Source organism: Podarcis raffonei, chromosome 2, assembly GCF_027172205.1.
Source record: "Podarcis raffonei isolate rPodRaf1 chromosome 2, rPodRaf1.pri, whole genome shotgun sequence".
NCBI classification, from domain to species: Eukaryota; Metazoa; Chordata; class Lepidosauria; order Squamata; family Lacertidae; genus Podarcis; species Podarcis raffonei.
In genome coordinates this window covers 110,494,630-110,638,808 of record NC_070603.1, presented here as the reverse complement: position 1 = coordinate 110,638,808, position 144,179 = coordinate 110,494,630, and the positions used below count along the sequence as shown (strand labels likewise).

At 45.1% G+C, this 144,179-nt stretch overlaps 4 protein-coding genes, 1 long non-coding RNA gene, 1 other non-coding gene and 1 pseudogene across 6 annotated transcripts; 5 read left to right on the top strand and 2 right to left on the bottom strand.

Annotated features, from left to right (window-relative positions):
- Positions 1–46,409: 46,409 nt before the first annotated feature.
- Positions 46,410–51,504, top strand: LOC128408647 (zinc metalloproteinase nas-34-like). The gene is made up of 4 exons (XM_053378619.1): positions 46,410–46,794; positions 48,086–48,142; positions 48,994–49,100; positions 50,439–51,504. Exons 1-4 carry the CDS (start codon positions 46,659–46,661, stop codon positions 50,535–50,537), a joined length of 399 nt encoding a protein of 132 aa, XP_053234594.1. The 5' UTR covers positions 46,410–46,658; the 3' UTR covers positions 50,538–51,504.
- Positions 51,505–70,440: 18,936 nt separating this feature from the next.
- On the top strand, positions 70,441–80,783 carry LOC128408751 (salivary glue protein Sgs-3-like). The gene is given in 4 exon segments (XM_053378772.1): positions 70,441–70,459; positions 78,439–78,566; positions 78,568–79,417; positions 80,737–80,783. Coding segments are annotated over 4 exon segments (1,044 nt in total).
- A 752-nt stretch (positions 80,784–81,535) lies between these two features.
- On the top strand, positions 81,536–87,135 carry LOC128408645 (uncharacterized). Its single transcript, XM_053378616.1, has 5 exons — positions 81,536–82,432; positions 84,133–84,246; positions 84,583–84,675; positions 85,191–85,282; positions 86,560–87,135. Exons 1-5 carry the CDS (start codon positions 81,940–81,942, stop codon positions 86,743–86,745), a joined length of 978 nt encoding a protein of 325 aa, XP_053234591.1. The 5' UTR covers positions 81,536–81,939; the 3' UTR covers positions 86,746–87,135.
- An 8,347-nt stretch (positions 87,136–95,482) lies between these two features.
- On the bottom strand, positions 95,483–95,593 carry TRNAL-CAA (transfer RNA leucine (anticodon CAA)). The gene is made up of 2 exons: positions 95,556–95,593; positions 95,483–95,528 (listed from the first exon to the last, which is right to left on the bottom strand). It is a non-coding gene; the product is annotated as a tRNA-Leu (tRNA).
- A 10-nt stretch (positions 95,594–95,603) lies between these two features.
- Positions 95,604–109,213, top strand: MUC21 (mucin 21, cell surface associated). The gene is made up of 5 exons (XM_053378771.1): positions 95,604–95,671; positions 106,102–106,577; positions 106,669–107,322; positions 107,954–108,054; positions 108,710–109,213. Exons 1-5 carry the CDS (start codon positions 95,604–95,606, stop codon positions 108,815–108,817), a joined length of 1,407 nt encoding a protein of 468 aa, XP_053234746.1. The 3' UTR covers positions 108,818–109,213.
- Positions 109,214–132,356: 23,143 nt separating this feature from the next.
- LOC128408642 (uncharacterized) lies at positions 132,357–134,365 on the bottom strand. The gene is made up of 2 exons (XR_008329139.1): positions 134,277–134,365; positions 132,357–133,259 (listed from the first exon to the last, which is right to left on the bottom strand). It is a non-coding gene; the product is annotated as an uncharacterized LOC128408642 (long non-coding RNA).
- Positions 134,366–137,437: 3,072 nt separating this feature from the next.
- LOC128408639 (60S ribosomal protein L32-like) lies at positions 137,438–137,835 on the top strand (annotated as a pseudogene).
- Positions 137,836–144,179: the final 6,344 nt, after the last annotated feature.

Here is a 144,179-nt window from a genome sequence, read left to right as displayed (position 1 = left end):
CGTTTGGGCAGCGTGGCCAAGCCACTGTGTCTTTCCCAGGAGATATGTGTGGCTCGGGTGCACTGCAGGCCCTGCGGTGAGTGCCGCCCGGCATTTTGTCACCCCCCTCAGTGGTGACACCTGGGGCAACCCGCACCCACCGCACCCCCCTTCCTCCACCCCTGGCTGTAAGAAGGTGCTGATAGCTGGGGAAAGGACTGGTCTGGGGTGTGCTGTGGCAGGGCCACACATTTTTAATTTTTATTTGTTTTTATTTATTGAATTTATATACCACCCTATACCCAGAGGTCTGAGTGCAGTTCACAGAAAAGACGTATGAAACGTATGAAATCAAACGTATGAAATCAAAACAACGTATGAAATAAAAATAAGAACAATAACCCAATAACACCCCCCAAAAAAGATCCACATTTTAAAAGGGTATAGGATGTCCATCAGGTCAACCAAAGGCCTGGTTAAAAAGGAATGTTTTTGCCTGGTGCCTAAAAGTGTATAGTGAAGGCGCCAGGCGAATTTCCCTGGGGAGATGGGGAGCCACTGCAGAGAAGGCCCCATTCTCGTGTTGCCACCCTCCGGACCTCTCAAGGAGGAGGCACATGAAGAAGGGCCTCGGAAGATGATCTCAGGTCTCGGTAGGTTCATGTGGAAAGAGGTGGTGCATTAATTAAAACAGGAAGGTTGGCTTCTGGCATCTCAATCAAGAACACACAAAAACTGGGCTGGAAGGATGTGCCAGGAGCGAACTCATAGCTCCCATGCCTATGCCTCTTTCAAAAGGCCTGCTTTCCACTATGAAAACCAGGGGCTAAGATTTCAGAATGGTTGCCCAATCACATATGACGATCCCAAAGACCAATGGAAACCTGGGTGCAATATTGTACACAAGCTTCTTAGGGGACAGAGCTGTGCCCCTCACCCAGGCCTGTGTGATGTCAGTGCTGAGGGACTTGTGGTGGCTATTTTAAGGTCTTAGAATCGTAGAGTTGAAAGGGGCCGTGAGGCTCATCTAGCCCAACCCATTGCAACGCAGGGATCTTTTGCCCAACATGGGGCTTGAACACACAACCCCGGGATTCAGAGTCTCGTGCTCTACCGACTGAGCTATGCCTAAGCAATTGCAGGCCTGGTTACCCAAAAGGCCGACTTCCCTTCCATATTCCAAAGTAAGGACATTAAATCAACAAATAGTTTAATTATGGATGTTTCTATTTTAAAATTCATGCAACTTTAAAAAAATTATTTTGCAAACTACTTACAACAGGGGTCAGCAAGCTTTTTCAGCAGACCTTGTGGGGGGCCAGACTATATTTGGGGGGGGGGGAATGAACGAATTCCTATGTCCCACAAATACCCTGGAGATGCATTTTAAATAAAAAGGCACATTCTACTCATGTAAAAACATGCTGATTCCCGGACCGTCCGCGGGCCAGATTGAGAAGGCGATTGGGCCAGATCCAGCCCCCGGGCCTTAGTTTGCCTACCCATGGCTTAGAAGCTTATTTTGTCATTTTGTGGTATATCAGTTAATAAATAAAATGATATTTAGCTAGCATTCACAAAACCTAGATTGTATCTCGCTTACCTGGCTTGGTAATTCTGGATTTTCCTTGGGAAATGGAGGTAACCCCTCTGGGGGCAACCACAGGAGCCTTTTTGCAGGAAGGGGCAGCAATGGGAGCGTTCTCTGTAGGTGCAGCAGAAGGGCTCCCTTTAGAGTCCATGGCAGCATCTTCAGAGACAGCGGGTGGAATCTCACCAAGAGCGGTGGAAGGGAGTGCTCCAGAGGTGGCAGTGGTGGGGACCTTCCCATGGACCGCGGGCGATATTTTCCTGTGAATAACTGTGGTGCTTTCACATATGGCCTTGGGGGTCTCCCTTTGGGTGGCTTCAGTGGCATTTCCAGGTTTGGCAACTCCTCTTGGGGTGTCAATAAGAGACACTTCCAGGGCAGCCAGGTTGTGTCCATGAGTTTCTGCAGTGGTGTCAACACTTTCTCCAGACGTGGCAGCATCAGGCACCTCTCCCAAACTAATAGCTAGAGTCACAGCTGGATCCATGGATCTAGTGGTGGGATCTGTGGTCTTTCCAGTTATAGCAATATTAGTCTCTCCGATGTTGGCATTGAGGACCAACCCTGGGGCAGCTGAGGGGTCCCCAGAGACAGTCGCACTGTTCTGTTCTGTGGACATAGGGCTCTCCAAACTGTTGTCCATGGTCTTTCCAGATATGACGGTGATTGTTTCTGCTGGAGGGATGGTGGAAGACCCTTCTGGGACCGTTGTAATGCCTGAAGGTGTGCTAGTATCAGATTCTCTCAGTTTGAGAGTGGGTCTTTTTCTGTAATTGCTATCCTGGGCCCCTTCGATGGTAGCAGACCCTCTAGTGTGGGTGTCACTGGACTTGTCAATGAGATCATCTAGAGTAGCACTGTTGCTTCCAGAGACAGGAATGCTGACTTCGGCCATTGAGTTTTCAGGTGCATTTCTGATATTTTCAGGGGTGTTTGGGCGTCCTGAAGCACTGGTAGCATTGTCTTGAAATACTAAAGCCTCTCTAGGAGAGGTGGTAGCTCTGGAACTGGGTATCTTACCATAGTCATCAATGGTGGTGACTTTCCCAGAAGGAAGTGTCTCATCAGGTCTATCACTGTCACAAGGTGTGGAGTCAATAATCCCAGGGAAAGAGGCACTGCTGATGGTAGTGGTATACGCTGCTTCTGAACTGGAGTGTTTTTCCAATACACTGTTAGCGCCAGATGTGGAGGACTTTCCAGTGTTGAATGTGGCTGCCCTAGTACTGGTATCTTCAGAAACACTAGTACTGGTATCTTCAGAAACACTGGTGTCACCAGGGACAAGACTCTCCTCAGGAGGAGGAGTAGCTTTAGAAGTATGAGCCTCAGCAATTCCAAGAGTGGTCCCAATAGTTGAGCTCTCTTTCCCAGTGCCTCCAGAGGAGGGGACAGATATTACCCTGGGGAAAATATGGGCATCGTCTCTTGGGTTGGTGGAAGTCCTGGCGATGGAATCTGCTGAAGAGGTGGTACTCAAGCTTAGGTCTGTAGATTTCCCTAGAGATGTAGTCTCACTATGGGAAAGGATGGTTCCACTGCTTAGAGTGATGGCAGCAGCAATAGGGAACAATATGGGATCTTCTGTAAGTGTAGTTTCAAGAGTGGTGTTGGTGTCTTCTCTACAAGTAAGGTTCATTTCAGAGACTGAACACACCTCAGTGAAAGGTGTCTCTTCAAGGGAACTGCTTGCCCCCGAGGTGTCTTTCTGTGTCTCAGTGTCTTCAAGAATAGCTGCCATACTGATCTGCCTGGAAGTAACTGGCCCTTCAGAGGTGGTGAAGCTTTCAGAGAAAGAACTATTACCTTCAGTGGTAGAGGTAGAGTTTCCACTAGAGGCTTTGTTGGCAACATTTGCACTACTATCAGGAATTTTATCAGTTGCCATTTCACCTGTATGAATGACAAATTTGGAGAAATCTCTGCCAAAGGGGGCCAAATTAGTCGTAGGCATAGATACAGTGTCAGATGCTGGTGTCTTCCCATAGTGGCTTCTAGGGTTAGGGCTAGAAGCTTCATACTTGGTGTTGGTGTTTTCAAGAATAGGTCTGGAGACCTTTGTAAATGCACCTCTTCTTTCTGGGCTGCCTCTGATAGTGGTGGCGACCTTTCCAGAAGCAGTCTCAGTGGTGGGGTGAATGTCTCCAATTGCAGTAGCTGTTGGAGCAATGGTGTCAGAAGTGTTGTATCCAGGGGCAGCATCTTCATTGGCAATGATATCCTCAGAGAGTGTGGCAGTGGTGATTGTGTCCTGGCTACCAGAGAGGCCTGTGGTACTATCTCCAGAAGAAAGGACAATGACATCTGATGTGGTAGGGTTACGCTCAGGGACAGGGGTAGCAATAGCCCCTCTATATTCATTGGCATTTGCCCATCCAGGAACTGTGGTAGCTTCAGGGGCAACAGTGATGATGCTCAGGTCTTCAGAAGTGGTAATGCTAGGAGTGGCTTTAGGGGTAGAAGTGTCTTCAGTGGCAACAGGCAGGTCAGTTCCATCAACCAATTGGGTGGGAAGGATGGAATTGTCCAAGGCAATGCATGTCTCAGGTATCTTAGAAGTATCTCCTGGTATGGAAATAGTGTCCAGGCTTGGACTGAATACTGCTCCTGGGTGGCCAGTGGTGTCACCATAAAGGGTGCTGTCCGGAGTGCTGAATGCCTCTTTAGGAGGGAAGCTGTGTGGATGAGCACTGGCTTCTCTTAGAGGTGTGGTCACATTGATTGCATTACCCAAGGAAGGTGTCTTCCCTGTGGGAAGTATTTCTTCAAGGGTCAAATTGGTTCTGTCCCATGGATTAGAAACATCATCATCTGCATCTCTAGGGCTGACTGTTATATTGGCAGCATTTTCAGGATTATTGATGATGGTGACATTACCGGTGACTGTGCCTTGTGGGACAGTAGTTATGGTGGCATCTCCAGTGACAGTTTGTGTGGTGGTGGTGACATTTTCTCCTGTAGCAAAGGAGCATATCTCCGGGACAACAGTGGGAGCCTCAGTGGTTGTGGTCTGATCCTGGATCCTGGCACTTACAATGGTGGCTGGGACATCCCTAGAAGTTGGAATTCCATCACAGCTAGTAGTGATCTTGAACACAGAAGTAGCATTATCAGGAGTAGAAACAGTATCACTCAAGGTATTGCTGGCACTAGTGCTTACATTTGTTGTAACTATAGTCCTGCAATCAGAAAGGTGACTGCTGAGATCATCTTTTGGAATAATCTTAGCTAGTTCAGAGGTTTCTTCAAGAATGTCAGTGTCTGTGGAAGACCTTGTCCCCCGAGTAAGGACATCACAATGGATTCTGATGTCTCTGAGAGAATTAGTAGCAGCAGTAGTATCCTCTGAGGTAACTATTTCTCCCAGTTTTGGGGTATCCTGAAGGATGTTAGTAGAAATAGTGGTAATATCTTCAGGGAAAGCCTGGGTGGCCATGACAGTATCTCTAAGGGAAGTAACTGTGGATGTGGCTCCCATGGTAGTGGTGGTGATAGCATCTCCCCCAAGGATGGTGGTTTGAGAAACATCTTCTGAGACATTGGTAGCAGTAGGTTCCTTGAATTTGGTGGAAGGAATGAAGTTGGTGCCTGCAGACGTTGCCGTGGTGTTGTTGTCTTCATTAGCAAATACAGAAAAAACACTGGTAGCAGCGGTGTATCTGGCATCTTCAAAAGTAGTAGTGACTTCAGATATTTTAAAAGTCCTGCTAGTTACACTGGGGCCTGGTGTCCCTTTCTTTGTTCCTACCAACATGGGAGTATCAATCCATATCTTGTTGTCTCCAGAGGAGCCAGCAGCATTTTCTGTTAGGTTCCTCTCACTTTGTGTGGTGGCTTCAGCAATGACACGTCCACTGCTGGTTGTTTTCCTACAGGATGCCTGCTCAAGGGCGAGGAGCATCTCATTGTGCACAGAGTTAACTGTCCCTGCAAGGTGTGCACCCTCTGGAATTTTGGTGGTGCAACTAAAGGCAGGGGTGCTACCTCCTGAACTTGTGTTAGCCTCTTGAATACTAGTTCCAGCTGAGAATGATAAACTAGCGGTAGGCATATGCCCCCCGATTGTGGTAGTCTGACTGTACACAGAATCAACTCTGTCTCCATAGCACATCTCCTCTGGAGTGTCAGTGGAGGTGTCTCTGCTCTTAGTTGTGTTGATTAGCAAAGAGCCAGGTGTGTCCTTGGTGGCAGTGTCTTCTGCAGCATCATTTTCTATTTCTGTTGAGAGCAAAGAAATGTTCGTAGCAGACCCGGGGTTTGGTGTGGCAACCTCAGGAACAGCCATGGTGGCATCTGAAGGGGCTTTGCTGTTACCAGCAATAGTACTGGCATTCAGATTTCTGTCCTGTGCTGCACTGTGGGTAGAAGTGGAGACATCTCCAGAAACAACGTCAATAGTATTTTTTCCAATGGAGGGAGTAGCATCTGCAGAGGTGATAGAGGTGTCCTCAGAAGCAGTAGAGGTGGTCACAGTGGCACTGACATTCTCTAAATGAATTGTAGCTGCCTCTCTAGATGCCATAGAAGTCCTTGGGACAGTGACTTCTTCAGGAGTTGCAACACCGGTGCTCTGAAGAGCAGGATCACACCGGTCACCCAGTGTGGTGGTTGTGTCTCTAGTAGTAGCCTCTCTGGCAGGTTCACTCCTAGAAATATTTGTAGGAATAATAACACCAGTGCTGGCAGTTTTCTCACGGGGAGTGATGATGTTACCAGGAGCTATAGTGGTTTTGTCAGCTATAGTTTCTGAGGGTTTCCCAAGTTCTGTTTCAGTGGTGTCCTGAGAGAAAGTGGGGATTGTAACAGATCCAGGAACATACAATGTGGTATCTTGGGATGCAGCAAAGGTTTCACTGGAGACAGTGGTGATAGCACCATCATGAAGAAAACAGTTTTCCTCTGTGCACACGGTGGCGGTGTCATTCCCAGGGGTGGCATTGTCACCAAGACAGTCACTACTGGCCTTGTTTGTGTTTTTGTCAGAGGTGGTGCTAACTGCATCTCCAGAGACAATGATGGATCCCTGGTTCATGGTGACCATGTTCCCAACCATGTTTGTGTGTGTGTTTCCTGGAGTTGCTGTCATTTTAGTACCAGCAGGAATGGGAGTGCTTTCAACGAAAGGAGCAATTGCAGTGGTATCTCTACATGTCTTTTTAAGAGAGGTGTCGAGGTTCTCTCTGGAACTGATCTTGGCACCCTTCAAAGAGGAAGTTAAGAGTTCGGTTTGGTTGGCATTTTCTGGAGCAGTTGCAACGCTGTCTTCCCTGATTGTGTTATCTCCACAATCTCTGATATCAATATATCCAGCAGCATTAGCATTCTCACGGGCATGAATTGAGCTAGGTTCAACGGTTGAATTTTCAGACTCGGTGCTAGCTTCCTCTCTAGGAATGGGTGTCTTCCTGACATCTCCAGAAGACGGCACAGTGGCAATTTCTTCAGAAGGGTTGGCTATGGTGATGGTCTCTACTACAATAGTGGCTGGTATGTTTCCGTGGATTGTGGCCATGTTTTTAAACATACCAGTTGTAGTGTCTATGATGCCAACAACATTGGTCACGTTTCCAGGGAGAATGAAAAAAGGCTCATTAATGGTGGCAGTGTCTAAACAAGTGGTTGTGATGCTCCCAAGGGATGTGTCATTATCACTAGGAATGGTGACAGAGTTTCCAGAGCCTGTTGTGACAGTCCCTAAAGGGACAGGGGTGGATATATTGCCAGAAGTGTTAAGACTGCCATCTGTGGAGGCTTTGTGGGTTTCTCTGGATGTTGTAGCAGTACTAGAGGAAACGTTGGCTTCTCTAGACACAGGTCCTGTTTTGTTTCCATTGGTAGGACTACCTCCAGGACCAGCAGTTGTGTTGTTGCCATCAAGAGCGAGGCTGATGTTTGTAGAGACAACAGCTGAAGGTGGTTGGGAGGTAGCTGAAAACGCTGTAGTGACAACTGAATTCTCTGCACTGAAAAGGTTGGTAGTGCCGCCCCCTGAGAAGACAGTGGCGTTTTCAGGGCTAGAGCAGGACGTTTCTTTAAAAGTGGTGGCTGAAATCTCTCCAGGGTCAGAAACAGGGTTAGCGCCACTGGTTAACTCATCACAGAAACTGGTGACGTCTCCCACTTTAGTGGTACAGTCCTCAGGGCTTGAGGTTACTTGAGTGCTATTGGTATCCATAGTGGCACCAAAGACAGTGGCAGCAATTGCAGTGTCTCCAGTATTGAAGACCTCTCCAAAGAATGAGCTATCAATAGCCTTTTCTCCAGAAGTGATGCTATTGCTATCTCCAGGACCAGGAACTGACTTCCTGTTGCAAATATCTCCTAGCGCAATTGTCGGAGTGCAGCTGATTCCAGGAGTGACAGCGACAGCAGTGTCCCTGTTGCTTTCATCCATAGCCATATTTCTGGGAGCTTTGTAGAAATTGTCACCCGTGGTGGAGATCTTTCCAAGAACTGTGCTGGTCTCCTCAGTTGCAGATGCCTTATTTTCAGCACAGCTTGCCTTGATAACACATCCTTTGCTCAAGGCATCTTCAGAAGCTGTGGAATTAGCATTTCCTGGGGCACCTTTGGACTTGAAAGAGGACTCCCGGCGTGAGACTTCTCCAGGTGCATCTCTAGAAGATGACTTGCTACGAGCTGCTCTCGCGATGCTGATGTGGCTTTTCCCCGAAGTGTCTCTCCCCCTACAGCTGACAGTAGCAGTATCATTCTCAAGGGCTGGGCTGATGTGCTTTTGATGTATGGTGTTTGGGCTAGGGCGAGATGTGGTGAAGCTTTTGGATGTTATGGCAAATGTGGCTTCAGAGGTAACAATGTCTTCATCAATGGGAGCTGTGTTCTGAAGCGTAGGTGTGTTTCTGGGGGTTGTAGTTGTGTTGGTCACAGAATGTATGTCCGCACTGTTGGTCTGCTGGTCATCAACTGTGTTGCAATTTTGGTTGCTGCCTACCCAAATGTTGGCAATTCCTCCTTTTTCTACTGGCTCCATTTTCTAATCTTCAACCATGTTCAGCAATAATGAAACCTGTGATGGTGCAGCAAATGATAACAGCAATACAAGAGAAGCAAACTCAACACCGCACATTATTATTCTATTGTCAGAACAGCAGCTTCCTATAGCCTTTTTCTTTTCTTTTTTTCGTATATATAGTGGTACCTCGGGTTAAGAACTTAATTCATTCTGGAGGTCCGTTCTTAACCTGAAACTGTTCTTAACCTGAGGTACCACTTTAGCTAATGGGGCCTCCTGCTGCCGCCGCCGCACCACCGCTGTGCGATTTCTGTTCTCATCCTGAAGCAAAGTTCTTAACCCGAGGTACTATTTCTGGGTTAGCGGAGTCTGTAACCTGAAGCGTCTGTAACCCGAGGTACCACTGTAATTTTTAATTAAATTTTCATTTTACCATTTAAAATACTCATTTTACATCCTCAAGATATCAATGACTTCTCTTCTTCTCTTTCCATGGTTCATTTTACATATCATAAATCATAAATCCCTGCATATTTTACAAAAACTATACCATTCGGTATTCCATTATTGCATCCATCAAAACTTGTTTACACTGTTGAATTTATCTTAATGCTGCCAGCATTTTCAGCTGTACACAATTATTTCCCATAAATTCAATAAAAAAATTCCAATCTTCTTTAAACGTATGTTCTTCTTGTTCGCTTATTCTATATGTTAAAGTCTGTGAGCTGTGCATATTCTGTCAACAAGCTGCCATTCTTCTTTAGTTGGGACCTTGCTCATTTTCCATTTTTGGCCTAATAAAACAAAGCCTTTTTCTTTTGATCAGTTGTTAACCTTCAGTTGGTCCCATAAAGTAATTCCATTTACCCTCTAATTTCACACCAGTGGTGTTCAAGATAAACCACACTGAAAACTGTAACACCCCTCACTGCATCTGTCTTTTAGAAGCCTGGATGTGATGGGTTTCCCCTGAGACTGATTTTGTAGAAACGCCACAGCAGCTGGAAGCCTGTATACAAACAGTCCAGTACAACACATCGTTCCTGGGGGGGTGTTGGGTTGTGCGCACTTTGGGTGGTACAACCCAGTGCACAGAGCAATCTCTGATATTGCACTATTTGTCTATAGACTTCCTGTTCCTGTGGAGTTTCAACAAAAGCATGTGTTGTTGTTGTTTTATTATATTGCACTTTTCAAAATATTTTTTTTCAAATAAATGAATTATTAATTATTATTATTTTTTGATATTTTGTTTATTTATACTTTTCAAGTTTATACATCTCACTAGTTTTAGACATTTCACTAATTTTAACACTCATTTTGACATTTCAAAACTTGACTTCCACCCCCCTTCTTTTTGGGGTTCCTTAAATTTATTTTTTAATAGCTTCTGCATATCCAAATTAATTTGCTCATTTATCCGTCCTCTTTAAATATATATTCTTATAAAACTGCAGGGTGTTACAATAATCCTGCCAATGATTTTATCAACAAAAGCAGTCTTGGGGAACACACACACACACACACACACACACACACACCTGATCCAGGCTTCTAAAGGGCAGGTGCAGTGAGAGCTGTTACAGTTTAACACAAGAGCATAAGGAAAAACTCTGCTGGGTCAGAACAAAGGCCTGCGTAGTCTAATAACTTGTTCCCCAGATACGAAATCCAGAAGAAGAAGAGGAGGAGGAGGAGGAGGAGTTTGGATTTGATATCCTGCTTTATCACTACCTGAAGGAGTCTCAAAGCAGCTACCATTCTCCTTTCCCTTCCTCCCCCACAACAAACACTCTGTGAGGTGAGTGATGCTGAGAGACTTCAGAGAAGTGTGACTGGCCCAAGGTCACCCAGCAGCTGCATGTCAAGGAGCAGGGAAGCGAACCCGGTTCACCAGATTACAAGTCCACTGCTCTTAACCACTACACCACACTGGCTGTAAGCAAGACATGGGGGCAATTGATCCCAGCCATGATGCCTATCTATGGTCCGTCTCCATGGCGATGCTCTCTGCCTGAATGCCAGCTGCAGGAAACTTCAGGAGGGGAACCTGGTGCTCAGTTCCTCCTTGTGGGTTTCCCTCAGGCATCTGTGAAAACTGAATGCTGGACTAGATAGGATCCAGCAGGGCTCTTGTTATGTTCAGTCACTGGTATTGATGAACAGTGCTGGATTTATGTATAAGCTAAACAAGCTGTAGCTTAGGGCCCCACTACCTTGGGGGCCCCAAAAAACATAAAGGGGGAAAAATTGGATGTACATTTCCAAAATAAGTTCGAGCTTAACAATTATTTCACTATACTGTAATATACTTCTTCCTAATTGTATTTCACTATTAATATACTTCTTAATTGTACTTCAGTTCAACAATTACTTTAATAAAACACATATTTTGTTATGTGCAAATGGCTTTAGATACCTATTGGGTCCATAGATTACCATATAGCATAAAGTGGTAGAGCGAAAAATACGGTACAGTGGTACCTTGGGTTAAGAACTTAATTCATTCTGGAGGTCCGTTCTTAACCTGAAACTGTTCTTAACCTGAGGTACCACTTTAGCTAATGGGGCCTCCCGCTGCTGCCGCGTGATTTCTGTTCTCATCCTGAAGCAAAGTTCTTAACCCGAGGTACTATTTCTGGGTTAGAGGAGTCTGTAACCTGAAGCATCTGTAACCTGAAGTGTCTGTAATCTGAAGCGTCTGTAACCCAAGGTACCACTGTATATTCAACACACAAAAACAGCGACAATTTGTTGTTGACAAAGGACAGCTGGGCATATAAAGGGCCCCATTACCTTCAGTAGCTTAGGGCCTCATCAAACCTAAATCTGGCCCTATCAGTGAATGAAATCTTTATTGCTGTAAGCCATCACAATTGGTCACAATGCGTAGAATACAAATACCAATTGATTTAAAACTGAACAACAGCAGCAAAGCAAACATACAAAAATGCAAAAATCACGCAGTGAGGGAACCGACCGAAGGCCCTCAGCACTGAACCTCAGTGTCTGGGCAGAACGATGGGGGTGGAGACGCTCCTTCAGGTATACTGGAGCCAGGTATAAGCCATCACAATGGCTAGTAGCCACTGATTTCTTTACCACCCTGAATTCCTCCAATATTTTTTATAAAGCAACCTAAGCTCCTGTCCATTGCCACAGCTTGGAGTAGCAAATTCCCATAGTATAACTATGAACAGAGATGTCTTTCCCATAGGGATTAGTGGTGCGTTGCGCAGGGCGCCGGCCTCTCAGGGGCGTCCCAGCAAGTGGGGGAGCTGCGCGGCTTTGCCAGCAGCTTCCCCCTTCCCTGCACGCCCCCCTAGCTGCGCCCCGCCAACCATATGGCTGTCCCACAGCAGCATGGGGGAGAGTTGCGGGTGGGGGCATGGCTGGCAGTGTGCAGCTTCGCCCTCCAACTATCCATGGTAATTTGGGGGGTGCTGGGCGGATATTTGCACCCTGACTGTGAACTTTAAGGGCAGGGGGAGAACAAGACGATTCCTATCCTTTCAGCTTCCTTGGGACTCAATTGCACTGGGAAATGAGAATCTATTTGAAATATTTATGCACTTATACATATATATAAGGTGCCGTAGTCATAACAAAGGAGAGGGAAAAGGTAATGAGGCATAGGGAAAAGTAAGCAAATTGGATATTATTTATAGACATGCGAATCTGGAAAATCGTATTTTACTGGTGAGCATTTGAGAACTACATGGTGAACAGATAGATGCTGGATTTTAAAGTATAATGACAGCAGGACAGCGGGTCAGTATGTGTGATAAAATGGGGGGGGGGAGCCTATTGCAATGAGAAATGTAATAGAGAAAAGAAATCAAAGGTGTTTGAACATCCAGGTGAAATTGTGTCACAGTGGAAAGATTTATAAAACAAAAACAAAATAAATTTCATGCATGGATAGGGATAAGATGGCAATGATTATTTCCCCCCAGCCAGGGATTATAAGCAGCTTAATACAGAACTGGTCAAAGAGCAGCCGTATAATAGTCAAAACTCATCGCTGTACAAGACAGAGGGTAGATGGATGGAGAGATAGAAAGACATACATACCTTCCATTTTCCTGGTGGCATTCAGTCTGAAAGCAGGAGCAGAAATAGGGCAGTCTCTGCAGTGTGTCCCCTAGATATCTGTAAGATACAGCCTTATTTGTCTTTAAATAGAAGCTGCTCATTAAGGAGATGATAAACCAATTATCAAGCACCCTGAATTTTGTCTCAATGACATTCCTCTCACCCACCAAGCATGGCAAATGGCAAAGGATTGTTGTTTTACAACAAAGGCAACACCACTAAACTTTTTAGATCCAGAGTTCTTAAGCTTTATTCTAACAACCTTACATAAATCATGAAAATGACTGCTTGAGCCAGTGTTTCCCAAACTTGGGTCACCAGCTGTTTTCGGACTACAACTCTCATCACCTCTAGCTAGCAAGGCCAGTGGTCAGGGATGATGGGAATTGTAGTCCGCAAACAGCTGGAGAACTAAGTTTGGGAAACACTGGTTTTAAGCTTTCACAGGCAGTAGTTTATTCTCACATTCTAAGTTCTGCAATGAAGTGAGCTTAAGAGCCTATGAAGAGCCTTGCTGGGTCAGGCTGAAGCTTCATCTGGTGTGTCATCTTGATCTCCTGGTGACCAACCAGATGACTATGAGATTTCCCCAAGGAGGACTTGAGGACAACAACAATCTCTCCCCACTTCTAATTTTAAGCAACTGGTGTTCAGAGGCATCTAGTGGCATTTGCATGGACAGGCGGAGTCCCCCAACCCTGGCAGCCCCCATGTGGAATAACGACTCAAGTCAAAGACAACGTGCTATGGGATTAAAACTGGCCACAACTTTATTATGTTTCAGATGTGAGTAGACCTTGGCTCAGGCATTGGGCGTTTATCCCTCCCGGTCCCCTGCCGGGGATCTGGGGAACATCAGTGTTATCCAGTGTTGGGGGGGGATGGGCTGGCTCTGGAGAACATATGTGTGGCGATCACACAGGGCCCCCAGACGTTTGACGGTCTATTGACCCTGTGCCACCACTGCGGTTGCTTTCTTCGCTGCCACCACCCCGCTTTTCACGGGGACACACGGAGTCCAGACAGTAGTTAACATAAACAACTAATCAAGTTTATTTTTAAGTGCAGGAATAAGCGTATGGTTTCTGTTTATTTTTCTCTTGTCAGTTTCTTAAATCTTAGTTCCTACAACTTCAAACTGAATTATTCCCAACTATCTATCTAACTCCCTAACAATACCTCTCACTCTCTCACAATATAACTCAACCAACCCACTGCGTATTCCACCCTCTTCCTTCTCCAACACCCAAGCCTCAACTCCCAACTGACAAACCTCAACTCCCAACTCCCAAACCTCAACCGTCAACCCCCAGACCTCAACTGACTTTTCAAAACCTCCCACTCTATCTTTTACTCCCCCCTTGCATTCTCACTGGCCAATCACATCACACCAATTTTAACCCTTTCCTTGACCCATCCTAGGAGGCAAACACCACAATATGTTCAAGCAGTGAGAGCCCGCCCCAGTTACGCCGCCTTCGCAGGGGAGAGCAATGACAATCTCTAGGCGTATGGCCAAAGCCTCCCCTCAATCAACCCCTTTAACGGGGAACCCTGGTATCGCCGCCGCAAAGAGGAGGGGGCGTGGGTCACTGCTGCACGCCCCCCCCCCTTAGGGAAGATAGACTAAAGGATTCCACCCAAGGCCTGATACTGCCAAAGTTGTGACGTTTTGCTACAGGAAAGGCAAACCTGCAAATGCAGGAGAATTCCTTTCCGGCCCTTCAACAGCAACCTTGACGTAGCAGCGCCCGTGTACCTGTGGAGAAAAGGTTAACCTGCAAAAGAAGTCTTAACTGAGGGTGGGTAGGGTGGGAGAAGCTCTGGAGCCAACTGACGATTCTCAGGTACAATCCTCCCCCTATTGTGTGGGCAGGTGGTTCCTCCCCCTACCTGGCCTCATCACCTTGGCAACACCTCCCCAGGTGCGATTGGGCAACTGGCTGAGGTAGGCGGAGACCTCCAGGTATCCCGCCTGGGGAAGGCGAAGCCAAGCCTGTGCTAATGGTGTTGCATAGAGTCCAGGGGGCTGCGCGTGACCACGCAAAGAGCGCCTCCAGTTTAATGTGGGGAGCGGTCATTGTCTCCTTTTCAAGGAATCCACATGGAACTGCACTAAACTGTTGCAGGATAATGGACCAGTCTAACCAACATACTTTGAAAGGACGCAGACCATCAGGAAACACCCTAAGGATGCAAAATATATATCAGCATATCTAGGGGAGTGACACACAGCCACCCCACGTGGCCTTGACTGCTCCATTATTGTAATCCCATTGCTCTGTCTTAGCTCCTGCCAACCTAATAAAAATAATATTATTAATAATAATTTATTACTTATACCCCACCCATCTGGCCAGGACTCCCCAGCCACTCTGGGCAGCTTCCAACAGGATATTAAAAACACAATAAAACATCTCCTAGCAGTTCGAAAACACGCCAGTGCAAGTAGATAAATAGGTACCGCTGCAGCGGGAAGGTAAACGGCATTTCGTTGTGTTCTGGCTTCCATCATGGTGTCCCGTTGCGCCCGAAGTGGTTTAGTCCTGCTGGTCACATGACCCGGAAAGCTGTCTGTGGACAAACACCAGCTCCCTTGGCCTGAAAGTGAGATGAGCGCCACAACCCCATAGCTGCCTTTGGCTGGACTCAACCGTTCAGGAGTCCTTTACATTTTACCTTTATTCTAATGTTTTGTTCCATTTCATTTTCTTTTACTTTATTTCTGTGCCGCTTTTCACTCACACAAGTTCACAAAGCGGCTTACAAATGATAAATAACAATAACACAACAGAACGTCACAATCACAGCATAAACCATATAAAAAAAATTAACAAATTGCCAATCAAACAATTGTTATCTTTCAAGCTGCTTTTGATTAGCAAATCCAGTGCTCCGTATTGGTTTCAACGGCTGCTGTGTCAATGTTTAAGTACAGACCGTGATTTGCAATGAATTTTATGGGATTTTATTTTTGTTTTAGTGTGATGCGAGCTCCCTCAGGAGGGTTAGCTCTGAAAGGCAGTGTTCCGATATTGATATGAAATAAATGGAAAGGGACGCTCCAACTTCTCACTTCAAAATTTCTGGCTCCCTTGGCTTTAACAACCCACTTTTCCTTCAGAGAAAGGACAAACTCTGTATCTGGAGCAACTTGGCACAAAGCAGGAACATTGTGTCAGTTTATTTAACCTGCACACTTTATTTTGAGCCTTTTCTCAGTGTGAGATTTTTTCCGTTCCAATTTAATTTGTCCCAGAAGTGGGGCTGGGAGCTCCTGGAATAATTTCCCTGCAGGGAGGGGGGAGAAACAGAGGGATCTTCCTGGCGGCCAGTTTATGCAGCGATTGCCCTGATTCACTGATGCAGAGGTTAGAATATATCCCGGTTGTTATTGATTAATAACCCTCGTACCTACAGGACCGCCTCTCCTGGTATGCCCCACAGAGAAACTTACGGTCTTCAAATAAAAACATCTTGAAGGTCCCAGGCTACAGAGAAGTTAGGCTGGCCTCAACTAGAGCCAGGGCTTTTTCGGCTGTGGCTCCAATCTGGTGGAACACTCTGACAGAGACCAGGGCCCTGCGGGACTTGACATCTTTCCGCAGGGATGCAAGACAGAGCTGTTCCACCAGGCCTTTGGCCAGGGCACAGCCTGACTCCCTCCCTCGGCAATCTTCGCGGAGCTCTGGCCCAATGGTTGCCAGTGGCTTGAATTAATTAATTTTATAATGAATGATTTTAGAGTGTTGTTTATGCTGTATTTTTGTACTGTTTTATTGTTGTTAGCCCCCCTGAGCCCGGCTTCGGCTGGGGAGGGCTGGATATAAATAAAAATTATTATTATTATTATTATTATTATTATTATTATTATTATTATTAATTCTGATTTGCTTGTTGCAGGCTTACACATCTTGCCATTAGCCATTCATTCACCCCACATTCATATGCATTTGCTTTCTGATTCGCAAAATCTCTGATTCTTCATTACACTAAAGACCGAGTCCTTTAATTGTGCAACCTTGACCGAGTGGTGCAAATAAGGGGCACATCCCATTCCGTCTGCCAGACGCTCAGGAGTGCTGACTGAACTCCAAAACACATTGCTCTGGAGGTGGGGAGCCCAGGATCTGTTGGATCCTGAGCTGGTCTTACTGCTGTCCCATAACAGCACTGTGCTTGGCTGTTGCACCAGCTCCAGGCTGGCACTGTCCCATTTACTTGGTCAAGAATTACTTGGCCAAGAAACAGCTGCAGAGGCGATATGCTGAACAACTACTTTGTGGTTGGCATCTGTCAGTCTCAGTAGACAAGGGAAGAGTACACGTTTGGGGTTAAAGTCCAATTACCGGAGAATTACAGCACCTACTGAGGCTGCAGAGACTGATATTGGTGGGACGTTTTGTGGGGCAGAGGAAAGTGTCCGGTTTTCGTTTTCTAAAATATTTTTGTGTATACTATTCCATTACAATTTTTCGCATTTCAGTCAACATAACCATGCATTCATAATCATCAACTTCTCTTTCCCCCACTTCCATGGTTCCATTTATTTCTCCATTGTTGTTGTTGTTGTTTAGTCGTTTAGTCGTGTCCAACTCTTCGTGACCCCATGGACCAGAGCACGCCAGGCACTCCTGTCTTCCACTGCCTCCCGCAGTTTGGTCAAACTCATGCTTTGAGAACACTGTCCAACCATCTCGTCCTCTGTCGTCCCCTTCTCCTTGTGCCCTCCATCTTTCCCAACATTAGGGACTTTTCCAGGGAGTCTTCTCTTCTCATGAGGTGGCCAAAGTATTGGAGCCTCAGCTTCAGGATCTGTTCTTCCAGTGAGCACTCAGGGCTGATTTCCTTCAGAATGGATAGCCTTGATCTTCTTGCAGTCCATGGGACTCTCAAGAGTCTCCTCCAGCACCATAATTGCAACTGCATATTCTAATTACTCCATACATTTTATTTTTCTCCTTAATCACTATATCTTCAGTACTTGAAACTGCTAGGATTTACTCCCACCCCACTAATGTTTATTTAACATAATTCTTATTTAACATAATTCTTCAGATATTCCTGATTTCTCGCTAGAGGTGCACCGTGGTGTTCCTTCTCTCTGAGTTCCTCCCAGCAATCATTTCTCCTCCTCTTGTCACTGCTGTGGATATATGACCTGACTGTCTGTCTCCAATTATTTATTGAATAAAGCAACAGCTGCCTAGCTTGTGTTGGCATGTCTTGCCCAGGCTGCAGCAAACTAACCTCACAGGCTCCAGCTATGCGGCCAATATTCTCTGGCTAGAGGTCACATCTACAACAGGTACAATGATCTTACTGCCTCCACACCCAACTTCTGCCCCGCAATCGTACATGGTAGTAGGCCAGATTCTGCACTGCATCTCCAGGTTGTGGTGGTAGGGATGGGGACTTTGTATTACTGCCATAATCTGCTGCAGCAAACCCAAAAAGGAGTCAAATTCATTTTGGCACAAGCCAGGGGCAGCTGCGGACTACAACTTTCATCATCCCTTACCACTGACAAAAGTGAGCACCAAGGGCACTTGTAGTCCAATAAGATCTGAAGAGGACCACATTTTGCTCTTCTTCACATGAACTTTCGTGGTCCAGTGTCCTCTCCATCAGATGGATCTCTGCAAATGTGTTCATCTTTAAGATGCCACAAGACTTTTCACTGTAGTATTTTAAAGTTTTTGTTTTAGGAGACAGGGGTGGAATCTACACACATATTGAAAACGCTGTGAAAAGTCCTTTTTAAAAAAACGTTTTGAAAAATACACTGAATTTTGCATAGCTCAGTTTCGCTATCTAGTGTCACATTTACATATTGCACTTTACAACACATTTAAAACATTTTATTTGCAGGTGTATAGCTGAGTCCAGGGTGAGCAAATAGGAGAAAGACAAGGAGAAGGAGGGAAGGAAAACACACACACACACACACATGGAGAGAGAGAGAGATCTGTATATAGTTTTTGTTAAAAGTGGGTCACATGCTAAAAGCTGGGAGATAAAGGTGAACCCGAGGTCTGGCAAGGCCAAAATAGAGTATCCTAGCTCCACATCCCCTTAGGTAACCACTGCAAACACTTATTCATTCACGCCTAATGAGTTTGTTTCTGAATAGCCATTGGCACCTTGTAAAACACCAATGTCGAGTTTCAGTTTGAAGGAGGAACCACCGAGTCTAATGTCTTAATTAGCAGTTTAAATAATTATGGCATTTGTTGAGGCAGGTGTTGCCTGCCTGCCTTGGCTTGAACACTCTCTAACTGAAGCAGAGCTGAGACAGGTATGTGTGCCTCTTGGAGAACTTTAAAGCACAGGGGCAGGGGCAGTGCAATGCTATTGCTCATAAGGCTTTGTTCCAGCTGACGTGTATTATATATAGCCTTAACTATCCTTGTAATCTGTGTATTTGGTTTAAACTGTAAGCCTGAGCCCAGGCTGAAGCAGGGTGAGTTAGTTATGCTGGCGTAGCTTTCCAGATCTGGCCCTCCAGATGTTTGGGACTGCAATTCATAAAGCCATTTTGACTCTCAAATATCCCTCTGCAGTAAGGGAGTAACTTCTGATTGCTTTGCAATTCCACCACATGATGGTAAACACTTTTAGTTCCCGAATCCAGTTCATAGGCTCACCCTATTCATACACAAATGCACCCTTAAGACAGGAGTTGCAAGCAAAGTCAGTGGGAAGGCTTTCCCCTTACTGCAGAGGGACTACAATTCCCATCATCCCTGACCACTGGTACTGTTAGCTAGGGATGATGGGAATTGTAGTCCCAAACATCTGGAGGTCTGGAGTTTGCCTGTGCCTGTCCTAACTCATGCATCCCAGGGGATTTTGAGTTAAGATTGCATCTTATGACACACAAAGGGAAGAATCCGAGAACAAAGATTAATATTACTACTACTACTACTACTACTACTACTACTTGTTTGTTTCCTACATTTCATCAGAACAATGATAACTAGTTGTAGGGAGTTCAGATTTCATTCTGCCTTGGTCATACCACCTCTGGAATACTGTGTCCATTTTAAGAAGGATGTTGACAAGCTGGAACATGTGCAGAGGAGGGCAACTAGGATGATGATGATGAAGAAGAGTTTGGATTTGATATCCCGCTTTATCACTACCCTAAGGCGTCTCAAAGCGGCTAACAATCTCCTTTCCCTTCCTCCCCCACAACACTCTGTGAGGTGAGTGGGGCTGAGAGACTTCAGAGTGACTAGCCCAAGGTCACCCAGCAGCTGCATGTGGAGGAGCGGGGAATCGAACCCGGTTCACCAGATCTTAACCACTACACCACACTGGCTCAAGGGTGTGGAAGCTAAGCCTTATGAGGAACTGTTGAAGGAGCTGGGTATGTTTAGCCTGGAAAAGAGGAGGCTGAGAGGAGATAGGATAGTCACCTTCAAATATCTCAAGGGTTGTCCCATGGAAGAGGCAACAAGCTTGTTTTCTCCTGCTCTGGAGGGTAAGACTCGAACCAATGGCTTCAAGTTACAAGAAAATAGATCCCGACTAAACATCAGGAAGAACTTTCTGACAGCGCTGTTAGGCTGTGGAACAGTCTTCCATGGGAGATGGTGGACTCTCCTTCCTTGGAGGTTTTTAAGCAGAGGTTGGATGGCCACCTGCCATGGATGCTTTAGCTGAGATTCCTGAATTGCAGGGGGCTGGACAAGATGACCCTCAGGGTCTCTTCCAACTTTACAATTCTGTGATTGTAATGTGCCCTGCATCAGTCTTTCAGCCTCTTTGTTTCCATCAACCTTCCCACTGACCAATGAGCAGTTCTGATGTCACAATCTCTGCATTTGCATATGGGAAGGAGGGGCAGCTCGCAGATGCGTATTATGAAGTGCTGCATATTATGACTCTTCAGGGGTAGCATTGCTACATCACAAGGGGGGGGGGATATTTCCCTCACCCAGCCAGCCAATCAAATAGCCAGCCCTTCACTTGAATACAAGCCACCCAAGGTGAGGACAGCACAGAGGTCTTTCTCCCTAAAAACTGAGCGTGAGAACAGGAGAATTGGAGGAAAATGGCTGCTGTACAGGGCGAGAAGAAGGCGGCCCAGCCTCAGAAGAAGCAGAAGTTGGCGTCTAAGAAGATCCATCCCAAACAGAAGAAGCTGCAGCTCAAGCAAGAGAAGCAGAAGCAGAAGAAAGCGGGAGCGAGGCTGGCGCACAAAGGGAAGGGCCCAGGACCTTCCTCTCAGATGGCCCAGCAGCTTCAGCAAAAAAAGGCACCTTTGGCAACGAAGGGCAAAGGGAAAGCAGCCCCCTCTGACAGGAACGCTGGCAGCCATGTGCTCAACCAAGACAAGGGTGTCAAGCTGGGGAGAAACATCTGCGCCTTCAGCTGCAAGGACCTTCTGTACGAAGTGAACGAGCTCATGCGCAAGGAGCTGACGAGGCGCATGTTTGCCAACAAGCGCCGTGTCTCTCATTAACGAAACAGTGGCTCCCTTACTCCCTTGGCTGGCCCAAGTCATCTCTGCAGGGGAGGAGGAAGAGAAGAGGCCAACTTAAAAAGCAAAAGCAAAAAAAAAAAAGCAAAACAAAAACAAAAACAGCAGCTTTCTTGTGAAAAAAGACCTGGCTTTCTCAACTAAGGCAGCACCAAAGAGCCCTAATTCTCTCTAAAGTAATGACTGTATGCCTCACCTGTGTTCCACATCGCCACGGTGACCTTCCCAACTGTATGAGAAGAACCAAATATTTGCTGAGAATGAGCCTTGAGGAGGAAACTCGGCTAACACAAAAAGCCTCTCCTTTCGTTAAAAAGAAAGAGATCCGCTTGCTTTGAAGACCGTTGGATTTCCCACATTGCGTATGCAAGATTTTTTTTTTCTTTCAGGGAAAGAAAAAGCAGCTAGCTAATAGCATAATAATAAAACGGGATTTTAAAATTATTTTTCTGTGCATCTGTTATTTGCCCTGGGAGGAAAGCTGCTACACTGGGGGTGGGAAGCAGCTGCTTCCCATCCCCACTTTGGGGCAGGATTGTGTTCATGAGGACCACAGCAAGAGGGTCAGGGTTATGTTCCCTGCCCCATGATGTGGTCCTCATCTGGACTGGGAAGCCCCTCTGGCTGTTGTTTAAAACATATTGTCAGCGCTGCCCAAGGTCCCAGCTCACACAAGACCAACGCTGCTTCTTCCTCAAGTAAAAAAGTCTTTATTGAAGTTCAGTTTCATTTCCAGACGCGCAGCGCGCAACGCTACGTCTATACCTCAGACCGTCGAAGTTCCATCTGAATCTCCTCCCCCCTGACACCAGTTTAAGATTCTAGCCTTACTCCACCTCTTCCTCTGTTCCTTCTTTCTCTGGGCCCTCCTGCTAGTCGGAGTCTCAGCCCTCCTAGACTCCTCTGACGCTGAGTCCCCTGACTCTTCCCCCTCCCTCCTTCGGGCTTTAGGACCTGGCTCCCAATCCGGGTTTTCTGCTGTCCCGCGCTCCTCCACATTTGAACTTGGCGCGCGCGCGCAGCCTCCCACTTTCCTTCTGACTGTTACACTTGTGTCACTGCTCCCTCTTTCGGGGAGGCTAGCTGGACCTGGCCTTCCCTCCGTTTCCCCACTTCCCGATGGGGGCGTGGTTACCCCTGACTCATCCTCTCTCCCCGCTGGAGGAGAGGCTGGTCCTGACTCATGTGACTCTTCCCCCCCACTGTGCTCTGGTGGGGGAACTGGTCCTGATCCTCCGCTGCTCCCTTGGGAGTCCCCTCTGGTCCCTTGTTTATGGAGCGTCCCCCCTGGGACCCCCCTCGCCCTTACCATAGGCGCCCCCTTCTGGGAATCTTCTGATTCACTGGAGAAGCTCATGGAATCTCTCGGGTCACTGTCATATTCCCCTACGCTCCCCTCTGATTCCTCTCCTCCGCTCTCTATTTGCTCTCTCCCCTGCTCTTCTGCTCCTGAGCCTCTGACACATATGCTAAGGGAAAATTTAATCAAGATGTTTTATAGATGGTACTTAACACCTGCCAGGGATGCAGGGGGCGCTGTGGTCTAAACCACAGAGCCTAGGGCTTGCTGACCAGAAGGTTGGCGGTTCGAATCCCCACGACGGACTGAGCTCCCATTGCTCAGTCCCTGCTCTTGCCAACCTAGCAGTTTGAAAGCACGTCAAAGTGCAAGTAGATAAATAGGTACGGCTCCAGTGGGAAGGTAAATAGCGTTTCCGTGCGCTGCTCTGGTTCGCCAGAAGCGGCTTAGTCATGCTGGCCACATGACCCGGAAGCTGTACGCAGGCTCCCTCAGCCAGTAAAGTGAGATGAGCACCACAACCCCAGAGTCATCCGCAACTGGACCTAATGGTCAGGGGTCCCTTTACCTTTAACACCTGCCAAAATAGCTGAAATGTATAAAACAAAAGCAAACCTATGTTGGAGGTGCAGTAAAGCAGAAGGGACACTTATACATATCTGGTGGACCTGTGAAAAAATCAAAAGCTTCTGGGATATAGTATATGATGAACTTAAAAAAGACCCCCAACTCCCATTGGCCCCAGCCAGCACAACCAATGGTCAGGCACTCACGGGCTCAAAAGCCCTTCATTGAGAGAGTCCACCAATTGGATTCCACCCTGTTTTAAAATTTATCTCTACACCGTTTATAGACTGCCCTATAATAAAAAAAAAAGTCCCAAGAGCTTTCTATGGACTACAGGCAGAATTTCCCTACCTCCAAGTACTATCAAAACAAGGGAGAGGGGGCTGGGACACTGGACTCCTGAAATCAGTGGGATGAAGAGAGCCGCAGAGATGAAGGTTTAAGGGATGAAGACCAAGAGGGAAATGCCAACAGAGAGAGAAGGGGTTGATTTAGGACACGGGCTAGGCATTCCAAAACATTGGGCCAGATGAGCTGGTTGGTTTGGAATACTTGGGTTTGTACCTTAATAATTTCAGAATATGAAATTATATGTTGCCCAAAAGGGAGCCCTACTGCTGAAGGATTATTAACTGTCTGATTGTGGAATTGTTCCAGACAAAGACACTCACGGTTAAGGTATTTTTTGTTAATGATTCATGGTCTATGTTGTGTTTTATCAGCCCAAAAATACTAGGAAAGGCTTTAGAAGGTGGCTGGGCCATTTTTGTTGCACCTCCTTTGGCTCGACACAAGCCCACTGAATGCTTGATATTTCCTATGGAAGTACAGGTAAACTGTAATTAGAACGTGGCGGTTTAATGTGAGTAATAATCTGCAAACAGACAAGATTGTCCTTCCCTTTTCTGTCAGTCAGGTAAGAAGGTTTGCGTGGATGGGAGGGGTTTCACAGTCTCAGTGTGGTTACAAGAGCTCAACTGAGGTTAGAGCTGCCGCAATAGGTGGAAGTAACTCACTTGGGGATGCTATGTGCAAAATTCCAAAACAGTGTTCCCTTAAAAAAAAAATGCACTGCTCCTGACTCAGAAATATAGCAGGCGAAATTCTTTATTTATTTCATAAAATTTCTTCACCACTTGTTTGTAAAAATACAAAACAAAACCTCAAAGTGGCTCACAGAAAATTAAAACAAGAAAACCTACCCCCCCAAAATAGGTTAAAACAAACACAAAGTTAAAATATTAAAAAGGGTTAAAATTCACATCAATCATCCCAGCAAGCTTTACTGTTTTTTTTAAAGACAGCAACTCTATTTCGAACGAGGCTGAAGAATAAGTTCCTTTGATTTATAATCCAAGACATGCGGTTGTTGTTGTTGTTGTTTAGTCATTTAGTCGTGTCCGACTCTTCGTGACCCCATGGACCAGAGCACGCCAGGCACTCCTGTCTTCCACTGCCTCCCGCAGTTTGGTCAAACTCATGCTGGTAGCTTCGAGAACACTGTCCAACCATCTCGTCCTCTGTCGTCCCCTTCTCCTTGTGCCCTCCATCTTTCCCAACATCAGGGTCTTTTCCAGGGAGTCTTCTCTTCTCATGAGGTGGCCAGAGTACTGGAGCCTCAGCTTCAGGATCTGTCCTTCCAGTGAGCACTCAGGGCTGATTTCTTTAAGAACGGAGAGGTTTGATCTTCTTGCAGTCCATGGGACTCTCAAGAGTCTCCTCCAGCACCATAATTCAAAAGCATCAATTCTTCAGCGATCAGCCTTCTTGATGGTCCAGCTCTCACTTCCATACATCACTACTGGGAAAACCAGGATTAAGTGGGTTTGGTGAAGCATGTGTCTCACTGGTATGGTGCTGATCACAGTCACCCTTCTTCTTGGGGGGCACAAAAATGGGGGATCAAAGAGGCTCAGTTAGGGGGAAGTGAAAAATGTCTCCATTTTCACCTGGGGATATGGTGGAGGGTGAATCATCATCATCATAGCAACTCTAGTTGCAAGCTTTGAACAACAATAAAATAGCAAAAGGCCCAAGCCAGTCAAGCATTGGTATAGTACCCACACATGAAGATTTCCACAGAGATGAAGCAAAGCCTGTTTTTCTCTCCCCATATCACACGAATGCAGAGGCGGTCCTTCAGGAGAGGTCCTTGCAGGGAATGCAAAGCCCATGCTCGCCTCCCATATCTCCAACCTGCCCTCCATCTCTGCATCATGCCAGGTGGGGCACCTTCCATGCCAAGATGTGGTGCCTACATTGGACTGGGTTTATAGTTTGCATTGATTTCTTTAAAAGCTATACACTCAGTTGAGGCCTCGCTGGAGATGGAGTTCCCTGCCCAGGTTGTTCTCGTCATTCTCAGAGGAACAGGTAACAAGGTAGTGGCGAGTTATTATAAAGACAGTGACTATATACAGAAAAATAATAACAGGACACCTCAGGAACATGATTTGTCATCCACAGAAACACCCATAGCTCAGTTCAGCTTGGGCTCCCTTCCAGCACATCAATTAATCACATGGATACAAACATTAATTTTTTTGTCTTGGTATAATTAAAGGCATGGGGTTTATGCTGTTCAGCGATTGCATGATCCTAGGCAACATTTTTTTAAAAAATCTGTCCCATCCCTACTTCTCCACTGCCTTGAAGAAATTCTTATCTGACACAAACAAATAACTGGGTTTATGATCACACTTCACACCCTTTTATGTTTTTTTATATTTTTTAAAAAAATTTTACATTTGGTGACACAAAAGATACACACACACATCTTATCTTCCTGAACACGAAATATGACAACTGTCATGTTTTGGAACATTTCTGCCTATGTAGAGGTGTTGCCGAATTAGGGGAGAGCTCTCGCTGTTGCGATAGCATATATAAAGGAGTTAGCAAGAGTTATGGGAAAGAAGCCAGGAATACACTACATCATCTAAGATTTACTTCTGCGCACCGTTGTGCTCCCATGGAAGAGAAAAGGATGAATCCAAAGGACGTGAAAAGGATCCTCTTTACATCTGTGGTCCTGCTTCTGTGTACAGCAGCAGGTGAGGTTCTTCACGTGCCATTTGGTGCGGCCATTTTGAAATGGGATCTTGTCGGTATTTGAGGGACCATCTTGTTGTTCCATTCTGATTTAGTTTGACAAAGCAGGGTTCTGTTTTCTTTTTTTAAAAGGTCCACGAAGGGACTACATGTTCTGAAGGAAACTTGTGAGCTTAGGAGCTACGTTGATTGTCTGGTATTGCTAAATTGGCGGTAGGTAAGGGAGGCAGCGGCATTTGCAGGAGAGAAGAAAAGAAGAAGAAACTCAAAGTGCTTGAAATGAGGTTTACTCCAGATTCTGGGATAAATCTTATTTCAAGCACCCTTGTTGCCTACAGAACAGTTCCCAAAGCAGTGGTCTTTTCAATAGATTGCATCTCCCAACTCTCTCTGTGACTCAGGGTTGCTGTGAGGAGAAGAAGATGCCTCATGGCACCACAGTAGATTTTGCTTGGGTGTGGGCAAATTAATCACCAATTTATGTCCACTCTGAATGAAGCGTGTTAACAATTTACTGCCACCACTGAAATTTCAAAAAGTTCTGGAAAACAAGCTAGGTCCCAACTAAAGAAGAATGGCAACTTAAGTTGACAGAATATGCACAACTGACAGAGTTAACATATGGAATAAGAGAACAAAAAGAACATATGTTTAAAGAAGATTGGAAAAAGTTTGTTGAAGATATGGGAAATAATTGTATACAGCTGAAACCGCTGGCAGCATTAAGATAAATTCAACAGTGTAAACAAGTTTTGATGAATGCAATAATGGAATATAGAATGGTATAGTTTTTGTAAAATATGCAGGGATTTATGATATGTAAAATGAACCATGGAAAGAGAAGAAGGGAAGTCACTGATATCTTAAGGATGTAAAATGAGTATTTTAAATGGTAAAACAGAGAATTTAATAAAAATTATATATAATGAATTTTCAAAAAGTTCTAAATGAAAAATTGTGGAGACAACAACAAAAGTTTTGTCAAGTTTAAATGTGCCCATTTTTCCTCATCAGCAGTGCAATTTCATTGTTAGTGTAATGTTCTTGGACTGGAGAGATGCAAGATCAAATCACCCCTCATTCTAACCTATGTGATTGATTAAGCAAAGACAAGAGGTTGTATTCAGTGAAATGCTATGGAGAAAGTCTGTCAGTACAAGCCCTTCTACTTGCACCACGGACGGTTCTCCCCTCTCCTCACCCCTGCCCACACCCTAAATCTGTTGCAGAGGCTTTGTCAACACTCTGGAGCAGATTTACAGAGGGTGATGGACACTTGCAGGAAGAATAAAGGGGGGGGGACTTCTGTTGTGCAATTGGAAATCCTTGTGCTGATGGAAACCCTTTCAGGTGTGCAAAAGCAACAAGTTGGTAGACTTGTCAGTTCGCCCATAATCTGTTAGACTTGGACCCACCGTCTGTGCTGCTGATACTAAACTACACTTAAATCAGTGTGGAGTAAAAAAAAAAAAAAGGTAAAGCGCCCCTGAACGGTTAAGTCCAGTCAAAGGCGACTATGGGGTTGCAGCGCTCATCTCGCTTTCAGGCTGAGGGAGCTGGCGTTTGTCCACAGATAGCTTTCTGAGTCATGTGGCCAGAATGACTAAACTGCTTCTGGCACAATGGAACACCGTGACGGAAGTCAGAGCCCATGGAAATGCCATTTACCTTCCCGCCACAGTGGTACCTACTTATCTACTTGCACTGGTGTGCTTTCGAACTGCTAAGTTGGCAGGAGCTGGGACAGAGCATAAAGAAATGATTTTAGAATGTTGTATCATTTTACTGCTGGGGAGGGCGGGATAGAAATAAAATTTTATTATTATTATTCATCTCAGGGATTTGAACTGCCGACCTTCTGATCGGCAAGTCCAAGAGGCTAAGTGGTTTAGACCACAGCTCCAGCAGAGTTTCCAGCAGAATATCAGAGCTTTCCTGTTCTCCAGTGGTCAGCCTTTTCCAGAATCCCTGATTAAGAAAACTCCTTTCCCACGCAGTTCAGTTTAGAGTGTAAAGTGTCTATTGTCTCACGGCACAAGACAAGCATAAGCGTAAGCTTTAAGAGATTCTGGTGCATTGTGAACTAATCTACTATAATAGAAGTCTTTCTGGCCTTAGAAGCAAAGCTTGTAAAGATACAAGTATACAGAGAGCCACCAGCATTTTACAGTGCTAGCTAGCTCTCCATGCTATATTGAACCATACGGCACACAACCTTCAGCTTCTCTGCTGATACTTTGCACTAAGCAAAAAAAAAAACCACACCCTTCTCAGCGAATACCTCACACTCCAGCCAATGCTGCTGAGTGCACATTCCTTAGAGAAAGGGAAGGCGAGTGAAACATGCTCCAGGTATTTAGCCTTGGACTGTTTCTAAGCCACCCATTGCAGCTGGCACGCTAACTCTAAACAGAATCCAGACGTTGGGGGCAGGCTACTCAAGACATGGCCCCAGTGCTTGGTGCAATTTTACCCATATTTTCCAAATTGCACCAACACTAGTGAAGGCTGAAATTGGAGAGGGGGGTGGATATGTGCGTGTTGGCCTTGTGCTCACTGCCTCCACATGCACCAGACAGGAGCTCTCCCTACCTAACCTTCTGTCACTGAGCAGATAGAGCTGAATGGTTGGTTTTTTGGGGGGCACATTGGCTTGCATGTGTTTAGAAGCCTCCCCATGACTGGGGATCCTGTATCCTCGTGGTTCTCCATTCCAAGTGCATTCAGCTGCACACTCTAGAAGCCCCCTCAGACCTTCCCTCTCAACTCTGAAAACTGGGACTGGAGCCAGAACATGGGGCAGACCCATCCCTGCCTCTCCGACCCCTGAGTTTCAGTCCTCGCAGGGTATCTTTGAATGCTTGAAGAGGGCTATAACCCAAGCAAACTGAGTTATTTTGGATCACTCACTATTTCTAATCCTGTTCCACTGAAGAGGGGTTTGTTTTAGGGGTTGTTTTTAAAAGTCTGGAACGGACTAATCCATTTTTGCATTCCTTTCAATGGGAAAGCGCATCTTGGTTTTGGAACGCTTTGGTTTTGGAACAGACTTCCGGAACGGATTACGTTTGAGAACCAAGGTACCACTGTATCTGCAAACTAAAGTAAAAACATAACGCCTCCCCAATGCAAATGCTTGACTTTTCTATCTCCTCTGCCTGCTGTCATTTGCTTCCAGATTCTCAAAACCGTCACACAACCACAAATCCCAACAACAGCACTTCTCCTGAAATTGTTGAGCTTCCAACATCCACAGCCGCTCCTGCAGCTTCCACGACTCTTCAGCCTGCAGCTTCCACGACTCTTCAGCCCATCCGTAAAACTATACCCTACACAACGAATGGCTTCCCCATCACCTCAGCAGCTGTGCCGAATGCCACAGAAAGTGTCTCCAATACTATTCATGCACTCCTTACGTACCCCTCAGCCAATACCACTGGTAAGTCGCCAGACTAGAGAGAGTCAGAAACATTGTAAAATCATGCAGGACTTTGACAGGAGTGGTGCAAAGAACTCCCTCATTGCCCTTAAAGGGGTTGTTTTTCTTTCAAATGGTTAATATGGTAGTCGTGCCATGAAATCCGAAATGTAGCTATCTAATTTGAATGGTCCGATGGATTTATCCTGCCCAAATGGATCCTGTCCGATGGATTTCACTCCCTGCCTGCACTCACTCGCTGGATCATCACCTTGTCGTGGTGAGTGGGCTTGAATGTTCCTATGATCCTTGTGAGTGAAGCCGTCAGGAGTCTGCGCCACTGCCTCCATGATAATAGGCAAAATCTCAAGGATGAAATCAGAGTGAAAATGACCTTCTAAAATTCTTCATGCGATTTGCAGGCAGAGAAATGGAGAGGGGGCACAATGTGTAATCTTGGTGTAGGTGGGGAGCCAAGATCACTCATCTATTTTTGTCCATGAGGATGCTTTCAATATGGTCAAATTATTACGTTTTTGCTTACACACCCGCTTACCCTTTTGTCACTGGAGATGCATCTGATTTCTGTGAAAGTTCTTTTAAACTGTTTTTAATATTGTGTTTTATCTGACGTAACCCGCCTTGGGATTTTAGGAAGGGATAGTAATAATAATAATAATGAATAATAATGTCACACTCACACTTTAAGAGTACTGAGTGGTTCTGCGGAAGCGTAAGATAAACATAGTTCCCCCAATAAAATAAAATAAATCAATATTAATAACTAACTGCAGTTATACTTTTGCATTTGGCCACCTTGGTTTTCCATGGAAAGCAAAGATAGGATACAGATTTTAGAAACAAACGCAAAAGCAAATGATTAAATCTGAGGTGGAGAACCTTTGGCCTGTTATTGGACTACCACTCCCAGTGTCCCTGAACATTGGCCCAGCCAGCTGGGGCTGATGGGAGATGGAGTCTGGCAACATGGAGAAGGCCAAAGATTTCTCCATCCCCGGAATAAACGTCATGTTTCATTGCATCCCTTATTCTCCACAGATACTACACCATCAGAGCCTGCATGTTTGCAGGGCTGGGCCATCTTCCTCATCTGTTTAGGCACCATAGTGACCGTGTTCCTGATGACTGGTATCCCACTGATGGTAAGTGATACTACGCACACACTACTACCAATCTTTTTTTCTTTTCTTTTTGTATAATAATTTTTATTAATTTTTAAGGACAATAATCCAAAAGAGCCACATTATCACAATACCAAATTACAATACAATTAAAAAAGCCAATTATTCAAATACCAAATTAAACAATTTTGGATGACTTCCCATGTGCTGGATTTCAAGGTGCAAAGCCCTTATTTCTTTCTGCTTCCATAATCTTGATTATTCCAGTTACAACAGTTCTGATCTTGATCCTTTATTTAACGGCCACTGGTTTCATAACTTTCATTCGTAACTGCATATTTAATGAATTTTATTTATGCAAGAGGAACGTCTGTCCTGTAAATTTCTGTGTGATGTGTTTATTTCCCCTTTGTTTCATCATTCTTCCTGTTTTAATCCAACATATACAGCTCTCTGCTTCCACCTTTCTCTGCTCTGAAGGGCTGTGTTTTTCACTGTGTCACCTGCCATCTTGTTTGTCAGAGTCAAACAAAAGGTCTGGTGTCCTGCCATAGCTCCGGGCAGATCTCCAGCTCATCTTTCTTGTCCAACACTCATCGAAACACACTACCAATCCTGACTCACTGTTGCAGGACAAGAGGAAGTGCTGCTAACACTGGGATGGGGAATCTGTGGCTTTGTAATGTTGTTTGGGTTCCAGCCCCCATCATCCCTAGCAAACATGGCCTCTGGCCGGGGATGATGGGAGTTGTGGTCCACAAACATTAAGAAGGACACAGCCTCCCCACCCATGTGCTACCATATCAGTGCTAATAGCTTCTCCCCATGATTTTGCTTTCCAGCTCTACTGCTTCTTTCAGGGCCGACGCATGCAGCAGCCCCAGCAGTGTTCCCGATATAACCGCAAAATCTACGTGGTTCCTGAGGAACAAACGCACCAGGTAGAATGAGAAGAAACAAACAAAGACAATCGGAAACCCAGGACCAAGATTCGTGGATTCTGTTCCCAGTTCTGCCACTGATATCTCTGCATTCCCAGGAGGACATTGTTTCGAATGTGTTATTTGCAATGTGGCTACAACAGAGATTGAGGCTCACTGTTACTTCAGTACGAAACTCGGTGTACTTAAAATGAGAAAGAGAACGAGCAGATTTGGCGTGCTTGTGAAAAAATGGTGTAGCGTATTTTGGAACTGCTTGGCACCTTAAGTTTAAGTTGGGACCCACCTGTTCCTAGCTGACATTGATACCCTGCTATAGTCCACGGGAATCTGTTCTTCTGATAACTTACAACGCTCCTGCCAGCAAAAACAAGCATTCAGATTACTCTAAAGGACAACCTTTCTGCATTTCCTCTGGGTTCTGATGGTAGATGCAGGAGTTACGACACTAGGAACAGGGAAGGGATTCTTAATGTGCACTTCCTGAAACCTTGCTATCCTTTGAAATGCACACTTCTCTGAATTTTGTAACACAGTTCTCCAACACACACACACACCCCAAAAAGTGTTAAAATGCATATATTAGTGTGCATGCAGATGCAGATGTTACTGAAAATAACTGGGGGAAATGCAACATTTTAGGAGAAATTGCTTGCAAAAATGTGCACATTCGGCAGAACAAAAATGTTGTGTATTAAAAAGAATGTGCCCTACAATGTTGATTTATTTTTGTGAGGACTTTTAAAAATTCAAACAATGCAGAAATGTAGTGAACTGAAGCTGGGGGTGGGGGTGGGGCTTAGGGAAACCAGATTCACCAATTGGTCTCACCTTAACAAAACTCATTGGTGGGGGGAAGGAAATGCAGGAATCAAGGGAACTGTAGTAGGGGCTCTAATTTATTTCTGTAAATACCCTTTGCCAGATTACGTCCACACCTCTGCCACATGTGAAATGTTGTACTTAAACTGTTGCATCCTCTCCAGCACAATGGTGGGGTTGTTTTTATTAATAAAGCTGCACGGTATCTAATGCTATTGGTGTAATAATTTAAATGCTTTTTCTTGCATACAAGTTCTTACTGGATTTAGTGTGCTTTTTCAGCCTACAAATTATTCCAATCCACCTCTGCAATCTCTATCGCTAGATCAGATTCCCATTGCTGTTTCACAGAACTGCATCCTCCAGTTGTTGACTCGTTAACTTCTTTGATAGAGTATAGATGAAGAAAAAAAGAGGAACATTTGTATGTAAAATCACATTTTCAAAGAATGTTAAAGGTCTTGTGGAATGTGCTTTAACTTCAGAATTTGATATTAAACACCATTCGATGAACATAAAACCATTTTACTGGGCCCTGAGAAGCAACTGATGCAATAAAAATTCAGGTGCCTTCAGCCATGAGCTTAGCAGATAGCCTTGGGCTATCTCTCCTCCTCACAGGAACACTGTATGGCTAAAATGAAACCTAGGTTCTTGTTTTCTTGGAAGAAGCATGCACTGGGGGGAGGGGAGATGTCTTTTTTAAAAAAGGTTCTTTATTACAAAACAGTTTACATAGAATGTAAACAAAATAGAAAACAACACAAACAGACCATAGACCCTGACTAACAACACCTCATTTGACATTACATACCCTTTAACTTCCGATTCACCTCATTGTGCTTTTTACACCTTACTAGTCTATAAGCAATTTCAGTTAATTATCGGGGGGGGGGATTACTTTATAGTTTCCTTGAACTTCAAGATTCAATCCAAATCTGTCAGAAGATTTGTGTTATTACAATACTTTTTAAGATATTCTTTGAACATCCAATCTTTACTAAATTTCTGGTTAGAGTTTCCTCTTATTCTCCCAGTCGTCATTGCGAGTTCTGAATATTCTATCATCTTTGCTTGCCAATCAGTTTTTGTGGGGATTACATCACCTTTCCCATTTTTTGCTATTAAAATCCTCGCCACTGTGGTTGCGTACATAGAGAGACTTCTGTTTTTTTTGTGTGTATCAATGCACATAATGCCTAACTAAAAGGCTTCAGGGGGTCTTTTTGAAACAAGAATTTAAATATCTTTTTGAGTTCATTGTGTATTATGTCCCAAAATTCTCTTATCCTCACATATTCCCACCACATGTGCATAAAGGTACCAACCCCTTTTTTGCATCTCCAACAAACATGGGAGCTTTTCTTGTACATCTTGTCCAGTTTGGGGGAAGTTGTCGCAAATGCGTCAGCAACTCTGTACTGTGCTGACTTTCAACAAGCTTGTGAGTCCCACGGGTGGCGCTGTGGGTTAAACCACAGAGGCTAGGACTTGCCAATCAGAAGGTTGGCGGTTTGAATCCCCACAACGGGGTGAGCTCCCGTTGCTCAGTCCCTGCTCCTGCCAACCTAGCAGTTCAAAAGCACGTCAAAGTGCAAGTAGATAAATAGGTACCGCTCCAGCGGGAAGGTAAATGGTGTTTCTGTGCGCTGCTCTGGTTTGCCAGACTAAGTGGCTTAGTCATGCTGGCCACATGACCCGGAAGCTGTACGCCGGCTCCCACGGCCAATAAAGCGAGATGAGCGCCGTAACCCCAGAGTCATCCGTGACTGGACCTAACGGTCAGGGATCCCTTTACCTTTACTGTGCTGACTTTCAACAAGCTGTGAGTCCCTTTGACCCTCAGTTCAACCAGAAAACCAGACATTATTCACTATTGCAATTGCAGCATCAATCTGCAGCATTATTACTTTGTTCGTTTGTTTACCAGGTTACTTCACCACCTTTCCCCATAAGGTCCCAGGGCGAGTTACAGCAAAATGCTCATAGCCTTTATTATGTTTATCTCCACATGAATCCGGTGAGGTAAGTCACTACTATATTCCTCGCAATACTTAGAGGCCAGCATCATGTGAGTAGTGAGGTGCTGATCTCCTGCAATGTCACTGTGCAGCTTGGAGTTCTAGTCCACCCACCTGCCATTGGCTTAGTCATTGGTTCTAACAGGCTCTTCTTGTGATCTTAGGTTCTTAAGGTGGCCAGATTGGCGCAAAAGCACTGGCAGAATTGCTGGATTGTACCCACCGATTTGTTTGCCCCGTGTCGACCTTCCCGCCATCTCGCCTGTCCAGTGCTCCCGCCCAGTAAGCAACAGCGACCCACCTGCTGGGAACGTAGCATACCTGCTCCACCCCACCTGGAGAGCTGCTTCTGCTAGCCGCCATTCTGCCCACCCACCACTGCTTGTAAATTAGTTCTTAATCTGCTCTTCATCCTCTTGGGGTAAAAGGTAAAAGGCAAAGGACCACTGGACGGTTGAGTCCAGCCAAAGGCGACTATGGGGTTGTGGCGCTCGTCTCGCTTTCAGGCCAAGGGAGCCGGCGTTTGTCCACAGACAGCTTTCCGGGTCATGTGGCCCCAGGACTAAACTGCTTCTGGTGCAATGGGACACTGTGAGGGAAGCCAGAGTGCATGGAAACGCTGTTTACCTTCCTGCCACAGCGGTACCTATTTATCTACTTGCACTGGTGTGTTTTTGAACTGCTAGGTTGGCAGCAGCTGGGACAAAGCAACAGGAGCTCACCCCGTTGTACGGATTCAAATCGCCAACCTTCTCATCAGCAAGCCCAAGAGGCTCAGTGGTTTAGACCACAATGCCACCCGTTCCCACCTCTTGGGATAGCCACGCCTAAGAGTCAAGAGCCTCTGATGGAAGAAGCTGGTCTTCGGCAACGAGTTACTCAGTGCTGGTTACCTGATGCATGCCTTATTTCTCCTAATTTTCTCTTCCTATACACATTCTTGTATGCAGTTTTGACCAATATGCATGTATCTGCAATTTCCCCTAATATAATGCACATCTGTATGTTATGTTCACTAATATGTGCATTTTTGTGCACACCTTACCCCAGTATATACACTTTTATATACACTTTTGCACACATTACATGGCTGGAGAACTGCATTGCAAAATTTCAAGACGTGTGAATTTCAAAAGGATTGCTATGCTTCCTTTCATGTATTGTTTTAGAACGTGTGGGTTAAGGCATGGGCATTTTGTTGGGGAGGAGGACTTGTTTGGGGGGGCAGAACCGACGTGATTGGTAAGTTAGTTAATTATTTCTATTGTTTTACTTGATGGGGGGCTATGCCCATGGATTGCAGGCATGGCCAAATTTGGCCCTCCAGATATTTTTGGACTACAATTCGCATCATCCCTGACCACTGGTCCTGTTAGCTAGGGATGATGGGAGTTGTAGTCCCAAAACATCTGGAGGGCCAAGTTTGGCCATGCCTGGATTAAGGAGATTCACCTTTAAATGTCCCTTGTCACTGACCCTACAATGTTGAGATATACTTGCATTTAAATTATTGTAATACAGGCATATTAGGTGCATTCAACTTCCACATAACTGCATACATGCGGGGGGAAATTAAGTAAATAGATTTAAAAGGCAGAAAAGCGCAAAAGGGGGGAAAACAGCCTGAAAAGAGCGGTGAAACGGCCAAAAACAAAACAAAACAAAAAGGCACAAAAGAATGGGAAAACAGCTAGCAATCCTAGGAGCCATTACAACTGCAATCTCATGAGCCTTTGCACCAACCTTTGAGGCCTATGTAGAGTAGGAGTTTGAAAAACGTAGTTTGGAGGGGGTGATTGTGGTGAAGTTTGGTGGATTTTTGGCGAAGTTAGATGGTGTTCCTCACTATACATGATTTCACATATACGCATGGTACCCAGAAATGTAACCCCCATGTAAGTGGGGAGGTGCTTGCTGTTGTTTCTAAATTTCCAACTATGCACAGCCCTAATAAACAGCCCTAAACTACTCCTGGTTTTGTACCTGTTAGTTACTGAATTAAAGCAGATTCATAAAAGAATCATCACTGTATAGCAGATAAGACCCATACTGTACTAAAAAGAAATGAAAAAGAGAAGGGAAAGGGTACCTTAATTTTGGGAAGACCATGGTTATCTATACACTTCCCAAATCAAAACTTTTTTGAAGTCTTGTTAGAATTCCTGCTCCGTTATTGCAGTCATGGGATTTTTGTCTATCACATGACGGTGTATGTTTTGACTCCACAGAGTGGGAAGTGACGGAGACAGGATATTTGTAATACTGTGTTCCCTGAAGTGGGCCTATTGTCCTTTGTTCTTTTTCTCTTTGCTGTCTGATGCTAGAGAGAGACGGAGCCATGTTGCAGTGCTCTGTGTGTGTTTATATGAAAATAAAGTAGATTAGCCAAAATGCTGAGTTGCTGAGGTCTGTTATGCAAGCAGCGAAGACTCTGCGGATCCCTAAGTGTGCCGATGTCTGTTCGCATTGGTTGCTGTGATGCTGGGGCAGAAGAAAGCTTTTGAAGCTCCCGATCGACAAGGAGGGAGGGAACATGCCAGTCGGGCATGTGTCTCTGCCAGGGTCCTACTCGAGAGTAGGACGAGCTCTTGACAGCTTACAGGAGGGTGATAATGAAATTTTGCAGGGATCTACTGCTTCATTTCCCAAAGAGTGGCGGGACCTCACAACCAGAAATATCTTTTAAGATACAGTGGTACCTCAGGTTAAGTACTTAATTCGTTCCGGAGGTCCGTACTTAACCTGAAACTGTTCTTAACCTGAAGCACCACTTTAGCTAATGGGGCCTCCTGCTGCTGCCGCTCCACCGGAGCACGATTTCTGGTCTCATCCTGAAGCAAAGTTCTTAACCTGAAGCACACTTTCTGGGTTAGCGGAGTCTGTAACCTGAAGCGTATGTAACCTGAAGCATATGTAACCTGAGGTACCACTGTATGCCAATGGCGTTTCACTGTTCTCTCAATGTCTCTTGTTATGTGATTAAATTCTAAGGAAGAATGAATTCTCTTAGTGTCGTCATGAATGTCAGTCTGGGTTTTTAAAAGTGTGGATCTATCATTAGTTTTAGTTCTCTGTATTATCAAGTGTTTATATCTATATTATATAGAAATATTAACAGCTGAGGAAGCCCTTCGGGGCAAAACAAGGAAATATCTAGACACCTTGTTCTACCCAACCCAGCTGCCTGAGCCAGCCTGCCTGTGTCTGCTACCTATGCTAGCCAACCTCATCAGCTGTATTCTCCGTGACATTCCGGCGACCTTTCCTTAACCACATTCGAGGACTGTGTAATATATGAACTCAAACAAGAATGTATTCAGAAAGGAAGAAATATATCTGCATTGGATTTAATTAAATAGGTTACATACCTTGCTTAAGGATTGTATATGGTGTACATCCTGGACTTGATTCGTATGTTAGGAAGTAACCAGTAAAGAAATTTGTTACAAACATTACCATTCAGCCCGTTGCGCTCTTTAGTTAAGGATTGTGTGTAAAATAGGAGCTCGTTCACTCTCTAGCTTAGGGCTGCCATATTTCAAAAAGCAAAAACCCAGACAGAAAATTTGTTGAGCTTTTTGGGGGCAAAGTTGTCGTGCCAAAGGAAAATCACCCAAAACAACACTGCCAACATGGGTTGTCATACGTCCGGATTTCCCCAGACGTTTCAACGATTTTTGCCTGGATGCTGCTTCTGCGACAGCCGATTGCAGGCTATGCCTGGGAAATTCTGGACGTATGGCAACCCTGCTGTAGCTTTCTGCATCTGGCCCCTCCTTCTGCTATCACTTGCTACAGTGAGGGACTTCCTCTGTGGCTGCTGGCATGTAATGAATGCCTCATTCTAGGAGTGAGAGGGGCTGGCGAGGAGGAATTTGGATTTGATATCCTGCTTTATCACTACCTTAAAGAGTCTCAAAGTGGCTAACAACCTCCTTTCCCTTCCTCCCCCAAAACAAACACCCTGAGGTGAGTGAGGCTGAGAGACTTCACAGAAGTGTGACTAGCCCAAGGCATGTGGAGGAGCGGAGACGCGAACCCGGTTCACCAGATTACGAGTTTACTGCTCTTAACCACAACACCACACTGGCTCTCAGAGTGGCTCTGTGGGAGAACTGCAGGGTCTACCTCCCCCCTGTCATCGCTGTTGGCACCTTCATCCAAACTGGAGAAACCTCATCACCTTGTCCTGCGCCTGGGGGCACCTGCCTGCTTCCAACTCTTCGCTATCCCTCAAGCTCCCTGCTTCTAGCACATTTCAGCTCGTCCCATCCTCTCAGGGGTGGCCGGTGTCCCACCACCAGTCTCTAGGCTTGAAGTCCTCTTCCTCATCCAACTAACCCCCCTCAGTTGAGCAGGGAGAGCCAGTGACAGGAAGCAGTTCAGACCCCGAAGGTGAAACGGGGGGGGGGGGGGAGGCGGTCAAGAGGCTGCTGCAGAATCCAAAGGACTCTCCCTCTCCTGCCCCCTGGTCCCCAATAGTGTGTAAGGGCAGACCAGGGATCAGAGGTGAGCAAACACAATTTTGAGACAGCTTGAGAAACATCCAGGAGAGGAGGATCTTTAGAAAGGATGGAAGGCTCTCCAGCAGCAAGACTGAATGGGAAGTGTTGCTGAGCTGTCTGCCATTTCCTTGAATCTGCAACCCTGACAGCTGGACTATGCCTTTAATGTTGCATTGTGTGTTGACTTTTTAACTATTATTTAATGCTGATTGTATTGTGTGGCTTGCGGTCAGCCACCTTGGCACCTGCAGGAAGAAGAGCAGGGCGAAAGAGAGTTGGGGTGGTGATATGTTGAAATGGTCACTGTTGCTTCCTTCAGGTTAATGTTGAAGATGTGAATGCTGACACTCAGCAAAATGTGATTGCCAATATTGTCACTGAAATTTGAATGCCCGCAACAGGGTGAGCTCCCATTGCTCGGTCCCTGCTCCTGCCAACCTAGCAGTTCGAAAGCACGTCAAAGTGCAAGTAGATAAATAGCTACAGCTCTGGTGGGAAGGTAAACGGTGTTTCCGTGCACTGCTCTGGTTTCGCCAGAAGCAGCTTAGTCATGCTGGCCACATGACCTGGAAGCTGTCTGTGGACAAACACCGGCTCCCTTGGCCACTAAAGTGAGATGAGCACCACAACCCCAGAGTTGTCCGCGACTGGACAATGGTCAATGGTCAAGGGTCCCTTTACCTTTACCTTTAGATTCCAAACCTTTAGATTTACTCTGGTTAGCAGAGTAAAAACTTAAATACGTTGCAGGATTCCCCCCCCCCCAAAAAAAAATAGACCAGAGGCAATTTCATCCAGCAGTGCTTTACTGCTGCTGAAGGCAAGTGAGCATAATGGTCACAAATCCAATACATTCAGGATTGGCACTGTCTATAAGAGGTCCAGTTATTACAATAACATATAATAAGACTAAACCTTAACACTGTATAAAGAACACCACACTAGAAGGAAGAGGGACAGAAAGAGAAAGTGAAATCCAGGCTCCTTCTGGCCCTGCTTTTATAGTTAGCATTGACCTTGAGAGAAGAGATAACAAAACCAGTTTAAGCCAGCTGTACTCAGCTTCTCTGAAGGTATAACCCAAACATCATGAAGCTTTTTTCACACAGAGAAGCTTCCAGAAGCTTCCAGAACCCTCTTGAATTATTTAGAATAGGAGAGATCTCTACACATAAAGTCAATACTTTCTGCACTAAGAAATGCAAACTGACAAATATTTACTGGAAATAGAGAACACACACATACACAGACAAGTTCCAATAGTCAAGATGTTGGCATTCACCACCTTTCTGCCATTCATGTCTCACTCATATACATTCTTATATTGAATGTAAAATAAACTAATGAAACATTAAACGAGACATAGAATCAGCAAGTAACACCAAACAGGAATTTTGTTAGACCGGAGCAGTTTGAAATCCAGCATACTTTTCCCTCATCGCCTCCGGAAACAATAGATCATGACTGCAGAATGAAGTCCAGAATGTCACCACTTAATAGGGACATTTTGTTCCAGTGACGAAAGTCCAGATTGGAATCTTTCAAATCTCTTTCTTAGGCACCAGCTTATGCCGAGTGTCTCATCACATATCCAACCTGTTCCCATTTAATTACATTCCCAAATCCACCTTTGGTAGCCTTTCCTTAGAATGAAGTCAGCAGGCCATCTGTGCTAAATCCTAATGCTAATATAATCCCTTGCCTAATTTGCCACCCCCTAATATAAAGTTCTGTGGACAGCTTACAGTAAATAAATGACAAAACAATTTAAATACCAATATTAAGACGTAAAACTACAAAACAGAGAAAACTGGTTTGGAACAGACTTCCAGAACCGATTAAGTTTGAGAAGCAAGGTACCACTGTATTTTTATTTTCAATTTGGTGAAATCCATGTGTTTTTGTTATTCCAGGATGATTTCTCACAATGAACACTTCTGCATGGAACCATTTCAAAGCACTCCTAGGAGGGGAAGTGGGGATCGCTGCCCTGCATTCACACTTTAATTTTGAGTAATCCATTAGCCTAAGGGTAAAGCAGTTGTTGAGGGACACAGGTGGTGCTGTGGGTTAAACCACAGAGCCTAGGACTTGCTGATCAGAAGGTCGGCGGTTCAAATCCCTGCGACGGGGTGAGCTCCCGTTGCTCGGTCCCTGCTCCTGCCAACCTAGCAGTTCGAAAGCACATCAAAGTGCAAGTAGATACTGCTCCAGCGGGAAGGTAAATGGCGTTTCTGTGCGCTGCTCTGGTTCGCCAGAAGCGGCTTAGTCGTGCTGGCCACATGACCCGGAAGCTGTACGCCAGCGCCCTCGGCCAATAAAGCGAGATGAGCGCCGCAACCCCAGAGTCGGTCACGACTGGACCTAATGGTCACGGGTCCCTTTACTTTTATAAAGCAGTTGTTGAGCTCTAGGCCTCATTGGGCTGTGAACTAGCTCTCTCCTACTGGTACAAGCTATGGGTTGTGTCCATAAGAATGCAAAAAGAGCGTGCTGGATCAGGCCAATGGCCAATCCTAGATGGGATTCATCATCCTGTTCTCACAGTGGCCAACCAGATGCCTGTTGGAGACTCCTAAGCAGGACCTGAATGCAACAGTGCTCTCCACACTTGTGATTCCAGCAACTGGCATTCAAAAGCAAATGCAACACAGTACAGGTAGAGTTAGAACCACAGAGCTGTATAGTTAGAAGGGACCACAATAGTCATCTAGCCCAACCCCCTGCAATGTGGGAATCTTTTGTCCAATATGAGGCTCAAACCCACAACCCCGAGATTTAAGAGAGTCTCATGCTCTACCAACTGAGCTGCATGAAATCCTGCTAGCCTAGCACAATGGGACTCTGTGTTCTCTAAGAACAAAATCCCAAATTTTCACAGGGTTGGGTTTTTTTACCGGTGTTCTTCCCAATGTTCCAGCACATCACTTCCCAAAATTCCCGCAGAGTGATTTTTCTTGATCCCTAATATCTAGGTGGAAGAGTGCGTCAGTTTCCTGTTACATCCGCCTTTTTCGAATGAGTGGACAGTAGGGTTTTGGTTTTTTCCTTACGAAAACACATGGAAAGAGATCCTGTTGGGCAAAATGTATGTCAGCAAACCAATCTTGTGATGACAGCCTGAACTGGTTAGCTGGATGTGAGGAGTCACTTTGTTCAGAAGTATTTAAGCAGCAGAAACCTGCAGGAACCCAGAAGACCTGAAACTACCACCATCACATCTGAGAGCCAGGTGCCAGTCTCCTTTCTACTTGCCAGCCATGGGCCTGCCCAAGATGTCATTTGTGCCTCTTTTAAGAAATGTGCTCATATGTTTTGCTCTGTGCTTTCAAGGAACAGGTAAGACTTTTTCTTTCCGTTGCTGTGGTTAATCCATGTTAGTTACATTTGTTCCAGAGGTAGTTTGCTGGGTAAAGGTAAAGGTAAGGGGACCCCTGACCGTTAGGTCCAGTCGTGGCTGACTCTGGGGTTGCAGCGCTCATCTCGCTTTATTGGCCAAGGGAGCAGGCGTACAGCTTCCGGGTCATGTGGCCAGCATGACTAAGCCGCTTCTGGCGAACCAGAGCAGCACACGGAAACGCCATTTACCTTCCCACCAGAGCGGTACCTATTTATCTACTTGCACTTTGATGTGCTTTTGAACTGCTAGGTGGGCAGGAGCTGGGACCGAGCAACGGAAGCTCACCCCATTGCAGGGATTCGAACCGCCGACCTTCTGATCGGCAAGCCCTAGGCTCTGTGGTTTAGACCACAGTGCCACCCGCGTCCCAGGTAGTTTGCTGGGACGCAAGCCCCATATTGGTAAAAGATCAAAAAGGGCTGGTTCAATTCAGTATTATTATTATTTGTCCTCCGTGCTACCTGTTCTGACCTACCCGAAGCCTGCAGATTTGTGGGCAAATGTGACACATAAACAATGTGATTGTCTTATTGTTTATTATTACATTTCCATCCTACCTTTCCTCAAAGGAACTCAGGGAGATGTGCATGGTTTCCCCATCTTCCCCTCTAGCCTCACACGGCCAGGTGACAAGGAGCCAGCTCCTAGGTACCGAGGTCCCTTCACCCCCCTAAAATATTTGAAGAGCTGGCCGCTCCCAAAGTTGATGGGCGTTGCCATTCAGATAGTGTGCATCTGCCACATCATGCGATTGATTGTGCAGGGTGGGGCTTACCTGCCTCCCTCCCCACTATTTTATTCAGGTTGGCACCCCTACCCTGTGATAAGGATAAGAAACTACAGGTGGCTTGAGAAAGCTAAGAGGTGCACCCAAAATCTAGCTTCCTTGAAGGCAGAACTACATGTTGCTTTCTAGACATCAACCAGGTGTTTCCAAACTTGAATTTGCTGCTATTTCTAGGGGAGAAATTTGCTGCTATTTCTAGGGGTGGCATAGAGTTGCTTAGCTCTAGCTGTGCCTGCTGTTTTTACCCTGAAGGCCATTCAACTCTCCTCTCCATGGGGAGTAGAGGGTGCCCCATTTTAGATTATTTTGGGGACAGGATGCTTAAAGATAGAGAGTGTGTTAACCTATACAGAGCAAAGGAAATCTAACAAACCAAATGACAGGGTTCATTCATATGGCCAGTCCAGGAAGCATCACCCACATTCTCAATTCAGAGATATTCGCCCACCGTAACATCATTGTATAGCTAACTCTGATTGGCTAATAATAATAATAATAATAATTTATTGTTTATACCCTCCATCTGGCTGGGTTTCCCCAGCCACTCTGGGCAGCTTCCAACAAAAGATTAAAAATCCATTAAAACATCAGTCATTAAAAACTTCCCTAAACAAGGCTGTCTTCAGATGTCTTCTAAATGTAAGAGAGTTGTTTATTTCTTTGACATCTGATGGGGGGGCGTTCCACAGGGTGGGCACCATTACCGAGATGGCCCTCTGCCTGGTTCCCTGTAACTTCACTTCTCACAGTGAGGGAGCCGCCAGAAGGCTCTCGGCGCTGGACCTCAGTGTCCGGGTTGGATGATGGAGGTGGAGACGCTCCTTCAGGTATACTGGGCCGAGGCCATTTAGGGGCTTTAAAGGTCAGCACCAACACTTTGAATTGTGCTCGGAAACTTACTGGGAGCCAGTGTGGGTCTTTCAAGACCGGTGTTATGTGGTCTCGGCGGCTGCTCCCAGTCACCAGTCTAGCTGCTGCATTCTGGATTAGTTGTAGCTACATAGCTGAGACATTGTCATATTCACTATGTGACCCATGACTGGTTCAGAGCATTCCAAGAAGGAGGAAAAAGCCTTCACCAGAAGGTGGATTACATACAAAATGCGAGAGAATCGTGAACAAACAGCAATGACGAGAGATGAAAACGTCTGACCATTAAGAGAGTTTTGGGGAAATTGACTTCCCAAATCTGAGGTTTTTGGCTCAAAAACCAATCCTACAAACCTCCCTACTATTCATGGGACCAGGGGCAGCCTATATTTTAACAGAGGCTAAAGCATCCCATCAAGGGTCCTTCATACTAGCATGTGAAACGCTGCCTCTGAGATCCTTATATAGCCATCCGAAGCCTGGTGTTAAAATTTCTGCCAAAAGATTTAGCAATAATTAATCTCTGGGTGACAGGAGCTGGGTGTTCATGACAAGAGACGGTTCTGCCTGTGATTTGTTATGGTTGTTTCTTGTTCTGTGCTTTTTGGCCATCGTTTTTTGTTGTTCCTCGTGAACCACCCTAGAGCAGAAAGGCAGTGCAGAAAAGTGTTAACTAACGAAACATACCAACTACCCAACTTCATGCTTAGTCAGTCATACACTGTAAACGAGCCCAACTAGTATTTTGGCTTGCTGGCCGGTGTTCAGTTCAGTCCTAATGCCAGTCAGCGGGTGATGATTTAAAATTTGCTGACGCCCAGGAATCAAAAAGTATAAGGAGATGGGCACAAGAGGTTGGCTCTGTAAAACTACTTAGGCAGGGGAGCACCTGAATACCAAATTAATCTCTTAAAATGAAGTGTGGGCCATTTATGTTTCCAAAATCAGATTGGTTCGGGAAAGTATTTTGGGGAAATAGCTTGGCTTATTTCCATTGCCAATGCAATTCAATTTGGGGTGGAGCTTGTTCTTTACTCTCTTGGACCTTAAAACCCAATCATAGTCCAGTTATCTTGCAACCTTTATTCTTAAGATTTTGATAAAACTGAATGACAAAGACCCAAAGCCATTGAGCAGCTTGATTATCTCGGATCTAAGCTTCTGCAGAAGAAGTAACTAGAAACCTACTTCAGCTGTTGCAAACTCTGAAGTCTGACAGCCTAATACTCACCATTTTTACTGTTCCAATGTTCCAATCCCATCCATCAAGACAGGAATGGAGAACTTGTGGTGCCCCGGACTACAACTCCCATCATCCCAGACATTTGGCCATGTTGGGGGTTGATGGGAACTGGAGTCCATCAACACATGGAAGCCCTCAGATCCCCTGTCCTTGCTTTCAGATAATCTGCTTGCTGGTTCAACAGGCTCAGCCTGGGATGGCCTAGCTCCAGAATGCTACTCTAGGTTTTTATGGCATACCAAGGCTTGAGGAGAAGGTAACTTCTGTGACATGAGACTTCCTGAGAAGCAGAACATGAGACAGAACATGTGTTCTTGTCCGTGAGGTAGAGAGGCCAACCTGTGGCAAAGCAGAGATGTCTCTGGTACAGTTCTGAATGAAGGCCCAATCATTTCTCTATAAAGAATTGAAATTTATGTGTGTTTGTGACTTGAACTAGGCAAGAGGGTGCTTGACCTGGTTCACCAACATTTTTTGTTTCTCTTTTCTCAACAGCTGCCCAGCTGTTAGGAGGAGGAGGTGACTCCCTCAGCATAGGAGGGGAAAACGGAGCCCCGGGTGGCTCTCTCAACTTAGGGGACGGATCCGCTGGTGGTTCCCTCAACTTAGGAGGAGGAGGGGACGGAGGCCTTGGTGGCCTCCTCTCAGGAGGCGGAGGGGGAACAACCCCACCCCCTACGACAACGACAACGACGCCATCAACAACCACAACGACGGGTAAGATTCTATCTCTTTCTGAAAACATACGAAACAGCTGGGCCATGAGATGCCAGCTTTGTTTGTTTGTTTGTTTGTTTTGTTCCGGAGTAAAGGCATTACAGTATTTACCACCCTCTGTAGCACTGCCCTCTGGTGGCCATTTTTTTGCCTCAGAAACTTTATGCTGCGTAATGATGTAGTGTTGTTTTGAGGGTGGTTTGTGAGGGGTGGGGGGTGGGGATGGCAGCCACCAATGGCTCATAGCTTCCATTTTTCTCTGTCACTGCTTTCCTCTGTGTTTTTTCTTTCTTTCTATGCCACTGCTATGAAATACAGCGGGAGATATTTTCCGCCACAGCCCCACCTTTTGCCTCCCCACTCTACCACCCCACATTTAAGCAAAAGCTGTGCCTTTTCTCTTATACCGTGGTACCTCGGGTTACATACGCTTCAGGTTACATACGCTTCAGGTTACATACTCCGCTAACCCAGAAATAGTGCTTCGGGTTAAGAACTTTGTTTCAGGATGAGAACAGAAATCGTGCTCTGGCGGCGTGGCGGCAGCAGGAGGCCCCATTAGCTAAAGTGGTGCTTCAGGTTAAGAACAGTTTTCGGTTAAGTACGGACCTCCAGAACGAATTAAGTACTTAACCCGAGGTACCACTGTAATAGAACCTGGAGATGGGTCAGCTGTAGAGAGCTGGTCACACTGGTAACGTTTCACCGCGTAAAGTCGTTTTATGTTGTCCTCTTGCGAGATGAAATGACATTCCACAGCATTCATGTCTGTCCCTGCTTTTGCTTTCTGCCAACTGAAGCCACCACCACGACTCCGACCACCACCACCACCACGACTCCGACCACCACCACCACCACGACTCCGAAAACTACAACTACTGGTAAGATTGATTCCAATGTAACTCATAGACAGCCATCCTGGTAGAGTGATTAGAAAGTTACTGTTATTTTATTTATTTATTTATTACACTGCCCCTCATCGAGAGACCCCAGGGCCGTTCACAGAATAAATGCAACGTAAAACACAAGTAAATAATTAAACTGAGACAGAAAAACAATAAGCCCCCACCCCACCGCAGATACAATTAGAAGGCTGTGGGATATTAACCAGCCTGCTTGAAGAGGAATTCAAACTGTGGCCTCCTAAAAGACTCTATATATATATATACGTGCGCACACAAATTGTACACCACCCTTCATCTGAAGATCTCAGGGGTGTTTAAAATGTAAAGTAAAAACACAAAAGACACAATAAAAGCAAGAGCAAAACAAACACACCAGGGCTGGATTGAGGTTTGATGAGGCCCTAAGCTACTGAAGATAATGGGGCCCTTTATATGCCCAGCTGTCCTTTGTCAACAACAAATTGTTGCTGTTTTGGTGTTGAATCTATGCTATATGGGAATTTATGCACCTAATAGATAGCTAAAGCCATTTGCCCATGTTGCCATGCAACCAGCCCATGCAGAATGTAGGCACCCTATATACAGAAATGAGCAAACCAGTGATATTTTAGGGAGCAGGCTAGCAGGTGGGGCCCATTACTAGCATCATAGGAGCCTACACAACACAAAACAATGTTGCTGTATGTAGGATTTATTTTATTTGTTTTTTACCTTATATTTTGGAAATGTACACCCGAGTTTTTTCCCCTTTAATTTTTTTGGGGGCCCCCAAAAGATTGGGGCCCTAAGCTATAGCTTGTTTAGCTTCTACGTAAATCTGGCACTGCCCCCAACACATTTAAAAGGACATTGGATGTCAATCAGCTGAAGGCCTAGTTGAAGGAGAACATTTTGTCTGGCACCTAAAGATATATAATGAAGGCACCAGGCGAACCTCCCTGGGGAGAGCATTGCACAAATGGGGAGCCACTGCAGAGAAGGCCCTGTTCTTGTGTTGCCACCCTCCAGACCTCTCGTGGAGGAGCCAGACGAAGGGCCTCAGATGATGAACAAAGAGTCCGGGTTGGTTTATATGGGGAGTGGTAGTCCTTGAGGAAAGAAGCGGTCCCTGAAATTGGACTACAACACAGAGTAGGGTCAGCAACAGCAAGCTAGTCACTTTGACAACATTTCACCAAGTAAAGTCCTTTTTCATTCTCCGCTTGCAAGCTGAAATGACATTCTGCAGCATTCATGCATGTCCTTGCCCCTTGTTTTCTGCCAACAGAAACCACCACCACAACTCCGACCACCACCAGCACCACCACCACCAGCACCACCCATGGTAAGAATGAGTCCAATGTAACTCAGAGAGAGCCAGCCTTGTAGAGGGATTAGAGAGTGGGACGGTGGCTGCAGAGATTCAGGTTCAAATCCTCACTAGGCTTGAAGGCCCACTGGGCTTCACCTTGGGCTGGCCAGCCTACCACGCAGGGTTGTTGAAGGGATAAGATGAGGGGCAGAAAATGATGCCTGCTACTTTGAGATCTTTGGCAGTTGAAATATACTCGGAGTCGAGAGTGGATTTCATGCTCTTTATTTAGCTCATAGCGGTGAGGAGGAATGAATGTTCCCCCAAAGTATCTGCTTTATATACATTATTTACATAATGGGCTGCACGTGATTGGCTAATTCCGGGATTCTCCTGTAGGCCAATCAGGTTGTGGATTCACTTCCAACTGGAGCTGGATTGGGTGGCTCCTGCAGACCAATCATACTGCTGCATTGTTCTAGGACCAATCAGACTGCTGCATTCTGAATCCTATTGTTCTAGGACCAATCAGACTGCTGCATTTTGGATCCTATTCAACTCAGTACATAACAGCAGTGGAGTCTTTCATCAGCTGGGAGAGAGGCAATGATTGCTAACTCCACCTTCATCCCCCCCACCCCCATAGCTCCACACCACCTCTCAGGCTTTCTCAAAGGGTCCCTCAACCCTCTAGAGCAGATTTTAGGGATGTGTTCATTGGATAGTCATTTAGAATCTAAAGTTTGCTTAGCCTTAGGAGCAACCCTTCCCTTGCCCAGTGATCGTACGCTGAGAAATGGGTTATGCTGCAAATCAGTAGGCTGGAGAATAATAAGGGTGTTGGCTTCGATTTGTTCTCCTTCTAGCTTTCCTTTGTCCTACAGAACCTACAACCACTTCAGATCATGTATCGCTTGCGCCCTGGGCCCTTTCCCTGATTGTTCTGGGCTGTATTGGTGCAGGCATGGTGATCGTTGGAACAGGTTTAGCAGTAAGTATGTGATATGGGTTTTTTTAAAAGGTTGTCACTGCACTGATCACCATGGGGGGGTGGATTAGGGGATGAGAAGCAGGAGGAGAAGGAGACAAATCTGCTCCCGGGGGTGAGGAAAAAGGACTATGGGACCTTTCCCTTCAGAGGCCCTGTGCTCACTTATCTGATTCTAGGTGTATGTGTGAGTCAGCTTGAGGGACGTAGGTGAGATGCATCACAATGGAAACATTCAAGGGCATTTCCATGTTTCTGCCCCTTGCAAAGAGCATTTCCTAAATTCATTCGGGGATTTTTTAAAATCCCTGTTCTTCAACCCCAAATGTCCCTCTGAGTGGCTCACAATGATCCAGTATTGAGCCCCTGCCCTCAGGCTCGCACATCTAAAATATACGACCTTCCAAATTTATGGTATACTTAGAGAAAACTGTACATAAATAAAGACACTCACAGGACTGAAATAAAACTCATAACGTTTATTATAAATGTTTGGTTAGACCACAAGATGTAATGCTGTAATATAATAAGGAATGTATGTCTAAAGTGTAATACAAAAATTTATTAAGGAATTATAGACATTTATAGAATGTGTATATAGTAATCACGCTTAAGTAAGAGCAATATAGAGAAGCCAGAAGAGGGGGGGGGAATTAATTCGGATAAGATATAGATTGAAAGGAGAATAATATTGTTAAGCTGTATTGTTTAAGATATTTGGGGGGAAATAATAAAAATTCAGCTGTAACAGGCCCTGTTGCTATCTCCTAAGCAGGCATAGAGGGCAGGTCTTCCAGGAAAAAAATCAACACAATTGTGTATTCCTCCTCCCTGTCTCCAGGGGGAGCCATTTCCAAAAAAAATTATAGTAAGACAAAAGGGAAGTGAGCAGAGGGATCAGGGATACATTGGATTTAGTTTGCATTTAAAGGTGAATCTTTCTGATCCACACTTCCTGAAATAAGTCATGAACCCAACCCTCCTTCAAAATCTGCACTTCTCTCAATGTTGCAATGTGGTTCTTCAGTAATGTAATGAATATAAAAATGCATATACTAGGGTAAAATGAGCATTAGAATACACAAATTCGTGAAAACAGCATACAAAAGTGCATTATATTAAGGGAAATTGCTTTGCAAAAATGTGCATAGGAGGCAAAATTGTATGCAAAAATGCAGGTGAATTTTCATGAGTTTGTTTTTTTAAAAAAAATCACAAACTGACATGGACATATGGAGAAATGAATGAAAGAGGTGGGAAAACGAGAAACTGAAACTGACAGATTTGGCTGTCGCTAGGTGAACATAACTTAATGTATTAACTCCTTTTCATTTTTCTAAGGTCTGCTACTGTCTGAAAATGAGAAAATCTCAACAACAGAACACATGTGGGTCAGGAGGAAGCTATGTTCCGCATGCTATGCCGTGCGGGAAATTTTGAGAAGCCACGCAATGGAGATGGTAGAATCAGATGGGAATGTGCCAAGTAACCGACCTGCTCAGTTGCTGCTGCTTGAATTAACATATACTCAGGACATTCTGCTTCCTACACTTCGCAGGGCTCAGATTATAAATATTTTTGGAATAAGGACCATGCATTTGCTTACAACCAGGCCAGAACATCTTTACCCTTGCTGGACATCTGCTGTGGTTCTTTCTCCAGAGTCTGGTGTGAAGACTGCCTCTTAAGGTTCTATTCTTAGCTAATATCCATTCATATAACTTGACGTGGTGTGGAGAACCTTTGTTGCTCTGGATGTTGTGGAACTACAACTCCCATCAGCCCCAGCAAGAATGGCCAATGTCCAGGGATGATGGAAATTGTAGCTCAGAAACATCTGGAGGGACCACAACTTGTCTAACCCTTACTATTGCCTTACTACTGTATACCACTGGCCCTTGCCCAGGCAAGGGAACAAACCTTTAATAAATATGCAACCAAGAGAATAGCAAGCGTCCTGTAGGGACCCGGTTTACTAAAACTACAGTACAATAAGACAGACTTGCCAATGTGGTTTCACATCTCTCCCTGATAGCTTGCTAGGAGTCCAGAATGATTGCTTGATGTTTCTTTAGTGGGAACTGATGACAACAGATTTTCACCTGATAGCTGGGAATCTCTCTCCAGCCATTGGAATGTAATACTCAACAGATTGTGGGATGGTGACCACTTCCAGCAGGTGTGCGAAGAACACAATCTGAATGTAGCATGCAATTTGGATTTAGAAAGAACCAGAGAGAAAGAGAAAGAGAATTTTGGAGCTGCAAGTTGGCTGAAGGTGAATCACCTTGGATGCAGGGAGTCTTTCCAGGATTCTGATTCAAGCTAGTGGATTTGCTGCACGCTATACTAGTGCTTATTTGCTTCTGCTGTGCTATTATTTGTATATTTGTAAATAAACAGATATTACAAAAGCATCATAATATTTCAGTGCTCTTTCATCCAAAGGAAAATAAATTCTGTTGTATGACCTCCGGAGTCCTCATGATTTGTTGGAAGCACAGAGCCCTTAACAATATGAAATGCAAGAAAATTTTTTTTTGCAGGAAACATTTATCAATGTATGGTAAACAATATCTGATGGTAAAAAGTTCGCACAAGTAGGATGAAACAGATATATACAGGATACCCTTAGAGAAGAGGAATCAATATAGCATTGAATAAAGCAAATGGAAGATCTGCAAAGTCAGGCACAAGACAGAGAGAGAGAGAGAGAGAGAGAGAGAAAATGAGAGAGAGAGAGAGAGAGAGAGAGAGAGAGAGATAGGAAGACCAAACAATGTGCTGAAACACATAAGGCAGATGGCGCCACCTAGCCACCAAACTCAGATCAGAACCAAAGGAACTTCCAGATTCCTGTCCCTCCTCCTCTGTTGCTTTATAGCTCTGTTGTGGTCACAAGCCAAGCTGGTATGCAGCAGCTATTGTTGGGCACTGGAAGGAATATTAAATAAAAATAAAAAAATACAGTGCGATATCTCCTACTCTTCTGAACTAGTCATCTCTTTAAGCTCTTTGGTATGATATTCATTCCCTCTCTCCTGGCTATGATATGTCTGCCATTGTTTGATCTTGGCATGGCTACCTTATTACTAATTGCCCTTGAGGAAGCACACCAAAACCTGTATTCATCAAGAAAGGCCACAGAGCGAAACCAAATCTGATCGGTATTTAGACAAAACCCTGAGGTTGAAAATGCATCGTGGAATGTTGGTGTGTATTCATGCTTCAAATTCCATCCCCAAATCCTCAAGACGGGTTACTCAAATGTATAAGGAAACCTGGCAAAACTTACATTGACTGAGTCTTGAAAAGCAATAGTACACAAATGGATTTGTAACCATTTAAAACAGACATTGTAACATTTAAAAAGACATTGGATGTCAAAGGCCTGACTGAACAGGAACATTTAAAGAGTTTGTGCATATTATGATTACATATATATATATATATATATATATATATATATATATATATATATTAATAATAATAATAAAAAAAATATATTCAAGGTAAAGGTACCCCTGACCGTTAGGTCCAGTCGCAGACGACTCTGGGGTTGCGTGCTCATCTCACTCTATAGGCTGAGGGAGCCAGCATTTGTCTGCAGACAGCTTCCGGGTCATGTGGCCAGCATGACTAAGCCACTTCGCCACTTCTGGCGAACCAGAGCAGCGCACAGAAACGTCGTTTACCTTCCTGCCTGAGCAGTACCTATTTATCTACTTGCACTTTAATGTGCTTTCGAACTGCTAGGTTGGCAGGAGCAGGGACCGAACAACAGGAGCTCACCCCGTCACGGGGATTCGAACCACTGACCTTCTGATCGGCAAGCCCTAGTCTCTGTGGTTTAGACCACAGCGCCACCCATGTCCCAAAAGACTATCCTGCAAATCACATTTTTAGTTTGACTGATAGTTTCTACAAAAGTTTCCATAAACACAGTTTATACACATGTATAAATAACATAAGAAGAGTCCTGCAGGATCAGGCCAACGGTCCATCGAACTCCAGTATCTTGTTCCCACTGGCCAAACAGATGCCTATGGGAAGTTGACAAGCAGGATCTGAGCATAAGAGCACATGGCAATTCCGATTGCAACATTATAGCCTCGCGCAACGAACCCACTTATCCAAAGGACCAGACTTTTTGCAAATAAAGAACTGGGTGGGAAGACGCATTGGGAAACGCGAGATGCGTCATCTAACCTCTCCACCAATCAGAAGGGAAGTTCCTTAAATAGTCAACGCCGTCTAATCTCCCTGCGAACAAATCAGGATGGATTTGCTCAATAAGCAGGCCATCTGGAAGCAGCTTACAAGCAGTGCCGGCCCTATCATTAGGCAGAGGGAGTGGCTGGCTTTCATTGGGACTACAGGGCACAAGGAGGAAAGGTCCACAAGGGAGGAGAGGTGTTCCTTCCCCGTCCATAATTTCAAAGAAAAAGCGGCTTCCTGTGAGGCTCGCCAGCCAGCATTATCCTCAATCCTATAATTAGGAAACGGGTGATTTTGTTGGAAATGACTAGTTTCCGGCACTGACCTAGAAACATGCTAAACTGCCTGATCCCTAACCAGGAGTGGTTTGCAGGGTGGAGCAGGATGTGATGGCATTTCTTAGCTGGCTTCCCAATGCAGAGGCAGCAGGGAGGTCAGCAAGTGCCGTCCTCACTCTGTCCCAGCAGGCTGCTACTGCTAGTCAGAGGACTGGCCCATCGACCTTGGTTCTGTCTACACTGACTGGCAGCACTCTCCAAAGTTTCAGGCAGGAAGGCTTTTCCCAACCCTTCCTGGACAAACCAGGAATTGAACCTGGGATATATTCCTAACCTGAAAGAGCCAGAGGTGCTCTGCTCAGTGGGACTCATTGCCAGGCTAGTGCTTTTTCGTTTGCAGCCTTAATAATCTGAAGGGTCATATTTGTTTCTTTACAAGACAGCCCTACAGCTTCATGTACCGGTTTTCAAGACAACCAACAATCTAATAAGCAAGAAAAATTGTATGCGTGTGTGTATACATGCACCCCGTATTTTCCACTCCATAAGATGCACCTGACCATAAGACGCACCTAGTTTTTAGAGGAGGAAAACAAGAAAAAAGATATTCTGAACGAAACAGTGGATGTATGATTTTTGTGGTTCATGCTGTGGCCACAGACATGATATGTGATTTGACGGTGAGTTTGGGGTAGCCCAATGCAAAAATCCTGAGAATCCATGTGGATCCGTGCTTTGTAACCAGGTTTTTGCGCCATTGTGGCCCCACGAAACGGTGGATGTGTGATTTTTTTGGTGAGGCTGTAGCCATGGACATGCTATGTGATCTGATGGTGAATTTGGGGTGACCCAATACAAAAATCCTGAGGATCTATGTGCTTTTACCTCCCCCCCAGGCAGCCTCCTTTATCGCTAGCGTCCCTTATCTCCCTCCTGATCGCTTGCCGATCAGCTGCTCAGCGGCTTCGTTTCAACACCCCCTTCCCTCTTTCTAAAAAGAAAAGGCACGGTCTGCTTTTCGCCCCTGGGCAATTCAGCTGCAGGGACCACACATTTGCTCCATAAGACGCACAGACATTTCCCTTACTTTTTACAAGGGGAAAAAGTGTGTTTTATGGAGCGAAAAATACGGTATATCCTTAGGAAATAAAATAGAAACAAACTTTGCAGGTAAAACAAAACAAAACACTTGTCAAGTTGCAACATTAGATTAAAAACATGAGTCTATAATTCTTTGAACAGCTACATGTGAGGAATCTCCTCCGAACATAGTAAGGACTTTACTTCTGAAGCCACATTCACAAAATGCTTTTAAAGCTACAATTCCCAGAGTTCCCTGTGAAGATGGATTGATTGTTAAACCATCCTAGTAACTGTAGCTCTGTGAGGGGTCTCCTAACAACTCTCAGCACCCAGGAAAAAAACCCCCACAGCTCCCATAATTCCTTGGGAGGGGAACCATGACTGTTTAAAGAGGTATCACAGTACTTTAAATGTATGGTGTGAATGTAGCCTGATTAAGCGCATTTAGAATTGGATTATAAATGGCATAAGGGTCTTCTTAGCAATGAACAATGGAGCCACTCATCATATTGTATCTATTGGACCTGATTTTGGCTGAAGCAAAAACCTTGAAACTTGTTCATCCAGGTGGGTTGTCATACGTCTGAATTTTCCTGGACATATCTGGAATACTGCAGTCGGCAGCAGTGTCCAGGCGGGAATCAGGAAAATGTCCAGGAAGATCCGAATATATGGCAGCCCATGGCAGCATTTTTATTTTTTTGTGATTTCCCCCCCAAAAAATCAACAAAACTAAAAAAAGCTCAGCTGTTTGAAATATGGCAACCCTATAAAACAGCCCCATCTTATCTAATCCAAATGGCATCTCGCCTGATACTATATCTTTGTTTTTGTTTTTTTTGTTTTTCTAAACTTTTATTTTGCTTTAAACAGGTACATATAAATATAAACAACCAAAATTACAAAGGAAAATTCCTTAATAGTAATGAAAAAAAACCTTAAAAAGCTACAAAAAATATTGAAGTACATGACACAGAACAAAAGGAACTATGGGAAAGATATCTTTATCTTTCCCATATCTTTGTTTTTCTGGAGGTGGGATGGAGTGGATGTGGGAGGTTCTCCGTACAAGGTATGTGCTCTGCCACTCAATTATGGTCCCTCCCCTAAAACACCAGGTGATGCCTCAAGAGCTAGAAGATGAGTGGTCAGAGTGCTTCATTGCTTTGCATTTAGCCCCTCCAATGAACAGCAGAGTTCCTCTTCTACAGCCAACTACAGCTTCAGTGGGTCATTTGATCTGGCCAGTGCCTCCCTCTCCCTTGCACCATGGCCCTGATCCAAATCTCCTTAAACACCCCATTGGCTGCTTTGTCCCTGTTCACATGGCAAGCAAAACCACGGTTTAGTGTTACAAAGAAGAGCTGACGTAAGCCTCAGGCTCACACCCTGTCTTCACCATAATTAAAAAGTAATCAGAAGCTTCCACTTCCGTTTTAGGTTAACCCACAGTTTAGCAGGACATCTGAACCATAAACCCAAAACTGTTATGATTAGTAAAAGTAAGATATTCTCATCCACTACGGTTACTGCCTACCACAGTTAAGACTAACCACAGTTTGCCCTGGTTAAGACATCGCAACAGGCTGCAGTTAGGAATCCCTTCTCTTTGACTGTTTCTGAACATGGAATCTCACCCAGTAGCTACTCAAGCTTTTGGAAATTGGCCTCCAGTGTGGTGTAGTGGTTAAGAGCGGTAGTCTCGTAATCTGGGGAACCGGGTTCACGTCTCCGCTCCTCCACATGCAGCTGCTGGGTGACCTTGGGCCAGTCACACTTCTCTGAAGTCTCTCAGCCCCACTCACCTCACAGAGTGTTTGTTGTGGGGGAGGAAGGGAAAGGAGAATGTTAGCCGCTTTGAGACTCCTTAAAGGGAGTGAAAGGCGGGATATCAAATCCAAACTCTTCTTCTTCTTCCTCTTCTTCTCCTTAAAGTCCAGAGTGTGTGTCCAACTACATTCAGCCTTCCCTTGTATCACGAAACCCCAGAGAACATGATCACTTTCTCCCAAGTTTCTGAGCACTTCTGCTTCACCAATCAGTTCCTCCCTATTGGTGAACACCAGGTCCAAAATAGATGATCCCCTTGTTGGTTCTTCCACCTTCTGGGAAATGAAATTGTCAGTGAGGCAATGGAGGAATTTGTTGGACCTTACGTTCTTCGTAGAGTTTGAGGTCCAACAGATATCGGGGTAGTTGAAGTCTCTGAGGACTACTATATCTCTCCTTTTTGAATGTTTGGCAATCTGTTCTAGTAAAGCACCATCCAAGTCTTCGTTAGAAACAATAATGTCTGATATGGCCTCTCTCTCTCGCATTAAATTGGAGTCACTGTCAACAACATATCACTGGGGTGTGTGCTTCTAACCACAACAGTGTCACAGCAAGTAAAGTGCTCGTTTCAAAACACAGGAAGGTTAAAAGCGACATCTGCCTCACACCCAGCTGTGATTTCAGAGTTCCTAAAATGTCACCTGCTTAAAGTATACCAAACCAGCAAAATCACCGTTGTCCCAAGCTCTGTCTGGCCACCTAAGTTACAAAAATAATCTGGGCAATTAACTAATTATGTGACTCAAAATTATATGATACACGCTCGCTCTGTTTGAATTCTCCAAGGCTGTACGCTGTCATCTCCCTCCACAAGAGGAACGAGATGGGAGTGTATTTCAGTTGCCAGGATCCTCCCCTCCTTCCTCCTTTGAATGCATATTAGGTCTGCTGCAGATTTTCGGGGGGGAAATGAGGCTGCAGACGGAACTGGTGAGAACCATCCCTGATTTCACTGGGGAGACCATTCCATGAGCCGAGTTCCACTCACTGTAACTTAGAACCCAGCCCCTGCTCTGCATATTAGCATGGTCAGAGCTATAAACTTGCATTGTGTTGGTGCTGACCTTTAAAGCCCTAAACGGCCTCGGTCCTGTATACCTGAAGGAGCATCTCCACCCCCATCGTTCTGCCCGGACACTGAGGTCTAGTGCCGAGGGCCTTCTGGCAGTTCCCTCACTGCAAGAAGCCGAGTTACAGGGAAGCAGGCAGAGGGCCTTCTCGGTAGTGGCACCCGCCCTGTGGAACGCCCTCCCACCAGATGTCAAAGAGAAGAATAACTACCAGACTTTTAGAAGACATCTGAAGGCAGCCCTCTTTAGGGAAGCTTTTAATGTTTAACAGACTACTGTATTTTAATACTTTGTTGGAAGCCGCCCAGAGTGGCTGGGGAAACCCAGCCAGATGGGCCGGGTATAAATAACAAGTTGTTGTTGTTGTTGTTGTTGTTGTTGTTGTTGCTAATATTGAGCTAAAGGAGGAGGAGGAAGAATCATTTCTCCGATCCACTGCTGATGTGCGCTGCGATCCTCAAGTGAGTTGCACTGCTGTCAGGGACTGGGCAGAGGAGGAATGGTGGAGACCGCCTCCCCAGCCTGACCCTTCCATAGAAGAAGAAGAAGACAGTTCAGAATTACAACAGGGATTGGAGGGAGATCACAGCTCAGAGGCAGATGAGGGGGGAAACTGGGAAATAATGGGAGAAGAGAAGGAGGCAGAGCTGGAGCAGCTGGCTGACATGCTATCACTAGGAAGCATTCCAGGCCCACCATCTCCCAGAACCCGGCAAGCCTTAAAAGTAGGAGAGCAAAGAGCTCGGAGACAGAAGGCCCTAAGCAGCAACCATAAAGGGTATGTGTGTGTGCTGTTGACGAATGAGGAAGTGAGAGAGAAGGGGGCGTGGAGATTTATTCGGGACAATGCCATTATTCTAAGAGGCTGCGTTTCCAAGCCTCTCATTGTAAATATTGAATAAAAAGCAGGTGATAAGGACTTTTCCTTGTCTTATCCGTTCCAGGCAACCTGCTGTGGTTGTTGGTTCCTCTGCTGTCTGACAACTGGTTACAAATATGTTTATAGCACATGGCTCCTCCCCCCCTGAAGAATCTGCAATTCCCAGAGTTCTTTGGGAAGGGGGATTGGTTGTTAAACCACTCTGGGAACTGGAGGTTCCCCTAACAACTCTCATCACCTTCAACAAACTACAGTTCCCAGGATTCTTTGGGTGGGTGGGGGGAGCCATGACTGTTCAAAGTGGCATGATCCTGCTTTAAATGCATACTACAGATAGCTCCATGGGGCAGTATCATTCATCACCTCAGGGCAGCAGGCTAGCTAAGGGGGTGCAGAGAAGCCTGCCAGGTACATAGTGCTGCACTCCAGCAGAGAGGAATGGCTGGAGTGTGTGGGCTCCGAAGAAACAGCTGGGATGGTGGCGGCTGTCCCCCCAGCACCTGCTGCTTGAGAAAGTTGCCTCATTTTGCCTAATGATAGGGCCGGCCCACATGAATTAGGCTACAGTTACTAGCCCTCGGCTTTGCTTCATGCATTATGCAGCAGGGCCTCTCGTCCTGCCCCTTTGACAGACACCAAAGAGCTCCCTGAAATACAGGTATGTTGATTTTCCTCCCAAATGCAAAGCGCTAGGTGCTATGACGTATAGGCGAATCGCATGGCCAGGTGGTGTCAGGAACATGGCCCCCCAGAGTGCAGGGGATCAGCTAGACTCAGAGACTGAACTAGGGATCGACTCTAAAGATGAGAACTGGCTTACAGAATTGAGAAAGGGCAGATCGACCCTCCTTCCTGGGGAAGACTCTATTTGCTCTCAAGAAGAGGAAGAGTTGGAAGGCAGCCAGAGTGTTGCTAGGCAATCAGCAAAGAAACAGAGGTCTGAGTCTGGGTTGAGTGAGGAGGAGGAGGGAGGTCAGCCTCTCAGTCCCTGATTCAGACGACTGGATAAAATCAGAAGGCAACGGAAGTTTAGAGAGGGAAGGCGGGAGCCTGGCGTCCTTCCCGTTGTGGGAGCGGCGAAATTTCAGACTGACCAACAAACCTAAATATGAGCAAGTGAGAAACCGGGTTCTGGATGTGTCTTTTTGTAAACATACATAAAACTGCCAGAGAGTCAATTACTTCTTATCGGGGCTTGCTTGTCTGCAAGAGATCGTTACAGGTGGATCAGAGGCAGAGGCAGTGGGCAGGCTGCACTGCAAAGTGGGGTAGTGCTTCCTGTTTAGCCTCTAGCAGCAAAATGGGATGCAAAGGCCCTGTCCATGCTGTCTGGGACTGATGGGACTTGGAGTCTAACAACATCTGGAAGATCAGAGGTTTTCTATCCCTGTGTGTGAGACAATACTAAGACAATACCAAGAGTCCAACTTGTAAAAGGTAGCTTCCTGTGTTCCTTTCCTCCTCCAAGCGTTTAATTTAACCCAAAAGGTATTTTTGTATTTTCCCTCTTTTCTGCCACTTTATATAATTGTTAATAAAAATCCCTGTGCCCTAATTAAATATTTGGAGGGTTTGGTGACACACAGTTATTCTTTTAACATGGAACTCACATCCCTGTGTGTGATTCTTGCACCCTGTTTGAGGTGGCAAGGCATACTCCTTTTGCAGATTTTATTTTGAAAAGAGCTTAACGGGATTAAGGAACAAGTCTGACTGCTAATGATCCTCGCATGGGACAATGCAATAGCGAAGAGTCCCTCCTAATGAAATTGTCAAAACTGAGGCTGGTCTCCAACAGGCACGAACACCCGCCATGCCCATGTGATCCCTTGCAAGAGGTCACCTGCCCTAGCTAGCAATCTGTGACTCTCTGGTATAGAGCAAAAGGGTCAGGTAAATGAGGAATAGACTTACGTTGACTCTGCATGAAATTCATTAGCCAAAATCTTGTGCCTAAATACAGTGGTAACTCAGGTTAAGAACTTAATTTCTTTTCTTTTTTTTTAAAGAATATTTATTAAGTTTTCCAATTTTTTAAACAAAACAAACAAACAAAACAAACAGAAACATTAAACAAAAGCATAAAATTCATAAACCATACTTTTAAATAACAAATTTCTCAGACCTCCTCATACTTCTCCTTCTTGTATCCCAATTAAGATTATTTGTTCAGCAAATCCTTCATTTAAAGCATTACAGCTTGTAACATTACCTTATTTTTCAAACCCTTTTCCCCCCCATCTATGTTCTTATATATCATTGCAGCTAGAAACCTCTCAATTTCAATCCAACACCATCTAACTTTCTTAAATTTTACAATATTTCTGTAAATAGTCCTTAAATTTTTTCCAATCTTCTTCAGCCGACTCTTCTCCCTGGTCACGGATTCTGCTCGTCAATTCTGCCAGTCCCATACAGTCGATCAATTTCATCTGCCATTCTTCCAGAGTGGGTAGATCTTGCGTCTTCCAATACTTTGCGATGAGTATCCTTGCTGCTGTTGTAGCATACATAAAAAAAGTTCTGTCCTTCTTTGGCACCACTTGGCCGACCATGCCCAAGAGAAAGGCCTCTGGTTTCTTCAAGAAGGTATATTTAAATACCTTTTTCAATTCATTATATATCATTTCCCAGATGCCTTAATCCTGGGACACGTCCACCAAAGGTGAAAGAATGTACCTTCATTTTCCTTACATTTCCAACATTTATTGTCGGGCAAATGATAGATTTTTGCAAGCTTGACTGGGGTCATGTACCACCTGTATATCATTTTCATAATATTCTCTCTTAAGGCATTGCATGCTGTGAATTTAATCCCGGTGGTCCACAACTGTTCCCAGTCAGCAAACATAATATTATGTCCAATGTCTTGTGCCCATTTAATCATTACAGATTTAACCGTCTCATCCTGAGTATTCCATTTCAGCAGCAAGTTATACATTTTTGACAAGGTCTTAGTTTTGGATTCTAGCAATTCTGTTTCCAATTTAGATTTTTCCACCTGGAAACCAACTTTCTTGTCCAAATTATAGACCTCCCTTATTTGGTAATAATGAAACCAATCTCGCACTTTATCTTTCAATTTCTCAAAACTCTGCAGTTTCCATCTGTCCCCTTCTAGTTCCAAAATTTCCCAATATTTTGGCCATTTAGCCTCCATGTTAAGTTTTCTCTGAGCCTTAAGAACTTAATTTCTTAACCTGAAACTGTTCTTAACCTGAGGTACCACTTTAGCTAATGGGGCCTCCCACTGCCACCACGCTGCTGCGGTGCAATTTCTGTTCTCATCCTGAAGCAAAGTTCTTAACCCGAGGTATTATTTCTGGGTTAACAGGGTCTGTAACCTGAAGCGTCTGTAACCCGAGGTACCACTGTAGGATCAAACTCAACAAGGGCATGGTAGGGTTGAAGTAGGGTTGCCACATTTCAAAAAGTAAAAATCCGGCCCAAGTTGGCCAAAGTTATTGAGCTTTGGGACTTAGTGGAGTGAGGAAGATGCAGAGGGATAGTTGGTAGAAATGGGAAACAGAGTTGAGCCAACACGGTGGCTTGGCTGGTTCAATTTATGGAAAGACTAATGGCCAAACTAGATGTTGCACAGAAAGTGTATGAATGCATAAGGTAAAGGTAAAGGGACCCCTGACCATTAGGTCCAGTCGTGGCCGACTCTGGGGTTGCAGCGCTCATCTCGCTTTATTGGCCGAGGGAGCCGGCGTACAGCTTCCAGGTCATGTGGCCAGCATGACTAAGCCGCTTCTGGCGAACCAGAGCAGCGCACAGAAACACCGTTTACCTTCCCGCCGGAGCGGTACTTATTTATCTACTTGCACTTTGACGTGCTTTCGAACTGCTAGGTTGGCAGGAGCAGGGACAGAGCAATGGGAGCTCACCCCGTCACGGGGATTCGAACCGCCGACCTTCTGATCGGCAAGTCCTAGGCTCTGTGGTTTAACCCACAGCGCCACCCGAGTCCCTGTATGAATGCATATTCAGCGTTTAATCTGCAATGAATTTCAGGGGGAGCAATCCGCGGGAGCAATTTGAATCAGGGCCATGGTGAAATCCAAATTCACCTTTCACTTCCAGAGACTTTATTAGCTGTGGAAGCAGTGGGATGCGGGTGGGTTATCCCACAGATTGGAAAGCGGGAACACATCACTTTTGGGATTTTTTCCCCTGTTTCTTCAAGGGGTGAGTGATCTGTTGGGGCTGCATGCTGGGCTGGTGTGTACTGTCTCTTTCCTCTCTCTTTCTGTCAGCACGTATCATGCCACCTGCCACCTGCATGAAATTAGGCTGAGGCCACATGAAATTAGAATTTAGGCCACATGTGGCCCTCAAGTTGCCAGCCATCATTCCTGGCGCCAGATGATGGGTGAGCCACAGTAGCCTTCATGGTCACACACTCCCCTCCCATCTCCCCCTCTCGAACAGCTGAGAAGAGTTCAGAAGCTTTCACTTCTGCTTTTAGTTAACCATCGTTTTGCGCTACCATCTGGACCAGGAATTGTAGTTAACCATAACCATGGTTAAGCAAGCCACGGTTTGAAATCAGCTTGTTTGAAACTAACCATAGTTATGTTATTTGTAATACATTGCTCCAGACAACACAACAAACTGTGGTTAGCGAAAGCAAAATCTGTTGAACACAGAGGAAGGGGGAGTGTGCAAGCCCAGACTCGCTGCAACTATTTCTTGCTGGTTCATGTGTCACTAAACCATGGTTTGGTTTTGCTTTGGTATTGCAAACAACAACCTCCTGTCAATGCGCACGTACAGCTTGCTCACAGAGGATGCTCCCTTAATGGTTTTTGATTCCTTGTAGCTACTAGCTCTTCAGATTTTTGTGACTCACCCCACCTGCTTGGGTGGGGTCTGTTAAACAGATACTACAAAACCATATACATCTTAGCAGTTTTTCCTTGTGAGCAGAAGCTCCTATCAAAGGTTGGAAAACATGAAACAATGTATTGGAAATGAATAAGACAGCCGTCATCCACAACATGAATAAAAAGGCTTTTCTAGGCAAGCAGTAAACACTATCTTTTATTTATTTTATTTAGATAGTTATAGACCGCAAACAAAACATTGCAAGCCACTATACAACCCCTGTACACATTTTCTTTCTTTGGCAATCGCTCGTAGCCGAGTTAGATTGTCTTCCATAAACACATTATTATTATTATTTCTTATTTAATTTTATTTATACCCCGCCTTCCCCGGCCGAGAGCAGGCTCAGGGCGGCTAACACCAGGTATAAAAACAATTGATTAAAATACAACTTAAAAACAAGATTAAAATACTACTTAAAATGCAGCCTCATTTCAGTGGAAGCCCAGATCAAAAACTGTTTGGGGGAGGAAACATCAAATCTTCACCAAGGCCAGCTATCCAGACTGGTCCTACGTGGGCCAGAAAAACCAGGGAAGTCCCCAAATAGGGGTTCCATCACAGAAGGAAAGGGAAAGAGGGGAGGGGATCAGGCTGGTTCCAAGCCAAAGGCCAGGCAGAACAACCCTTGTCTTACAGGCCCTGTGGAAAGAAATCAGATCCCGCAGGGCCCTGGTCTCATGAGACAGAGCGTTCCACCAGGCCGGAGCCAGTGTTGAAAAGGCCCTGGCCCTGGCCCTGGTTTACAACAGTTAAAACAACAAAAAGGCCAAATGCATCAATAAAAGCTAGTTGGCAAAGTCTCTCAGGTTTGAAAGCTCTATGTGAACAATGCATGTTCTTTTAAAAATCTGTGAGCAGGGATGATTCTGGCCAAACCTCTGTTGGCAAGGAGTTCCATAAGGCAGAGTCTATCATACCAATAGCTTGATCTCTTGAGCAGATGCTGAAGAATTCCAATGGGTAAGGAAGTAGAAATTGCCAATATTCGCTTATACGTCCGATGTCTGGAACAGAAATCAACCCATCAAATATGAGCAATATTTGCTGTTGTTGCTTCAAGTCTACAAATGGTATGTAATTGATTTATGTTTCACGTACACATCATTTGCTTTGTGTTTCCTTTGCATTGAAATCAATGGAATGGAATCACTTGACGCTAATGTAATTATTTGTGCAAATCACGTGAGTTACATGGGCTAAGTAATTTCGCCACAGTGGGCACAGAGATGAATGAGGCGGATTTTGGCAGAAGGCGAACTGCAGCAGAACAGAAACATTGATGCATGTGAGGACTACAGGGCTGAATGGGAAATCTCTGCATCTCTAGTTCCTGGCAAAGGCCAGTCAAACTTCAGGGCCGTGTGGGACCACCAAAAGTGCTCCATTGGAAGATCTCAGCAACTGAGGTGGAGCATAAGGAATCTGACATCCCTCAAGGGACTTTGAACATGTTTCAGGCTTTGTGAATTAATGCAAGAACAGTGAACCCTGCACAGCATGAAAGCAAAGAGGACAGATTGGATTTATGTAACATCAGCACCACCAAGAAGCGATGGAACTAATACCACAAACAGCTGCAGAAAGACATTAAAACAGGTTAAGCAAAGAGAACAATATCTAAATCAAACCAAACACAGCTACCATATTATGGAACGCACCTTTTGTTGGTGTCATGCAATGGCTAGAGAAGGAAACAAAGGGAGGGAATAAAGGGCTTTATCTAAATGCACCAGAGACATAGGCAAGCGCTAACGTGATTGTCAGTGGGATTTAATGACAAGGAAGTGCCTGGCCTTTAATTCAGCCTCAGCTTGAAATGAACTTTGGTTGAACGGCTGTTCTTTGAGTATACAATAGTCCATGGATTGTTGGGAGGGCAAAATGCGGTCCATAGAAAGTCGCTGGAGAACAGGAGAAGTTGAAAAGGGGATGTTTTTAAGTCACTGTCTGGAATATGAATAAACCATACATTTGGTTGCGTATATCAGAATTCAATTGCCGAACCCATGTGCCACCCCATCAGTTGGTATTTGGCAGCATACTGTTCCTGAACATGGAGGTTCCATTATTTTCTTATGGGCTTATAGCCATTATAAGAAAATAGCCTCCCCTCAATGAATATGTATAACTCTTTTGAAGCCACCTAAGACGCGGGTGGCGCTGTGGGTTAAACCACAGAGCCTAGGACTTGCCGATCAGAAGGTCGCGGTTCGAATCCCCGCGACGGGGTGAGCTCCCGTTGCTCGGTCCCTGCTCCTGCCAACCTAGCAGTTCGAAAGCACGTCAAAGTGCAAGTAGATAAATAGGGGAAGGTAAACGGCATTTCCATGTGCTTCTCTGGTTTGCCAGAAGCAGCTTTGTCATTCTGGCCACATGACCCGGAAGCTGTACGCCGGCTCCCTCGGCCAATAAAGCAAGATGAGCGCTGCAACCCCAGAGTTGGCCACGACTGGACCTAATGGTCAGGGCTCCTTTAAGTGCCAAAGTAGACGATAAATTAGCTACTGATCTGAGCCCTTATTTTATACAAATTGCCACCACAGCGGAAAAAGAGATTAGGATCAGCTCCATGGGATGTAGTGAGCTTCAACCCTTTGCCTCCCCCCACTGTGGTTCTGATTCACTTTGTTTCCCACCCTCTCCAATACTTGCAGTATACATGGGGGGGGACCCCTTTAAAGCAAATGGGATTCCCTTCCCCTCCTGGCATGTAAATTGCAGGTATGCGAAAAGGAATCTGGATCAGGACCACAGTGAATGAGTGGCAAAGGGTTAAATCCCACTAACTCCTCTCCCATGCTATTGCTGATAAGGAACACACCCACCAATGTAACAAGTTGTGTAAATGAAAATAACAACAAATGGGGAACAAATAGGGAGTGAATGTATTGTCATGTGAGTTCAGGTGCCAGACCCCACTAACCCCAGCAAGTGTTAAAATATAATCCAGGCTTAGCTTCCTGATGAAGTGATCACCTGGGCGATGGGCCATTAGGGAAGGGAAGGGAAGGGGGATCTGTGCAATATGACAACTCAGAGATAGTTAGAAGGACAAAGCCGGAGTTTAGAGTTGAAAAGGGGCTGAGATGTGAACTAGAAGTAATCTGGAAAGAGGGTCAGATGTTTGATTTCTCTCTGGATCCAGTGCTACAGCTATGGGAGAACGAAGACCCTTTTGGGGTGCTGATGCTGCAAACCCCTCCATTTGTATGCTCAGGTTGGATACCTGTGTAAATATGCCATATATCATAAAGACACCACAGTCTCCAAAAGAGCACACAAACCCTGGGTCAGCGCCTGGAACCCTTGGAAACTTGCACCCCTCAGAGAATGGGGCAGTGTGCAGCAGTGTCAGCTAGTTTTACTGTAAAGGTTATCTATGTTTGTAAGGAGTCTTGCGGAGGGAGGTTTTTTAACCTGGAGAAGCAAAAAATGACAGTGTTTGAGGAATCGCAATTTACGGAGGTAGTGGGTTGACTGTCAATGAAATGGGTATAGCTGAAAGGATTCATGTGGGAGGGCAAGGAGGCAACGCTTACCTGACCTCCTTTCACCAGCATCACAACAGCTGACAGGCAGAAGGAGAGCCAGTGTTCAGGGATGTTGGGAGCTGCTATCCAGCAACGCCTAGAGAACTTCAGGTTCCTAACCTCTGCTTTAGCCTACTTCAGTCTTTTAATGAACAATCTATAATTGTCTAAAATAAACAAATGAAGAAAATTGGTCTTCAGTCAGCAGCTTTCTTAAGCACCTTAATTTCAGTTTGGGCCTACTGTTAGTTGTCTTCCAGAAATTGGTTTCAGTTTACATTTCTGGCCAGTGCACTGGGAGTGTTGGGCAGAGAGAATAATTTATTTGGGTGAGCGTGTCACTGGAATCTACCATTTTATGATTAAGGAAAACTTGTTTTGGGTACCCATTATTTTTTAAAACAAGTAATGAGTTGGGACAGCAATATTTTGCTTGTTTAGAATCTGTCACCAGATTCTGGTTACTCCCCTCTAGAGTCTTTATAGCTCCCAGGGCTGCTTTCAGAGATGCGCGCCAAGGCCCCAGGCTCCACAGTAAACACACGGCCATGAATATTTAGGTTTATGGGATAAATTAGGCCACAACTTTATTGGTTACAGATGTGAGCGGTTTGACCTAGGCACTGGGTGAAACCAGGCTATATCCTGACTCCTGCCCATCTGCAGTAGTAGTAGTAGTAGTAATTTATTATTCATACCCCACTCATCTGGCTGGGTTTCCCCAGCCACTCTGGGCAGCATCTAGCAAAATATAAAAATACAATAACTCATCAAATATTAAAAGCTTCCCTAAACAGGGCTGCCCTATAACGTATGTCAAATAGGGGCACCCTGCAGGGTCCCCGTTGGGTTTGTGGTATGGCCCTAGCCCACGTCCAAGCTTCGGACAGGAGCCACACACCCTGATCCCTTTTACAGGATACTCTTATTGAGGAGGGGTAGGCGGAGGCTACAACCTCCCCTCCATTAAACGCTTTCCCAATGCCCAAGCTTACAAAGTTGTGATGATTGCTACAAGGTAGGCAAAAATCAAATGGCTGGTGCCAATCTGTCAAGTGGAAAAATTCCTACCCGGCCCCACCAATATGGCAGTCCACAGCAAAGTTGCTGTTATAGCAACGCATAAAAGCAGGGCAGGTGGGCTGGGAGATCCAGCGAGGAGGCGAATGGAGGAAGCCCTCCGGCCATGCAGTGGTTAAAACAGCCTGCAACCAAGACCCCAGCTGATTGGACAACCGGGCATGTGACACAGCTGGGAGTCAGTGCAATGAGGGCAGCATCCGTCTTCCCTCCAGCTGGATCACTGAGAAGTCCCAGATGCCCAGCCGCAACACCGCCCACCGGGGAAGGTGAGCAGACCTGTTGGACAAGATCTCAGTGGGAAGGACCTCCTTTCTCTCTCCTTCTATCAGGACTCATTGACCATGTTTGCATGTCATGCTAAGCTCAACCATGGTTCAGTAAGAATGTGCTGGCTCTCAGGGAGGTGATTACAGCCACTTTCCCCCTCCCTGGGCTTGTTAGCTCTGTGTGTCATGGCAGCTAAACCAAGGTTTGGCTTAGCATGTTATTCAAAGCTGGGATCACGATTAAAGTCTTTGCTCCTTAACCAAGGTTCACCTGATAGTTAGAGGCCTTGGTGAAAGAGGAGGGACATTAACCACAACCCATGGTTCGGATAGCATACTGAGCCAAACCATGGCCTAACTGCTGATCTTTACTGATCGAAAACTCCTGGAAAGGAGAAGCAAAGCAGGTGTGAGTTGGCACAATAGTGCAGACATCGCAAGCTATACTCTGGGTTAATGTATGTGAATCTGGTCATAAATTCCCTCAGGACAAAGAAGTTCACTTTGTAATTGTCCTGGGTACAGTACAAAGGACCACTCACACACCGGTTTCACAGCAGATGCTATGAATAAGAGTACAGAACTGTACATAGTCATAAAATCTAAGAGTAAAATAGAACATCGAACTAACCCTGCATAAAACATTGGAGTCAAGTTACAAGAAAGGAGATTCCAACTGAACATTAGGAAGAACTTTCAGACAGTAAGAGTTGTTCAGCAGTGGAACAGACTCCCTTGGAAGGTGACGGACTCTCCTTCTTTGGAGGCTTCAAAGCAGAGATGGCCATCTGTCATGGATGCTTGAGCTGAGATTTTCACTGGAGACTAGTGGCCTTTTCTGCGATACAAGGTATGTAAAAGCTGAGAAGCGTGAACACAGAGTCTGCCCTGGGAAATCTTGTGTGTGCCCCCCTCTCTGCCGCCATCTGTGGAAAGATAACAATGAAGGTGCTAGGTGGACCACACTTGGGAGGGTGTTCTACAGTTGGGGTATAACCGCCCCCCAAGGCCCTCTCCCCAGTTGTGTCAGGCTTCGGGGAATCAGCATCCCCCCCCGGCAATAAATAAGAAGATCAAATGAAAGAAACGTCTTACCAGTTACGTTCTTTAATAATCACAGCAAGAGACAAAAGAACATGTCTTCCTAGAATGGCGGTGCTCCCAATTAAGAGTCACTCCTTCTTCCATCCCTATTAATCTACATCACTCCCACGTCTTGTAATCTGAGCTTGTACCCTCTGCACTTTCTGTTCTAACAGTTTCTGAGCTCTCCGTGTCTTTGGGGAAGGGGTGTGTGAAAGCCAGAGTGTGAATCTGTGAATCTGTTCACCCTCTCTCTTCCAGTGTTTCTTCTCCTAGCTGTTCCCCATCCAGTATTTCCCAGCTTCTGCCTTCTGAACTATGCCCCTCTGCAAACCATTATTCCAAATCTATACTGTCCTGCTCCTGAGAAGATTCAGGATCAGGAGGAGGAGGAGGTGGTGGCTCCCACCATTCTTCCTCAGTGCAGTCCTCCTCCTCATAGTCCCTGACAAGTTGCCATCCACAGGACCCTCACGTGAGGACAACAAGAACATTATGATGATCTCAAATATCACACAGGCTCATATAATGTATATAGGTCATGTAACCTTCACCATTCCTCCATCCTGTTTTCACTGGTGCACCTCTCCACCCAATCACCGCTTTACTACCTTGCACCTGCCACATCCAGTCCTCCACCCCTCTGACTTCTGCTACAAACCATCCTCTGTTACCACCTTTCAAAGCCTACTTACGTAGACAACGTTCAGTATTGGCAAGAGCTCTTGCCCCATCATTTAGGACTCATGAAAGTCACTAAATCAACTTCCCCTCAATTGATTGCCAAGGACAACATGTCTAAAAATAATCAGATACAGGTGATGAGGCAGATAAACAATCCAAGGTATATTAATCGTTCTTTCCCAGCCCAGTCTTTTGTGTACACTTCATTAGGCCCGAAAATACATGACATGAGCTCAGCAGGCCACACCTTCTGATCAAAAGGCGATGTTACAGCTTTGGAGCAACACCTGTAAGCCCCAAATGAGGCATACTTCAAGTGCTTCAGAAGCTATATAAGGCAGAGGAGTGTTCTCAAAGCAATTGGCATCCAGCTGCAGCAAGCACAATGAACGGAATACAAAAAGCATCCAGGGTTGCATTGTGGATTATATTTGCTCTGAGCATGCATGTGACAGAAGGAGGTAAGGCGTTTTGTTCCCCACCACCACCATGATTCTGGGCTAAGGGTGCAAGGGACTGTGAATTTCAGTTCTGATTTTTCAAACATTACGTTTGGTTCTCCATATTTCTGCAGCAATTTGCAATATATTTTTAAAAAGCCGTTTGAAAATTCATCAGCATTCTAGTGTGCTTTTCTAGTACGCAGTTTTTGACTAATGCACACATTTCTGCTAGCAATTTCCCCTAATATAATGCATTTGTGCGTGTAATTCATTTTTACACACTTTCCCCATAATATATGCACTTTTGTAAGCACAGGTTGTATGAAGAACTGGATTGCAAAATTCAGATAAGTGTGAATTTCAAAGGATGACTATATTACGGTTTTCATATTGTTTCAGGAAATGCAGACTTGATAGATATGACAATCTGAATCAAATTTCTCCTCCTGCCTTATCTGGGACCTATCATTTCTGTGTTGCATTCTTGGTTTTGAAAGTGATCTCTGTTGTCTACTAATTTCCTAAGTAAAATAGCTGACTAGACTTTGAGTCTCTGAGTCTCCCTGTTGATAAACCTGTTGCCCTGGCAGCCCCCGGACAGAGAAGGTCCCAGGAGAGGGGATCAGTGATTCATGGGGTTGGACGCTGTTTGCAAGGCAGGAGCCAGGGGAGGAGGGAGAAGTCAGGGCAATCTGAGATGAAGGAAGGTGCGCCAGATGTGGCAGAAGAAGAAGAGGCTTTTCAGCTGACAGACGGGGCAGTAGACTTCCCACCTTCCCCTGCCCCACTGACTCCTAGAACCAAGAGGAGCATCAAGTGGGAAAAGCAGTGGTGGTATCCGTGCAGGAGAAGTCTCAGCTTGCGGGCACACAACCCATCATAAGAGGGTATATAAGCCAGCAGTGGGGCAGGGTCTCCCTGTTGTTGCAACTGCTCTGTAGGGCCCCAAACTGTGGACAGCTGCCTTGAGGCTGGAGGTGTGTGTACACATCCAGAGCACAGTGGAAGCTGCTATAAGAGCTTGCTATCAAACATGTGGAGTTCTTGGCTAAGGGGGGCCAGGGCAGAACATAGCAACTGTGGCTAGCAGGTGTCGATAGCTTTATAATTCCTTAAACTTATCTAACCCTTTTAAAAAAGTTGTTGGCCCTCACAGCATCGTGTGGGAGGGACTCCCATGGTTTAACTGGGTGTTGTGTGAAGAACAACATTGTCTGCCCTCAATCTTCCAACAAGCAGCTTCGTTGGATGGAAGCTGTTGGGTGACCCTTAAATTATTTGTACTGCTGGCCTGGGCCTGCTGGGAAAGAGAAGCTGGATTAATCATGGGTTCTCTATGGCTCTCTACCGTGTATGGTGGACTTTTCTCGAAGCTTTTAAGATTATAATGTGAGCATTCCTCTGGCCTATTCAAGAGTTGATGGCTATAAACCTCTGGTGAGCCCATGGTTTGACTTGTCAATCATGTATAAAATATAGAATAGTAGAATTGGAGAGTTGTAGAGTTGGAAGGGTCAACTGGTCCAACCTCCTGCAATGCAAGGATCGTAGCTAAAGAATCTCTGACAGATAGACACTCCATCTCTGTTTAAAAACATCCATTGAAAGGAAGTCCACCAGCTTACAAGGTAGAATGTTCCACAGTTGAATAGCTCTCACCACCAGAAAAATCCTCCTAATGTTTATTTAGAACCACTTTTCTTGTAACTTGAAGCCATTGGTTCGAGTCCTACCCTCCAGAGCAAGAGAAAACAAGCTTGCTCCATCCTACATCATGTGACAGCCCTTAAGATATTGGAAGACGGCTATCCTATCTCCTCTCAGTCTCCTCTTTTCCAGGCTAAGCATACCCAGCTCCTTCAAGCGTTCCCCATAAGGCTTAGTTTCCAGACCTTTGATCATCTTGGTTGCCCTCCTCTGCACACATTCCAGCTTGTCAACATCCTTCTTAAATGTTGCTGCCCAGAATTGGACACAGTATTCCAGGTGTGGTCTGATCAAGGCAGAATGATGCAGCCTAGAATCGCATAAGCTTTTTTGCTGTTGCATCAAACTGTTGACTCAGATTTCTCTTATATGTCATACATTATATATTTGTCTCTATATAATTATCTATTATTTCTATTTTATTTATCTGCTTCTGATTGCATAGGCTTCCTTTTTCATCTCTCATTCAGAGTTATTTACTCTGAGGTGTGTTCGTCCTTTAACCTTTATTTCTTTTTCATCCTTTCATCTCTTTCTTATGTGTATTGGCCTTCTCAAACTGTTTTCTCCCGGCCCTACACACCCTTCTTTTATCCCCAGTAGTGTCTCAGAGGTAGAACTGAGGACTGGGAAGAACTTCGATTCAGCCCACCTTTGACAGCGAACTCACCTAATCTGCATTTCCCAAAACAATAAGCAAACCGAAGCACAGCCTTTCTTCAAAATTCCCACTGCTCCAAATTTTGCAATGCAGTTCTCCAGCGATGTCCTGTGCACAAAAATGCACATGTTGTTGTTGTTTAGTCGTTTAGTCGTGTCCGCCTCTTCGTGACCCCATGGACCAGAGCACTCCAGGCCCTCCTGTCTTCCACTGCCTCCTACAGTTTGGTCAAACTCATGCTGGTAGCTTCGAGAACACTGTCCCACCATCTCGTCCTCTGTCGTCCCCTTCTCCTTGTGCCCTCCATCTTTCCCAACATCAGGGTCTTTTCCAGGGAGTTTTCTCTTCTCATGAGGTGGCCAAAGTATTGGAGCCTCAGCTTCACAATCTGTCCTTCCAGAGAGCACTCGGGGCTGATTTCCTTCAGAATGGATTGGTTTGATCTTCTTGCAGTCCATGGGACTCTCAAGAGTCTCCTCCAGCACCATAATTCAAAAGCATCAATTCTTCGGCGATCAGCCTTCTTTATGGTCCAGCTTTCACTTCCATACATCACTACTGGGAAAACCATAGCTTTTACTATATGGACCTTTGTTGGCAAGGTGATGTCTCTGCTTTTTAAGATGCTGTCTAGGTTTGTCATTGCTAAAAATGCACATATACCAGGTAAAGTGTGCATATAAATGTAGGCATTAACTCAAAGAATATACAGGGTGTTGTGCAGTCTTCCTTCCCCATTCCCCAGGGAGATTTTGCTGAGAAATAGCCTCAGGAGTCATGGGAATTTCCTCTTGAAGCTGCATACAACACACTCGACAATGATGCATTGATGCCAAGTTCCCCTCTTGTGTTGATAACTTGTGGTGGTAAGTGCTGGACGAAGTCAGCAAAGGACAGCAGCTACTGCTGCTTTTAGGTTGCGGCAAGTGATGGGAGGAGATTAGAAGGAAGAGAATCCTGAGGATGAACAGCAGCCCCTTGACTTTGTGCTCCCACTACTTTTGCAGAAACGAAAAGGGAAGGGTTTGGAACAGGAGGTGCAGAGAACTTTTGGTTCACTTAAGATCCCTGACTGGGGAAAGTGCTTCCAGTGCAGTAGAAAGTGCCCTTCTGAAGGATAAGGTGACTGGGCAAGATATCAATTCAGAATTTATACAAGATGTCAGAAGGGAGATGTTGAAACAGGTCCAGATAACATCCCTTTTCTTTATCACAAAAAGGGGATTATGTGATTACTATAGACTGGACAGTTTGAACTAGGCAATAGAAACTATAATACTATTTGTTTAAAATGATATAAACATCATTCATCTTCACAGGATTAAATCTAGGTAATATTGTTAAGGTGATATTCCCAACAGTAAAACCGACTAGTAGAAATTTTAAGCCAACAACCCTCAAATCTGAATCCACTACAATGCCAGAAACTAACAAGCCCCAAACCTCTCCAACTACAGTTACTCCAACAACTTTAGATACTAGCACCCCTACAACAACGATGGACTCCACAACTGAATCAACTACAATGCCAGAAACTTCCAAGACCAAAACCTCTCCAACTACACTTGCACCAACGACTTTAAATACTAGTAGCGCTACAACACAGATGGACTCCACAACTCGCACAACTGAATCAACTACAATGCCAGAAACTACCGAGCCCGAAACCTCTCCAACTACACTTACACCAACGACTTTAAATACTAGTAGCACTACAACAACGACAGACTCCACAACTCCCACAACTGAATCAACTACAATGCCAGAAACTACCAAGCCTGAAACCTCTCCAACTACAGTTACTACAACAACTTTAGATACTAGTAGCCCTACAACAATGATGGACTCCACAACTCCCACAACTGAATCAACTACAATGCCAGAAACTACCAAGCCCGAAACCTCTCCAACTACAGTTACTACAACAATTTTAGATGCAAGTAGCCCTACAACAATGATGGACTCCACAACTCCCACAACTAAATCAACTACAATGCCAGAAACTACCAAGCCTGAAACCTCTCCAACTACAGTTACTCCAACGACTTTAGATACTACTACCCCTACAACAATGATGGACTCCACAACTCCCACAACTGAATCAACTACAATGCCAGAAACTACCAAGCCTGAAACCTCTCCAACTACAGTTACTCCAACGACTTTAGATACTACTACCCCTACAACAATGATGGACTCCACAACTCCCACAACTAAATCAACTACAATGCCAGAAACTACCAAGCCCGAAACCTCTCCAACTACAGTTACTACAACAACTTTAGATGCAAGTAGCGCTACAACAAAGATGGACTCCACAACTCCCACAACTGAATCAACTACAGTGCCAGAAACTACCAACACCGAAACCTCTCCAACTACACTTGCACCAACAATTTTAGATACTAGTAGCGCTACAACAACGATGGACTCCACAACTCCCACAACTGAATCAACTACAATGCCAGAAACTACCAAGACTGAAACCTCTCCAACTACAGTTACTACAACAACTTTAGATGCAAGTAGCCCTACAACAACGATGGACTCCACAACTCCCACAACTGAATCAACTACAATGCCAGAAACTACCAAGCCCGAAACCTCTCCAACTACAGTTACTACAACAACTTTAGATACTAGCACCCCTACAACAACGATGGATTCCACAACTCCCACAACTATATCAACTACAATGCCAGAAACTACGAAGCCCGAAACCTCTCCAACTACAGTTACTACAACAACTTTAGATACTAGCACCCCTACAACAACGATGGATTCCACAACTCCCACAACTATATCAACTACAATGCCAGAAACTACGAAGCCCGAAACCTCTCCAACTACAGTTACTACAACAACTTTAGATGCAAGTAGCCCTACAACAACGATGGACTCCACAACTCCCACAACTGAATCAACTACAATGCCAGAAACTACCAAGCCCGAAACCTCTCCAACTACAGTTACTACAACAACTTTAGATACTAGCACCCCTACAACAACGATGGATTCCACAACTCCCACAACTATATCAACTACAATGCCAGAAACTACGAAGCCCGAAACCTCTCCAACTACAGTTACTACAACAACTTTAGATACTAGCACCCCTACAACAACGATGGATTCCACAACTCCCACAACTATATCAACTACAATGCCAGAAACTACGAAGCCCGAAACCTCTCCAACTACAGTTACTACAACAACTTTAGATGCAAGTAGCCCTACAACAATGATGGACTCCACAACTCCCACAACTGAATCAACTACAATGCCAGAAACTACCAAGACTGAAACCTCTCCAACTACAGTTACTACAACAACTTTAGATGCAAGTAGCCCTACAACAACGATGGACTCCACAACTCCCACAACTGAATCAACTACAATGCCAGAAACTAACAAGCCCGAAACCTCTCCAACTACAGTTACTCCAACGACTTTAGATACTACTACCCCTACAACAACGATGGACTCCACAACTGAATCAACTACAATGCCAGAAACTTCCAAGACCAAAACCTCTCCAACTACACTTGCACCAACGACTTTAAATACTAGTAGCGCTACAACACAGATGGACTCCACAACTCGCACAACTGAATCAACTACAATGCCAGAAACTACCGAGCCCGAAACCTCTCCAACTACACTTACACCAACGACTTTAGATACTAGTAGCACTACAACAACGACAGACTCCACAACTCCCACAACTGAATCAACTACAATGCCAGAAACTACCAAGCCTGAAACCTCTCCAACTACACTTACACCAACGACTTTAGATACTAGTAGCACTACAACAACGACAGACTCCACAACTCCCACAACTGAATCAACTACAATGCCAGAAACTACCAAGCCTGAAACCTCTCCAACTACAGTTACTACAACAACTTTAGATACTAGTAGCCCTACAACAATGATGGACTCCACAACTCCCACAACTGAATCAACTACAATGCCAGAAACTACCAAGCCCGAAACCTCTCCAACTACAGTTACTACAACAACTTTAGATGCAAGTAGCCCTACAACAATGATGGACTCCACAACTCCCACAACTGAATCAACTACAATGCCAGAAACTACCAAGCCTGAAACCTCTCCAACTACAGTTACTCCAACGACTTTAGATACTACTACCCCTACAACAATGATGGACTCCACAACTCCCACAACTAAATCAACTACAATGCCAGAAACTACCAAGCCCGAAACCTCTCCAACTACAGTTACTACAACAACTTTAGATGCAAGTAGCGCTACAACAAAGATGGACTCCACAACTCCCACAACTGAATCAACTACAATGCCAGAAACTACCAACACCGAAACCTCTCCAACTACACTTGCACCAACAATTTTAGATACTAGTAGCGCTACAACAACGATGGACTCCACAACTCCCACAACTGAATCAACTACAATGCCAGAAACCTCCAAGACCAAAACCTCTGCAACTACACTTGCACCAACAATTTTAGATACTAGTAGAGCTACAACAACGATGGACTCCACAACTCCCACAACTGAATCAACTACAATGCCAGAAACTACCAAGCCCGAAACCTCTCCAACTACAGTTACTACAACAACTTTAGATACTAGCACCCCTACAACAACGATGGATTCCACAACTCCCACAACTATATCAACTACAATGCCAGAAACTACGAAGCCCGAAACCTCTCCAACTACAGTTACTACAACAACTTTAGATACTAGCACCCCTACAACAACGATGGATTCCACAACTCCCACAACTATATCAACTACAATGCCAGAAACTACGAAGCCCGAAACCTCTCCAACTACAGTTACTACAACAACTTTAGATACTAGCACCCCTACAACAACGATGGACTCCACAACTCCCACAACTATATCAACTACAATGCCAGAAACTACCAAGCCCGAAACCTCTCCAACTACAGTTACTACAACAACTTTAGATACTAGCACCCCTACAACAACGATGGATTCCACAACTCCCACAACTATATCAACTACAATGCCAGAAACTACGAAGCCCGAAACCTCTCCAACTACAGTTACTACAACAACTTTAGATGCAAGTAGCCCTACAACAATGATGGACTCCACAACTCCCACAACTGAATCAACTACAATGCCAGAAACTACCAAGCCTGAAACCTCTCCAACTACAGTTACTCCAACGACTTTAGATACTACTACCCCTACAACAATGATGGACTCCACAACTCCCACAACTAAATCAACTACAATGCCAGAAACTACCAAGCCCGAAACCTCTCCAACTACAGTTACTACAACAACTTTAGATGCAAGTAGCGCTACAACAAAGATGGACTCCACAACTCCCACAACTGAATCAACTACAATGCCAGAAACTACCAACACCGAAACCTCTCCAACTACACTTGCACCAACAATTTTAGATACTAGTAGCGCTACAACAACGATGGACTCCACAACTCCCACAACTGAATCAACTACAATGCCAGAAACCTCCAAGACCAAAACCTCTGCAACTACACTTGCACCAACAATTTTAGATACTAGTAGAGCTACAACAACGATGGACTCCACAACTCCCACAACTGAATCAACTACAATGCCAGAAACTACCAAGCCCGAAACCTCTCCAACTACAGTTACTACAACAACTTTAGATACTAGCACCCCTACAACAACGATGGATTCCACAACTCCCACAACTATATCAACTACAATGCCAGAAACTACGAAGCCCGAAACCTCTCCAACTACAGTTACTACAACAACTTTAGATACTAGCACCCCTACAACAACGATGGATTCCACAACTCCCACAACTATATCAACTACAATGCCAGAAACTACGAAGCCCGAAACCTCTCCAACTACAGTTACTACAACAACTTTAGATGCAAGTAGCCCTACAACAACGATGGACTCCACAACTCCCACAACTGAATCAACTACAATGCCAGAAACTACCAAGCCCGAAACCTCTCCAACTACAGTTACTACAACAACTTTAGATACTAGCACCCCTACAACAACGATGGATTCCACAACTCCCACAACTATATCAACTACAATGCCAGAAACTACGAAGCCCGAAACCTCTCCAACTACAGTTACTACAACAACTTTAGATACTAGCACCCCTACAACAACGATGGATTCCACAACTCCCACAACTATATCAACTACAATGCCAGAAACTACCAAGACTGAAACCTCTCCAACTACAGTTACTACAACAACTTTAGATGCAAGTAGCGCTACAACAAAGATGGACTCCACAACTCCCACAACTGAATCAACTACAATCTCAGAAACTACCAAGCCTGAAAGCTCTCTAACTACAGTTACTCCGACTTTAGATACTACTACCCCTACAACAATGATGGACCCCACAACTCCCACAACTGAATCAACTACAATGCCAGAAGCTACCAAGCCTGAAACCTCTCCAACTACACTTACACCAACGACTTTAGATACTAGTAGCACTACAACAACGACAGACTCCACAACTCCCACAACTGAATCAACTACAATGCCAGAAACTACCAAGCCTGAAACCTCTCCAACTACAGTTACTACAACAACTTTAGATACTAGTAGCCCTACAACAATGATGGACTCCACAACTCCCACAACTGAATCAACTACAATGCCAGAAACTACCAAGCCTGAAACCTCTCCAACTACAGTTACTACAACAACTTTAGATGCAAGTAGCCCTACAACAATGATGGACTCCACAACTCCCACAACTGAATCAACTACAATGCCAGAAACCTCCAAGACCAAAACCTCTGCAACTACACTTGCACCAACAATTTTAGATACAACTGAATCAACTATATTCCTGGAAACTACCAAGCCCGAAACCTCTCCAACTACAGTTACTCCAACAACTTTAGATACTAGCACCCCTACAACAACGATGGATTCCACAACTCCCACAACTATATCAACTACAATGCCAGAAACTACGAATTCCGAAACCTCTCCAACTACAGTTACTACAACAACTTTAGATGCAAGTAGCCCTACAACAATGATGGATTCCACAACTCCCACAACTGAATCAACTACAATGCCAGAAACTACCAAGACTGAAACCTCTCCAACTACAGTTACTACAACAACTTTAGATGCAAGTAGCCCTACAACAATGATGGACTCCACAACTCCCACAACTGAATCAACTACAATGCCAGAAACTACCAAGCCTGAAACCTCTCCAACTACAGTTACTACAACAACTTTAGATACTAGTAGCCCTACAACAATGATGGACTCCACAACTCCCACAACTGAATCAACTACAATGCCAGAAACTACCAAGCCTGAAACCTCTCCAACTACAGTTACTACAACAACTTTAGATGCAAGTAGCCCTACAACAATGATGGACTCCACAACTCCCACAACTGAATCAACTACAATGCCAGAAACTACCAACACCGAAACCTCTCCAACTACACTTGCACCAACAATTTTAGATACTAGTAGCGCTACAACAACGATGGACTCCACAACTCCCACAACTGAATCAACTACAATGCCAGAAACTACCAAGCCCGAAACCTCTCCAACTACAGTTACTCCAACAACTTTAGATACTAGCACCCCTACAACAACGATGGATTCCACAACTCCCACAACTATATCAACTACAATGCCAGAAACTACCAAGCCCGAAACCTCTCCAACTACAGTTACTCCAACGACTTTAAATGCAAGTAGCCCTACAACAATGATGGACTCCACAACTCCCACAACTGAATCAACTACAATGCCAGAAACTACCAAGCCCGAAACCTCTCCAACTACACTTACACCAACAACTTTAGATACTAGTAGCGCTACAACAACGATGGACTCCACAACTCCCACAACTGAATCAACTACATTCCTGGAAACTACCAAGACCGAAACCTCTCCAACTACACTTGCACCAACGACTTTAGATACTAGTAGCGCTACAACAACGACAGACTCCACAACTCCCAGAACTGAATTAACTACAATGCCAGAAACTACCAAGCCCGAAACCTCTCCAACTACAGTTACTACAACAACTTTAGATGCAAGTAGCCCTACAACAACGATGGACTCCACAACTCCCACTACTGATTCAACTACAATGCCAGAAACTACCAAGCCCGAAACCTCTCCAACTACACTTACACCAACAAATTTAGATATTAGTAGCGCTACAACAACGATGGACTCCACAACTCCCACTATAGAATCAACTACAGTGCCACAAACTACCAAGCCCGAAACCTCTCCAACTACACTTGCACCAACGACTTTAGATACTAGTAGCGCTACAACAATGATGGACTCCACAACTGAATCAACTACAATGCCAGAAACTACCAAGCCCGAAACCTCTCCAACTACAGTTACTCCAACAACTTTAGATGCAAGTAGCCCTACAACAAAGATGGACTCCACAACTGAATCAACTACAATGCCAGAAACTACCAAGCCTGAAACCTCTCCAACTACACTTACACCAACAACTTTAGATACTAGTAGCGCTACAACAACGATGGACTCCACAACTCCCACACCTGAATCAACTACAATGCCAGAAACTACCAAGCCCAAAACCTCCCCAAGTACAATTACACCAACTACTTTAGATACAATTACCCCTACAACAAAGGAGGAATACACAGCTCCCAAATCTACATCCACTACATTGTCAGAAACCACCAATGCTGAAACCACCCCATCTACAGTCATTCTGACAACTGAAGTTAACAGTAGTGCTGCAACCAATTTGGCTTCATCAACTCTAAAATTTGAATCCACTACAATCCCTGAAACTACCAGTTTTAGAACCTCCCCAACTACAGTCATATCAACAACTGAGGCACGTAGTTCTACTACAGCAACGATAAACTCTACAAGTCCCAAATTTGCATCCACTGTAATTCCAGTAGCTACCAGTTCTAAAACCTCCCCAACTACAGTTATACCTACAACTTTAGATATCAGTACATCAAAGGTGGACTCCACAAGCCTCAGATCTGAATCCACTGCAACACCAGAAATTACCATTCCTGAAACCTCTCCAACTACAGTTGCACAGACCATTTTAGATAGTACTACAGCTACAATGAAGATGGAGTCCACAACTCCCAAACTGGAATCTACTACAATGCTTGAAACTGCCCTTGTTACAGTAATAGGAAGAACTGAAGCTAGCAGTGGTGCTTCAACAATTTTGGAGTCCACAACTCCCCCATCTGAATCCACAATACCTGAAACAACCACTTCTAAAACATCCCCAAGTACCGTCATAACAACTGTAGTTGGTAGTATTGCTACAACAAAGTCAACAACTCCCAAATCTGAGCCCACCACTACACCTGAAACAAACAACCCTGAAACCTCTGCAGCTAGTACGAGTAGTACTTTTACAACAGGGTTAGACTCAACAGTGACTGAAAGAACCTCTCCTGAAGCCTCTACCACTACCGTTATATCATCAACTGTACTTAGCCGTTCTGCTACAACAGAATTGGGATCAGCAACTCCCTCATCTGACTCCACCACAACACCTGATGCAACCTCTCCTCAAGGCACAAGTACCTCAATGCTGACAACAGGTTAGAGTTTGTTTTGTTTATTCAAAATGACTTTGCTTTGCTTGCTCATGACTTATCCTCCAAGGGTTAGTTTCTGAAAGATGTTTTGACTCACCAAAACAGAGGCTGCTGTTGGGCTAGCTCCAGGTGGTAGGGATGCAGTGAATATAAGGGGAGTGCAATAAACTCCCTTGTCATGATTGGAGCATAATCTGGTTAAGTTTGGACTAATGGTTGGACCATTATCTGGTTAAGTTTGGACTAATGGTGGCATCCCCACCTGTAAAAGGTGGTGGCCTGTTCAGATTGCCTGTCCTTGGAGACTGATGGAACCTGATGTGTTCCAGAATGCTCTGGGGGATTTTCCAAAGCTGAAAGCTGGTGATCTTGTCAAAGCCCTTATCTTCTTATATGGTGAGTAGAAATGGACAGTTGACATGATCCCTCCAGTGTTTTCGAGCCTGAGCAGTTCTTTGGTAATCTGAGGGGCTTCGGACTATGAAACAAGCTGGATGAAGACTGGAGAGCAGGTGGGACAAGTCACGCCGTAAGCTGACCTAACACTGGTAAGAACACACAATAGTGTCTACCGTGTGGCAGTGTGGGCTGTGAAAAAGGCACATTTTGCAGCTCGCATGGCGTCCTCTAGAAGCTGGCTGGCGGACAGTCCGGCGGCTACTAACTCCCAGTGTGAGGAAGGGACCTCTGGAGCCCTTGAAGACCCACCGTGACCAACTGGCTGCTTTGAGGATAAAATTGCTCTACTTCAGAGAGATGTTAACTCTCCATTTGTTGCAGCTCTGGTTGAAGTACCTGGCACTGCAATCAATGACGTTTTGTAATATTAGTTTTGCCATATGTGGGCCAAGTGGTGGTGGCAATGCATCTGACCATGCGCTCCCTTGACCCCTGTCCCTCCTGGCTTACCAAATTTAGCAGAGTGAGGCTGACTGGTTGGATCCAGAGTGTGGTTAATGCTTCGCTGACTGAAGAGGTGGTCCCTGCTGCATTGAAAGAGGCAGTGGTGTGACCTAAAGAAACCAGCTCTGGGCCCTTTAGCTATTGGTCCATTGCCAAGGTGATGGAGAAAGCCATGGTGGGGTAGCTGCAGGCATCCTTGGATGACACAGATTATCTAGATGCATTCCAGTATGGATTCAGGACTAGCTATGGAACTGAGTCAGCCTTGGTTGACCTGATGGATAACCTCTGCAGAGAGTAGGACAGTGGAGGTGCAACCTTGTTCCTGCTTCTTGATCTCTTGTTGGCTTTTGATACCATTGACCATGGTATACTCCTGGACCAGTTCCAGGGAATGGGAATTAGGGGGCACTGTATTACAGTGGTTCCAATCCTACCATCAGGACCAAGCCCAGGGAGTAGTAGCATTGGGGTTTCTTTCGGTCCTCTGGCAGCCGTGTTATGGGGTGACACAGGGGATTACCTTATCTCCAGTGCTATCTGATATCTCCATGAAGCCATTGAGAGTGGTCCTTAGGAATTTTGGGGCAAGGTGCCATCAGTGTGCTGATGACACTCACTTCTGTTTCTCCAGACATCTGAATCAGGAGACACTTGCAGTCCCTGGGCCACTGCCTGGACACAGTGGTGAAATGGATGAGGAAAAATCAAAACAGATCACTTTACACTGTATGTGACTAATTCAGATTACCCTACTATTACTATTACTTCTACTCCTATGACTATTTTTATTTCTCAAGTTCAAACCACCTTTGGCAGTGTTCCTACAACAGAGCTGAAATCAACAACTCACCTGTCGGAATCCACAACCCCATCTGCTGAAGCCACTCCAAGTGCTCTTACACTAACAACAGGTAAGAATTGTTGTTGTTTCTGAAATATTTCTTTCTTATGATCCTATACCTCAGACAAGAGTACCTAAAAAATATCCAAAATAAAATGGATCAAACAAGTCCATTTCAAGCTTCATATATGGAAGCAAGTTTTCACCTGTTCATCATCCAAGCTACTACTGCTTTTGTGGCCAGAAACAAGACCTCCTGTTGTGTTACTACCACAACCATGCCAGAAATAGCATCTCTTGGCAGGTACAACAAGGATGATACCGTGTTGAAGAGCTGGGGAATACATTCAATGAGCACAACAGAACGCACAGCAGAAATTAACATGACAATACATTTGTTCAACAGCTGGAACCGCCCCCAATGGAACATCTGATGCCAATGGTGTGTCTACCACAAAATCATCAGCAGCAACGTCTCAGTCAGCTATCACTACTGCTGGTAAGTTTATTTCATTCAAGTATATTGTCACACAGTGACAGTGTTCTCAAAGCTACCAGCATGAGTTTGTCCAAACTGCGGGAGGCAGTGGAAGACAGGAGTGCCTGGCGTGCTCTGGTCCAGGGGGTCACGAAGAGTCGGACACAACTAAACAACAACAATATTGTCACACGCTGCCCCAATCTCTGAGCGGTGTGAGATTCCAGGGGTTCCTGGCACTTACCCAGGGTTAGTGTTTTATTTTGGAAATGAGGCATAGCGGAGACGGTGGTGTCTTTAGGATGTATGGTTTATTTACACATATATACAGGTTGAGACTATGATGGAGGGGTTGCCAGCATCACACTCCAAGCGGGTCTTGCTTTCTCCATAGGCACAGCCCTGGATTCAAATAGAAACCAGCCATCGTGCCTTGCCTACTGCTGGGCGTATCCCAGTCCTATCTAGGTGCATTCCTTATCTCCAGCTATTTCAAAGATACTTTTTATTTATGCTTTCTCTTTTCTTCAACCCAGCAGGAAATAAATTCCCACAATGGGCTCTTCCTCTCCTCCTCAGCCCAGCCGTTGTGCTCTGTGTCGTGCTCCTGATGTGCATCGGATGCATGGTAAGGGGGGAGGAAGTTGCCATCTGCAGAAGATGCTGTGATGGGCATGAGGGACTGGGATATGTCAGAGGAATATGGGAGGGTGTAAGAGAGTCAAAGTTTCTTTCCCACCCGTATGGTGCGGCTCCAGCTAGAAAAAGCCAAAGTTCACAGACAAAAAGACATCTGGGGAAAGTTGTCTTGGGTAACAGCTATAATCATTTCATTTCATTATTTATGCATACATAATACAGTGGTACCTTGGGTTAAGAACTTAATTCGTTCTGGAGGTCTGTTCTTAGCCTGAAACTGTTCTTAACCTGAGGTACCACTTTAGCTAATGGGGCCTCTCGCCGCTGCCACGCAATTTCTGTTCTCATGCTGAAGCAAAGTTCTTAACCCGAGGTACTATTTCTGGGTTAGCGGAGTCTGTAAGCTGTAGCGTCTGTAACCTGAAGCGGTAATGCGAGGTACCACTGTACATACATATATACATACACGCACACACACACACACACACACACACTGCCCATCTGGTTGGGTTTCCCCAGCCACTCTGGGCAGCTTCCAACAAAATATTTAAAATACAATAAAACAGCAAACATTAAAAAACATTCCTAAACAGGGCTGCCTTCAGATGTCTTCTAAAAGTCAGATAGTTGTTCATTTCCTTTTTTATATATAAGATATTTATTGAAGTTTAACAATTACAGAAAAAAGAAAAACAGGCAATAATAATAAAAAAAAGATTACAATACTTCAAAAATAAAGAAAAGTACAACACTAAGGCGAAAAAAGAAAAGAAAAAAAGAAAAAACCCAAAAACAATACAACTAAACAATAACATTTAAAAAACATTAACATCCAGTATTTTCATATCATTATCTTTCATTTACTTATTTCCTTGACTTCCTCACGCCTCCCTTTTTGTATTCTATTTCATAATTGTTCCAGCAAGTCCTTTCCCTCTTTCTCAAATTTCTCAAAACATTCCTAAACAGGGCTGCCTTCAGATGTCTTCTAAAAGTCAGATAGTTGTTCATTTCCTTGACACCTGATGGGAGGGTGTTCCACAGGGTGGGTGCCACCACTGAGAAGGCCCTCTGCCTGCTTCCCTGTAACCTCACTTCTCGCAGTGAGGGAACCGCCAGAAGGCCCTCGGAGCTGGACCTCAGTGTCCAGGCTGGACGATGAGGGTGGACATGCTCCTTCAGGTATACTTGGCTATCACCAGTGTTGACCGATTCCTGTTTGCCCTCTGGCTCACTCTCCCTTCCTTGTGTTGCGATCTCTTGCAGGTCATCTACTGCCTGCAGAATCCTGTGTCTGGGTCTTACAACATATACCAAACCCACTTTATGCGCCAGAGCATCCAAGATTTCAGCTGGAGGAGGAGGAACAGCCAACAGAGGGTTCAGGCGTCCCTGGATTGTGAAGATATCAGCCAGAGCCAGAGCGGTTCCAACAATTATGGCTTCTTATAGCAAGGGTCTCTGATGTCTTCCCAGCACACTTTCTGTGCTGACTTGGTTAAAGCTTCAGTATCAGGTGATAATTTATTGAGAAGCTCTTATGGTTAGCAATACCCCCAACACACATATTTATTATTATTGTTATTTATTGAGAAAATTGGTGCTGCTCGGAACAGCAATTGGTTCCAGCTGCTAACAAGCAGTGGCAACTACCTCTAGGTGGCAGCAGTGAGAAAGATGTAAGTGCTAAAAGGGCTCGCTTCCAACGGAGAAAGACTTAAGGTATTTTTGTTAATGTACGGGATATAATAACCGATTCTGCAATGTTTGTATCACACATTCAGGTCTGTATATCACTGTGTATTGTGCATAAATTAAAGAGCTTTAGAGGGTTATTTCATGGGAAGCCAAATAAGGAGTAAATCCCCCTGGGAAATTGTTGCTTTCTTAAGGTTTGGGATATTTGGTTTCTCAGACATCAGTACCACGTAGCATTTGCATAGTGCATTTTAAGTGCTTTGCATGTTTTATCCTGGTAGTAGTCGTGCTGCAGGTAGGTCAGTATTCTTAGCCCCATTTTGCAGATGGGGGGAGAAGGGACTGAGGCTGCAGGGACTGTGGCTAAGGTGAGATTTGTGCTGGGGACCCACCAGTGCAGACCTCACATATTGTGGTACTATAATAAACTAGTTCTCATGTGTCTAGAGCAGGGGTAGGCAACCTAAGGGGGCCCAATCGCCTTCTCAATCCAGCCCGCGGACGGTCCGGGAATCAGCGTGTTTTTACATGAGGAGAATGTGTCCTTTTATTTAAAATACTTCTCTGGGTTATTTGTGGGGCCTGCCTGGTGTTTTTACATGAGTGGAGCGTGTGCTTTTATTTAAAATGCATCTCTGGGTTATTTGTGGGACATGGGAATTCGTTCTTCCCTCCAAAAAAATATAGTCCGGCCCACAAAAAGGTCTGAGGGATGGTGGACCAGCCCATGACTGAAAAAGGTTGCTGACCCCTGGTCTAGAGCGTTCAGTTTATGTACTAATAGTCTAGACTCCATTCCCTGGATTATCTGATCCAAACCTTTGAAGTACAGTGGTACCTCAGGTTACATACGCTTCAGGTTACATACACTTCAGGCACAGACTCCACTAACCCAGAAATAGTGCTTCAGGTTATGAACTTTGCTTCAGGATGAGAACAGAAATCGTGCTCCGGCGGCGTGGCGGCAGCAGGAGGCCCCATTAGCTAAAGTGGTGCTTCAGGTTAAGAACAGTTTCAGGTTAAGAACGGACATCCGGAACGAATTAAGTATTTAACCTGAGGTACCACTGTACTGAACAATACCATCTTACTAGGACTTAGTTTGACGTCCATTGCACCATTGCCGGAAATCAGCCCCCATTGAATGCAGTGGGCTTGCTTCTATGGTAAAAATGCACTCTTAAGGACTTACCTTTCTAACAAAAATCATTTTAAAATATAGTATTTTAACATTTTCTCAATTTGGGCAGTTCATGAGGCATAGACTAGAGGCGCTGTCCATTGTGGCAGAATTGGGAACTGCACTAAACAAGTATTAGCTAACGATTTCTCTGTGAGTTGTAGTTGTTCTGTGTTTCCATGTATTGTAAAGTCTTGGGGTGGGGAATCAAAGCAGCAAAAATAAATAAATTGGTTCATTTGTCTTCAGTTCTACAGGCTCTGCCTTAATATCCCGTCAAAAATGGGCACTAGCTTGTAAATTCCAGATGTATACATTATTCCATAGAAAGAAAATGTGTACCTTGCCCCACCTTGCCCCATCTTGCCTTGTGTGGAACACAATTTTGGTCCATTAGTGGAGTGATGGAAGCGCGGCACACACAATTATCATATTACTAACAACTGAAACATCAAAGCCCCATCACAGCTAACGTTACTCATAATTAAAGGTAAAGGGACCCCTGACCATTAGGTCCAGTCGTGACCGACTCTGGGGTTGCGGCGCTTATCTCGCTTTACTGGCCAAGGGAGCCGGCATACAGCATGACTAAGCCGCTTCTGGCGAACCAGAGCAGTGCACGGAAACGCCATTTACCTTCCTGCCGGAGCGGTACCTATTTATCTACTTGCACTTTGACGTGCTTTCGAACTGCTAGGTTGGCAGGAGCAGGGACCGAGCAACGGGAGCTCACCCCATCATGGGGATTCAAACCGCCAACCTTCTTATCGGCAAGTCCTAGGCTCTGTGGTTTAACCCACAGCGCCACCCGCGTCCCTTAGCCATAATTAATTAATCCCCAGTGAAATCATTAGCAATATCTAAAGCCCCAGAGGGACTTACTTGTAAATAAGTCCCGCAGAGTTCAGTGGCTCTTCCTTCCAAACAAATATGGATCAGGGCCAAATACTGAAATTCTGATATCGAAGAATGAAAGACTGTTCAGCAGATGTTAAAGGCCTGGAGATTATTCACACTTGAAAATTACAAAGGAGAAATTTGAGGAGAATTTGTGGGGGCAGTTTCGTTTCATTTCAGTCTCTGTCTCACTAGAGTACTGTCGTCCTGTTTAGCTTAGTGTGGCTGAAATAACTGCGTAAAGATCAGCTTCACTGGGGATGATCAAATGAAATAAGGAGGACATGCTTTGCTAGCAAATGCACATTTTCTCTTTCGACTCTGCCTCTTCCTAATCACTTCCTGTTGTGACTCCTAGTCCCAAATATTTCAGCCCCCCAGCACCTGAACCCAGGAGACACACGTGACCTCGCTTCCACCCTAACTAATTCCACCTTGCGTTTCTAGCCAGCCTGGTGACAGAGCAGGACAAGTAAGTGCAAATCCACATTACAGAAAAAGAAGAATTTCTTGCTAGGGTGTCACTAAAGTCAAGTTATGAGAATGCCAGACACTTTGCAAATGGTTTACAAACAAGTAAAGAATGTATTATTTAGTAGGCGGCACCCATGACCTCAGTACGTCATTAGAACGGGGCTAGGTAACATGCAGTCCTCTAGATGTTTGTATTTTTAAAGCGGTTTTACTCGAGTAGACCTACTGAAATTAATGGGACTGATTTGGCAAGGTTCATTAACTTGTATGTATTTTTGTTTTATTTCATAAAACTTATACACTGCTTGATTGTTACAAAAAAAAATCCTCAGAGGTTTACAAAAAGATAAAACCATAAAATGGGGGAGGGTTTAGAATGCATTAAAACAAACAATAAGTTAAAATGCTAAAGCAGATTAAAATTCACATCAGCATTTCTAAGCATCTGGGTAGGCTTGTCTAAACAATAAGGTTCTTAAAGTTAAAGGGACCCATGACCATTAGGTCCAGTCGTGACCGACTCTGGAGTTGCGACGCTCATCTCGCTTTATTAGCCGAGGGAGCCGGTGTACAGCTTCTGGGTCATGTGGCCAGCATGACTAAGCTGCTTCTGGGGAAACAGAGCAGCGCACGGAAATGCCGTTTACCTTCCCGCCGGAGCGGTACCTATTTATCTACTTGCACTTTGACGTGCTTTCAAACTGCTAGGTTGGCAGGAGCTGGGACCGAGCAACGGGAGCTCACCTGATCTTGGGGATTCGAACCGCCGACCTTCTGATTGGCAAGTCCTAGGCTCTGTGGTTTAAACCCACAGCGCCGCCCGCATCCCTTAGCAGGTGCTAAATGCCAATGGACCTACTCTGGGCAAAATGTGGTTGAGTACTACTCAAAAGAATCAAATCCTACAAAGTCCTGGGAGAATAAGTGCATCTTCATTCCTCAGTGGAATCCTAACCATGTTGTGGATGTTTGTGCCTCAGGAGGAAGGGAATTCCATAGTCAGGGTGCTGCTACAGAGAAGGCCCTGTCATGCAGTGAGCTGTACCTGCCAGTGGGGCAAGGAGATTCCCCTGCCCACCCGCCTGCCTGACCTCACCACCTGAGCAGGCTGTTATGAGGGAAAGGGTCTCCATCATACAGGGGCGTAGGAAGGGGGCGGGGGCAGTCCGCCCCAGGTGCCATCATGGAGGGGGGTGACAAATTATCAAGGAACAATTACTGCCCTACTAGGATGGTTCATAAAAAAAATTTTGTGTGTGAAAATGCCTGCTCCAAAGGTCTTATCTTACTACACATGGGATTATATAGCTATATCTGAAATTTCATGTGTATCAGTTAATATCTTGACCCTCCTCCAGGAAAATAACTGTTTACATGGCTGTTTTCATATGCCATGAAGGCTGAAATTTCAATTCAGTGGAGCCAAAACACAATCCATCCTGTAGATTTAAGTATCTGTCCACAGTCGCCTCCTTGTTATCAGAGGCCCATAATCCACATTCCTTTGTAAGAAAATATGAAATAAAGTAAAACTATTTTTGCAGGCAAAAAAAAAATCAATGTGGGGGGAGGGTGACAAGAAACTTTCCGCACCAGATACCACCTGGCCTTCCTATGCCTCTGCCATCATATACCTACGTCCCAAGATATACAGGGGTGGCCATGTGAATGCCTTGAATTAGGTCTGGTAACATATAGACAGACAGTGCAAGTTCCACAGAACATCTGTTATATTGGATACCCCAGAAATACCAGATATACCATGCTGGTTGTGTTCTGTGCTAGCTGCATTTTATGGACTACCCCCAGCCCTATGTAAAGCACATGGCAGTAATCTAAACAAGAGGTCCTAGAGAATGCAAAATTGTGCCCATATTATCTTAGTCTTTCTTGGAGTACAACATACATGGTAAAGGGACACCTGACCATTAGGCCCAGTCGTGGCCAACTCTAGGGTTGCAGCGCTCATCTTGCTTTATTGGCCGAGGGAGCCGGTGTACAGCTTCCAGGTCATGTGGCCAGCATGACTAAGCCGCTTCTGGAGAACCAGAGCAGTGCACGGAAACGCCGTTTACCTTCCCGCAGGAGTGGTACCTATTTATCTACTTGCACTTTGACGTGCTTTTGAACTGCTAGGTTGGCAGGAGCAGGGACCGAGCAATGGGAGCTCACCCCGTCGCGGGGATTCAAACCGCCGACCTTCTGATCGGCAAGTCCTAGGCTCTGTGGTTTAACCCACAGCGCCACCCACATCCCTTTTACAACATACATAAGCCCTGACTATTAGCTATGCTGATAGTAGCTAAAGTCCCACAACAGCTGGAAGAGACCATTGGTTACCAGACCATTGGTTACCAGTGTGATTGGCCTCTTCCCGTCCCCTCTGTTTCCTCCATTTAGGTCCTGTCAATTCCCAAGATGCCATCCATTTCCATGGTATGGTCTGAAGACACATGGCCTTCTCTGTAGCGGCACCCTGACTATGGAATTCCTCATGACGACACACAAGGCTACCACTTTGCTGCATCTAAGCCTCCTGTGTCTGGTCAGTGCCCAGCTGGGAGGCCACCTGGGAACCACATTTACAGTGCCTGGGTTCCATGGCATAAACATAAGAAAATAAGTAAATAAATATGTTCCTTAAGGCCAAGGGATTTTTTTAAAAAAACTATGTGTGTACACAATACTCAGAACAAACAGAACCACCACCACATCTAGCGTTACTCTGATTTCAGAGAACCATTGCATCAATAATTCTGTTTCATTTATTCGTGGATATTTTAGCATGGGACTATGATCACAGCAAACTCTGGGATCTAGCACAAAGCCTGGTAAGAATAGAAATCCGGAACATTTTCCAAACCCTTACAAGATGTCACTTCCTGGTAGGGAACAGCTGCTGTAGATCTCTTCCTCAGCTACCCAGTAAGGATAGGTGTCTGCAGAAATACTATTTTAGGGGATGGGCAAGGTCTATGACGTGTGACTACAGCTTGTTGCCTTTATACGACTGAACCCCACACACCAATCTGTGGTGTTGAAAGGAAGCAACAAGAAACAATGTTGGGCTGTGCCTGTTGGTACTGTATAGGATTATACATTTCAGAACGATCTTTTAACAAATGGCTTTATTTGTCCGTTTAACAATTGACAGAGCTGGGCCCTGGAAAGACATAAAGCTTCAGTCTGTTCATTGAACAACAAGACCGTAAGACTCTAAGCCAAATTTAAAACAACAACGTAAAGCTAAACTTTTATACAGAAACTGCCTGGGCTGTGGTGAATGCCAGAAATCTGAAACCAGCCAGACTTCTTTGTCAATGCTTGTCTCCCATTCACTTAAAGCAAAATACAGTGGTACCTCAGGTTAAGTACTTAATTCGTTCCGGAGGTCCATACTTAACCTGAAACTGTTCTTAACCTGAAGCACCACTTTAGCTAATGGGGCCTCCCACTGCCCCCATGCTGCCAGAGCCCGATTTCTGTTCTCATCCTGAAGCAAAATTCTTAACCTGAAGCACTATTTCTGGGTTAGCGGAGTCTGAAGCGTATGTAACCTGAGGTACCACTGTATGAACCAAAGTGGGTCATTCCCTAAATAAAAACTGGAGTCTTTCAGGGTCTTGGTCAAAGCAGTTAATGACACCTCTTATAAATTTGTCCTTTGAATTTTCTCCCTGAGCAGACAACAAATACAAGCCAGGCAAATAAACTTCGCTTGTTGTGGAATGCAGCCATGTCTTCACCCTACACAAAGTGGTAAAAAGATCATTCAGTTGCGTATGTTGTAACTGGGAGGGAACGTGCTGTAAAAATGCCCATTGTAATAACAGAGTGTGGGCTCCTCCACACTTAGCTTGGGTCCGTAACTTCTAGGCATGGGTCCAAGAGGTTTTCCCTTTGTCCCGCCATGTCATGGGAAAATGTTCCGGTGGCTTTAATTATATAAACTGCACATCACTTACGTTGTTCAGGTCATTTGCACTGAGATTAAGGGCTTATCCACATTTAGCTTTCCTCCACTCTTTCCAGGCATGGCTCACAATTTAAAGCTCCATGTCCGAGTGCCCTTTTTTGAATTGGCATTTGCTCTGGTTCAGCTTCAAAGAGCAGGTTTTCGGGGGCTAAAGCTCAGGGCAAAAAGAAAAAGCACACTCAGATACCAACAAGCATGGACCAATGCCTGGAATCATAGAATCACAGAATTGTAGAGTTGGAAGGGACCCCAAATGCCATCTAGTCCAACCCCCTGCAATGCAGGAACCTCAACTAAAGCATCCATGGAAAAATCACTTAGCCGACTCCAGGGTGGGCAATGGTGGCAGCTGAGCATGAGGACCCCTGGGCAGAGGAAAACAGCCTCCTCACTACATGACTGGCCTTGACTACATTGGCCTTGACCTCAGCCAGACTGCAGGGAATGGTGGGATAGCCCGCCAACATTCAAATTGCAACCAGCCAATTGGGGCAGACAGTGGGGGCGGGGCCCTGGTGGTGGACCTGAGTGAAGAAGTCTCCCCTCTGGTCCACCGCTGGAGGATTTCAGCTGGCTGCCTTTGAGGCCAGCATCACCCTGGCCTCAGGCAGATGTGATATCTCAGGGAACCCTGGTAAAGGGGTCTGAGTGGAAGTTTCTGTCCTGAAGCCATATGGAAAGCAGACAGGCCATAGAACTTCCAATGGCTGCCAGGGGAGGGCCGGCTTAGTTGACCTGCCTCTCAGGGGGGCCCATAACCAGGCAGGGCCCTGTTCAAATTTCGGCCATTAGGCAATGAGCACTCCCCACGTGGCCGTGCGCAGCCCCCCGGATCCCAGTGCGGCTCCCGGAGGTCTCTGCCTACCTCAGCCAATCGCCCAATCCCGCCTGGGGAGTTGTTGCCAGGGGATTGGCCAGGTAGGTGGAGGGACTGCCCTACCCACACAACAGAAGGTGAATCTTACCTGCAAACCGTCAGTTGGCTCCAGAGCTTCTCCCACCCTTCCCTCCCTCAATTAAGACTTCTTTTGTAGGTTAACCTCTTCTCCACAGGTACGCGGGCGCTGCTACGTCAGGGCTGGCTCTCTGCTTGAACATATGTTCAGGGCTGGCTCTCTGCTTGAACATATGTTCTCCAGAGCCAGCCCAGTCCCCACACATTCTGGATAACCCTGATGTCTCCCAGATCCCCGGCTGGGGACTGGGAAGGATAAACGCCCAATGCCTGAGCCAAGATCTCCCTACATCTGAAACTTAACAAAGTTGTGGCCAATTTTAATCCCAAAGCACGTTGTCTTGAGTCATTATTCCGCTCGGGGGTCGCCTGGGGTTGGGGGGACTCGGCCTGTCCATGCAAAAACCTGATGTCGTATTCACACCCAGTGCCTGAGCCAAAGCCTACCTACGCCTGTACTCAATAAAGTTGTGGCCAATTTTCAATTCTGGAAAGCTGTTGTGTCTTTTTGTTCCACCTGTCAATTCCATATTCTTCAGCCCCCAAGGGGCACACTGCGTGTGGGTCTGCAAAAAGTGAGTCTAAAGGTTAAGTGTGTACAAATCCTAAGTCTTTAGGATGAGCAGATTTGTGCTTCATTTCTTGCCATGGCTGGTAAAGGTAAAGGTACCCCTGACCAACAGGTCCAGTCGTGACCGACTCTGGGGTTGCGCGCTCATCTCGCTCAAGAGGCCGGGAGCCGGCGCTTGTCCGAAGACAGCTTCTGGGTCACATGGCCAGTGTGACGAAGCTGCAGCTGGCGAGCCAGCACCAGCGCAGCACACGGAAACGCCGTTTACCTTCCCCCTGTTTATCTACTCACACTTTGAGGTGCTTTCGAACTGCTAGGTGGGCAGGAGCTGGGACTGAGCAACGGGAGCTCACCCCGTCACGGGGATTCGAACCGCCGACCTTTCAATCAGCAAGTCCTAGGCTCTGTGGTTTAACCCACAGTGCCACCCAAAGGATGTGTCAGAAGTGGGATTTGAACCCACGCCTCCATTCGGAGACCAGAACACCTGGAGCCTGGGAAGGATATGAGCCTTGAGTCTGGCGCCTTATACCACTCGGCCATCCTGACACTGACTGCCATGGTTGAACAAGCATTAAATCCTTGTCTAACAAACATTGAGATCCGGTCCAAAATCAGAACAAACAGGTAAGATTGTGCTGGCTGTGCCTGCTGCAGTTTGTTCTGAAATTGAAATGAACCCAAAGAATTCCTTTTGTACAGATGCATTTCCATCATTTCCATCGACGAATCCTATACCTTGAGATGGTTCTGGGCCAGAAATATGGCACCTGCTGTTTCATCTGCCAAAACGGAGACTCTCATGGAAGCACTTGCCGTCACAATAACCTGTTTGGCCACACAACTTTATTCATGCATTCTGCATTCTTGCAGATGTGCCCCAGCTTTCAAACTTAAAAACGAAAAACATTTCATCCCCTGCAAAACGATGAAACTCTAAAAGGTCTACCATGTTAGCTGTGAAACTAGTCTCATCACGGAGAGCAAGTTGTGACTGATACTACCACAGCTTCTGTTTATTTTCCTTGATACGCTCCTGCGTATGACTTATTAAGATGCTATTCAGTTGAAACCTTTTTCCTGCTCGTGCCAGAAAGGAAATGAGAAGCATCTTCATGTGAACCCCTATGGCACAAACTTTGTGAATGCTTTCTTGCAGCGTCATTGAAATCTTTGTACTTGGTACAAACCTTGGTAATGAATGTGCCCTGCATCCATTGTACTACTGGCTGGGGAAATGAAATGCAATAGTGAGATACAAGACCTTTCAAAACAGAAGAGTATGCTAACCACGGGAAATATTTAGAAAACCATGCAGGCCAAAATGTTCTTGGTCCTCTACTAGCATGCCTGAAGCCATAACTTTCTGTCTGCATCCAGCATTATGTAAGGAGCTCAATTTTTCACTCATCTGGTAAAGGATGTGCTTTCAGTGTGTACTTCAGCTGCCATTCAGCTTGTCCTGTACTGGTAGCTGCCTCAGTATCTGTAGTTGGGATATTTGCATGCCTTCCTCTTCTGGTACCTGGCTATTTTTTCTCTCTTTCAATGCACACACATTGAGTGCTACATGCACAGAATAAAGTGCCATCTGAATGCAGCCTAGATCAAAGCCAGAAGCTGCCTGCTCACCTCCATAAAAATGCAAAGACTTTGAGTCTGGCAGCCACTCTCTATAGGAGTGGTCTTGGAGATCACTTTAAACTTTAACTTGGAGATCACTTTAAACCTCTCGTTGACTAGCTGCTTGTGTGTGTGTGTGCGTGCGCGTACATTAAAATAAATATATCCAAGATTATGGGGAGGTGGCATGGAATGTCCTCTCTTGCCCTCCCCACACAGACACCAGTGTCAGTAAATGTTGATTCTTCTTTTGAACTATTTCATGCATAAAGTCAGGACTGGATTTAAATCATCCCCCCCCCCCAGAAAGACTCATTCTTGCTGGTATAATCTTAATATTTACAACCAGATGAAGGTTTCATTTTTGGAATAAAAAAATTTCAGAGTAGTTTTTACAGTTATATAAAAAAATTACTGATTTGGTTATACTATTAGAAATAGACAGATGGATAATTATGAAACTGTTGTGAGGTTTAATAAGTTAAATGTTTGTATTTGGACAACTTTTCTGCTGTACTTTATTGGAAGGAGAAAAATAATCATTTCCTTAATAACAATTTAAACAATTTATTTAACTAAAACAATAGCATTATAGCACATGTATCCATGTTTGTTAACTGATATGGTTAAACATTTTTTTAAAAAAAAACGTAGACTGAGTTTTAGCACACATGAGAAACTTAAACAAATCCTTATTTCTTGATGAATAGCTTTTGGACTATAATGTAACTTAAATAAAAAACTATCTTTAGAAAGATATTTTCCTCCAAAAGCATTTTATTTTAAAAACCCAATTTAAATTAAAAAAAATAAATTTGAATAAATTAAAAAATCTAATTTAAATAAAAAAATCTGATTTTTTAAAAAAATCATTTATTTTTATCCACCCTGCATACAGTTATATTGACTGGTACATACTTACCCACCCATATCTCATAATAGCCACCCCAAGGCAAAAATGAAAAACTGCATCATTCCTTTCAGGTGGCATTTGGAGTGTCTGAGAGCTACTGAAGTTGGTAGATAAGGTAACGTTACTGGAACCACACAATGTCTGGAATGTGGCAGGTACCCATCCGCCAACAGAGTCTTTGTTTGTGCATTGTACTTTCGCTATTGAGTAAGTGTTAATTCTGTTCCAAAGTAATAGAAATGGCAGAGTCAGGTGCTTAAAAAACACATAATTACTGAGGAAAAGGAGCTGTCATCAAACATAACTAGGACTAAATCATCAGAGGAGAGTAACACCTCAGCAACTATCTCAAAACTCTCTCTACATCCTCCAACTCCCTCAAGAGCTGTATTGGAAAGTTAGGCCCTCCATGGACTCATAGGGCTGGCTCCTTCGGCTCCATATTTAAATAGTTATTCTCTTCTCCATCTCCCAGCCACCATTTTGAAGTTGGATGATGTTCTAGCCAGCTACCCAAGTAACAGCAACGATGAGAGGAAGCAACCACAAAGAGCATTCCAAAATCCACCTTTCTCGAACCAACCAAAATGTCAACACAATATTGTGCAAGCTTTCACACAATCCGGTGATGCGTGGGAGGGAGTGAAAGGAGTCGAATGAGGCTGAAGTCAAGGAGTCTGCATCTGGTCACGGTCTTGAGCTGGAATGTGAGAGGAAGCAGCAGACATTCCAAGGAGGCTCTCTTGGGTGCCGCAAAGGCTTTAGGTTGCACTGAGGGCTTCTGGGAAGGATGAACGTAATGGTGGTTAAGAACATAAAAAGAGTCTTGTGGGGTCAGGCCAAAGTCCAGCATTCTAAACCCATCTGTGACTTAGGCTTGCCTCTGTCTCAGACCCTCCAACTATCCCTATTTCCCAGGGACAGTCCCAGATTTGCAGAAGCCATCCCAGTTTCTGATTTGATCCCAGAATGCGTGGCTTTTCCTTAGGATGCCCCTATTTTCATGGGAGAGATGTTGGAGGGGATGGAATTGTGCGACCCCCCAAGCCAAGGAGATAAGTAAATATACAACCTTTAGAAGACATCTGAAGGCAGCCCTGTATAGAAAGGGCTTTTTAAATGTTTCATTATGTTTTTAGATATGTTGGAAGCTTCCCAGAGTAGTGGGGGGCAACCAGGTTAGATGGGCAGGGTATAAATAGTAAAACAGTTATTGTTGTTGTTGTTGTTGAATAGGATGCCCCTATTTTCATTGGAAGAACGTTGGAGGGTGTGCTATCTGTAGCAAAAATGCACAGCTTCCTTGACAGAAGGAATATAGAGAAACAAATGAGAATCCTGCAGAACTCAAAAGCTTACACACTAGTTTGTACTTTTCCCATAAAACATGGAATATGGGCATTGTTTCCCGCACCTCTTGCTCCCCCCATGTATTTATTTAATTGAACAATTTATATACCACTTAACTGCAACAGTCTCTACAAGAAATACAATGCAAAAATTGTTTTTTTTTATAAAAAATCCCTTCAAACTATAAAATCTAATCTACGGGTCTTGGTGGACCACAAGCTTAACATGAGTCAACAGTGTGATGAAGCAAAAAAAAGCTAATGCTATTCTAGGATGCAAGAACAGAAGTCTTGTGTCCAGATCAAGGGAAGTCATAGTACCACTCTATTCTGCCTTGGACAGACCACACCTGGAATACTGTGTCCAGTTCTGGGCACCACAACTTAAGGAGGATGTCGACAAGCTGGAATGTGTGCAGAGGAGGGCAACCAAGATGATCAAAGGTCCGGAAACGAAGCCTTATGAGCTTGAAGGAGCTGGGCATATTTAGCCTGGAAAAGAGGAGACTGAGAGAAGATAATCTTTTTAATCTTTTGTTGGAAGCCGCCCAGAGTGGCTGGGGAAACCCAGCCAGATGGGTGGCGTATAAATAATAAATTATGATGATGATGATGATTACTTCAAATATCTTAAAGGCTGTCACATGGAGGAGGGAGCTTGCTTGTTTTCTCTTGCTCTGGAGGGTAGGACTTAATGGCTTCAAGTGCAAGAAAGGAGATTGCGACTAAACTTCCAAAAAAAATTCTGACAGAGCTGTTCAGCAGTGGAACGGTCTCCCCTGGGAGGTTGTGGACTCTCCTTCCTTGGAGGTTTTTAAACAGAGGTTGGATGGCCGTCTGTCATGGATGCTTTAGCTGAGATTTCGGCATTTCAGGGGATTGGACTAGATGACCCTTGGGGTCCCAACTCTAAGACTCTATAATTCTATTATTCTATGACGTGCCCTTGCAGAAGCCATGCTGGTTGTTCTTCAGCAAGGCTTTATCTTCTATATGCTTGGTTATTCCATCCTTAACAATACTTTCCACCAGTTTCCCCAGGATAGATGTTAAGATAACTGGCTTGTAATTTCCAGGATCCTCTCTTGACCCCTTCTTAAAAATTGGTGTTACAATGTCTTCTTTCCACTCCTTAGTTATGGAGGCTGATTTGAGGAACAAGTTCTATATTTTCTATATTTTTGTTAGAACATCAATTTCACAGCTGAGTTCTTTCATTATGCTTGTTCGGATGCTGTCGGTCAAGTTTTTATTTTCTCCATTTATCTCTGATCACCACCATCAGTCTCAGCTCCTCAGATTCCTCTCCTACAAAAGTCACCTCAAGCACTGGGGTCTGCCCTATATCTTCCATTGGGAAGACAGATACAAATAATTCATTCAACTTCTCTGCTGTCTCCTTATCTTCCATTAGACCCATTTGACTCCCTCGTCATCCATGTGTCCTCATTTGGAGTTTAAATTTCTTTATTGAGAGTTTGAGGTTTCTTTATGTCAAGGAAAGGAGCAACAGAGTTGGGTCCCCTGACCTCCTTGCCCTGCTGCCCAACTCACACGTCTGTTTTAAATAAACCATTTTTGAATCTGTGGATTCATGTGGTGTCTTCCATCTGTCCATGCTGGATCCATGTTTACCTTTGGTGACCTGGGTTCACGCGCTGTGCTTCATCCCACAAAGGTGGATATTCCCTAGTTATCTGAATTACTGCCAAAAATCCAATCATCTTCTGTTTCCTGTTCCGACAAAGACGCAATATCAGACATTGGCAAAGGTGACTGGATCTTGTCTCTGGCGCTGGCTCATTTTCTGCAAGCTTGATTAATTGTCCTATAGGTAATATATTGTTTCTGGGGAAGAATTATCACATCCTGCCTGCCTTTCTCCCGCTGAAGTTGATAAACCAGAATTTCAAGTAAATTCACCACCACTTTGTTTGGCTCCAAATTCTGTCTGTGTTTAACTCCCATTCTCTGGGAAGAAATTTCTGATCTCATATTCTGCTCTCATGGTATCTTCTTGATGTATACACAGTGGGCTTTTTCTGGGGATATTCAAGGATATGTAGTACCCGCACTCCCCCCCCCCAATTTTTTAAGTTCCTTCATGGTGAGTACCAGCACCCCTTTTTCTTAAAAATAAAAAAGGCACTGGGTGTACAAAATGAGGTGAGATAACATAACATCTCCAAGGCCTTCAAAATGTAGGGGTAACAACTTTCAGAAGCCCTCATTTCACGCTTCCTGGTGGGCAACCCTGAGACTTTTCCTCAACTGCCCAATTAGTGTTAATTATTTTCCAGAGTTAACAGGAAAGGCAGATTGCAACTCTACATCTCTCCTCTTCGGCTCTGCAATGACTCCGCATACGTCTCAGTTATTATCGCCTCCAGAATCCTTGAGAACAAATGCTCCCAAACTTCAAAGAAGCAGTTCTGTTTGGAAACGGCAGTTTCAGCCACAACAAATCCTCCAAAAATTATAGCAAATTATACCTAAACGTTTTGCTTCTAAGAGGCTAAGTGAGGCAGCTGCCTCAGGCAACTGATTTTGGGTGTCATGACAGGGCAGCAAATGGTCCGTTTCGAAATTTTTGTTATTCTTGCTGTTGTCATTACCTTATCACTACTACTACTACTGTTGTTATAGTCTCAGTCCTAGAGAGAGATGCTTGAAGGATTTTCTGACTCAGGTTATAGCATAACCTGGCCAGCCATTGCAGGGAGTCAAGATGGAGACGTTTGCCATTCCACAGGAGCCAAAAATAACATGGCCAGCTTGACTGGGAAGATTGGAACATATCCTGTGACATCTCATAGAGCAAAATGTCCTGGTCATACCTGCATTTTCATCAATCCTCCTGATACAGAAAGTGCTTGCTATTGGCCTGTTTCCATCAATAATATCCTGCATTCTCATGAGTCTATGTTTTCAACTTATTCTTCCAGGTGCTTTTTTTTTTTTTTAAGGAAAAGCTACATAAAGTCAACACACAAATAATAAACCTAAAACAGTAAAATAAGAAGAGGAAAATGTGAAATGTTCAATACATTAAGAATATAGGCAGAAGTGGAGTGTCCAGATTAAGGGAAGCAATAGCATAGCCTCCAACATTTCTCCAATGAAAATAGGGATGCCGCATTCCAGAATGATAATTTTACTATTTATACAACATACATCTTACTGGGTTGCCCCAGCCACTCTGGGCAGCTTACAACATATATAAAAACATATTGTTGTTGCTGTTGTTTAGTCGTTTAGTCGTGTCCGATTCTTCGTGACCCCATGGACCAGAACACGTCGGGCACTCCTGTTTCCCACTGCCTCCCGCAGTTTGGTCAAACATAATGCAATATTAAACCCTATACAGTGGTACCTCAGGTTAAGTACTTAATTCGTTCCGGAGGTCTGTTCTTAACCTGAAGCACCACTTTAACCTGAAGCACCACTTTAGTTAATGGGGCCTTCCGCTGCCGCCACGCCACCAGAGCACAATTTCTGTTCTCATCCTGAAGCAAAATTCTTAACCTGAAGCACTATTTCTGGGTTAGTGGAGTCTGTAACCTGAAGCGTATGTAACCCGAGGTACCACTGTACACTGTACAGAGCTGTTTGGCTGTGGAACAGGCTACCTCAGAAGGTGGTGGGCTCTCCTTCCTTGGAGGTTTCAAGGCAGAGGTAGGATGGCCATCTGTCAGGGGCTCTTCAGAAGTGATCCCTACATTCTAGAAGATTGGACTAGGTGACCATTGGGTTCCTTCCAACTGTACAATTCTATGCCCTGAGTGCTCACTGGAAGGACAGATCCTGAAGCTGAGGCTCCAATACTTTGGCCACCTCATGAGAAGACTCCCTGGAATAGACCCTGATGTTGGGAAAGATGGAGGGCACAAGGAGAAGGGAACGACAGAGGACAAGATGGTTGGACCGTGTTCTCGAAGCTACCAGCATGAGTTTGACCAAACTGCAGGAGGCAGTGGAAGACAGGAGTGCCTGGCGTGCTCTGGTCCATGGGATCATGAAGAGTCGGACACGACTAAACAACTAAACAACAACATTATCTTAGGATTGCGATATTTCAAAAAGTGAAAAGTTTTTGAGTTGTTGGTGTTATTTTAATTACCCCCCCAAAAGCAACACTTCCGACATGGGTTGCCATATGCCCAGGTTTTTCCAGGTGTTATGCCCGGCAAACGAACCCAGCTATGTCTAGATATATGGCAGCCTCTATATCTTCTCTTGTGACATTTTAACCAGTCTTCTGCATGTCCCTGCATTTGTGTGTATGTGTGTTCATACATGCTTGCACAAGGGAGGGCAGCAAGCCTCCCTGTAAAATATTTTTCGCAACGTAACCCTTAGAACAAATTTGATTCCAGTTTCTCCCGTCACTAAATTCTCACTCTCCTCCTCTTCTGTAACAAGTGGTTTCTCTCTCTCTCTCTCTCTGCTGCCATTCTCCTGGTATGTAAGCAATTTTGAGGGGGGGAGTGTTGAGATGTGTGAGTCGTCATTTCTTGCTCATTTGGAAATGATTTTTTTCCTGTTCACCCTCTTAACAATCGCTTGACGCATGCTCACTTTTTATAGAAACCACATCTGAGGATTTATTTTTTTTGCATCGCGGGGGGGGGGGAGAGAAGCATTCACAAACTCTTCCAGTCATCTTGTCAAGAGAGTTATTTCCTATTTTCGTCACAAAACAAACAAAGGGCAAGATTAATCATATCAGCTCTTACAAAGACTCATTCTCAGCCCTGCCCTTCGTGGAGAGACCATCCATTAAGATGAATAAGGTGTGCCACACCTTCTCAATCAAATGTGGCACATTTAGTCTGGCCCACCTGTTATAAATGCGACAGCTTTAGGAAGAGCTTTTCCAGACTCTCACACTGCTAAAGCCGCAATGGACCACCTGCCGAAAATGTCCAAGCGTTCCTTGTGGATTATTTTGCTGTTGTTCCTTAACTTGACAGGTAAGGATTTTTTTTGCCTCTAGATCGTCTTCATGCTAGATTCCCAGGTTCCACGGAGCTTCCAGACAAGCTGTTTTGTTCAGCATTCATTCTGATTTGTTTGCAAGGGAGCTTAGATAAATTTGAATCAAAGCAAGCATTAGTCCACACTTCCTAGCACATTTCCCCCCGTCGCTTTTTTTATTGCAAACGTCAGGTTCTTCTGGAGAAGCGGACGTGTTGTGCAAGACCTCCCAATCAACTATAATTGCACAATCTGAATTTGCCAGCGTGCAGTTGAATCCTACCTAAAAATAGAGGTGGGTTGGAAAACAGACCTTACAAGGGAAGCACGAAACTTGCAGCTCCTTGCTTCTCTCCTACGGCAAATGAGGAGGGTACTAGCGAGGGAGAATCAGTGGGAGGATGGGGTACCTAGCAGACCCTCCAAGTGTCCCTATTTTCCAGTGACAGTCCCAGATTCATAGAAGCCGTTCCAGTTTCTGATTTGATCCCAGAACGTCCTGCAGAAATCACCAGTTTCCAGAACAAATATGTGGTTTTTTTAAAGGTTTCTAGCCCTCATGAAGCAATTATTTTTTTCTTTTGAAATATGAGAAGCTGGAGGAGCAGCTTAAAATAATCTAAATTTCTATTATGTGTATTTTTTTGGGGGGAGTTATTTATGGGCACCGCATATAACCCCGTATTCAAAATGGTGTGTGTGTTTTAAAGAATAATAATATTTATTTAGGATCCTGTTTTGTAGCCCCAAGGAGTTCTTCAAACTGACTTACAAATAAAAAAACTCACTCAAATCAAGAGCAAGTTTACTGCAACCATAGAAGCCAACTCCTAGGGGCCGAAGTCCCTTTTCACTTCCCCAGTAAAATATTTGAGGAGGCCGGGATCCCTCAATGTTGATGGGAAGTGCCATTCAAATTGTGTGATTGATTATGTGGCGTGGGACTTACCTGCCACCACCACCACCCCATTTTTTATTGAAGTTGGCACCCCGACTATAGCCCCAAAAAGCTCATGCCATAAGGAATTTGTTAGGATGCTTCCAGATCAGTGTTTAACATGGGAATGGTACTGCTTGTGAATGCGGGTCTCATCCTTTCTTTCTATTTGCCCAGCATTTTGTTGACATAAAAATGTCAGCCTTTATTTCCCCCATCCAATTTAATGCCTATTCAACCTTTCTGGCAGTACAGTGGTACCTCAGGTTAAGTTCTTAATTCGTTCCGGAGCTCCATTCTTAACCTGAAACTGTTCTTAACCTGAAGCACCACTTTAGCTAATGGGGCCTCCTGCTGCTTGCTGCCGCGCCGCCGGAGCACGATTTCTGTTCTCATCCTGAGGTAAAGTTCTTAATCTGAGGTACTATTTCTGGGTTAGTGGCGTCTGTAACCTGAAGCATATGTAACCTGAAGCGTATGTAACCCGAGGTACCACTGTAATCATATCTCAGTGATCCATTTGGAGAATTAAGTTGCTCTCCAAAAGCAATCCTCATCTCGCTCAGCCCACAGTGGCAGCAATCTTGCCTTGTCTTGATAAACTCCCTCAATTTCAGCCTGGAAATTACCATATTTTTCCATGTATAACACTCCCCCCCCTCTCTCTCACACACACACTGTGTAACACGACCCCTATTTTTTGGGACTACAAATAAAGAAATCCCCCATATGCACTATCCATGTATAAGACGACCCCCAATTTTAAACTTGAAAAAATACAGGGGGGGGTATAGTCTTATACATGGAAAAATACGGTATCTGCCCTGTCTGGTTTACTTCCATGCCAGGAACGCCTTGCTAGGATCAGGCCAATGTCTGGCATGTTGACATGCGATGAAGACATAGTGGCCACTTTTGTCAGAAGGACTTTAAAGCCATTAAGGAAGGCGAGCAGGATCTTCATCCGTGTTCTACTCTAGTGTCACTTTTCGGCTGTTGACTAGCAGCTAAAGCCACTACATTTTGTATAAGTTGTACGACAGTCGGGTTTCGGAATTCAGCAGCTCCTGACACCACTTTTACACCTGAAAACCAGGACATGCCAGGAATTTTCCTGACATATGGAAAGCCTAAAATTCCTGCAATGCAGAGGTGTCATGTAAAGGGAGATGTAAAGGCACTCACATAGCCAAACTTCTCAACAGGACTAGATTTATGCCTCTAAAACGTTTTAATAAAGTTTAATCGTATTTTATAGATGCCGCCTCTGGAGCAAGCACTTCAGCTCCAGCAGCCTCTGGCTCAACCACTCCAGCTCCTGCAGGCTCTGGCGCAACCACTCCAGCTCCTGCAGCCTCTGGCGCAACCACTCCAGCTCCTGCAGCCTCTGGCGCAACCACTCCAGTTCCAGCAGCCTCTGGCGCAACCACTCCAGCTCCTGCAGCCTCTGGCGCAACCACTTCAGTTCCAGCAGCCTCTGGCGCAACCACTCCAGCTCCTGCAGCCTCTGGCGCAACCACTCCAGCTCCTGCAGCCTCTGGCGCAACCACTCCAGCCCCAGCAGCCTCTGGCGCAACCACTCCAGCTCCTGCAGCCTCTGGCGCAACCACTCCAGCTCCTGCAGCCTCTGGCGCAACCACTCCAGCTCCTGCAGCCTCTGGCGCAACCACTCCAGCTCCTGCAGCCTCTGGCGCAACCACTCCAGCTCCTGCAGCCTCTGGCGCAACCACTTCAGTTCCAGCAGCCTCTGGCGCAACCACTTCAGTTCCAGCAGCCTCTGGCGCAACCACTCCAGCTCCTGCAGCCTCTGGCGCAACCACTTCAGTTCCAGCAGCCTCTGGCGCAACCACTCCAGCTCCTGCAGCCTCTGGCGCAACCACTCCAGCTCCTGCAGCCTCTGGCGCAACCACTCCAGCTCCTGCAGCCTCTGGCGCAACCACTCCAGCTCCTGCAGCCTCTGGCGCAACCACTCCAGCTCCTGCAGCCTCTGGCGCAACCACTCCAGCTCCTGCAGCCTCTGGCGCAACCACTCCAGCTCCTGCAGCCTCTGGCGCAACCACTCCAGCTCCTGCAGCCTCTGGCGCAACCACTTCAGTTCCAGCAGCCTCTGGCGCAACCACTCCAGCCCCAGCAACCTCTGGTGCACCCACATCACCTCCAGAAACCTCTGGCGCAACCACTTCAGGCTCAGCAACCTCTGGCGCACCCACATCACCTCCAGAAACCTCTGGCGCAACCACATCACCTCCAGAAACCTCTGGCGCACCCACATCACCCCCAGAAACCTCTGGCACAGGCACCTCCTCTTCAGCAACCTCTGGCTCTGCCACACCGGACTCAGCAGCCACTGGAACCAGCACCTCAGCTTCAGGGGGCACTGAAAGCTCCAATACAGGCACAACAGTCCCCACCCCTGGTGCCAATGTTACAATGAGTTCTGGAACCACAGATTTAACTTTGGCATCAAATGCTACCACAGGTAGGATTATTTATTGGTATTACAACACAGCACTTAAGGTCCCCATATTAGACATAAATATCTGTGCAGACAAAGACATTATGTGAAGAAGGCTTTGACCTGAGTGTTTCCCTGGCGTATTCTTTTCCTACATGCAGGGATATGCTTTTTCCACTGGAGGTCCAGATATAGAGGCCCTCACTGGCAGCCTGAAATGGCACAGGCTGTGAAAGGCATTTCCTCTTCACAGCTGGAAGGACTAGGTTTGTGTAGCTTGGTTGTGAGAAAATGGGAGAGAAGCATGATAGCAGTCTTCAGATATTTGAAAGACTTGTCCTCGGTTGCTACAGAAGGCACTACTAGTAGAATCTGACGGGTGGCAATTGCAGCAACCCAGATTTTGGATGGGCATGAGGAGAAACATCCTAAGGGTATGAACTGAAAGCCATCTGCTTTCACTGTGCATCGAATGCGCTTTAAATGCATGCACGGTGCAGTCAACACCAGGGATGGGAACCTGTGGCTTTCCAATAAATTGTTGGCCACCCCTGGCCATTGGCCTTCCCTCCTCATTATGGTAACCCGCAAAAGGAGCGTGTATGTGCATAGTTCTGTTAATGCCTGACTCATAACCCTTACCTTTTCTCTGCAGAAAACCCCAAACGGGACGAAGGCCTGCCTGCTTGGGCCATCATTCTGATCAGTGTATCCGCTGTGTTGGGAACTGTTCTCGTGGTTTTCCTCGGCTTCTTGGTAAGGAACATGGGTGGCGCAAGAAAGCAGACCCTCCAAGTACCCCTCTTTCCCAGGGACAGTTCCGGGTGTGCAGAAGCCATTTCTGATTTGACCCTGGAATGTCCCGCTTTTCCTTAGGGCATCCCTATTTTCACGGGGGAAATGTTGGAGGTTGTGGCAGGCCATCCCTGTCTTCATGGGAGAAATGTTGGAGGGTACGGAATAGGACGGCTCTATTTCCATCGGAGAAATGCTGGAGGGTTTGAGAAAGTCACCCAGCAACAACAAACACAGGAATGGAGAGAAGAAATGTGTTTTAGAAGTTGTGTGTGATTGGTTGAGAGCAGACAACAGGGTGCTGGACCACAATGGGCCATTGACCTAATTCAGCAGGAATCTTCTTCTGTCCCAATGATAGAAGTCATCGTTTTAATAGCTACGGATGCTGTTTCTTCCCTGTTTAGGGAAGCTTTTAATGTTTGATGCATTACTGTATTTTAATATTTTGTTGGAAGTGGCTGGGGAAGCCCAGCCAGATGGGTGGGGTATAAATAAATTATTATTATTATTATTATTATTATTATTATTATTATTATTATTATTATTATTATTTCTGCTCTACCTCTTATACTCATGCGATGTATCTTTCTTTCTTGATGTTTCTGCTCTGTAGATTTGCTACTCCCTAAGGGCAGAGAGCTACAACACTCAAAACCAAACCCTCCCAGTTTACCGAACCCACAGTTTCCTCCAGAGTTTTCGAAATCGCAGTCGGTGGTGAAGGAAAGGAGATTCACCCCCAGCCTCTTACAGCAATAAGCTTCTTTGGAGCAGCTTTGCAGAATTCGGTCCGCTCCCGAAGCTTTCTTCTCAAGCATCTAAAGACTCCTCCAGTGGGCAGAAGTGGAATGCCGCAAACATTTAGTCCCAAAATGACTCTAGAAAGGAACCCAGTGAAATCTATAGGGATTATTTGCCTGTTTTGTTTGTACCTTGTGCAGCAAACTGAGCCCACTTGATCTCAGAGCCGAGCATGTTGTTCAGCAGAAATAAAGAATATGGGCAGGAATGTGGAAGCACAAAGCTGGTGACCTGAGAATTAGCAGAGCTTAAATGGAGAACTTGGGAAAGCTGGTTTAAAATCCTTGCTCGGGCACAGGAAGTATACTGGCTAATCCTGGCCAGTTAACTCCCATACTCAGTACTTTGTTTTCTGGGAGTACTGTAGGGTATCCCCCTCTTTTTCCTAGAAGAAAAGCACTGGTTAAAAATGTGGCACTTATTTTCTAGAAGATGCAGACCTGGATACCTGGAATACCACCAGCCAAACATATATCTATATAATATAATTCCCCCCCCCCCAAGTTCCCTTGCATTTTTTTTTAACCATCTGGTGAAGAGTGATGGAGCACTTGAAAGCTTGCATACTCCATACTATTTTGTGGTATTGTTATTGTTCTAAGATGAATTTTTGGAAGTTTCTAACGGGCCAACCTAGCTACCTCTCTATATTTTATTTTTTGTGTGTGTGTGACAAGTTTGGGCTCTGTTCTGTTCTGTTAAACACCTGCCTCACATCTTAACAACACCACCATCTACGAATCCCAAATGGAGGTGTTCTGGAATGTACAATCTAGCTAGGATGTATTTATTCAAATATATATATATTTGTCTGTGGAAGATTTTAATAAATAAATGTAACAATACTGCTCTGTCTAATTATTGGCATGTCCTGGTAATTATTCTACCTGAAGGGAGCGTCTCCACCCCCATCGTTCTGCCCAGACACTGAGGTCCAGCTCCAAGGGTCTTCTGGCGGTTCCCTCACTGCAAAGAAGTGAAGCTACAGGGAACCAGGCAGAGGGCCTTCTCGGTAGTAGCACCCGCCCTGTGGAACACCAGAAGTCGAGGAAATGAACAACTATCTGACCTATGTGCGGTAGTCACTCTCTGCAGAGCTGGCAGCGGCTTACTAGTCATCATGGGAGAAGGAGGTTGATATTTACCTTTCATAGAAATCATAGAATCATAGAGTTGGAAGAGACCACAAGGGCCATCGAGTCCAACCCCCTGCCAAGCAGGAAACACCATCAGAGCACTCCTGACATATGGTTGTCAAGCCTCTGCTTAAAGACCTCCAAAGAAGGAGACTCCACCACACTCCTTGGCAGCAAATTCCACTGTCGAACAGCTCTTACTGTCAGGAAGTTCTTCCTAATGTTTAGGTGGAATCTTCTTTCTTGTAGCTTGGATCCATTGCTCCGTGTCCGCTTCTCTGGAGCAGCAGAAAACAACCTTTCTCCCTCCTCTATGTGACATCCTTTTATATATTTGAACATGGCTATCATATCACCCCTTAACCTCCTCTTCTCCAGGCTAAACATGCCCAGCTCCCTTAGCCGTTCCTCATAAGGCATCGTTTCCAGGCCTTTGACCATTTTGGTTGCCCTCCTCTGGACACGTTCCAGTTTGTCAATGTCCTTCTTGAACTGTGGTGCCCAGAACTGGACACAGTACTCCAGGTGAGGTCTGACCAGAGCAGAATACAGTGGCACTATTACATCCCTTGATCTAGATGCTATACTCCTATTGATGCAGCCCAGAATTGCATTGGCTTTTTTAGCTGCCGCGTCACACTGTTGGCTCATGTCAAGTTTGTGGTCAACCAAGACTCCTAGATCCTTTTCACATGTAGTGCTCTCAAGCCAGGTGTCACCCATCTTGTATTTGTGCCTCTCATTTTTTTTGCCCAAGTGCAATACTTTACATTTCTCCCTGTTAAAATTCATCTTGTTTGTTTTGGCCCAGTTCTCTAATCTGTCAAGGTCGTTTTGAAGTGTGATCCTGTCCTCTGGGGTGTTAGCCACCCCTCCCAGTTTGGTGTCATCTGCAAATTTGATCAGGATGCCCTTGAGTCCATCATCCAAGTCGTTGATAAAGATGTTGAATAAGACCGGGCCCAAGACAGAACCCTGTGGCACCCCACTAGTCACTCTTCTCCAGGATGAAGAGGAACCATTGATGAGCACCCTTTGGGTTCGGTCAGTCAGCCAGTTACAAATCCACTGAGTGGTAGCATAGTCAAGACCGCATTTTACCAGCTTCTTTACAAGAATATCATGGGGCACCTTGTCAAATGCCTTGCTGAAATCAAGGTAGGCTACATCCACTGCATTCCCTTCATCTACCAGGCTTGTAATTCTGTCAAAAAACGAGATCAGGTTAGTCTGACATGACTTATTTTTCAGAAATCCATGCTGACTATTGGTGATCACAGCATTCCTTTCTAGGTGCTCACAGACTGTTTGCTTAATGATCTGCTCCAGAATCTTCCCTGGTATTGATGTCAGACTGACTGGGCGGTAATTATTTGGGTCCTCTCTTTTCCCCTTTTTGAAAATAGGGACAACATTTGCCCTCCTCCAGTCTGCCGGGACTTCGCCTGTTCTCCAGGAGTTCTCAAAGATGACTGCCAGTGGTTCTGAGATCACATCTGCCAGTTCTTTTAATACTCTTGGATGCAGTTCATCTGGCCCTGGAGACTTGAATACATCTAGACTAGCCAAGTATTCTTGTACTATCTCCTTAGTTATTCTGGGCTGTGTTTCCTCTGCTGAATCATTTGCTCCAAATTCTTCAGGTCGGGCATTGTTTTCTTTATCGGAGAAGACTGAGGCAAAGAAGGCATTGAGGAGTTCAGCCCTTTCTGTGTCCCCTGTTTGCATTTCACCATCTTCTCCTCTGAGTGACCCCACTGTTTCTTTGTTCTTCCTTTTGCTACGAACATACCCATAAAAGCCTTTTTTGTTGCTTTTAACCTCTCTAGCAAGCCTGAGTTCATTCTGTGCTTTAGCTTTTCTGACTTTGTGTCTACACGTGCTGGCTATTTGTTTGAATTCCTCTTTGGTGGTTTCCCCCCTTTTCCATTTTTTGTACACATCCTTTTTTAATCTTAACTCAGTTAAAAGTTCTTTAGATAGCCACCCTGGCTTCTTTAGGCACCTTCCATGTTTCCGTCTCATTGGTATTGCCTGAAGTTGTGCTTTTACTATCTCCCTCTTAACAAACTCCCAGCCATCATGAACTCCCTTTCCTTTTAGTATTACTGTCCATGGGATCTCACCAAGCACTTCCCTAAGTTTTATGAAGTCGGCTTTCTTAAAGTCGAGAAATTGAGTCCTAGTATGCTTGGTTGCTCCTTTCCGCTGTATAGTAAACTTCAGAAGAGCATGATCACTCGCGCCTAATGATCCTTCCACTTCTACCCCACTAACCAGGTCATCAACATTGGTTAGGACCAGATCTAAAATGGCTGTTCCTCTTGTTGCTTCTCCCACTTTCTGGACAATGAAGTTGTCTGCAAGGCCAGTGAGGAATCTGTTTGACCTTATGCTCTTGGCTGAGTTTGACATCCAACAAATATCCGGGTAATTGAAGTCCCCCATTACTACTATCTCCCTTCCTTTTGCATGCTTGGCCATCTGTTCCAGGAAGGCATCATCTATGTCCTCCGTTTGGCTTGGGGATCTATAGTAAACTCCCACAATGAGGTCACTGTTATTCTTCTCTCCCTTAATTTTGACCCAAATGCTCTCACTTTGGCTTTGAGGTTCTAAATCTTGGATCTCTTCACAGGTATACACATCCCTGACATATAACGCCACTCCTCCTCCTTTCTTGTCTGGTCTGTTTCTCTGAAATAGATTGTATCCCTCCATTATTACATTCCAATCGTGGGACTTATCCCACCAGGTTTCAGTGATTCCTATTATGTCATATTTAGTTTGCTGTACCAAGAGCTCAAGCTCATCTTGTTTATTTTTGCTGTCCTAGTCACCCAGCCACACGTCCCCCAGTCCTAGTCTTCCTAGATCATAGAGGAGAGGTGACGCAGGAATGTCTGGTCCTGCACATCATGTTGTGCCCTTGCCGTGTTCTCCGCAAGCACCTCTCTGTAAAGTGTTCCCGGTCTAGAAGCACAATGCATCAAGGGAGGTTTGGCCAAAGTTACTCAAAGATGAGAGGAGGAAAAAGCTATACAGGTCATGTTCGAGCAAACTCAGAGGGGATGTGAGGAGCACTTTAAAACAATCTCAGTGTAAAGTCCTGAGCTCATAACCTCCTTGGCTGAAACCCTTCATTTAACTTGCAGCAATACCTTTATGGCTAGCACAGGGTTGTATATAGCCTTGAGTATATCGCCTGTACACAAGTCTAAATATTAATATTAATAATAATAATAATAATAATAATAATAATAATAATAATAATTGTAATAATTTATTATTTATACCCCGCCCATCTGGCTGGGCTTCCCCAGCCACTCTGGGCAGCTTCCAACAGAATATTAAAATACAATAATCTAATATTAAATACAATAATCTATATTATAGATTAACAGCCTTGGGCTTGTCCACATTTCCCTCCCGCTCTTTACTGCTGAATTGGAGCAAATGTTCATCGGGTTTTCTGCGCATTGACATTTGCTCCAATTCAGAGGTAAAGAGCCGGTTTCCTGTGTATAAGGGAGTACTTGGAGCACCCCACAATCACCTAAACTTGGCTCCCATAGGTTCAGATTGGGGGTCACAAGCAAGAGACTACACCCAGGAGATAGAAGCAAAACAGTAGCCTGTAGGCGCCCCACTAGCACAAAGACGAAGCAGCCAGCAGCCCCAAACAATGTTTACATCCGTATTTCAAAGTTTCCCATAATACATCTCAGGATGCATCATCAAGACATCATAGATATGTCACAGAAAAAGGTGTGGTCTCAGGTAGAACCTGAGATCCAGATGTCAGGAGCTTGTTCTACACTTGAGTAGGACCCTGGCAGAGACACATGCCCAACTGGCATGTTCTCTCCCTCCTGGTCGTTCGTTCAAAAGCTTTCTTCAGCCCGAACATCACAGCGACCAATGCCAACAGACATCGGCACACTTAGGGATCCGCAGAGTCTGTTACACAGCTTGTGTAACAGACCTCAGCAACTCAGCATTTTGGCTAATCTACTTTATTTACATATAAACACACAGAGAGCACTGCAACATGGCTCCTTCTCTCTCTAGCATCAGACAGCAAAGAGAAAAAGAACAAAGGGCAATAGTCCCACTTCATGGAACATAGTAACACAAACATCCTGTCTCCGTCACTTCCCACTCTGTGGAGTCAAAACATACACCGTCATGTGATAGACAAAAATCCCATGACTGCAATCACGGAGCAGGAATTCTAACACCAGACATGCCCCATCACTCAAATATAGTCTTTCACACTTACTCCATCACAGTACAAAGAAAAGCATTTACAGTTCCCTGGTCCCTGAGTCAAGTCTGATACTCTTGGGCAGGATATCGCCCTGATCTCGGGGATTATGGTGGGCTCACTAACCTCTCCTCTTGTACCTCACTTCCCTGGGTTCTAAATGCCACTGGAACTGAGAATATTGAAGAGTGATTTCTTAAGAATTTCAAAAGTTTTCCCATTGAGCCAGTACATAGATGCGTCTATCAGTGAATTGCTACATTTAGTAATGTGCAGCAGATTCTCTTTGTCTTTGGCTCGTAGTGTGGAAAGGAGAGGCTCTTCCAATTTCCCGGTAACACCTGGGGGAAGCAGTGGGGCACACTAAAAACTGCTCAGACCTTTCTCGACATAAGACAAGGCTAAATCAGTTAGTAGGTACAAGTCACTGATCTTGTGGGATGTAAACACAGGAGCAGTCAATGACAACATTCCTAGAGTGTACATGTTAGAACATGGGGAGGGATGTCTGTCTAGCAAGCAGGTAAACTTCCTGGGGACAGACTTCCTCCGCATGTGACCAGAGGTGGGTGTGGCCTCACCTGTGCAGGTAAATGACAAAAGCACAGGGCAGGCAGCCATCTCTCTCTCTCTGCCATCTTTCTCTGCCATCTTCCTTCCATGAGGAAACATCTAAGGATGCTCTCTTGGCTCTTAGCCAAGAGAGGAGGAAAGGACTATCTTGCTATAAGATAGATTCCGAATGCATGTAACCTTTTTAAGCCTGTCTGCCTTCTGGGATCATATTGTGAACAGAACGTGAGCAAACTCTTTTATACTTTTATAAAGACTGTGTTGTGTGTTGTATTTTAAGAGGGAACAAAAGGGGAAATTACCAGAGTAATTATTATAGAGGTTCTAGCGAACCTGTGCAAGCGTTACCGTTGCGAAAGGGGAATGTCTATAAACTCTGCTGATATTTTGGGAACTTGTTAGCACAAGTTGGATAAGGATATAATTAGTCAATATATCCTCTCCTGCGCCCCAGAACATTCCCACAGATCTCTCATGGGTAAATTGGGGGGAAGCAGCCATATCACTGGGAAAGAATCTCTCACACTCACTGAATTCCTATGTGGCGAATCTGCTTCACTATGAGGAATAGGAGTAGGAAGGATAGCACAAGAACTCCCAACCCCTTCTCTGATGGCCCCAGGGTGAAGCATTGCCCCCAAATTCCTATCTTTCGCTTTAAAAAGAGAGAGCAAATTTCTAGCATTTTGGAACCCGAGATATGACGCAAAATGTACGGACAACATTCTTTTTGGTGGAAGTTGGGCTGCTCCACCTTTTCTATCTCCCCCCCCCAGAAACCCCCCCCCCCTCAAATTTCTGCAGGCACCTGTGTGAGAGAGAGAGAGGGACAGATCGGGGGAGAGAGGGAGTTTGGGAGAGAGATGTAGGGGTATGTGAGAAGAGGGCGGATAGTGAATATTTGCAGTGCGTTTGTAGCACATGTTGTTATACAAATATACCAAAGAAAATGTTGTTGCACAAATATACAGACTGAGTAGGTGGGAAGCAGGCTTAAAGTAACTCTCCAAGTGTCTGAGTGCAAACCACTTGCAACTGCTAGTGTTGGGATACTGCCAGGGAGATAAAGCCCATCATGGCCCCCACGTCGCCTCCGGACGATCCATCGATCTCCCGTAGATACAGTATCAGCAATTAGCGACACGAGCTCCAGAAAATAGCTTGCCACATTCCAGAGCTGATGCACGCTCTATCAGCAGAATTCGCACAGCGAAAGATGCACGCAGGAGAGCATTATTTAGAAGTTTATTCAGCGTTGGTCAGAACAAAGGAAAAAACATGACTGCCTGCTTGTGTGTTCAGGCACAGAGAGAGAAACGAAAGCATAGACACAACAGAAACATCCTGTGAACAGGAAATACGCAGACTCTGTGACTCACAAAGCCTGCTCCCTTTTAAGGTGGAACGGAAATATCCTAACATCTAGCAACCTTTTTCCTCAGCTGCATACAAAACTCAAACTGTTCTCTCTTGCCAAATTCAACCCATTCTTCCTTTCAGCTTATATATTATAGAATCATAAATCAGAAAGTTGGAAGGGAACCTGAGGAACATTTAGTCCTGCAAGGAAGGAATCTACAGCTGTATTAGGACCCAGACTACTCTTGTTCTTTTAATTCATTTTAAAGGGGTTTGAACATTGTGTTTTAAATTGCTGTGACCTGCCATGTGACCTCAGGGTGAATCGCAGTTTAATAATACTAATATAAAGAAGAAAAAGAAGAAGAAGAAGAAGAAGAAGAAGAAGAAGAAGAAGAAGAAGAAGAAGAAGAAGAAGAAGAATTTGGATTTGATATCCTGCTTTATCACTACCTTAGAGAGTCTCAAAGCGGCTAACATTCTCCTTTCCCTTCTTCCCCCACAACAAACACTCTGTGAAGTGAGTGAGGCTGAGAAACTTCAAAGAAGTGTGACTATCCAAAGGTCACCCAGCAGCTGCAGGTGGAGGAGCGGAGATGTGAACCTGGCTCACGCAAAGGAATGTGTGCTCAAGGTCGGCCCTACTGTTAGGCAGAATGAGGCAACTGCCTCAGGCGGCTGGTCTTGAGGGGCTGTGGTGGAAGCCACCAGATGTTCTTCCTGGCCATACCTTTATGTAGGAGAATAGAGCTCTGTGTGAGACATAGCACAGCTATAAGAGAAGCAGAAAAAGAGTTTGGATTTGATATCCTGCTTTATCAGTACCCTAAGGAGTCTCAAAGGTGAGTGAGGCTGAGAGACTTCAGAGAAGTGTGACTATCCAAAAGAAACAACTGCTTTACCCTTAGGCTAATGGATTACTCAAAATTAAAGTGTGAATGTGGGGCAGCGACAGTGGCGTAGCGTGGGGGGTGCAGGGGGGCCGGCCGCACCGGGCGCAACATCTGGGGGTTAGGGTTAGGGGGCGCAAATCCACAGGTTAGGGGGCGCAAATTACTTGCCTTGCCCCGGGTGCTGACAACCCACGCTACGCCACTGGGCAGCGATCCCCACTTCCCCTCCTAGGAGTGCTTTGAAATGGTTCCATGCAGAAGTGTTCATAGGTTGGCAGGAGGTGAGACCAAACAACGGGAGCTCACCTCATCGCGGAGATTCGAACCACCAACCTTCTGATCTGCAAGCCCTAGGCTCTGTGGTTTAACCCACAGCGCCACCCACGTCCCTATCCCTAAAGATAACACCAGGTTATTTCCAAGTATACTCAATTACCAGATATTGAAGGGGGGGGATAATAAAACAATTCGCTGCAAGGGTGGGGAGAGAGTGCGCATACAACGAAGGGGATAAACATGAGGAAGCATAGAAGAAATTACATGCCATTCTCATTTTCAATGGGACATTAGCAATGAATGGGGCTCAAGGCATACTTTCCACTCCTTAAGCCACTCCTGGCTCCAGACTTCCCGAAACCTGACTGCGGCCCACCTTCCGCGCAGATTCAAAGTGAGCCCAAGGAGCATATCTCGGTGTCACTCGGCCGTCACAGCACTGAAAACCTGCTGCTATTCTTAGGTTCCTCTCCCCGCAAATGCATACCTCTCCAGCACAAAGGTGATGCAATGCGTTCCGGACACTTTATTTTTAATTTCCCATCAAGGGAGCGGCACCTCAGGAAAGGCAAGAGGGTGAAAGTATGCAGGCAGAGACAGGCACAGAGGAGTTCTGCAGCTCAGCTATCCTCCCTCAGCAAAGAATCTGGATCCAAACGTTCATGCAGCTTCGCTCCTGTCCACCCTGCAAAGTGGCAAGATGAAACTGCTGGGGATTCTGGTATCAGGGATCAATTACCTGATTCTTCTGCTCTTCTCCATCTTCTTAGCAGGTAGGCCACTGGAGCCGTCTTAGTGGTGGTCAGCAATCTGACCGGTCAGGGAGAAAAGAAAAGAGTAGGGGGAGAGCAGGGTCCCTCCTCCTGCTACTGCTCCTGTTGCTCCTGTGATGCCATAAAATGTGGAGGTTATTCTCAAGTGTCTCACTGTCCATCCAGGGTGGTTGGAGGAACTGCTTCTTCAGATGACCTGTTTATTGGTCCTGGTTTGCTTGTCCAATGCTTACACAGAAGAAGGGATGGACGAACATCAAAGATGCTCAATCAGTGTGGTGTAGTGGTTAGAGTGTCGGACTAGGACCTGAGGGAACAGGGTTCAAATCCCCACCTGTACAAGAAACGCACTAGCTGACCTTGGGACAGCCATTGCATCCCCTCCAACATGTTGAGTCCCCAAACCGGGATGCAGGTATCTTCCCGTCCATGATATCGCATGAGTCATGTGACCCAGATGACATCACAGCGCTCCCAACATATGCTTTCTATTCAGGGCTGTGCTCTCACAGCGCCCCAGACCACACATTTTGCGGCGCCATGCAAGATCTGGAAAAGCAAAGCTTTTTTAGGACAAAATCTTCCGGGGCGGTAGAAATTGAGTGTCCTGGTTTTATGGGACACTTGCAGGCTATGCCGCTGCCCCTCAGCCTAACCAACCCCACAGGGTCTTTATGGGGATTAAATGAGGAGTTTCTTCATTAAAGTGATACAGCACACTTTGTGGTACCAGTAGCTCCAGTTGTGTTAGTAGATCGTAGAATCAGAGAGTTGGACGGGACCCTGAGGATCATCTAGTCCAACCCCCTGAAATTCAGGAATATGCAGCTGTCCCAGGCAGGGATCGAACCTGCAACCTTGGCATTATCAGCACCACACTCTAATCAACTCTGCTGTTCAGGGTGATAGGTAGTCTTGGCAGATATAAATTTAACAAGAACAGTAAGAGGGCTGTGTCCCTACTAAATGTGCTCTGAACTGGGTATTCTTAATATGTGGCATGAGAATTGGGGAAGCTTAGAGTTTCAGATGTCAGCCCCCCAAATGTCAGCACACAATCTGACCAACCGCTGGCATAGCTGTCAAGGTTTTCCTTTTTTTTAAGGGAAATTCCCTTATTCCGAATAGGATTCCTCACAAGAAAAGGGGAAAGTTGACAGCTATGACCACGGGGTTTGAGCCCAAAGAGCCAGCAAGAGTTGGCTACTTGATGTCAATGTCGTATGAGGCGATGCTAGCACATGTATTGTTATTTTTTTTTACAGAGGTAGTTTGAAAACCAGTTTCTTTGGGTTGGGATGGGGGAAAGCTCATCTGTCAAGGAGAAACTGTCACTGCCAAAAAAACAAGCCCTTGTGTCTGCAATAAGATTCTTTTCTTACGGGAAGGGTGACTGACGTGAATAAAGGCAAGAGTTGAAAGAGAGTTCAAGCCTGCTTTGAAAGCCAGGACTAAGGCCAAGAAGAACAAGCTGGAAAAGGGAGACGCAGGGATGTAGAAAGTACTTGTCTGCACCATCAGAGTCACTATCTGCTCTGGCTTGCCCTTGGGCTGCATCTCTTCCCTCACTGAGTCCACCTCAGGCTTTGTCAACGTGGTGCTCTCCAGATAAGAAGAAGAAGAAGAGTTTGGATTTAATATCCCGCCTTTCACTACCCGAAGGAGTCTCAAAGCGGCTAACATTCTCCTTTCCCTTCCTCCCCCACAACAAACACTCTGTGAGGTGAGTGGGGCTGAGAGACTTCAAAGAAGTGTGACTGGCCCAAGGTCACCCAGCAGCTGCATGTGGAGGAGCGGGGAAGCGAACCCGGTTCCCCAGATTACGTGACTACCGCTCTTAACCACTACACCACATTATACTCTCTAATATTGATATTGATGGGAGTTGTAGTTCAGAACATCTAGAGGGCACCATGTTGGTGAGGGCTGGCCTACCTCCCCACTGCCATTATCACAAGGTTGCTACCACTGGCTGGCTTGCCAAGCAGAGAGCCAATGACCATAAAATCATAGGATTTTAGAGTTTGAAGGGACCCCAAGGCTCCTGTAGTCCAACCCCCTGCAATGCAGGAATTGTGGGAATGCTGTGGATAGTAGGAGAGGATATATTGTTTAAATATTATACTACCTCACTCATGATAGTGTCAGTAAGTGAGTACATTCCCCAGTATACAACAGGAAGCTACCGTAGTTGGTAGATTCGTTTGAATCTGTTTACTTAAGCAATTCAATCTGGCTTGTCCAGTTTGGATCCTGGTAAATTCCCCTGTGATCCCTTTTAAAAAGAATAAAGACGCAACAGTCTTTTCTTAAAGTAATGATAAGAAGTTTACTTGCGTTCAGTTCACAGTAGGTTCCCTGAAGGCAGGCTTTAGCTTGTAGTTACAGAAAAGAGAGTGGGTTCATCCCATGTTGGGAAATGAGCCCATGTGCTGCTGGCTGAGAGCCAGCAGACAGCCAAATACCGTATTTTTTGCTCTATAAGACTCACTTTTTCACTCCTAAAAAGTAAGGGGAAATGTGTGTACGTCTTATGGAGCGAATGCAAGCTGCGCAGCTATCCCAGAAGCCAGAACAGCAAGAGGGATTGCTGCTTTCACTGCGCAGTGATCCCTCTTGCTGTTCTGGCTTCTGAGATTCAGAATATTTTTTTTCTTGTTTTCCTCCTCCAAAAACTAGTTGCGTCTTATGGTCTGGTGCGTCTTATAGAGCGAAAAATATGGTACATCAAGATGGAATAACGTGAAGAAGGGGAAAGATGGCTGTATGACTGGCCCTTTTATTGGGCCTCACAGGCTCACGCCCATCTACCTGGTCACACGCAGGGGGAGGATGTCCAGGTGTGACAGGAAGTCCTCCCGGCCAGGAAGTGTCCACTCTAGGCAAACAGGAAGCGTTGTACTTGACTGCTTATGTTACATCCCACAGGAATAACGATGTCAACTATTTATGGCTTGTTTTGTGGAAAGGTTACACGATGCTGCGTCAAGCAAGTGCTGTCCCATACTTCCCAGTGCATCTTTCCCATCACATTCCATATCGCTTAAAAAAGGGCCATTTTAGGGAGTGAAATTGGTTTGTTGCTCAGGATCTCAAAATCAGCTTTAATTCCGCAACCTGAATTTGCTGGTATGTGACTCTCACCTGAAGAAAATGGCACCAAAAAGAATCCAAGGTTTGCGGATTTCACAGAGGGATTTCACACCTCCCTGCACCCCATTATTTGAGTACTATGTAATGTATGAATTGGGTTTGACAGTTCTCTCCCATTATCAGCCACTGGTATAAATACATCTGTCAGCACTATGCTGCCCCTAGTGGCTCTGAGTGGTAGCACATCAGGAGTCACAGAGAACACAATTGCACCCGCTGAAAAGATGAGGCCTAAAACACATCCCAGTGGAAACACAACTCGAGTGGAAGAACAGCATAGCTAACAAGTGTGACTCTCAGCACGACTGAACCTGCTGAAGGACTTAAGGTTTCACCATCCCTGCCACCTTCGAGATGGCTTATGGTCAGAGTGCCTTCTGGACTGTGCTTACCTGGTGCCAAGTGTGAACTGCAAGGGCTCCTGGGAAACCATGTTGCCATGTTGCCATGGTTCATGAAGAAGATCAAGCATCTGCAACAATTAAATGGACTCCACTGGACTTAAGCATATACCCTCCTCTGAATTCAGCCAGTGTTTAAAGTTCTAAGATTACAGCATTAACCAGAAGCTCCTATAAGCTCAGGTTCTGTTAACATCTTGCTATCAGGAGCAAATCTGCTATGATACTATTGAAGCTCAAGCTTCCAGGGCCCCTCATCTTGGAGAGGCCCAGAAGCGAATTTAGTCCACATTGCTTTTAAAAAATGGGCCTAGTAAACCCAATTTGAGTCGCGCGAGTCAAATTGATTAATTTTTGGTTCTCTATCTTTCAACAGTCCCAAGGTCTGAGAGTCACAGATGTTGCAGAGGTCTGGTGATCTGTAATAGAACAACCCCATTGAAGAAGATAGCAAGAGTCACCCTCATTTCTGGGTGCAAAGGGGGGGCCCATAGCTGTTCAAGCTTCAGGGCCCCCCAAAATGTAGGTCCGCCAGCGCTTGTGATGTCACAAAAATTAGTTGTAAATAGTATCTTTTGTGTCATGACCTTGAAAGGAGAGGAGAGGGTATTCACAGAAGAGTAGGGTGATTTACTGGCTTAATAATTATTTGCCTGGATTCCCCTTTCAATAATAATAATAATAATAATAATAATAATAATAATAATAATAATAATACAGTGGTACCTCGGGTTACATATGCTTCAGGTTACATACGCTTCAGGTTACACACTCCGCTAACCCAGAAATAGTGCTTCAGGTTAAGAACTTTGCTTCAGGATAAGAACAGAAATCGTGCTGCTGCAGCGCAGCAGCAGCAGGAGGCCCCATTAGCTAAAGTGGTGCTTCAGGTTAAGAACAGTTTCAGGTTAAGAACGGACCTCCGGAACGAATTAAGTACTTAACCCGAGGTACCACTGTAATAATTATAATAATTTATTATTCCTACCCTGCCCATCTGGCTAGGTTTCCCCAGCTACTCCGGGGAGCTTCCAACAAAAGTTTAAAAATACATTAAAACATCGGTCATTAAAAACTTCCCTAAACAGGGAAGTAGAAGGGATTAACGCTCCTGAACAGCAGCTGCTGGAAACCATGGGAGGGGAGAGGGCGCTTGTGCTCGGAGGCTTTTCCATGTGTCTCTGGGTGGCCACTGTGAGAAGAGGATGCTGGACTAGATAGGTCATTGGGCTGATCCAGGAAGCTCCCCATGTTCTTAGGAGTTTCGTTTTTCTCCTCACTTGCCAGCCACTGGTGTTGGCACCTCAGGCAACATCACCACAGGAGCCACAAGCCCACCAGCTGCACCAGTGACCAACAGCACCATTCTGCCAGCTAACACTGCCAACACCACCGGGACATCTCTTGCTACCACAGCTTCATCCACGGTCGCTAATGGCAACCAGCCATCAGACGCAAGCGGCGACACTGTACTACTGATGAGCATCACCACGTCAGCAGGAGCCCATGTTGAAACTGATATTGCCATGCCAGGTATGGATAGGCCTACTCAACTTATGTTCCTCAGTTCCTTCCCAAGCTCACCTTTTGAAGACCACCTTCTGTCGGCCCCTTTCTAACACTCGGTCGCCTTCTTTCACCGCAGGAACAGAGATGACACAGAGTCCAGAAGATCAACCGTTGACGTTCTGGGGGATCATTCTGATCTCCTTAGCAGTGACTGCAGCTATCACAGCAGGCTTCACTGGATGCTTCTTCTTCTTCTGCAGAGTAAGGCGGGCATGCCAGCTTCCATCATATCGTTGGGAGATGGGCCAATGACATAATCAGAGCCAGGATTCAAGTGAATAAGATGCTGGCAAGACACTGGCACTTTTCAACACAGTGGCTCCCTGGTAGCTCAGCTGCTGATCACGCCAAGGTTGCAGGTTTGATCCTATTGGTCTAGATCAGGGATGTCCAACAGGTAGATCCCCGTGATGTTTTGGTAGATTGCAGTCAATCTCTGGCTCCCTTTCCTCTGCGTTGGTAAATCTGATTCCTGCGCCACCCCCTTGTCCTGGCCTCCATTGTTGTTTAAACTCAGGAAGGGAAGACAGAGCTCCCTCTGTGTGGCTGTTTTCATCCACAGCAATGTTTTTGTGAGTGACTTAACCCCAACCTCCCTTGCCTTCCTCCACCACCCCAAAACGGAACTCCCCTCCCCCCCAAAAGCCTGCACCTTAACCCCCCCAAAAACGGGCCTTTCCTCCTCCCAAAGAAAGCTCAACAACTTTGAGCTGAACCCCTAAAAAGGGGGGTAGATCACTGCCAGATTTTAATTCTGACAGTAGATCGCAGTCTCTTGGGAGTTGGCCACCTCTAGACTAGATTATCCTCAGGGTCCCTTCCAACTCTGCAATTCTATGATTGGCCTAATGCCATGTGCTAAGCCAGCTAGATGCTTGCTAAAATAGAGTACGCTGACAACAAGGCGAGATTGTCGCAGCATATATCATTTTGTTTGCAGATAAAGGTAAAGGTAAAGGGACCCCTGACTATTAGGTCCAGTAGTGACCGACTGTGGGGTTGCAGCGCCCATCTCGCTTTACTGGCCGAGGGAGCTGGCGTACAGCTTCCGGGTCATGTGGCCAGCATGACGAAGCCGCTTCTGGCAAACCAGAGCAGCGAACGGAAACGCCGTTTACCTTCCCATCTGAGCGGTACTGACCTTCTGATCAGCAAGTCCTAGGCTCTGTGGTTTAACCCACAGCACCACCCGCAGAGCAAAATAGATGTGAGTTGTTTATAGAATTTGTTTTTTTAAAAAACCTACTTATTAGCAGCCACAAAGATTGAGGAAGCGGCACTAAAGAAAAGGGTATTCATCCTTTATATCCCGTCCCCTCTTCCTTTCCTCTCCCACCCTTCACAGAATCTGCCATTTGTTCAACTTTGGAGAAAGAGGCACAGAGCATCTATCATCTGCAGGAGGAAGTTAACAGCATTGGAGAGGTGTAGAAATTAGATTGGAGAAAGAGCATGAGAGGAAAGAGTTAAACATGCTCACGCTCACTCTCTCCCCCCCCCACGCCACTTCCTTGATCATCCACATGAGGCCACTAATGAGTTCTTGTTTTTAAAGAAGGAGATCCCAGTCATAATTTTGTACATCTCACCTAATGCAGTGCAAATAACATCTTCACCGGGACAACAGCAAGGAAGAAAGGGGTTAAATGCTCTCTCCCTCTGCTGTGATCCCAGTCACAGAATCACAGAATTGTAGAGTGCGAAAGGACCCTGAGGGTTATCTAATCCCCTGCAATGCAGGAATTTCAGCTAAAGCATCCATGGCAAATGGCCATCCAACCTCTGCTTATAAACCTCTGAGGAAGGAGAGGCCAGGACCTCACAACAGAGCCCTTTTTACCATTAAACAGCTCTTACTGTCCTTTCTTGTAACTTGAATCCATTGGTTGGGGCCTACCCTCCAGAACAGGAGAATACAAGCTTGCTCCTTCTTCCATGTGACAGCCCTGTAGATATCGGAAGGTGGCTATAAAGTCTCCTCTAAGTCTCCTCTTGATTCCCAGATCTTTGATCATCTTGGTCACCTTCCTCTGCACACATTCCAGCTCGTCAGTATTATATGGTGGTGCCCAGAACACAGTGTTCCATGTGTGGTCTGACCAAGGCAGAATAGAGCAGTGCTGTGGGTAAAACCTCAGTGCCTAGGACTTGCCGATCATCAGGTCGGCGGTTCGAATCCCCGCGGCGGGGTGCGCTCCCGCTGCTCGGTCCCAGCGCCTGCCAACCTAGCAGTTCGAAAGCACCCCCGGGTGCAAGTAGATAAATAGGGACCGCTTACTGGCGGAAAGGTAAACGGCGTTTCCGTGTGCGGCTCTGGCTTGCCAGAGCAGCGATTTCACGCTGGCCACGTGACCCGGAAGTGTCTGCGGACAGCGCTGGCCCCCGGCCTCTTGAGTGAGATGGGCGCACAACCCCAGAGTCTGTCAAGATTGGCCCGTACGGGCAGGGGTACCTTTACCTTTACCTTTTATTATTTCCCTTGATCTGGACACTATACTTAAGCACATGTTAAGCTTTTGGTCTACCAAGACCCCTAGATCCTTTTCACATGTACTAGAGGCAATCTAGGTGTCCCCCATCTTATATTTGTGCATCTGGTTCATCCTGCCTTAGTGCAGAACCTTACATTTGTCCCTATTGAAATTCATTTTGTTAGTTTGGACCCTGTTCTCCAATCTGTTAAGGTCATATTGAATCCTGATTCTAACTTCATTGGCTCCCAGTACGTTTCCGAGCACAATTTAAAGTGTTGGTGCTGACCTTTAAAGCCCTAAACGGCCTCGGTCCAGTATACCTGAAGGAGTGTCTCCACCCCCATTGTTCTGCCCGGACACTGAGGTCCAGCGCTGAGGGCCTTCTGGCGGTTCCCTCGCTGCAAGAAGTGAGGTTACAGGGAACCAGGCACAGGGCCTTCTCGGTAGTGGTGCCTGCCCTGTGGAATGCCCTCCCAACAGATGTCAAGGCAATAAACAACTATTTTACTTTTAAAAGACAACCCTGTTTAGGGAAGTTTTTAACATCTGACGCTGTATTGTTTTTAATATTTTGTTGGAAGCTGCCCAGGGTGGCTGGGGAAACCCAGCCAGATGGGTGGGGTATAAATAATAAATTATTATTATTATTATTATTATTATTATTATTATTATTATTATTATCATCTTCTTCTTCTTCTTCTTCTTCTTCTTCTTCTTCTTCTGTGGCATTAGCTGCCCCTCCCATTAGCTACCCCCAGGGGCAGAGGAAGGTGGCGGTGCGCACCGGGTGTCATCACTGAGGGGGGTGACATTCGGTGCACTGCCTACCCGCAACTCCCAAGCCTACCCCGACCCGTCGGGGGAAGGGGCAGAGCTGTGCCGCCTTGCTGGCAGCCTTCCCCCCTTTCTCCTTTGTTTTGACAGCACTGGGGAGGCTTGGGAGTAATGGGCAGGCGGGTGGTGCGCCGTTGCCCCCCCAAGCCTCCCCCAAGCTGTCAAAATGAAGAGGGAAGGGAGGAAGTCTGCTGGCAAAGCGGCGTAGCTCCCTCCCCAACACAACGCAGGAAGCAGCCCACCATGGGCGGCTTGCTCCACCACCACCCCTGGCAACTCGCTCCGCCCCCATGGGTGTCTTGCCCCCTGGGACGCTCGCCCTGGCCCCATGGCCCCACCCCCAGGTGCACAGCTTGCTCCGCCTCTGGCTACCCCTCCCAGTTTGACGCTATAATTATGGTCTCCTCCCAGAAGCTGCTATTTGTACTTGCTCATTAAATATAATGTATTTAGCATGGCACATTAAATATAATGTATTTAACAACACATCTAATTTGGCTGGAAGGATCAGGATTCCCGACTTATTTCAGAGTTTTGGAGAAGAAATGTACTTACAGTCATACCTCATGTTACGTCTGCTTCATGTTACATTCTTTCAGGATACGTCCCGTGGCGACCCGGAAGTACTGTACCGGAAAGGGTTACTTCTGGGTTTCACCACTCGCACATGCGCAGACGCACAAAATGATGTCACATGCACGCACAGAAGAGGCGAATCGCAACCCGCACGTGTGCAGACATGCCACTGCGGGTTGTGCTCTTTTCATGTTGCAAATGGGCCTCCGGAACGGATCCTGTTCGCAACCAGAGGTACCACTGTACTTACTGGCAATTAGAAAAATGGTTCAACAGTCTGAGTTGAAACTTGGCAGTGTAGGAAATGTGAGCCATGAATCCTTGATGAGTTGGGAGTAGAAACAATTAATTACTCACTTTGAATGAGTGACTTCATTTGATGAGTGACTTCATGAATATATATTATGCTTGATGATTTTTAAAAATGCTTGCAAAGAATACCTCTTTTTCTTTAATTGCAGAGAAATAATTTCTAAGCCAAAACCCAGGTTTCAGCTCCTCTTCCTTGTACCTTCCTTATTCAAGAGAACAGACAAGGAACTGCTGTTACACTTGCTCAGGGGTGCTGCAACCAGATCCTGTGGCAAGTGTGATCCCCAGAAGATCCATCCATCATCATTTGAGCATCCTTAAACTGGAACCACAACTCTCTTGAGTCTTCCCAACTCCTAAATCAAGCACCAGACCTTAACTCAAGTACAGAGAGACTTTAGAGCAATGTTGCGGAGCCCCAATGTTTTCAAATGTGGAAAAAAATAAGACACACAAGCTATTTCTATCAAATATCTTTTGTATTGTCTTGGTTTTCTCAGCCTAAAAATGTAATGAAGTTACATAGTTGCATGCTAACGATCCCCTGCTGGGTGAGATGTTCCAGTTACCACTTGGGGTACTATTTCCTTTGCCACAAAATTCTGCAAAACATTGGGGGATCACCAAACACAAACATGAGACTTCGGTGTGCAATTGTGGAATCCAATTGCATGGGGAAACTTGCGCTTCTTTGACTGCAGAAGGTGGCAATAGGGATTATCTATATATCATAAAGAAAACCCATTAAGCAATTATGAGTCACTGCTATCCTGTTCTGCAAATGCTGATATATGCAAAAGTCGGCACCTATAATGTGTCTAAAAGTAAGCACCACCACTTCTCATTCCCAGTTCTTCATTGGTACACAGACTTGCTGACTGCACAGCACGCTTCCCGGCCCACACAAAGCCTCAAGCTGCTGTTTGTTCTGTAATTTGCTGCTGTCACCTCAGTTGTATCCTCCAGGGAAGGGAACTTTTATTTGACAAGATTAGCTGAGGTATTGCAGGTTCTGTGTCTGGCAGTGTCATATAATTAATAAAATAGGCAGGGTTTTAATAGCACACTGGTGCCTTGGCCTTGACATTCTGTGCCAGCATGCAAGGTGAGTTATGCCTGCTGGGTACGAAGGTTTGATTAAACCCCAAGACCGCTGACACCCCATGACCAATCATTCAGGGTGTATCTTAGCCCTCTAATGTTTGGTGAGCAATGCTCACAACAGGTGCTGCTATTGGCTCAGCGCGCTTTCTTTACAGCAGAGAATTCTGACCCAAAAAAAATTGGAAATGGGAGCCACCTGCTCTGGGCACTAGGGATGGGGGAGAAATTCAGTTCCCATTTAAAGGGGAACTTACTTAATTCACACAGTGTGGTGTAGTGGTTAAGAGCGGTGGACTCATAATCTGGGGAACCGGGTTCGCTTTCCGGCTCTTCCACATGCAGCTGCGGGGTGACCTTGGGCCAGTCACATTTCTCTGAAGTCTCTCAGCCCCACTCACCTCACAGAGTGTTTGTTGTGGGGGAGGAAGGAAAAGGAGGTTGTTAACCGCTTTGAGACTCTTACTCTCCTGACAGAACTCTATTAGCCTTTTGAGACTCCTTAGGGGAGTGATAACGTGGGATATCAAATCCAAACTCTTCTTTCAGAAACAATGCACATGCCGAAACACACACACCCTTTGAAATTCACGCTTCTTCGGATTTTGTATTGCAGTCCCTCAGTCCAGTAACATATACAAAAAATGCATATATTAGGGCAAAGTATGCATAAAATTGCATGTATTAGTGAAAATAATATACCAAAATTGCATTTTATTACAGAAAATCTCTTTGCAAAAACAAAAACAAAAGTATATTAGACAAAAGTGCATACAAAAATGTGCCTATCAGGAGAAATGTGCATGTTTGAATTTTCACAAAAAAACTTTTTTAAAAAGGAAACACAATCTGATGTAGGAATGTGGAGAATCAATTGTGGAGCTGGAAGGGATTACGAAGGGCATCTAGTCCAACCCACTGCAGTGCAGAAAACTAATTGTGCAATGCAGGGCTCAAACCCACAACCCTGAATCATATTGAGAGAGTCTCATGCTCTACCAACTGAGCTATCCCACAGGCCCTGAAAAACAGATAGAACCCAAAATTTCCAGTGTCACTCATCTCTACCAGGCAAAGATGTTTGATGGGCATTCAGATTTCCTCTGCCCTTAATATACGCGCCCCCCCCCCAGTCCTTTCAATGGGGCACACACAGAGGCAGCCCAAGTCATTTCACGGCCTAAGGTGAAAGACGCGATAACACCATTTTCCTTCTTCATACAGAAGTCAACCAGACTGGCGTTAGACTTTTACTTCATTATGAGTATTAGGATAGCACAGTTGTGGCAAACCTATGGCACGCGTGCCATCGCCCCAGCACAGAAGGCGAGGGCAGCGCGTCGAGTCCTCAGCTCAACTTGTGTCTGAGTAGAAGTGCCTTGGATGAGGCGTCGGGGTGTGTGTGTGTGTGTGTGTGTGTGTGTGTACAAAATAGAGCCACAACCTGCAGAGTGATTTTCCCTTGGGGAGCCTCCACTGTGGGTGGGGAGGGTGCAGCGCTTTGCATGCGCTCAGAAGCGCACTGCCACATTGGTGGGCCGCCGAGAGTTCTGAGCAGCCGCCTTCCTCCTGCTGCTGCTGCAAGGTTAAGGCTTTACACACCTTCTGGTTGGAGACAATGGGAGTGGATTCAGAAGTGGAGCGGAGGCTTTGCGCTCCCCATCGGAGCTGCCCGATCCCGCTCCTACTTGTGTGCAAGCAGGAGAAGGGCGGAGATCTCAGCTGGGAAGCACGAAGCCTCCATTTCTGAGAGATCCCCACCCTGCTCCTGCTTGCTCGCAAGTAGGAGAGGGAGCGGGCAGCTCAGCTGAGGAGTGCCTGGCTGCCTTCAGGTGGTGCAGAGGCTCTCAGGTGCTGCCTCCACCTTCCCCAACCCCAGCATCTATTCGGCCTGACTGCCTTCATGGGGTTCCTGGGGATCTGATGCGGAGGTGGGGGCTCCTTTAAACTTATCCCTTGAGGAGAGTGCAGCCGCGAACCCCTCAATGGAACGTGTGACAGAGCCTGCACCTCCCCAGCTCAGCAGCCCCGATCCAGCTCCTGTTCCCGTGCAAGCAGCAATGCTGCATAGCAGAGCAGCCAGATCCCACTCCTACTTGCCTGTAAGCAGGAGCAGGCTGGGGGGGGGTGACATCCCTTGCCTGCTCGCTTGCCACCCAGGCCTCACTCAGTGCCTCCGGAGAAGGAGGGGGGGGGTGTTGCTGTTCCTCTTCTGAAAAAAGTTTGAAAACCAGAACACTCATTTTCGGGTTCCAAGTAGTTCGAGAACTAAGCTGTTCAAAAACCAAGGTACCACTGTATTGCTCCACTCTTTCTCCACATGGATGCGCCAACCTCCCCTTCTAAACTAAAACCTCAGTATTCAGGTTAAATTGCCATGTTGGCACTTTGAGATAAGTGGGTTTTAGGTTGCAGTTTGAGCACTCGGTCTCTAAAAGGTTTGCCATCTCTGTGATAGCATCTCACATGTGGGGGCCGAAGGGTAGATATAGAAGGGAGCCAGTGTGGTGTAGTGGTTCAGAGCGGTGGACTCGTAATCTGGGGAACCGGGTTCGCGTCTCCGCTCCTCCACATGACATGCAGCTGCTGGGTGACCTTGGGCCAGTCACACTTCTCTGAAGTCTCTCAGCCCCACTCACCTCACAGAGTGTTTGTTGTGGGGGAGGAAGGGAAAGGAGAATGTTAGCTGCTTTGAGACTCCTTTGGATAGTGATAAAGCGGGATATCAAATCCAAACTCTTCTTCTTCTTCTCTTATAGCTGTGCTATGTCTCACACAGAGCTCTATTCTCCTACATAAAGGTATGGCCGGGAAGAACATCTGGTGGCTTCCACCACAGCCCCTCAAGACCAGCCGCCTGAGGCAGTTGCCTCATTCTGCCTAACAGTAGGGCCGACCCTGAGCACACGTTCCTTTGCGTGTGTGAATTGCTCCACACAGCTAACATGAATAGAAAATTATTGTGTGCATAAGCAACTCTGGCTGGAAGTGGCAGTTACTCCACTAGTAGGTACAAGAAGCTCACTTCCCGCTTGACTGTCTGGTTAGATTCCTTCTGTGCCCAAAGGAGTCATTATCCAATGCCCTCAAGGTGGGGGGAACCCTTTTCCTTCATTCAGAGCGAAATATGCAAGTACTTCCTCTTGCATGTTTCTTCCAACTGCCAGTGACTGGTTCTTTCTGTTATTTTATCATGCTTACGCATCTAGGCAACATGTTTTCTAATTAGACTGGAAAACTACAAGCAAATGGATCTCTTATCTTAAACAACAGAGGGCTTATAAACCCTCTTCCCTAAGGAGCAGCTACTAGCAGTTGACCCATGCTGGTTTACAGGACATTTGCGTGATTATAAATGATAGAATAATAGAATATCATCGTTTGCTAATAAATCTGGAATGGATTTGGTACACCTCTACTCACTGGGTTTGCAAGCCCAGATTCTGAGCCACTAAACCTGCCCTGTTAAATGGTAGTAGTAGTAGTAGTATTAGTAGTAGTAGTAGTAATAGTTTATTTATACTCCACCCATCTGGCTGGGTTTCCCCGCCACTCTGGGAGGCTTCCAACAGAAGATTAAAAATACATTAAAACATCAGACCTTAAAAACTTCCCTTTTGATAATTACTACCTTTCATGAGTGCATCCATAAATATTCAGGCCAGGAAGAATGGACTGTTTGGATGGTTGCAAGGGCTGGGCAGATGTTTTATTATGGCTGTGCAAACATGCAGAGAAGATTGCATTAGAGCAAACAATAGATATTTCTAATGCAAATATTTTATTTGGAGTTTCTTTATTATGCTAGAAGCAGTCAGAATTGTCTTCCCGCTTGTAATCAAGTGGGTGGCATACTACAGAAAATAGTTCTTGATAGACTTCTGGGTAGGTAGGTAGAGAGAGACAGATAACGTATACATGTATCATATAAACAAATAGACATAACTGCACTTCAGGTAAAAATGCAACATTACAGGATAGTTCGATTAAACGGTAGCTGGAATTTGCTCTGCAATTCACCAAAGCTGAATTGTATCTTCAATGACAGGGTGAGTTATCTTCTTTTTCCAGTTGTCACTCAACTTCCAAGAGCTATTCAGGAAAGATTTACAACAGGAGCCAGTCTGGACTTGGAATACTCATTGCTGACACCGAAATGCACATGTGTGTGGTAAATAGAAGGTATGGTTCTATATCAGCCGCAGGAGAACCCTGGAGAACCTGGCTGTGTAAAAATTAATCCTCATCAGAGGGTTGTTTAGGAGGTTTCCCTGAATCATCCCACTCTGGCAGTGGTGGCCAAGGAGCAACAGGCATCAGAGGAGATGGTAGAAAAGGATCATCAGGCAGTGGTGGCTTAGGAGGACTGGATGGTCCAGGAAACGGTTGTGGTTTGTTAGGGCCTAAAGGTGTTGGTGGTTGTGGGGACCTTGGGCGTCCAGGATCAGGAGATGTAGGGGGGCCTTCTGGCCACGGCTTCCCAGGCACCAAAGGCCCCAGTGGTTGAGGACCTTCAGGCTTGGGTGGTCCCACAGGCCAAGGTTTCTCTGGAACAGGAACCAATGGATTGTGGGGTTTCGGCACAGGAGGGACTCCTCTTGATCCGGAAGGGCCAGGCCCTGGGTGACTTGAAGACATGTTGAGCCACCACAGGAGGGTAGAGAGCTAGAGAATCCAGAAGGGGAGAAGGTGAAGATCTTTTGCAACATCTGAGATTATAAAATGTGCTGATAGAATCTAGCACAAAGCAGTCATAAATGCAAGAGTTTAAAAAAGCATTTGTAGTACCATGTACTTTCCAAACAGACTGAATTCAAACCATTGCCTAATTTCCAGTATGCAAAGACTCAAACCTATCAGGGAGACCTTGAATCCCCTTCCCCGGGGGATTAAATCAAGTTGATGGACTATGGCGAAATGGGAAAACTAACTGGGAAGCTCAGGAACCAAGAAGACAATAACTTTAAAAAAGAGTGGGGAAAGTTTATAATTTATATACAAGATCATTGTAAGCAGGTTAAAACATGGGCAGGATTTTAAACACACTTGTAATGTAACAGAATGTATGGATAATTTAGAAAGACTAAAAATTGGAGAAGTATTGATATGCAGTGGAAAACAGTATCATGGAAGGGATGGGAGGAAGTCAGGAGATTCAGAGTAATCTCGATATTTGGATTCGGAATTGATTTTGTTATATGCATATATCCTTGAAAAGCAAACAAAAATTTATTTCCAAAAATAAAAAGGAAGCCCTTTAATCCCACATTTTTGCAAGTAGCCAGTTATCCAAACAGCCATCTTGCGCTCAGAAATGACCTCCCTGCAGTTAAACTGTACATGCTAACATATTTCTCTAGAAGTCACTGCAAGCCAATACGTGTGTAGGGAAAAAATGCACTCTCTTCATCACTGTTAGAAACATTAATCGCTAAGATAAAACGTATCCATGTATTTATTTACTTATTTATTGTTATCCTCCTTATATTAATAGCATAATATATTCTTAGGAGTCTTTATCCTTGCTATTATTATTATTTTAAAAAGATCTAAAAGCCATAAAAACTGCAAATATAACTGCTCAGAGCTGTTCCACTGAATCATTTATATTATAGAAATTTAAATACCTTTACTGTCAAACACACTACAGTACCCCCAAGCCCACTCTGATAATGGCTATACCTAAAGGCTGAGAGATGTTGTCTTTGGCTCCCTCAGGAAAGCAGCAGTCACTCCTCTAGGAAGCTCACGGCTTTGGTGCTTTGAGGGCTCTGCCTGGCTTATAAACCCTCAAGGACCAGATAAACCAGAGCTGTGGGAGTTTCTCAAATAGCTCCATCTCCACCCACAGTGGAAGCAACTTTCCAGGCATCCTAACAAAGTCCACTGGGGGAGGGGGTGGCAGGAAACGTGTGTCAGCATATTGGGGAGTCACTTAGACCTGTACAGGGCATAGGATGCTGAGTCAGAGAAAAACCAGGTGAACCAGGGCAATAATAGCCACTGGGAAGAGGTTTGTCAACAGGACACGGCTAGTGATAAGGGGTTAGACTAAGATGCTCAAACAGGAGTCCCTGGAAACTTACTAGTAGAGAAGCTCTTTGATTTGCATTCTTATTACAGTGGTACCTTGGATTACATACGCTTCAGGTTACATACGCTTCAGGTTACAGACTCCGCAAATCCAGAAAAAGTGCTTCAGGTTAAGAACTTTGCTTCAGGATGAGAACAGAAATCGCACCACAGTGGCACGGCAGCAGCAGGAGGCCCCATTAGGTAAAGTGGTGCTTCAGGTTAAGAACAGTTTCAGGTTAAGTACGGACCTCCGGAACGAATTAAGTACTTAACCCGAGGTACTACTGTATATGGGCATATAGTGCCTTCAATTTTTTGGGGTATTTAATGGCTAACAACAACAATAAGAAAAAGAGGTAAGAGAAGTTTTTTTATTAGGCACTTTATATCAAGATATGCCAAAAGAGAAGAAGAAACTTTTTATGTATGATACAACTGCGGCTAGGATAATGCTAGCCCAAAGATGGAAAAGTGATGAAATACCAAAGACCAATGGCAAGAAAAGCTGGTGGAATATGCTGAAATGGCGAAGCTACCTGAAAGACTCCAAGACAAAGACAATAGAGTCTTTTAAAAAGACTGGGAACCATTTATGATGTATCTATAGAAGCAATGTAAAGAAATGAACTCACTAGAAGGTTTGAATAAACACTTCCAATTAATAAAATAAATATAGAAATTACATAGATGATGCTAAAACGAGAAGAGAATAACAATATTGATATAAATAACTGAAAATGAAGGTATAATATAGTAAGCAGGGGAAGTTAATATGTAAAAAAAAAAACAGAAAGGGAAGTTGGGGGGTTGGGGTTGGAGAATTGTATTTCTTTTTTGTTATTTGATATGTATAATATAAAAATTGTAAAACTCTGTAAAAACAGAAGAAGAAGAAGAAGAAGAAGAAGAAGAAGAAGAAGAAGAAGAAGAAGAAGAAGAAGAAGTAGTACTGTAGGTTCTCTCCCCAAGGAGCTTACAGTTAAGAGCTGCCCTGGCCCAAAACTGTACTGGAAGTAGATCTGAAATTTCCAGAGAAACTAAATTGATAAGATTAGTGAAGAGGTGAAATATTGGGGGGAGGCAGGGGAAGAGGAGGAGGAGGAGGAGGAGGAGGAGGAAGAGTTTGGATTTGATATCCCGCTTTATCATACCCTAAGGAGTCTGAAAGCGGCTAACAATCTCCTTTTCCCTTCCTCCCCCACAACAAACACTCTGTGAGGTGAGTGGGGCTGAGAGACTTCAGAGAAGTGTGACTGGCCCAAGGTCACCCAGCAGCTGCATGTGGAGGAGCAGGGAAGTGAACCCGGTTCACCAGATTACGAGTCCACCACTCTGAACCACTAGACCACACTGGCTTGATGTGTCTCAAAAGTGGCGAGTGTCAAATTTTCAATTTAGAAGCAAATCTTAAAGTTCCGCCCCCGTAAGCCGTCATTAGAAATGTCGAGGGGTCGTAGAAGGATTTTGCTAAGAGACTGATGAGATCATGTCATCGTCATGTCCAAAGCACTTTTTTGTGTGTGCTGGTGTGCAACACCGGGCGTAAGGTTGGCTCCAGTTTAAACTAGTGAGGCCGTGGAAGGGGAAAACCCTGGTGATCCTTGCTGATTCATGCATGGTGTATTATGGCTCAGAATGGGGTTGCCCTGGCCAAACGCCTGCCAAGATGAGCTCTGCAACACCTTATGAGACAAACTAGATTATGAGTATTTGCATGGCAAATTTGTCGGTTTCACTGTCAACATCATGCAGTTGACTAAGCAGATTGCTCCCAAAGTCCACACTATTATGTCTCAGTCTCTTAATCCAAAGCAAATTTACCCAACGGGGCTCATGTCTAATTAAACGTGCTTAGGTTGCATTGCACGGCCACTTTTATACTTAAGGTTTACATTTTCATTTATATTAATGTTTGATGATTGCAATGAGGATTACAAAGCGAAGGAAATGTGTTTGTAATGCAAGTGGGCATCCCAGCCAATGCAGTTTTTTATCTTCGACTTACAGAGCAATTGAAGCAAGAATGACTTTAAGCCTCACAAGTGAAAAACTCCCAAAGAGGCCACAGCAGCTTTGGGGCAGAGGTTTGTAATTCTCGCTAATGAGATACATTTTCCTTGCCCCTGAATGTCTGAAGAGTGTGAAGAAAACAGGGCTGGGCCAAGTTACCATACGACTTTTAGAAGACATCTGAAGGCAGCCCTGTATAGGGAAGTTTTTAATGTTTAATATTTTGTTATGTTTTTATATATGCTGGAAGACGCCCATAGAGGCTGGGACAACCCAGTCAGATGAGCGGGGTGCAAATAATAAAACTGTTGCTGCTGTTGTTATGCAGCTTGAGGTGAAGGAGTTTATTTATGCCACATTTATATACTGCTTGATTATCACAAAAACCTCAAAGCAGTTCCCAAAAATAACAAACCAATAAGATCAGTTAAAAGAACAGTTAAAAACAACAACATTCAAAAACCATTAATGATAAACACATGGCAGCTTCCACATGCTCAGATAGGTTTGCCTAGACTAAATTGCTTTCAGCAGGTGTGGAAAGAGTAATAATAATAATAATAATAATAATAATAATAATAATAATAATAATAATAATTTATTATCTATACCCGGTCCATCTGGCTGGGCTTCCCTAGCCACTCCTGAGTGGCTTACAGCATATATAAAACATAATGCCTGAAATCAATAGGCAGGGAGTTCCACTTCCTCTCTGTGCTCTCTATCTGCGTGGGTCCTGACATTCTCTAGCAGACATTATGCTGGCCCTCAGACCTCTCACCAAGTCTAAAATAATCAAAAAGAGGATCAAGAAGTTCATCTGCCATCAGTCTGATCACTATGATTCAGCGTAACTGGCACAAGTTCGCAGGTATGGACAACAGAGTCTGCAGAAGTTTCCAGGGTCAGATATTGAGGCCCGACATTGGGCATAGCAGTAATAAGAAGACAAAGCACACGTTGCCTTCAGGATTCAGAAAATTCTTTGTCCACAGAATCAAAGTGGGTGCCGATGATGAGTGACAAGTCCTACGGTGCAGAGATTTCTCACAACGTTTCGTCCAAGAATTGGAAAGTCCTTGTTGAAAGAGCAGCTCAGCTTCCTATCAAAATTACCCAGCCAACTGCCAGACTTCACAGTGAGGAGAATGAATAAAGAGTTGCTCTTGTACAACTGTATTTAATGAAATGTCAAAAAGTTTAAAAAAAAACTAGGGAGTTCCCAAGTATGGGTGCTGCAACACTAAAAATAAATAATGTGGATATATTTAATAAGGATAAAATGGTCCGTCTCTCGCTGGTTCCACATGCAGAAACCAACTGGAGTGGAATCCTGTCAGTTTGCATTTCTTAGTACAGAAAGTATTGATTGGATGTGTAGAGATGTTTCCTATTCAGCTTTTTGTGCTCTATAGCTCCTTACTCCTCCTTACGACTAGCTGAAAGAGAATCTATCCGGCATAATAAGCAAATATATAACATTGTGTTGTGTATTGAAGTTCTCACCCTGGCCACCAGGGGGGATTGTGTACATAGTTTTCACTCAGGTCCATATCAGTTAGTTTAGGCGGGAAACCTGGGCTGTTGTTGTTGCAATGTTGACAGCTGGCTGCCTATAAAAGCAGGCCGGCTGAGCTGTTTGCTGTTCAGTTCGGTTCCAGCTTACTTATAAAGAACTACTTGGAGAAATCTCTGTGTCGTCTGCTATGTCCACCCACTACTTAATAGTTTGTGCATAATTCAGAACGCCTTGTCACAGGCAACTGAAAATGTGGGGAAGAGCGAGTCTTTGTGTTGTGTATGCATCATCACCTCTGCTTATAGCCTCAGATAAGATATGGTTCACATATTTTCAGGCTTTCCTGTGAAAACCGCAAATGCTCTTTTGCTTTCTGAATTCTCACATTCTTGGGCTCACCCCAAGGGTTCCTGGACTGGTTGCCAGATGTTCTCCAGACTTTGACTTGATGACAACAATGCAGGCTGTGAGATCCCTGATCCGTAAGATCAGTGAAGGCGGCAAACGAAAGCTAACAATGAATCATCTGATTATTTGGGTTCTGGCTGTTGATTGTGCTGCAAGAAAAGATCAGAGGAAGGTTTTCGTTTGCTTAGTGATGTCAGCGATTAGGCCACTGGTTTCATTATTGCTGCTGAATGTACACTTTTTGCCCGTTCTCAAAATTGTGCATGCGCTCTCCTTTCCTGCGCTCAGTTCAAGGCACTGCTTACTTTTATTTCATTGATTTGTAAATTCATGTATAAGCAAGGCTTTTTTTTCCAGCCGGAACTTGCCAGAACCCTCCCCCATCCCCAAAAAAGCCTCCATCCAGGAGATTAAACATGGGATGAGGGCAAAGTTTCAATAGGATGATCAGATGTAAGGTTGGGCAGTGTTTTTTGTGTGTGTGTTTGTCTCTTTAAACATGCAGGTGGATCTCCTGGGATCTCCTCCCTTTCACTTTAGCCTCCCAGGAACTTTTAGAGTTTCCTTATTGCAAATGTAGATTGCCTAGGCCTCCCTGTGTTTACTGATACAGAGGCCTAGGTGGGCCAATTCACTTACCTCTGGATGGTCACCATGGAGATGCTTCGGCTACCATGTTGGGTTGCCATGGAGCTCTGCATCCTGGGAACCAGCTGGTTCTGCTACCAATTGTAGGATGCTTAGAGAGATCTGGAGATGGGGATGGGATCCAAGCCCAGGCTGAGCTACTAGCACAGCAGGGAATGAAGCTAGCCAGCATAATAGGGTGTAGTTATATTTGCCTTCTGAAGTTCATTTATTAGTGATCTACAGTGGTACCTCGGGTTACATATGCTTCAGGTTACACACTCCGCTAACCCAGAAATAGGGCTTCAGGTTAAGAACTTTGATTCAGGATGAGAACAGAAATCGTGCTCTGGCAGTGTGCCGGCAGCAGGAGGCCCCATTAGCTAAAGTGGTACTTCAGGTTAAGAACAGTTTCAGGTTAAGAACGGACCTCCAGAACGAATTAAGTACTTAATCCGAGGTACCACTGTATTTGTAAACACAGCTTTTGGCTATCTTTCCCTCCTCTAAAATCTTATACAGTAATACCTCATGTTACATTTGCTTCATGTTACGTTTTTTCAGGTTGCATCCCTTGGCAACCCTGAAGTACCGGAAAGGCTTACTTCTGGGTTTTGCCGCTCGCGCATGCGCAGTAGTGCTAAATCGCACTTTGCGCATGTGCATAAGCACCAAATCACGCGCACCTGCACAGATACGGCACTTCTGGTTGTGGGCTTTTCATGCTGCGAACTGGCCTCTGGAACAGATCCTGTTCGCAACTAGAGGTACCACTGTACTGTGGTTTCATTTTAAGAAAAGAAGAAATGGCTCACTTGATAGAGTTAATGGTTCATTTGTTGCTGTTGCTGACGGTTCTAATGGGGTGGGGGTTTTTCCAGCTTGTAACAACGAAGAAATAAAGTTGGTTTCTTTGATGATCCCCGGCACTGTACTTTGATGGTATACTGGCTACTCCTTGCACCATCTAGAAGAGCTGGTCTCATGGGTGCGCATAAGAAAATAGAGTGTAACTTAAAAAAAACCAAAAATCAACCCTAATTTTGAAATGGAACACAATGCAATGAAATTTCGTAACTCTTGGAATATCAGATGTGGATAACCGAGCATCAAATATTTGCAGAATATCCAGAGATTCTTTGCAAATACTAGGAATGTGCATTGCTTGTATGCAGCCTGATTAACAGAGTGAATTTGGCTGATTCATGACAGATTGCTCAGATTCCTCCTGAATTAGATTGCATCATTAACAAGCATGTCAAGGTGAATTAGGCAGTTCTCAGCGTTTGTGTAGCTCCATTGCCTTGTTTTTCCCCTAAAAGTTCAACACACAACCTCCCCCATCTCCCCTTCTTTCCTGAGAAATGAAAGCAAGCCCACAGGAGAAATTCCCAGATTTGAAGAGGGGAGAGGATGGAGAGATGGGGAGATCTTTTATTTCAACATGCAGCTTAGGTCCAGGCTGTTTTGGAATTTGAGTGACAACTAAGAAAAGAAGATAACTTGAGCGCACAAAATGTGTTCTTATGAGACACTCAACTTTGATAGTGCTGGGCATCACCTGTTCCAAGAAGTGGGAATTGTACAAGAAGCTCCCCATAAAATATTTTAACATGAACTGCATTTTCTCTGCTCTAATGCAATCTCCACAATTTATGAATATGATCGTTTGTACATACATTTCCAGCTTCAAAGCACCAAACCCTCTTTGACTCTAAAACCTGAATTTGCTGGCATGCACTGTGCACCTACAAAATAGTGACAGTCTGGAAATGACCACCATAATTTCACACAAGAGAAAAGTCTGATTTTCTTCTGCAACCAAGAGGGAAATTGTTATATTTGTGAGTGTCTGCTGCCCTCTAGTGGAGAGTATCATATTTACTGGTTGTATGTCTCTCCATTGCCACCTCCTGGAGAAAATAAAACAGAGACTAGAGTTGTTTTTAAGACAGTTCAAGGCCAAGGCACATTGATATGAATGTGTGAACAGCATTATTATACCCATGTGCAGATGAGAAGGGGGATGTTAAAAGACAGGAACATAGGGAGCAGCCTTACAGTCAACGAAACCATTGTTCAGCTATAGATGGGCCCCAGTATTGTCTAGGTCATTTTAGGAATGGAAAGCTCTGCAAATCTTGGTTCCCTCCATTTCTCATTTTTCCAATCTTAAAATCAGTTCCCCACATTTGAGTAGTAAGTATTTATTTATTTATTTATTTATTTATTTATTTATTTATTTATTTATTTAAAAATATCCTCTTGAGAACTCATTAGCATTTTAGTGCAATCTTCTCCCAATGCACATAGCTTTGTATGCAGTTTTGACTACTATATACATTTTTGCCACCAGTTTCCCCTTATACGATGCATCTGTTAAGTTGTGGGTGAACATATCAGCTATTCTTCAAACAGCTCTTGTTTATTCACAGGCCAGAACTGAATTGAACTGAAGGGTTCAGCCAGCCTGCTTATATAGAGCTCCACTACAACGCAACAGTAACCACTTTCTGTAACTATCCAATCACTGAATGTCACTTTCAATCCCTTATTTGCATGTGTGCACTTGAGTGAAAACTATCTACAGTATTCCCCTGCTGGCCCAGGGTGAGAACTTCAGTACATAACAGCATCTATTTAAGTCATTTTCACTTATATCTTCCTTTTTACACACAGTTTCCCCTGATACGTGCATTCTTGTGAACACTGGCTGGTTGGAGAAGTGCATCGCAAAATGCAGCTAAGTGCGAATTCTGAAAGACCAGCTGTGTTTCAATTTGCATACTGTTTCCAAATGTGTGGATTTGATAGCTTCTGCTTTAAATATGTGCTGAATTGAATCCCACCCCCATCCCTTTTCACTTGTCTTTAATGGGTGGCCCAGCGAGACCCACAACCAGGGTAGGTCACAACAGCTGCACTATGACCATACAAATATATGGTAATAAAAATTAAAAGATATGGGTCCCTACATGCATGTTTGGGTTAAGAGTTAGTCCCCAGTCTAAAAAGATTGAAAATTGCTAGTGTGGGGGAAGCTGTGGCCTTCCTGATGTTGTTGGTCTCTAAGTATACCTAATAATATGCTGGGTGGAGTTCATGGGAGTTTGTCTATTAATCAAAATAGTATCTGAAGTATCTGAAATGTGCATGCACATGAAAGCTCAGACCTAAAACTACTCAGTTGGTCTCTAAGGTACTACATTATAATTTTTAAACTCTTTTGGAAGGATTCTTTTAAAGACTTTCTTAGATTATCTAAATTTTTTGAAGACTTAATTCTTTTAAGAGAGTTTTAAGGTTTTTAAGGAGAGTCTTTTTACCTATCTTCTAAAAGAATTGTTTTAATTTATTTCGACTACGGCAGACCAATACGCCTACCTACTTGAATCAGAGACTGGTTAATTATTATAATAATAATAATTTATTATTTATACCCCACCCATCGGGCTGGGTTTCCCCAGCAACTCTGGGCGGCTCTAAACAGAATATCAAAAAACACGAGAAAACATCAAACATTAAAAACTTCTCTAAACAGGGCTGCCTTCAGATGCCTTCTAAAAGTCGGGTGGTTGTTTATTTCCTTGACATCTGATGGGAGGGCATTCCACAGGGTGGGCGCCACCACCAAGAAGGCCCTCTGCCTGGTTCCCTATAACCTCGCAGTGAGGGAACTGCCAGAAGGCCCTCGGCGCTGGGCCTCAGTGTCCGGGCTGAGGTTGGTGTGGTGGTTCCCCATTTTGCTCCACTGTGTCACCCCATCATCTTTCTCTTCAGGTCTTCTTGGCGAGTTTGCCATAGACACGTGGCTGGCTACTGTGAGAACAGAATGCTGGACTAGATGAGCCATTGGCCTGATCCGGCATATTAGTGATTTCACTCAGTGTTTCAGCTCAGTGATTCCACTCAGTGAGTGTCCAAATCTGGCTGTGCTCTGATGTCCATCCATCCCATCTTCGTCACCAGTATTAAATAGTGGGTGGACATATCAGACGACACAGAGATGTCTCCAAGTAGTTCTTTATAAGTAAGCTGCAACTGAACTGAGCTGAACAGCTCAGCCGGCCTGCTTTTATAGGCAGCCAGCTGTCAACATTGTAACAACAACAACCCAGGGTTTCCAGCCTTAACTAACTGATGTGGACCTGAGTGAAAACTATGTACACAATCCCCCCTGGTGGCCAGGGTGAGAACCTCAATATGTAACACGGCAGGGTTCATTTTATGTTCTCAGAGTGTCTGGAACATGACAGGGATGAATGTGTACAGTTCCAATTCCACATGTAGCTTACCATGGGAGTACAATTATTTGGTAGCACCAGGGGCCACCAATCTAGAGGTACCCACAGGCCGAGGGGATAATAAGGATGAGGAACTCCCAAGAAACACGTGGCCAGCAATGTAATGCTGCCAATTCCAAGATGGCTGCCCTTGTTATGCAAGGATCTACTCTGAGTGATTCTCTTCTGAGTGAAGGCTGCTCTCCTATGGTCACAGTACATTGTGTATCCCTCACACGTCGGCTGAGTGAGATCTAACTGCTTAGCCCCACTCCCTTACCTCAGAGTGAAGAGATGTTCTCTTTATGTGCCAGTATAGTAAAACACTGGTTCTTTTCTGTGGCATTCTGGGAAACTTTTCTTAGCTTCTTTTCTTAGCTTTTGAACCTTAAAATCTTCCTCTGCCTCTTTCTCTCACATACACGCTGTGTAAAGATGTGCCAGGCACACACATAAATTCCATTCTTTGCATTCCACTCTTTTTTTACTCAGGTCACATTAAGTTTACAATGATCTGCTTTCCTTCAGTGTATAATTAATTAGGTGTTCTTATATTATGATCATAACATTAGTAATTGCTTTAGACATATTATAATCAATCTTTAGTCTAAGTGGATTAAAAGCTTATATACCTGTCTAATGTCCACCTCTCCCAATATCCTT

What these genes read in the sequence shown, in the direction of transcription:
- LOC128408647 (XM_053378619.1), top strand. Translation starts at nt 46,659, where the DNA reads ATGACATTCCACAGCATTCATGTCTGTCCCTGCTTTTGCTTTCTGCCA. An exon ending in TCCGAAAACTACAACTACTG is followed by an intron (nt 46,795 to 48,085) that starts GTAAGATTGATT and finishes TTCTGCCAACAG; the next exon opens with AAACCACCACCACAACTCCG. An exon ending in TCGTTGGAACAGGTTTAGCA is followed by an intron (nt 49,101 to 50,438) that starts GTAAGTATGTGA and finishes CATTTTTCTAAG; the next exon opens with GTCTGCTACTGTCTGAAAAT.
- LOC128408645 (XM_053378616.1), top strand. Translation starts at nt 81,940, where the DNA reads ATGAAGATGGAGTCCACAACTCCCAAACTGGAATCTACTACAATGCTT. An exon ending in GTCAGCTATCACTACTGCTG is followed by an intron (nt 84,676 to 85,190) that starts GTAAGTTTATTT and finishes TCTTCAACCCAG; the next exon opens with CAGGAAATAAATTCCCACAA. An exon ending in TGATGTGCATCGGATGCATG is followed by an intron (nt 85,283 to 86,559) that starts GTAAGGGGGGAG and finishes GATCTCTTGCAG; the next exon opens with GTCATCTACTGCCTGCAGAA.
- MUC21 (XM_053378771.1), top strand. Translation starts at nt 95,604, where the DNA reads ATGGTTGAACAAGCATTAAATCCTTGTCTAACAAACATTGAGATCCGG. An exon ending in TCCAAAATCAGAACAAACAG is followed by an intron (nt 95,672 to 106,101) that starts GTAAGATTGTGC and finishes CGTATTTTATAG; the next exon opens with ATGCCGCCTCTGGAGCAAGC. An exon ending in CCTCTGGCGCAACCACTTCA is followed by an intron (nt 106,578 to 106,668) that starts GTTCCAGCAGCC and finishes CAACCACTTCAG; the next exon opens with TTCCAGCAGCCTCTGGCGCA.